This window comes from Aricia agestis, chromosome 19 (genome assembly GCF_905147365.1).
Source record: "Aricia agestis chromosome 19, ilAriAges1.1, whole genome shotgun sequence".
Lineage (NCBI taxonomy): Eukaryota > Metazoa > Arthropoda > Insecta > Lepidoptera > Lycaenidae > Aricia > Aricia agestis.
Window position 1 is genome coordinate 13216216 of NC_056424.1, and position 109391 is coordinate 13325606.

A 109391-nucleotide genomic window follows, 5' to 3' on the forward strand; every position below is an offset into this window, starting at 1 on the left:
ATTCGTCTTTCAGTCAATAATTCTTACTCAAAGTCTAGACAGAGTGACTAAAATCACTTAAAATTGTAAAATTATGCAGTTATCTGGAATCTATATTTTTGACTGTAAAAATACCTCCAGTATTTTCCAAAATCATTGGCCGTTTAATGATATGATAAACAGTACGCAGGTGGTATTAACAGCGCAGTATTTTCAACAAAACGATATAGCTTCATGTTACAATAGCAAAACATAATAGTTAATACTTAAATTATTATCCCTTCCCTACCTATACACAGTGAGAAAGTTATTTTTAAGTGCATAATATATTTTTAATTACGGAAATTACAATTAGGTATTTATTTACATATCAATGAGAATTGTTTGGAGTGAAATTGGTGCAAGCTATTGACATTAAATCCTGGAGATGTTCATCAGTAAGTCAAAACCGAAATTTATTTTTAACGAGGTTCACCTTCGAAAATGCTCGGTCCGCATACAATGGGTCCGGGTGTGGACCGCGGTCCGCCATTTGGTGACCCCTGCTCTATTCAATACTATTATGTTATTATTACAATTTTTATCGATTTTTCTATGTAATTTTGCGATTTAACCTATGTTTGTATTTGTTTCATATCTTTAGACAGTGGAGTCAAGACAATTTAACTTTAACCCATCAATCCTCAAGCGGAAGCCGGCTGCCGCATAACAATTGAAAATCTATTGTGTCTGCGATACCCACGATGGAGGTGTTAATTCGGACTGGCACAAGTGGGCCTAAGATGGTACCATCAGAGAAGTTGGTTCATACCACGTTCATACGCATATAGCGGACCTATGTCATTTGGTCGGATCATGTCAATTCAATGCTAGTCATGATCTGTCGGCTGGGTTTGACATTACGCAACCAATTATTATAGGTCTACTATAATAATTGGTTTCGTAATGTCAAAATTTACATCTATCTGATGGCAAAAAGTGCGAAAGTAAATTGACTCTAACAATACCGGGGTAATTGGAATAAAACATTTTGATCCTTTTTTTTCCTTAGAGCGGCTGATTATGTGTGTGAAACATGCAAATATATAAATTTATGCAATGATCAAGAATATTTTTTTAAAATCTGCTGTCAAAATTTCCCATCAGATTCTGGTAGACCCATAATTACTCAGGTCCGCCATCTGATACTTGATAGTACCACGAATAAATGCCACATCTACAGCTTCGTTGCCCGCAGAGCGCCATGCGCGAGGTTACACGTAATATAAATTCCTATCCAATATTCACAAATTCCGCAGCGCATTTTAATGTTGGGTGCAAATTGCAATCTTCTTGCTACCCGTGTCGCCTCCTTAACATAACTTAAAAATGGCTTAAAATGTGGGATACGCTGGAATCGCTTTAATATTTGACATACTTATCGCCTTGAGCTTAAGCTTTTTACATTTTGTGCTCTTGTGAAGATGAAAAGGTTTAAAAAGGTTAAAAGATTAAGTAGTTGGGCATACTATGTTAGTATGAAGTTTTTGCTTTTACATTTTTTTTTAAGTTTGTCCTTCGGGAAACTGCTACTGCTTTTGTAAAGATATTTAAAAGTAAATAATAATAAAGATACTAGAAAAAGATATTAAAAACCTCTAACTAAATTAATCCCAAATTTTCTAACAGTGAGCAGGCTAGATGATAATATTATGGTATGAACGCCCTAAATCTTGTCAGCTTTCAAGTAAAAAAAAAGATCCAAATCAGTCCACCCGTTTGGATGCTAAGTTGCAACGGACATACACACACACTGACATACGTCACTAATAAGTAAAAAATTATAATTATCATTGTGTAGAAAACTTAAATAGCCTTAAATAATTTAAAGTATGTCGCACCTATAGGCCTCTTGGATATCTCTAGTGGCGCGGCGTGTGGCAGATTCAGGCAACACGTGGGTGTCAGAGTGCGATCAGCTGAGAAATACGGTTTACTAGTTAAGAATGAAAACACGTTGAAAACGTTAAAAAGTGCTCCGAAAAAAGGAAAATATGGGCGGTACGAGGTACTGTTGTGTTGTAGGGTGCAAATATTGCCAATCTCGGAATAGTGAATTAATGTCTACCGGTGGTAGGCATCATGTAGACGTTCAGAGAATATTTGCAAAAATTTATTCTGAATAAAAAAGTTTGAGTTTGAGTTTTGAGTTTGAGTTTTATTCGTTTCTGAGACGGAATTGGGAAACGTATCGAAATCAACATGCCGATTATTAAAATTCCTGTTTTTAAAGAAAAACTGTCAGTTTTTAAAGCAACATTAATAAAATATATGGTGTTTTTGTGCTTTTTCCAATGACTAGTACTGTCCAATCTACTAGTCATTTACCCTAGTAAGGATTCTTAGTAAAAGTAAGGTGCCCATTCAAAATCAGCGTTGCGGATCCGTTCGCAACATTGCTGAATGGGAACCACCAATTTGGTATTACATAGGATAGTATTAGTAGTTAAGAATTAATTTTGTAAGACGCTATACCAAATAAATTTATTTTTCTTTCTTTCTATATCACTTCTCTGTTTTCGTACGTTTAGAAAAAGGTACGCCATAACTTATAAAACATAATAATATATTATCAGATACTTCACACGCTAGAGACAGCACTAGCATAGACAGTATACAAAAAGTTTTGTTCGACGTTTGACTACGTTTCTGTCAATGTTCTGTCAAGACGTGTGCAACAATATGTCGGATTTTGGTCGGATTATTTACTGTAATTATGTGCGAGTAGCGCCCTCTGCTCCGACCTTTACATAATACTTAACAAATTTCTGTTTAACGAGCAACATCTAGCACCTATCATACAAGCACCATCTAACAATTTAGCAATAAAAACCCCCATCTCCTATTCAGTACGATCAGTCATCATTAGAGGGACAATTATCAGTTATCTGCGCGGGTTTTTTGCGCCGCGCGGCAGATTTATACGCGGCTTATCTCCGGGATTTATTCGTCTGCTGCAGCGCCGCCGGTCCCGCGGCCCAGTGAAATCTGGAACTGACTTATGCGCCATTTTTAACGGTAAATCGAGGAAAAATTAAGTAAGAAATGGATAATTATTTTTGAGACATTTTCCTATACTGTATACATGTTACCGAAAAAAATATATTACTTATATTGTTTAGCCAATGTAATATAACTGGGCTGTTAAATATGCTGGGTGTACAATGTGTTATGTGTCTCTTGGTTCATTTAATATAATTAATTTGTGTATCATAAAATGATTGTAAAATTCCGTGCGCTTTGGGTATCTAATTAATAATCATCTACGAAAATTGTATTGTGCCTATAGATAGTCTCCAGTTGGTAAATACTTCCGAAAACACAACTAGGTAATATTAAACGTTGTTTCCTGTTTTCTGGGAGACCGTGTTAAATCAGACGAACCCATAGTTGTCGTTGTTTAAAATAAGTATGTCTTTTCCAGTATCTTTATCTTGCTAACTGTTGTCTCATGAGCAGTCGGGGTGCAAATTATAAATACACAGATGGTGCGGTAGGATCACCGCGCCTAATAAAATACGCTAATTAACTAATATTAGCAGTAAACTGAGCATAGCCACGCATAGCTAACAGTTAAAAGCATAACAGGAGTAATAATTTTATTACATTTTAGTTTTCAGTCGATTTTGCTCCACCGTGCTCCACCATAGATATCTCGAAACAAACGGTTTAATATCTCAGTGATCTGTCCTGTTCTGATATTAAAAGAATCTCGATATCGTTACTCCAAATCGGTTCAGTAGTTTGAGCGTGAAAAGGTAACTGACAGACATACATAAGTTTTCATAATAAAGTAGGTAGATAAAGATTAATGATAGATAGATAAATAATGGTTATGGAGTATGGACTCAAAATAATCATACGATTAGCAAAATACATAGATAATCCGTAAATAATCAGCAATACTTAAGTAAGTATGTAACATTTAATTATACATAATAGCCCTGATCTCAGACAAGCTCAATCCCTAATCTTGTTTTGTTCAACTTACACTTTAATTTTATTATTTTAATCCTAGCTATACAGCGGAAATGTCTGAACTCTGGAGTTGCGGCCATTATAGACGAAACCGCCTAATATTGCAGCAGAGCAGACTGCTCTTACAATTATTGCTTCACTTTTTATTCAGGCGCTTTAATATTTTGCACCAGCTGGTATTTACAAAATAGAGTCATGCTTCGGCACGAATGGCCCGGCTCGACCGGAGAAATACCACGTTCTCACAGAAAACCGGCGTGAAACAGCGCTTGCGCTGTGTTTCGCCGAGTGAGTGAGTTTACCGGAGGCCTAATCCCCTACCCTATTCCTTTCCCTACCCTCCCCTATTCCCTTCCCTTCCCTTCCCTTCCCATCCCTACACTCCTCTATTACCCTATTCCCTCTTAAAAGGCCGGCAACGCACCTGCAGCTCTTCTGATGCTGCGAGTGTCCATGTTCGACGGAAGTTGCTTTCCATCAGGTGACCCGTTTGCTCGTTTGCCCCCTTATTTCATTAAAAAAAATAGAGTAAGGGCCAGGGGCGTAGCTACCGCCGTTTCAGCCGTATCAATTATACGGGGCCCCGACCTACGAGGGCCCCCAAGGTGCGTAAGCAAAAATTAATAATAACTTCTCAATTTTTTTTAAATTTCAGAAAAGAGAAAAGTAAAAAAAAAACGATTTCTTGTTTCCCGAGTAAAGCGTGCGTTCAAATTTTAAGAACTTCGGTCAGACCTGTCACTATTGTCCATAGAGGCAGAAACTTTAGAAAAACTAAAGTTATCATCAGCTATGAATGATTTAATTACTTAATCAGTTTGCCGAAAAAGGGCAAGGAGAGTTAATATTTAATTTGAATTGTTTTTAAATAATGTGACAGATAGATAAGTAATTATTATGATGAATAAATATTTCTTTTAATTTTATGCAAAATATGTTTTTTTCTTTTTTGAGAAATCTCTACCCTTCCTATGGGCCCCCAAACAAATTTTTATACGGGGCCCCGCCAAGGTACGCTATGCCCCTGGTTAGGGCCGTTTAGTTTAAAATCATATGACACTGAAAGTATTTGCCTCGCCGCCGCTGCCATTCCGGTGTAGCGCGGCCCTTACGATAGTTTTTATTATTCGTAGGTTACAAATTACGATACTAGGGGCCTGTTTCACCACTTTCTGATAAAGTGCCTAATAGGCTATTCACAACTTTTTTGACAGATTCTCCATACTTGATCTGTCAAGTTAATTGGTGGATAGCCTTATCAGGAAGTGGTGAAACAGGCCCTTAGTTAAAGTTAGGTAGGTATCTAAACTATTGCTCTAATATTGTAAATACATAACGCGAATTTAATATCAGCAAATCTGAATAAAATTATTTTTAACAGTTTATGATTTATCATTGTAATGTCGTACAAATTATAATAAAGTACCTACCTAATACCTATACATGGGCGTACCGATAAGGGGGGCAGGGGGGGGGGGGGCAGCTGCCCCCCCCTGGCACCAGAACCTGGGTAATTTGCCCCCCCCCCCCCCTGGCCCAGAACCTGGGTACGCCCATGTACCTATACATAATATTATAATGTTTATTGCAAATAACCTTATTTTTAATTAAGCATTAGCATTGGCCTAAGTAGGTTTAACTAAATGATTTCGAAAACCTTAGCTATAATAATAATATATTTATTGACATCCCACAAACTTACATAAACCTGTAAAAAAATTAGGATTTGTTGGATTAGGACTAGTTGGGAACTTTAAATACCAGGAACGAAACTGGCTACAATAATATTATTATTTATTATAGTCTTCTCTGTGTCCATAGGTGGCTGCCATCACCCATTGGATGATTAATACCTATTACAAATAAAAACTTTAAATAAGCATTTTATCCTATAAAAATTTATTCGAAAATTGCTACCAAAAAGATGATGAAATTGATTACTGTAAGTAACATTTCAATAGAAACAAACAAGTATTATTTACATTTTAATGTCATTTACTGGCAACATTTTTCTTTTTAATTAAACTAGTAGCATCATCATTAAGTTGTTGGAAGAATGCCTTGGATGTTTTCACCGATTTGTCAGTAGATTCTACACCTTGCTTTGTGTTTCTGTGGTCTGTTACTTTCTGCACCCCACCCTTTTGTTTCTGCAGCTTCTTTTTCTTCCGTCTCTCCCTGTTCTTATCTGTTTTCGTTTTTTCATCTTTGCTCATCAAGTCTCCCTTCTGTTTCTTCTTGATTTCCTCTGGGGCCAGTAATGTGGCATCACTGGCAGCCACAGGAGCCACCTCCTCCATGGATATAGCTGGTGTGTTGCTGACAATCTTCACTTCTGCGCTAGGAGCTTTAGGTGTGTAGTGGTAATGGGCTAGAGCGTCTAACTTAGCAAACAGCTTGTTCATTGCTTCTCTTATCTCTTTGTGGCTTTCTGGTTCCTCTTCTTCTACCTCCCCAGACTTCTCCTGTTTCTGTTTTAAATATTCCGCTTCATACACTTGTGCTAAGCTCATTTTGCTCTTCGATTGGTCTAGCACAGCAGTCTTTTTGAAGTTCAGTTGATCATCAACTGGCTTTTCTTTTCTCACAACGTCGTCCCATGCCTTATCTTTAACTCTCTGTTTTATGAGTCCTTCTAATGTGATGGTTGTTTGTTCTGTTATAATTGGTGGGGGTCTGGTTGTGAGATCAAAATCTAGTATTTCCTGTAGCAGGGAGTTTTCTGGACGTTTTTTAGCATCAACTTCACCTTTCAATTGCCATGGGGCATCTTTTAAGGTTTTCTCTTCCAATCTTGTGATAGTCTGTTGCAATCTCTGCTGTCGTAGCTCAAATTCTGATTTCTTCTCATCACTGATGCTAGCTCCATTTATTTTTGGTTCCATTTTTTGACTATCATCACTTCCATCTGATTCAGTTCCTGAATCAGGTTCTAGAAACCTTACAGTCTTCTTTGATGATTTTTTTCTTGGCTCATGCTCAGCTTCTTCTTCACTCTGTTCATCACCAACTTGTTCATCATCGATTTGGTCATCATCATAATTTTCTTCCTGATCACCTTCATCATTGAAAAAGTCAGAGTACATCATCTCCTTACCCTCCCCCTCTGAGTCCTCATCATCAACATCTTCAAATAAATCAATAGAATCATCATCTTCTTCATCATTTTTCCTGTTTTTCCCCTTCTCCTCCATTTTTTCCTCATTCAGTAGAAACTTTTCCATATCATTCAATTTGAAGAATTTATCATCAACTATGGAAGACTTTGACTTTTTGGATACCGTTTTATTTGACTTTTTTTGAGATTTTGGCTGCTCATCAGCATCCATTTCAGGATCAGACATTTCGGACTCATTATCATCATCCTTTTCCGATATTTTATCATCTGTGTCGACCTCATCGTCAGAATGTATTTCTGGCAATTTGATGGGGAAGGAGAGGTCGTTTTTATTCGATATACAGTTAGCTACATCCCATGTAATTTGGTCCCAACACTCCGAATTTTGTAACTCGATTTGCTGCCATATTTGTTCCTCGTCGAAATCGTCGACGATAATTTTAGGTAAAGCTTGATTCTTCTTAGACTTACTGCCCTTTTCTTCTGATTTCGTGAAGTCGTAAAGCGATTTTACCAAACTTTTGAAGTCATCTTTTGAGTCCTTTTGTACCGTAAGAAACTTGACTGGTTTTTCACATAAGACATTAAACTGGTTGATGATTTTGTCTATTTCGACACTAGCCATTGCATTGAATTATTTTGTTCCGTAATTATGATATAATTATATGAGCCTTTTTCTTAAAATTTGTGATAAAAACACTAAACACGTGCGACAGAATCTGACATGTTATGAACAAATGACATTTGGTAAATGTCAAAAGTCAAAACAGTCATTTTGACAAATAGTTTTCTTTAAAACTTTAAATGTGCACAAGCCTGTAAAACAAAAATATCTACTTTTTGAAGAGTTTAGACTTTAGATATTACTTATTGGTAGAACTCAAAATCTAAACAATATAAAAATTAAAGTTATTTTTGAAATTTCTAGCAAAAATTTACAGATAAAGTAGGATTCATAATAGTAGAAAGGTCAATGACATTTTATGATGAATGATGCACGTTATGTCGGCACTACATATAGGTTGGCGTTGGCCGACGCGGGCGTTCGCGCGTTGACGGTCGGTATTCAGACGTTGGCCGACGCGTTTGCGAGCTTGCCGCGCGGTGTCGGGAAGATCAAAGGACATAATATTTTGTCGCAAGCTTTGCGCTCCATCCACACATAGGCCGCGCGATCAGTTCGCCCGGAGTTATAATAAGTAATAATTTTATAAGTGATAAATAATAAGTAAGGTTAGTTGGGGTAAGGGAAACATACTTTATTTTTCAAATGTTATTTTGAGTTCTAGCTACTAATACGTATGTCTTTTAATAATTTTGATTAACGCAAAACATACCTATGTATGTCAGCTTTCCATGATTGAACGACTTTTTAAGCTAGTTATAATGCTTTTAACCAGAAAATGCTAAATCGTTAGGCTACTTTTTTTGTTCCCCTTTCCCTGTTTTTGGGGTAAGGGGAACAGTCTGAATATCTTATGTATAAATAGTAGTATAGATTATACACCTACACGATATCATTTTTTAATATTTCGTTTATCAAATTTGAACTCAATACTTATTGAAATACGAACTAAAATAGGAAATTTTGATTAAAATCGGAATTCGGGGTAAGGGAAACATACGAGTCGAAACAGGGGTAGTCAACTAAAAAAGTCTCAATAGTAATTTTTGTTGCAGTAAGATTCCGTTATATTAAAAAACGTGTTATTTAAATTACCTACTTAAAGTAAAATCACTTGAAATCTATCTACTAGTATCTCTATATCTACTAGTACTATCTACTAGGGACTTTACTTTGGCATTACAAGTTACTAATTAAAACATTTTCAGCTTTTGACAAACCTTTAATCTATGATCACGGCTTGACAAGCGTTTCGGAAACCCAAAATAGCGGTTGATATAATATCATTCTCGAGTTAAAAACAGCTGTGTCAACTGACACGCTGATCAAATTAAACTAACTAACCATGCTTCAAGCAGCCCAATTGGTACTTGACAAGAGATTTAACAGGCGATTAGTTAATTTTAGCGTTGATCAGCCTTTCAGAAACCGGGTGTAAATGTGATCGCCACTTGTACAGGCACCCTGAATTCTAGTGCGTATTCTTAAAATTAGCAACTATTAAAATGTTCAAGACCTCTGACATCGGGAAAGGGAAACATATGTTCCCCTTTCCCTGGCCATGGTAGTTCCCCTTTCCCGAATTTGAATTTGTAGGTTGTGTTTCTAATCATACTAAATTTTGATATTTATAGCATAGTTTATAGACATTTGTATGTAAATAATCAAATTAAGGGTATTTAAGAATACTCACTGAAAATGATAGCCTTATTGGAGCACTTTTAACACAATAAACCAGCACCCAAAAAATTCGCGGCGAGCTCGTGATATTGTAGTGGTCAACTGATTTTTTTGTTTCTGTCACTCTTTCGTACTAAGTAGATATAGCGCCATTTATGTTTTTGCTTTGAAACTAAAACAAAATTACTGCTTTATCGACCAAGAAATAATAGGGCTACGGTCTATAGTTTTTGATTTACAAACTACTGTTTCCCTTTCCCCTTCGGCCCCCTTACCCCAACTAACCTTAATAAAATAATTACTTAAGTAGGTATATTATTTTAATATTATAAAATATTATGTAAAAGTGAGTTTATTTCTTTGTTTGTTACGTTTTCTCGCCTTTTACATAATTATTTCGAGAATACCCTTTAAAAACTTTTTTCTTTTCCACATTTACAAATTACAAAGTAGTCTTTCGAGAAAGTAAAGAAATTAAAAAGTGGCAACATCGTTGTGTCATCCCTTTTTTCTTAAGCGCTTATTCCACTTGTCCTATTTAGAAGTCCTAGCTAGGATACTACATAGGAGACTAATTAGTTCGCTTCTTATTCCACTTTGATCTAATTTAGTGACTAAATCAGTTGTCATTTTGGTCAGATGTCTTCTTAATGGCTCCAGTTCTATCAAAACAACAAAAAATTGGTCTTCTCATAGGCTTAGCTGTTGGCTCAATGAAAATAAAAATAAATGAAAGGCGAAAAAGATGGTTGAAAGAATTTTTGCTCCACGTAAAATTATGAACTTTCTGAACTACTTGGAACCAGCAGACTTAAGAAATTACCTACGAATGGATTCCAAATCTTATAACATAATATAAATTGACTTTGGGTTGGAATTGGAAAGGTTGAAACCATCTGGCAACACTGATTTAGTCATCCAGGAGCCACATTTTTTCCGATTTAGGATATATATATATATATATATATATATATATATCCTAAATCGGAAAAAATGTGGCTCCTGGATAATAATTTATATATATATAAATTATTACTTATTATTCTAATTGTCATAACTATAACTCCGGGCGAACTGATGTGTGGATGGAGCGCAAAGCTTGCGACAAATGTCCTTTGATCTTTCCGACACCGCGCGGCAAGCTCGCAAACGCGTCGGCCAACGTCTAAGTATTATGTATAAATTGTATAATGTAGTGCCGACATTATGGCGGCTCTCGACATAGGCGAACGCGTTGGCCAACGCGTCTGCAGACGCGTTGGCCCAATGTGTAGAACGGGCGTTCGCGCGTTGGCCAACGTCTAAATACCTACGGCCAACGCGCGAACGCCCGTTCTACACATTGGGCCAACGCGTCTGCAGACGCGTTGGCCAACGCGTTCGCCTATGTCGAGAGCCGCCATTACACGACTAGCGTTGATGTCTGAACTCTGATAATTTGATCGAAAAAAAAATTTGTCTATGAAAGTCATGGTGTTTTGTGAGTGACACGATTTTCTGTTTTTGTTTTACGTTTTATTTATAATTTCGGGCCTATTACTTCCAAAAGCATCTCATTGTAGTATTCCTAACTGTTTACAATCACAATTATGGTAATTTGTGTGAGAATTTAACCACATACCATTGCTAAGTAAGCCCTCAACATTATAAGGTAAGCTAACTGTATCTGCAGTCATATGTTAAGATTCTTTGTACGATTTCTCTGCAATTTGTCCCAAAGTAAGACAGAAATGAGTAAAGATTAAAATGGTTTTTCATCATACGTAAATTCTTATAACAACTTTAGGTTCTGAGTGAAAGGAAAGCAATTTCTAAAAGTACTTAGGGACGCGTATTCTTGACATTAGAATATTAAGTATGTAGGCAAACAGGAATTATCTATTCCTGCTGCACTAGAAATTATTGTAAAACTTGCAAACAATAGGCGAAATTTTTTTTAATTTATAAAAGTTTCTATTTTTTGTAATTAATAATTGATGCACCATAAAGGTCACAAAATAATAGTTGTTTTCCTTAAAATTGTACTAAGGTTATTGTATCTTTGAAGGTTTACCTGCAGAAAGCCAAATGTCGATGAAGTACGGAAATGAAATAGGCGGCCTAGAATTCTGCATTGTGTGTGGAGACCGAGCATCTGGCCGACACTATGGAGCTATCAGTTGTGAAGGTAAACAAATTTACTCTTTCGTTCCCAAGCCGTCGCATGCGATGCAATAAATTTCCAAGAATCCGCAATTGAGGTATTAAAGGCTGAAAAGTTTGTTCATTTATATTTTAGCCGAATTCAAATTTGCAGGATATGACTGATCAGACACATACATGGTCTTGGGATGATTATTCTGAAATCTTGTATAGAATATTATGTAGAACTAAAAAAAATACCTTTGTACATTGTCCCTGCGTTCCATCAAGCGTTAAAAACAATCAAAACCAAAGAAGAAAAACAATCAAAACATTCTAAATACTAGGCATTTTGAGTGGTTTAATGCTTAATGTAATGCGGTGTGTACACTGTACATTACACTTTACACACACAATCTATACTAATATTATAAATGCGAAAGTATCTCTGTCTGTCTGTCTGTCTGTCTGTCTCGCTTTCACGCCAAAACTACTGAACCGATTGCAATGAAATTTTGTACACAGTTATTCTAGAGTCTGAGAAAGGACATAGGCTACATTTTGATGTGGGAAAATATCTTATTTCCATGAAAATATCGATGAAAATTAATTCGCATTGCGCGTGGCCAGCGCTCATCCCGGGAGTCCTGGGTTCGAGTCCCGCAGGCGGAACAAAAAGTTTTCAATGTTCCTGGGTCTTGGATGTGTATTAAAATAATATTTCAAAAATCTTAAATATATTTTATGTATAATATTATAAAAAATCCAGAAATATATAGATGCAATGAACATTTTAGTTCTAATATGATTCAACAGATGGCGTTTTATTTTTTACTTCATTGTAACATAGAACTAATCATACTTATTAGTTATTATGTTTTTGTTTATAGTTTTTAATACGTTAGAATATTACGTTTAATAATATTATCACTTGGTATAATAATAATCAATCTATCTTATCTTATAGAACTCCTACTGCATTTCTAAGGAGTTCGAGTGTACCGTGTTGGCCTATATTCCATCCAGAAAACATATCAATGCAATCAACATTTTAATTCTAATATATGAAAACAGATGGCGTTTTATTTTTTAATTCATTATTGTAACAGAACTAATCATACTTACTTTATTATATATTATTGTTTTTATTCATAACTAGCTGTTGCCCGCGACTTCGTCCGCGTGGACTTTAGTTTATAGCGCGCGGCTTCAACAAAATTTGTGTCAAATTTAAAAACTTTTTAAAACCCTGGTAAGTGGTACCCCTCTTAGGGCCGCGCTACACCGGAATGGCAGCGCTGAAAGTACTCGCCTCGCCTCTGCCATTCCGGTGTAGCGCGGCCCTTAATTAATCAAAATACCCAAAAACAGCATTGTTTTTGGGTATTTTGATTAATTAAGTATTATTAATATAAAATTAGTACATGTGCAGTGTGCACATGTACTAATATTATAAATGCGAAAGTATCTCTGTCTGTCTGTCTGTCTGTCAGTCTCGCTTTCACGCCAAACGCCAAAACTACCGAACCGATTGTAATGAAATTTTGTATACAGATAGCCTAAAGCCTGAGAAAGGACATAGGCTACTTTTTTACTGGAAAAAAGGGTTTTAAGGGTCGTAAATTTGTTCAAAAAATTCATAATAGATGGCGCCGTGCGTCTTCTACATCGCGCTGACGCTTGCTCAAAAGTCTTTCTATAAGAGGTGGTATCATCTTACATTTAAGTCTCGATTTTTTTCGATTGTTATATCTATTCTACGGTATTAAATAACTCAGTACTTTATCTGTGCAGTATAAGAATATAAAGTTTAATATAAAAAAATGAAGTACTTATTGTGTGCACACTGCACAGCTGTATTGATTTAAGAGGAGTCCACACCGCCCTTTTTCCCATACAAACGTTGTCCCCTGTTTCCTCCCTGGATAATGCTAGTAGAGTTATAATTTTTTTCCTGAATATCTACGGCCACTAATACAATGTCCCTATGTTTTCTTTTTTTTTTTCATAATTTAATCATTGAAAAAGATATGAACATTCAGAAACCCAAAAAAATTGCCAGATTTTCCGCTGTGTTCAAACGTCCAGAAAACAGATTTGGCTAGATTATACAAAAAAGCAAAACATAGGAACACAGCTCAAGCCTTTTTTTAATCTTTAATGAAAAAAGTACTTAAATCGGTTAAGTTTTGGAGAAGGAATCAGGGGACAACGAATCGTTGATTTTCTGGATTTTCTGCAGTTGTCTCTATCGCGTTCTGCGGTATAGGCTTGAGGTAAGGGAGACAGCTATAGATATTTCACGTACTTTTTTTTCATTTCTCTAGCCCCTGGTGTATCCTCTTAAGGGGTACCAGGGTTTTTTTATAAAAGCTTTTGACACAAATTTTGTTGACACCGCGCGCTATAAACTAAAGTCCACGCGGACGAAGTCGCGGGCAACAGCTAGTTAAAAATAAAGAAATAAGTCAACCTTATTTAAAAATACATTTTTTTATTTTATTTTATCTGCAATCAGTTTGCAAAACTAGGTGAGATGTAGGTTTTGGCAGGTAGAGTGCTTCCACCACCGTGGACAGCTTACTCAATATTAAGGAACATTAAAGAATGTCCTTCCGTTTCAGTAGTTTTTTGTACTTCTCTATGTTTGAGTAAATTTCTTCCTTTATTGTAGGTATATTTAGTATATTATATATAATATGAAATAATAAAATAGCATTTCCAAGCCTGCGCAATTCTTGTGTCTATTTCTGTTGACATCATATTACTTGCCAACATTTGCTGGCCGAGGTAGGTGTATTTCTTTACAAACTCAATCGTTTTTCCGCTTATGATAATGTTCTCTTCTGTTGAGTTTGTCATGGCCTTTGTTTTGTTGGCGTTCATCGTGAGGCCTACTTTGTTGCTTTCTCTTTCTAGGTCTATGAGCATGCTTTGCAGGTGGTCCTTTATCTTGGCAAATAATATGATGTCGTCTGCGAATCTTAAGTTTGTTAGTAGCTCTCCGTTTATGTTTAGTCCGTACTGGTCCCAATTTAGTTCTCGGAAGATTCCTTCTAACACAGCAGTGAATAGTTAAGGTGAAAGCGGGTCTCCCTGTCTTACTCCTCTTTTTATTTTTATTTCTTTTCCCTCCTTCTCTAGTCTGATTTTGGCTATACTATTGGTCTATATATTTTTCAAGATGTATTTGTGTTCGACTCCCTGTGCCTTCAGACATTTCCAGATGTTTTCATGCTCTATCGAGTCGAATGCTTTGTTAAAGTCAATGAAGCAGCAGTAAAATGGCATATTAAACTCTTAACTCTTTTAGAAAATTTGTCTTACAGTGTGTATGTGGTCGATAGTCGAGTATCCTGCCCTGAAGCCCGCCTGGTCTTTTGGCTGATTTTCATCTAGGGTTCTAGTTATGCGCCCCAGAATCACTTTTGCAAAAACTTTTTAAACAAAACCTGAAAACCATCAACTGTATCATGACGAACACACGATCCAACACGTTCGCAGGCTGCGTTTGCTGCGCAAACCACGAATCAGCAGTAAAAGAGTGTTAGTTCTTAAAAAAAAATTATCATTACCACCTATTGTATTCACCACTTTTATAGCAAATAAACGATTTGAATTTAAAAGAAGCGTTATGGAAACATCCGAAACCATGATCGGTTTGGCCGATTAGTCGGCTTCTTTGCAATTGGCTAGTCGGTTAGTCGGCCAAAGTCATGATCGGCACATCTCTAATATATACCTATGTTCACATCTATGTACACACTTCTGAAATGTCATGGTTATAGTTACTTATACTCTCTATGCAGCTTTTCTCTACATGGTTCACACATTCTACATTTCATACATTTTAATCTATTAGCTTAGCTTATTATAGTTATTAATGATTCTCATTATATTTTTATGGATTCAATTAAAAATCCAATACTTCTAATATCATCACTTATACAGGATGTAAAGGATTCTTCAAGCGGTCTATTCGCAAGAAGCTGGGCTACCAGTGTCGGGGGAGCATGAACTGCGAAGTCACCAAGAACCACAGGAACCGGTGCCAGTACTGCCGTCTCCAGAAGTGCCTCGCCAGCGGCATGAGGAGTGATTGTGAGTGTTTCTGCTTTCTTAACTGGAAAAAAACAGTTGAAAAGAGAAAATATTCTAATTTTCTATCTAATTTTGTTTGAAATGCTAATGGCTAATTTTGTAGAAAGATAACAGAAAGAAAAATATTCTTTGTACATCAGAGAAGTTAATTCATAGGCAGATTGCAGACCAACGTAATTTGGTCATGTTAAATGTCAAACCCAGCCAACAGATCATGACTTATAATGAACTAGCTGTTGCCCGCGACTTCGTCCGAGTGGACTTCAGTTTATAGCGCGCGATGTCAACAAAATTGGTGTCAAAAGCTTTTATAAAAAAAACCCTGGTACCCCTTAAATCAAAACAGCTGTGCAGTGTGCACATAATATTTCATTTTTTTGAATTAAACTTTATATTTTATGCTAAATTTTAAAGCTTATTTAGCCCCCCAATTACACAACTTTACCCATAAACTATTTATCATTGATAGGTTTAAGCCTTAAGGTTACGTCACTGTATATTATAATATAAAGTACTGACTTATTAAATAACGTAAAAAAGAAATAACAATCGAAAAAAATCGAAACCCAAATGTATGATGATACCACCTCTTATAGAAAGATGTTGGGCAAGCGTTAGCGCGATGTAAGAGACGCACGGCGCTATCTAGTTTGAATTTTTGGAACTAACTTAATTTGAACAAATTTTCGTATTTTCACCCCCTTACAACCCTTTTTTCCAGTAAAAAAAGTAGCCTATGTCCTTTCTCAGGCTTTAGCCTATCTGTATACAAAATTTCATTACAATTGGTTCGGTAGTTTTGGCGTGAAAGCGAGACAGACAGACAGACAGAGATACTTTCGCATTTATAATATTAATATAGATTGACAAAACTCGACCAAATGACATAGGTCCATCAACTGCCTATGAATATGAATCAATTTCTTTAATGGTACAAGATCACAAAGAAGCCCCTTTTTTGTGATTTCAAATATTGATCAATTTCTTAACAGTTAATGGATTCAGGCGTTACTTTGCGGAAATCCATAGTTTAAATTTAGTTTGTTATTATTTTTAGCAATATTCCGCGAAAAACAACTTCCACCTTTAAGTAAATGAGTGAGTGTACGCATAGGCATGCGTACACTCACTCATTTACTTAAAGGTGGAAGTTGTTTTTCGCGGAATATTGCTACCACCTCAGCTCAATATTGCTACAGCACCTCCCTCCTCCCACACTGCCTATGCGTACACTCGCATTCAAGAACTTGCAAACACCACCACCACACAAGCAACGGACGTTGTTCGTACAGTCCACATCCTCAGGACGTTGTTCGTAGAGTCCACATCCTGAGGATGCTCCGGTGTTGGGGCGAAACGCGCGTCGAGGTTTTCAACCTGCATGGTGGTGAGGGGCCTTGCACGGATTTGCCAACATTATTGCTTGTGTGGTGGTGGTGTTTGCAAGTTCTTGCATGCGAGTGTACGCATAGGCAGTGTGGGAGGAGGGAGGTGCTGTACGCATGCCTATGCGTACACTCACTCATTTACTTAAAGGTGGAAGTTGTTTTTCGCGGAATATTGCTAAAAATAATAACAAACTAAATTTAAATTTCTTAACAGCTGCTTCTTTTGTAGAATACAAAATATCTAGTTCATTTTAAAGATTTGTGTGTCTGTTTCTGAAACTTTTATAAAAAAAATATAGTTAAATTTTGTAATTTACCTACAAAACATCAGTCAATATTGATAGTGGCAAATAGATGAGCGGTAATTCTTGTTGTATGTCGACAGCGGTTCAACACGAGAGGAAGCCGATACTGGACAAGAAGAACGACGCCAGAGGGGCACAGGATCGCATGCGGAGAGAGGATACGGTGTACTCTAAACTGTTGGAACATGTAAGTATTTTTACAAGGCCGTACATCTCCTTCGATCGGGGGTTCCAAGAATTGCTATTGTATTCTATTGTTGTCGCGATCACCAGTGCTCGTACGGGGATTGATGGGTTAAGATTAAGACAGCGTGTAGGTTTTATTGCACTAATTGTAAGGGCCTGAAATATTTAACACACTTGGGTTTTTTAACTGGGTACCTGTTGTGAGAAACAAAGACTGTGCCAAAGGTATATTAAATAGAAAACAACACTAGAAATACGTAACTCATGTTTTTCTAGTGTTTTTCTTTGGTATACTCTAAATTTCGATAGCCTAATAATTTACTTAAGATGTATGTTACATAATTATATTTTATCTTAGTTGTGAGGTTCACACAAAATTTAATTGTTATTAATGGTTCAGTCTTACCTTCTTACCCATAATTTGAACAAAAACTGTTTTGCTATTTCAGATGAATCCAGCAGATGAGTCATCAGACGGGTTTGGTACTGTCTCCCCGACGCCTGCATTCAACATGGCCCTAGCTGCTGTACTCAATAAGAATAATCCAGGTATTAGTTTGTAACTAAAAACAATATCAATACGTCTTGTCGAAAAATATAACAGGCCCCTAGACAAGCAGCAAGTGATTATCGTAAACGCTAACAAAATGTTTGCGATTTGACATAAGTCATAGCTTCGTTAGCGAATACTAATGTCAAATCCCATACATTTTGTGGCGTTAGCGTTTACGATAATCACTTGCCGCTTGTCTAGGGGGGCAGTTCTTGTATGAAACACGAATTGCCAAGGAAGTTGCGATCAACATATTCTAGTATGAATCCATACTTCCAGACAGAATTTTATAATGTGAAAAAGTGCTTGTCTGTCTGCCTGTTACCTCTTAACGCTTGAACCGCTGAACCGATTTTGCTGAAATTTCGTATGGAGATACTTTGAGTCCCGGGAAAGGACATAGAGTACTTTTATCGAACGGAGTTGCGGGCTTCATCTAATGTTAAATAAACATCCTATCTCATTCACACCAATTTCCTGTCAGTCAAAAATATCCTTTATTTTGACACGGAAATGTATGGAGTCCTGCATTGGGCGAGTACAAGCTGTAACATCAACCAGTCTGTGTTTTTGCTTACAGTGGCACCATACCTGGCAGCGGGCAGTCAAGTGGACGAGGGTCGCAGACAGCTGATGCTGCAGACACACCTCGCGCTCTTCCCCAACATGGGACAATTTGGTAGGCACCGCAAATAAATATTATGGCAAAAAACATCTGTGAAACTACAATCCTGGGCCTTCAACAGTGATTGACTTTTTGTGGACACTGGACACGCATAAACATTGGACAATGCATAATATGTGGTTTTTGATTGCATATAATATTATGTAGTTTTTATTTCGGCCACATCCAAAATGATACTTGGCTGGAGGGTGCAACGTTTAACATTATGGCGTCGTATGTTCTGATAACGGACACGTGGGAAATGAACGCTGTAAGTACTTTGATGATTGTCAAAGAACTTGTGACGCATGGTCGCACTGATTTTGCTTACCATTTAAGCTTATATTGTTGTGTTTACATATTTTACGTATTATAGACTACAAGACCTTAAGAAAATTAACGGGTGAAATAAACCAAAGTGAATATCGCTTAGGCCTTAGAAGGCTGTTACTATGCCTGAAAATAACTCTAAGCACTATGTCTGTTATTTCAGAGGCCGTACCACGAAACTGTTTTGAGACTCAAACAATCGTACGAGAATGCCACGTCCTACTGTAACAAACGTGAAATGACGTTGTTAGAGCAGGACGCGGCATTCTCATCCGATCGTTTGAGTCTCAAAACGGTTTCGTAGTAGGCCTATAGGTGAGTAAGCCACTCCTCACCAGGCTATAAGGCTGCGTTTCCACTGAAGCGGAGCGAAGCTTAGCGGTGCCCGAATTGACCAATCGTGCTATTCCAGTGAATGACAGCGAAGATTTCGATCATGGTGATTGGTCAATTCGGCACCGCTAAGCTCCGCTCCGCTTCAGTGGAAACGCAGCCTAAGGGTTGCGACCACAGAAATAAATCAAGATAGAACGGCGACGCGCGTGCGTTACTAAGGAATCGATCGTGTCAATTTTTGCTTTGCATTTAGTTAGAACAAATAACTTACCCGTGGAAAGAAATACCTCTTTTTGACCGACTTACTTTCGTACTTCTATTTTTACAATTAGACACTGCACAGTGAGGCATTTTTGCACAACCGATCCGGTGTACCAAGTCGAGACGTGCGCGCTGACTAAATGAACGTTCAACAAATCTTGCTCACTTATGCAAGATTGAAACACGCGTACTCCACCCTCTTAGCCGTTCTATCTTGATTTATTTCTGTGGTTGCGACCCATGGCTTTCGGCCCCTGCGCTGGAAAATGTACGGCATCTGTTGTATGTATCGTTAATTGTGCAGGTCAAATCAACAAGTTTCTACAGACGGCGTACGGCGCGACGCCGGCGGAGGCCTCCCCCATGCCCACGCTACACCCCTCTGACGCTCAGCCCTCTGAAGGTGAAATACTATTTTATTTGATACACAAATATTAAAAATCTATACAGCTACAACTAAACACGTAGAAACTTATGTAACCACGAATGACATATTTTAACAATAACATCTCTAAATAGTATAAAACAAAGTCGCTTTCCGCTGTCTGTATGTATGTGTGTATGTATGCTTAGATCTTTAAAACTACTCAACGGATTTTGATGCAGTTTTTTTAAATAGATTGAGTGTTTCAATAGGAAGGTTTATATGTATAACATATGCATAATATGGTAGAGAAACACTGATAATTTTAGAAGTTTCTAATGTTATGTCGTAAATAAATTCATTTTTTTGCGTTTATATTGCAAACGCTGGCTAAACCCTACGAGATAGATCAAAATAATGTACTACAGTATTGTACACCTTAATAAGGTAAACAAAAAAGTCCGCGATGGTATATGTCTATTTCTTAGGGATAACTCACAATAGCCATTTTTGTTCTTTACTTTTTACGAAAAATAATGGCTTATTTACGAAGCGATTTTAACAATTTACAACATTAACCCTTATCCAAATAAACATGTTTGGAAGCTAAGAAATTAAATGTAGATTATAATTGTCTTTTACACTATACAATTTCGATCAATACTTTAGAAGTTTTCAAACGTATAAACTTACGCGGAATCAAAAAATATGTCGCGCGGCGGCGGCCGAGGGACATAGCGGTTACGGCGGAACCGGCCGGGGGCTCTCATAAGCTTCGGGCTTATGTTATTGTAGTAGATAGTGTATTTCGTCATTGTGTGGTTGTGCAGACGGTAACGCAGAGGAGCAACCACAGCGCTTTCTTTCAGATATTCATTGTTTCTGGTTCTTTGGTTTCTGAATTGTCGATAAAAATATATTTGACTTGGTTAGAAAAACGGACTTTTGTTTTTGCTTTGCGATTGGGTTATTTGTTGCTTTGTGGGTATTACTATACGATCATGCCTGGAAGACGTCGTCGTTCGAACATAGGTCGTAGTACAGTGAATGCCAAAAGAGCACGTTCAGCAAGAGATGAAGAATCGTCAACGGAACGTGAGACTCGCCTCAGCCAGAATAGTGATAGAAATCGGATACAGAGAGAAAGAGAATCGTCTGTAGAGCGTGAGGCTCGCCTCAGTCGGAAAAATGATAGAATTCGGATACAGAGAGAAAGAGAATCGTCTGTAGAGCGTGAGGCTCGCCTCAGTCGGAAAAATGATAGAATTCGAATACAGAGAGAAAGAGAATCGTCTGTAGAGCGTGAGGCTCGCCTCAGCCAGAATAGTGATAGAAATCGAATACAGAGAGAAAGAGAATCGTCTGTAGAGCGTGAGGCTCGCCTCAGCCAGAATAGTGATAGAAATCGAATACAGAGAGAAAGAGAATCATCTGTAGAGCATGAGGCTCGCCTCAGCCAGGATAGGGATAGGCATCGAATACAGAGAGCAAGAAAATCATCCGCACAGACACATAGCAACACCGAACAAAACGAACAACCAAACAGCCACAGACCCGAGAGAGTAACTAATTCATGGGTAAATAAAGAAAATTCTGCCAATTTTTGCGAAACTTTTATCGTTTACGCAGCACAATAGGAAAAATCACCCGATTTTGAAACATTCTTCATTGGTGCTCCGCTTCTATTGGTCTTAGCGTGATAATATATTATAGGGTACATCCTACTAATATTATAAAGGCGAAAGTTTGTTTGGATGTATGGATGTGTGGATGTATGGATGTTTGTTACTCTTTCACGCAAAAACTACTGAACGGATTTTAATGAAACTTTACAATAATATAGCTTATACATCAGAATAACACATAGGCTACAATTTTAACCGACTTTCAAAATGGGGGAGGTGTTATGTTCGTTTTCTTATATTCAACGATTACTCCGCCGTATGTTACCCGATTTTTATATCCACAAAAGTGGTGATCTGATGAAGGATCGAGGGAACTCCTCAAAACTTATAGGGAAACGTGTGGTGACTTCGGTTTCGTGAGAAGTATTCTAAGCATATGCTACCAACAAGTAAAAGTTTGCACCGAGATATACCTGGTATACCGTGGTTCGGAAGGTGCTGAGAGAACTCCTGATTCTTTATAGATACAAGTTTGGGAGTTTCGGCGTTGTTTTAAGAACAGGAACCATATGCTACTATGCAAATTACATTCATCATCATCATCATCATCATCACTACCATATTATACCATTTCATAGTCTTTTAGATCGAGACTCGAGTTTGTCAAGCGATAATTTAAAAAAAATCTTTATTTTATTTCTAAAAATAGTTTGACTACAGGCTATATTATATAATATATTATCACGCTAAGACTAATACGACTAAAGAAACTCAGGAAAATGCGGGAAAAACGGGGAAAATATTTTTTATGGGAAAATGTACGGTTTCTGTAAAATTCCTAATTTACGCGGGCGAAGCCGCGCGGGACATCTAGTTTTAATATAAAGATAATTAGTACATTAGACATGTACAAAATTTGGTCATATTACTTTAAACGTATCTAAGAATACTATTAATTACTACGAATAATAAAAACTAAGGAATCGTAACTCCCATACTATTACCGTTTTAAATTTGGTTCCTTTTGATGTGTCATATTGTAACGTCAGCCTAGTACCGCTCAAGGTCACCTAAATATTGCAAATGTATTGAAATGTGTACCTAAGGTACACTTTTTTGACAAGTATTGTGGAGCATGTTTTTTGACGGAGTTACTTTTCCTTAGTTTTTATTATTCGCAGCATAATTATGACGCCCGCAACTATATTGCCGCAAACTTCGTTTATCTCGTGAGACTAAAAGTATCTCCATACAAAATTGCAGCAAAATCGGTTTAGTGGTTTGGCGTGAAGAGGTATCAGGCAGACAGATACTGTTTCGCGTTTATAATATTAGTATGTATATTGTATAGATTAAGTTGCTCATAAATGTTCAAATGTTGTTGCTTTTGGTTTTTAACTGACTTCCGAAAAGGAGGAGGTTATATATTCGGCTGTGATTTTTTTTTTTTTATAAAATTGCTTCTTGCATCCCCTTATTTTTCCAGGCGAGGAAGCAGGCATCCTGAGCTCAGCCGAAGCCCTGCAACTTCCGTTATCTCTACCTGCAGGTTCGGGCGGGCCGCTCCGCCTGCACGCCGCATGCGAGGCGGCCGCGCGCCTGCTCGGGGCCTCGGCACGGTGGATGCTGGCTGTGCCCGCTGCGGCTGCGCTGCCGTTAGTATTACTGTACTAGTTGTTAAAAGACCTCGGATATAGTATCTACAGTTGAAATAGAGTAAGTTGGCAGCAGCGGTAATGGACCTTTTGTCTGGGAACGAGGTTGGCCTTACTAGTCCGCTCGCGCCGCGTGCGAAAATCATTATTTATTTATTTATTTATTAGTAAAAGAAACCATTATGCTAAAAGTGAACTGCGACACAGTTTGTACATGCTTTGTACGAATATTTTTTATTTAACATTGCTATTTTAAAATTATGTACTACACAGAGCCATGAACATTTTTTATATAATTTAACTGTTGATAAAGGTAAATTCTTATTTCTCCTACTACTTTTCTGACGATACCGCTACTTACTTCATATTAGTAAATACAATCAGTTATTATTGCAATACGCAATGTTCACGTTCAACACACCCCTGTCCTGATTGACGCTATAACACCCGGTTAAAAACCTACTAACATTTTTACAATCTTCTCTCAAATATATATTCAATCGTATTATGCTCTAGGTTCGAGGTGCAATCAGCTCTGCTGCGCAAGTGCTGGGCGGAGCTAGTGGTGCTGGGGCTGGCGCGGTGGAGCTCGGCGCTGGCGCTGCCGCCGCTGCTGGCGCACATGGCGCACTCCCTGCATCGCGAGCTGCGGGACCGCGCCGCGCCACACCGACCCCGAGACACGCCCGAGCCACAGGGGGAGGTGAGATAGAGTTAGTGGTGCTGGGGCTGGTGCGGTGCAGCGCGGCGCTGGCGCACATGGTACACCAGCGCAGCACAGTTATTTCACATGTAGCTATGGCAGATCCGAGCAAGATTTTAGTTTATCAAAATTTATTTGACACTAATGTAATTTCCAGACGATCAGCGTGTCGGACTACAGCGACGCTCGCGTGTCGGAGGTGCTGGCGGGTCTGACGCGCCTGCAACAGTTCATCGCGGCGGCGGATGCGCTGCGCCTCACGGACCGCGACTACGCGCATCTGCGGGCGCTCTGTCTGTTCTCGCCAGGTACTGTCCCAATAAACGTCATTTTATTTCGCTTATGGTCACAATTTTGACGTTTCAACTTTTTAAAAATAATTTTAAAAATTGTGATGTCAATATTTTGACGTTTATACTTTTTAAAAGTTCAAACGTCAAAATTGTGACCATAAGCAACGAAGTGTTAATCATAAAGTTATTATACCTAGCGGAATAGAGAAACAAAGGCCTGAGCAAGAGAGATGTCACTATCAGTAACACTGCGTGGTAAAAAGAGACGTGTGACACATGACAGCAGCACTCTTTTTTTGACGTCCAGTCGGCACGTGCCGCACGTTGAGAATTTAATCTCATAGAATTCATGTTCAATCATGCTTGTGTAAGTGTATACGTACACATATTTTTCACACAGATGAAAACCAATTTCGGTTTCGTTTGACAGCTCGAGATTGTTGCTCTACTCCGCTAGGTATATTAACTTTATGGTGTTAACCAAAGTTACATAATAAAGGGAAAGTTTGACGCCACACAGTTGATCCTGGAGCCAAGAGGCAGATGGAAAGTAACGAAAATTCTTATTGAAAAGACAATGCCAGCCCCGCCAGGCTTGCTTTGCATACGTCGGCAGGGTGAAAATTAATCTTGGCGAAAATTGTATAATATCTGCCTATCGCCTGTTGTGTTCCTATCGAGGTACAGAATCACGTCTTGTACTTGTCATCGGAGTGACTAGACCGAGGCATTTCAAATGAAGAACAATTCCTTTATTTATTTTCAAGAAATGAATATCAGATTTCTCTTGCAGACGGCGCACCGGACTTCATAACGCCCAAACTCCAAGAATACCAGAACAAAGTGCTCCGTTCTCTCCGTATAACATGTCAGTCGAACGACGAACGAGTGGACACCCTACTGCTACAACTTCCAGTATTGAGGACGTTCACTGGATCGTTTATTGAAGACGTCTTCTTCGTGGGATTCGTTGGAGACGTCAATGTGGATGAGGTAGTGCCTTACTTGTTGAAAACTGAACGCTAAGATCCTCATGATGAGGAATAAGATAATAAAAACAACGCGTATGGCATTGAGACTTGACATATTATTCTTGATAATTTTTTAATGTTTAAAAAGTCTTTACTGATATTTTTAGTGGCAGCTTTGTTAAAACCACATTCTACGGAACTAAAGAACAGTAACAGAGTAAAAATGTATGAGGCACTCAAATTCATATCCTACTAATATTATTTAAAAATCTAAAATGTGTCTCCCTAAAAAACTCTCTGTGTTCACACTTGAATAGCTGAACAGCTGAGTGGTATAGGCTAAATCCTGGGAAAGGACTTGACAGGATTTTTTTTTGCGAGGAAAATATACGGTTCCCGTGCGAACGAATGTCTCAATGAAGTAGCAGAACATCTAGTATTACGTAAGTCTTAAAATAAGAAGCAACAGAAAACAGGTTTGCACACTAGAGTTAAATTTATAAGTTTTGAGATAAGTAAGTAGCACATTATTAATTATAACAAAAAGCACAAATGTATTTTTATTATTATATTTTAGAGTTATACAAAAAACATTACAGATTGCTATAGGTATCTATTTATAAAGATTACTACAATAAAACAAATTAAGTAATGTTTTTTTTTCAAAATAACAGATAAGGAAAATTATAAGATGTTGAGGATATGGAGCTCAAGGTGGTGTTTTTTCAAATTTGTTTGTTAGAATTTTAATTTTTAAGTATAAGATGTAAGAAAATCGGTAAAAATTGTCTTTAATTGTAACTTATTGTGGTGCATTGGCATAGTGCTTTCTATTTTCCGTCCATTCTAAATGCAGGAAAAACATAAAGTATGTAGGTATTTTATATGTTAGGTAATTTGTATAAGAGTAGGCTAAACACTCGCCTATTGTACGGTAATATTATTATGATATATTATAAGTATAGGTCTACCAGAATCTGATGGCAAAAAGTGAGAAAGTAAATTGACTGTAGCAATATCGGGGGTAATTGGAATAATACATTTTGATCCTTTTTTTAGGGTTCCATACCCAAAGGGTAAAAACGGGATCCTATTACTAAAAGACTTCGATGTCTGTCTGTCCGTCTGTCTATCTCCAGACTGTATCTCAAGAACCGCTATAGCTAGACTTCTGGCACAGATTGTGTATATCTGTTGCCGCTATAACAACAAATACTAAAAACAAAACAAATTAAATATTTCAGGGGGCTCCCATACAAAAAACTTAAATTTTTGCTATTTTTTGCTCGATATCAATTATGGCAATAGATACTTGAAATGTTCACAAAATACTCAGTTGTATTTGTACTTTAATAATTAATAATAAAATTTAAATAAAATAAATAATGAAGGCATAATTAATAATAAAATTTAAATAAAATAAATAAGAATCCCATACAAAAAAACGCATTTTATACCTATTTTTGCTCTATAATGGTACGGAATCCTTCGTGCGCGAGTCCAACTCGCACTTGGCCGATTTTATTTCCTTATAGCGGTTGATTCTGTGTGTGAACCATGCAATTTATATATAAACTAGCTGTCCCGGCAAACGTTTCTTTGCCATATAAAGTATTTCGGCCGTATTATTTTATTGAAGTGACTAAATAAGTATGTCACCATGGCAACGTCCATCGCTATCCCGTCGCACAAACAATGGTCGCCGTGAGTCTCGAGTTGTAATAATTTACTATTATTTATTCAACAAATGCACTTATCAATATAAAAAGTACCCAGTAGCCGATTCTCAGACCCACTGAATATGCATATAAAATTTGGTTAAAATCAGTAAAGCTGTTTCGGCGGAGTACGCGGCCTAACATTGTGACACGAGAATTTTATATATAAGAAGAAGATTTATCCAATGATCAAGGATATTTTTTTTTAAATTTGCCATCAGATTCTGGTAGTATATAAATATGAAGACGTAAGTGGATTAAGTAGGTAATTAACATTTTGAAAATTGTTTTGTTTTGGGCATTAAGACCGGGAAAATCATGTGAAATAAAAAAAATGATTTTATGTGTAGCTAGATAATGAAGTAGGTAAGTTACAAGGTTTGTTCAAATTACAAGGAAAAAATAAATTATAAAATGTTAGGTATCCACTTATCTCTTAAAATATTGTTTTAACTTCTAACAAATATGTATAGTGTTCAAGAAAGTATTTGTTAGAAAAAAATTAAATTGAAATTGTATGCAAAAAGCATGTATACAATTTTAATTTTAATTCTTTAAATAAGTCCATAAAAAACATATTATTAGTTATATTGTTTGAGTGATTTTAATTTTAAAATCTATGAAATATTTTTTACCCAGTGGAATTTTCAACATTAAAATTTATTTTTTAAATAACTTTGTTAATTTAAGTGCCTTGGCAATTTAATATAACATTATGTAGTTACTAGATGTTTTGTTTTATTTTCTCAATTTTCATATTGAATAGCCCCATTTTAATATTTTTATGGCATTAGTCTACGAATAAAAACTATTAAGTAAGTATACTAATAGGTATTATTTTGTGACTTGTCTATCAAGTGGTATTTCCAACATCAAAATCTATCAATTAATTAATTTAAAAAAGTAATTAAAGAATGTTTGTGTGCCAAAGCCTACTATACGGTCAACGATTTCCTAAACAATAGCACATCTTGGGAGTAGGATGGCTGCTTGCAAGGCTGCTTCTACATTTATTATATCTGACTTACAATTGTGTATTCATATTGTGTAGATTAAGTTATTTACATATTGTAAATTTTATTTTTTTAAAAGACAAATTTTCCACTTTTTTTACTAAAAAGTGGCCCCGTGCGAGTTTCTTACGCCGGTTCTTCTCGCCGGGTTAGTTCCCGAACCGGTGGTAGGCAACATGTAGTTCAACGTTCTGAAAATATTTGATTCAAATTTATTCAGAAATAAAACAATTTTTTTTTTTTTTATCAGAGAAAAACAGCATCAATGAATAAGACATTCGCTGAGTTTCTAGTGGGACGTTTAGATAATATAGCCACAGGCCCACAGCCCACAGCACTGCCGCTACTCCTCGCGCTGCCCGTAATATTGCGCTGAATACTACGAATAATGAAAACTAAGACTGGATTGCATCAACTAACTTTAACTGTGACTTTAACTTTGACTACAGTGCAAAATGTCAAATCTTTGGGTAAAGTCAAGGTAAAGTTAAAAATGGACGCCATCAAGACGCCATATTTAAGGGTAAAGTTAAAGTTAAATTTACCTTAACTATAACCATAAATTTAACTTTACCCACGCCTCTGGTGCAACCCAGTCTAAGGAAACTGGAAAAGTAACTCCGTCAAAAAACATGCTCCGCATACTTGTCAAAAAAGTGTACCTTAGGCAATGATGAAAAACTCAAAGCAGATATGTTACTACCGCGCGCGTTGTGAAGATTCAAATACGGCCCAATTGGGCCGTCTGTTATTTAGTCTGCATCGAGCGCAGTTACGAACGTGTCACGTCTTGTCTTACCTAAATAAATTGAAAATGACGTCGTGCGTGTTTCGAATATGTACCAATTATGACTCGAAAGTAAACAAAACACATGGAATCTCTTACCACATGTCTTGATTGCAATAAATACCTCGATTATTTACATTTTCAATTATTTTTTCGAACAATCTGGAAAAAATCGAATTTTCGTCATAGCCAGGCGAAGAAAGAGACAGCGATACGATTCGACGTTTAAAAATAGAACTGTCTCTTTTATGTAAATGGTTTTTTGTATCTTTTGTTTCACTTATCTGTCAAATTTTTCAATGTTTGCAATTTTGAATTTGAAAATTGTTTGGAAGAGATTTAAGCCGGAAAATAGTATGGAAGTAACATATCTGTATTGGCGGCTCTCGACATAGGCGAACGCGTTGGCCAACGCGTCTGCAGACGCGTTGGCCAACGCATTCGCCTATGTCGAGAGCCGCCATATAAAAGGGCCCAGTCACGGCAGGACTGCACGGCAGTCCTGCCGTGAATGGGCCTCACTGATTGGTTCACACTCGGTGTTGCCGGCCGGAAACACCGAGTGCGAACCAATCAGTGAGGCCCATTCACTGCAGGACTGCCGTGCAGTCCTGCCGTGAATGGGCCTTTTTAGTAGAATATTATTGACCTTAGGTACCTACACATTTCAATACATTTGCAATATTTAGGTGACCTTGAGCGATACTAGGCTGACGTTACATGATGATGACAGATCAAAAGGAACCAAATTTAAAACGGTAATAGCATAGTATGGGAGTTACGATTCCTTAGTTTTTAATATTCGTAGGCTGAATACTATAGAATTTTTCAATGCTGAATACTTGTGGAAGTAACGACGACGCCAGCGGCATGACAAGTGGCAGCGCCCACTTCCCTGATTACATTATTCACAAATCACAGATCACTTGGAGTTCGGCTGAATGTAAACGGTAAAGATACGGTAAAGTAAAGTATAGTCTGTCAAGAAAGTCATGACAGGCGGGAATTTTTTTAAATAAAAAATATGAGAATAGATGCATTCGAGATAAAAATGTGCAAGGTGACAATATTTAAAATGTAATAAGCGTTCTCTGTAAAAATACAAAGAAAAAAAATACACCGTCTTCGATCACTAATATTAACTTCGCACTTATTTCAAGAAATTGTGCGTCGACTCAAACTATAATCAAAAAAATATTTTTGAAAATTGTCCACTTTGTCCACATAGTCACGCTCATGGACTTAATGTCTGACTTAACTGTCGTAAGGTTTATGGTCACGCTACACATTTTGGCGGAATTACTCGATTACGTTTAGAAAATTTTCCCGCCTTGACTTTCTTGACAGGCTATGACTTTTAAGTTTTATCTTAAGGCGCTGATGGTTGTGTAGCAGTACCTACGTTCGTGCGCCGATTGAAACAAAGAAAACAACGCGCTCTGAAAAGAACGCACGCCGTCTTTGTATACGTTCGTTATAGAAGTTGAAACACAGAAGAAAATCGCTCTGCAAAGAACGTACGTTCGCAATGACGAGAGAAACTGTCCGTGTAATAATACCGGACATGAACCGGCCTTGAAAAAGGCATTTTTCTAATAAGAATTCTTCGCAACAACACTACGCGTCTTCACATCGAGGTTACGTCGAGCGAGGGATCTTCGCAGCGTGGCTACGGTCTTCATGGCGTTTGCAGAGCTTCCATCTTCACAAAATGGCGGCACTATAATTATTACCGGCACGGCGGCGACCGGCAGCGAGACGTCGTCGGTATGGAATGCGCGCGCGGACTGAATTCGCGGCCCGCGAGAGCCCATATTTATACTCGGGCGATGCCAGCGCCGCGCGCCGCGGCGCGGCCAGTTTCTCGCGCGGCAATCTTATTTACCTTGTAAATATTTCTTATCCAATTTTTTTCCCTTTCTAATTTTTGTAAATGTTTTTATCCCTTTCTGTACATCTCTTTCTAATTGTAATAGCCAATCACAATCAATCTTTTAACCTTTGTACATTTTTTAATAATAATAATTAACTCATTTTTTGTATATAAGCAGCGCATTTTTGTAAATAAATCACTTCAGTTCACCACAGTAAATCGAGTTTTACTCTTTACTCCTCCGACCTCTAGTGAACTCTTAGAGTGACCAACCGGTCCTCTAAACTGGTGACCCCGTGAACAACAAGCAACCTCTGCAAGAAGAAACTCTGCCCGAAGAACAAGAGGAATCTCTGCCCGGGAAACTCTCCGCAACAAAACGCTGCACGACGAAACGCTGCTCGGACGAAACGCTGCTCGGACGAAACGCTGCTCGGACGAAACGCTGCACAACGAATAGCTGTCCGAAATCCCACTGAAAAAATGGAACCCAGAGGCGAATCCCTGCCCGAAACCTCGGCACTCACCAGCAACCCGGCGACGTCACCGTCATCACAGGAAATCGCCGGCATCGCACTCTCCATGAGAATTCCACCATTCTGGAGAGACAAACCCAGGCTCTGGTTCGTCACTTTCGAAGCAGCCACCAGCAGCCTACAGAAGAACCAAAGCCAGCTCTCCCAGATGGTTATCGCTCGTCTAGAAAAAGAGGACATCGAACAGATCGCCGACCTTCTGTACAACCCGCCAGAGACAAACGAATACCAAGCACTCAAACACCGGCTCATCTCCGCATATGAAGAATCTGACAGCCGGCAATTTCAAACGCTGCTGTCAGACATGGAATTGGGAGACCAGAAACCATCACAATTACTCAGACGTATGCGAAACCTGGCTCGCAACAAGGTCCCCGATTCCACCCTACAACTCATGTGGGCCAATCTCCTCCCGACAAATATTCGCTCCGTCCTGGCCGTCAGTGAAACGTTCCAGTCGAAGACCACACTCGACGAACAAGCTGCGCTAGCCGACAAGATCATCGAGCAGTCAACTGTAAATAATGTAAATAGCATCTCATCAACTCATCGTGTAAATAGCTCCGCATCGACTTCATCAAACATCGAGTGCCTGCTCATAGAAGAAGTAAGAAAACTGTCTCTAGAGGTCGCTGAACTAAAAAAACAACAGTTCAATAACAATTATAGAAAAGAAAATTACTATCGACGCTCAAGGTCAAGACATCGATCGACATCAAGATTCCGGCAACGATCGACATCGCGTCCACATTCTTCATCACCATCGCCTTTCTGCTACTACCACAACAAATTCGGGAAAGAAGCGCGAAAATGTACACAACCGTGTACTTTCAACAACCCGGAAAACTAGACAGAACGTTGGCAGCGGCGGAATCCGGCGTTCACAACAAACAATACCGCCTATTCGTCACGGACAAGACTACGAATCTCACTTTTTTGGTAGACACGGGTGCAAACATATCCGTCATACCAAAAAAGAAAGGCCTCCATCTCCAGCCGCTACCTTTTCAACTCTACGCCGCCAACAACACCGTCATACCGACATACGGCGAGAAGACATTAGAACTTAACATCGGACTTCGCCGACCATACAAATGGAAGTTCATCGTCGCCGCAGTCTCGAAGCCAATCCTCGGTGCCGACTTCCTGCAACACCACGAACTCATATTCGACTTGAAAAATAGAAGACTCATCGACGGGAGAACCAGTCTACATATTAACACTCCCGGACGCTACACGGACGTACCTACTGTCCGTAGTGTCGACAGCACGCAGGCGTACCACGACATACTAGAAGACTTCCCCGGCATCACGAGATTGACAGCGATGAATATTACACCGAAACACAGCGTCGAACACTTCATCGAGACGTCTGGGCCACCGCTACATTGTCGCGCCCGACCGCTACAACCGCATCGCTACAACCAAGTGAAAAAAGAATTCGAAAATATGATGCAACAAGGTCTCTGTCGTCCCAGCAAGAGCGCTTGGTCTTCTCCGCTTCACGTCGTACCAAAGAAGAACGGCGACATAAGGGTGTGCGGCGACTACCGACGACTCAACGCAGTAACAAAGCCCGACCGCTACCCTATTCCCCGACTACGAGACTTCACCTTCCAACTCGCCGGAAAAACTATTTTCTCGACGATCGACTTGAACCGAGCCTACCAGCAATTACCAGTCCATGAAGAGGATATAGAGAAGACAGCAATCATCACACCATTCGGTTTATTCGAATTTCCGAGAATGTGTCCCGGCCTTAGGAACGCAGGCCAGACATTTCAACGTTTTATACACGAAATACTGCAAGGCTACGACTTCGTCTTCTCGTTCATCGACGACTTGTTGATCGCATCCAGCAGCGAAGAAGAACATCGCCAACACCTGCGGTGTGTTCTTCAACGTCTAGAAGAAAACGGAATCACGATCAACCCAGCCAAATGTGTACTCGGAAGTAACGAAGTAAAATTCCTCGGCTTCACCGTAAACAGCGATGGAATCAAGCCGCCACAAGATAAATTACAAGCGATAGAAGAATTCCCATTACCGAAGAACATAGAAGAATTACGACGTTTTCTCGGTATGCTAAACTTCTACCGAGACAGCATTCCGAACGCCGCTACAATTCAAGCCCCGCTACACGCATACTTACATAATGCGAAAAAGCGAGACAAGACACCGATCGAGTGGAACGAGACATCAAAAGAAGCATTCACGGCATGCAAAAATAGCATCAAAAACGCTGTTTTGCTCGCCCACCCGAATCACAAAGCACCGATCGCTATTTTCTCCGACGCCTCGGACACCGCAGCGGGAGCTGTAATACAACAATTCAACAATAACAAATGGCAACCACTCGGCTACTTTCCGAAGAAATTTACAACAGCGCAAACGAAGTACAGCACCTACGATCGCGAACTTCAAGCCATCTACATGTCAGTAAAATATTTCAGAAAAATATTCGAAGGCCGAGAACTCATAATATTCACCGACCACAAGCCATTGACATTCGCCCTACAGAAGAAAACATCGACATCGGAAACTCCGAGAAGAACTCGACAACTACTTTTTATCTCCGAATTCACGCACGACATTCGTCATATCAGCGGAAAAGACAACATAGTCGCCGATACATTCAGCCGCATCGAAATAATCAACACGCCGTCAGCTGTAAATTATGAAGAGTTATCTCGCGCGCAAGAGCGAGATAGCACGCTACCTACACTCTACAGCCAAGAAAACTTAAGTTTCAAAACAACTACGCTACCTAACTCCGATATCAAGATTGTATGCGAAACTTCAACAAAATACGTTCGGCCGTACATTCCGCAAGACTTTCGACGCGCCGTGTTCGACTCCATTCATAACATAAGTCATCCTGGAACAAAAGCATCAAGAAAACTCATCGCGCAAAAATTCTTCTGGCCGTCAATGAACTCCGACATTAGCGAGTGGACGAAAACCTGCATACAATGTCAGCGAAGCAAAATACAACGACATACATCGAGCGCCGTGTCGACATTCCCACAAGTCGACCGCTTTCAACATACACACACCGACATCATCGGACCGCTGCCTACAACAGCGAGTGGTCATAGATACCTACTTACTATGATCGATCGCTCGACAAAATGGCCTGAAGCTGTACCACTCACCGACATCACCGCCGAAACCGTCGCAAGAGTATTCTACGAGCAATGGATAGCGAGATTCGGGTGTCCGACTACAATAACAACTGATCAAGGACGCCAGTTCGAGAGTCAGCTGTTCGTCAACCTAACTCGATGTATGGGAATAGAAAAAACCCGTACAACGCCGTACCACCCACAATCTAACGGCATGATCGAACGCTGGCATCGAAGTCTCAAGAATTCACTGAAAACAAGACTCATCAACAGTAATACATCGTGGATCGACGAGCTACCTACAGTTTTACTCGGACTACGCGCCGCCATACGAGAGGACACCGGAGTCAGCGCCGCCGAATTAACCTACGGCCGTAACCTACGTTTACCGGCCGACTTCTTCGAAACAACATCATCATCGAGCCTAGATCATACCTACATCGAGCAACTACGAAAAAATATCAACTCTCTCAAGCCAAAAAACAATGTACAGCGCCACGGTAATCAACGCAACATCTTCATACATCGTGATCTACTTACGTGCGAATACGTATTTTTACGTAACGACGCCGTAAGGAAACCACTTCAAACACCGTACGACGGGCCGTACAAAGTTCTCCGACGAGAAGAAAAATACTTCGTAATACAACTACCCGATCGCACAGCAACAGTATCCATCGATCGTTTGAAGCCCGCCTACATACTGAGAGAAGATTACCTCGGCGAGTCAACGAGCAATGTACAACAGTCACCGGTAATTCTCAACTTACCTAATACCAATTTACCTGTTACCTTACCTTCACATACCAATAATTTACCTCAAAATACCTCATTACCTTTTACCGTTACCTCATTACCTTTACCTTTTACCTCACAACCATTACCAAGTGCAACACCGATCAAGCAGAAGTTACCAGCAAGTCCAGCACAGAAGACAACAAGAACAGGCCGTGTCGTCAGACTGCCGGTACGCTTCGCTTGAGGGGGAGCACTGTAGCAGTACCTACGTTCGTGCGCCGATTGAAACAAAGAAAACAACGCGCTCTGAAAAGAACGCACGCCGTCTTTGTATACGTTCGTTATAGAAGTTGAAACACAGAAGAAAATCGCTCTGCAAAGAACGTACGTTCGCAATGACGAGAGAAACTGTCCGTGTAATAATACCGGACATGAACCGGCCTTGAAAAAGGCATTTTTCTAATAAGAATTCTTCGCAACAACACTACGCGTCTTCACATCGAGGTTACGTCGAGCGAGGGATCTTCGCAGCGTGGCTACGGTCTTCATGGCGTTTGCAGAGCTTCCATCTTCACAAAATGGCGGCACTATAATTATTACCGGCACGGCGGCGACCGGCAGCGAGACGTCGTCGGTATGGAATGCGCGCGCGGACTGAATTCGCGGCCCGCGAGAGCCCATATTTATACTCGGGCGATGCCAGCGCCGCGCGCCGCGGCGCGGCCAGTTTCTCGCGCGGCAATCTTATTTACCTTGTAAATATTTCTTATCCAATTTTTTTCCCTTTCTAATTTTTGTAAATGTTTTTATCCCTTTCTGTACATCTCTTTCTAATTGTAATAGCCAATCACAATCAATCTTTTAACCTTTGTACATTTTTTAATAATAATAATTAACTCATTTTTTGTATATAAGCAGCGCATTTTTGTAAATAAATCACTTCAGTTCACCACAGTAAATCGAGTTTTACTCTTTACTCCTCCGACCTCTAGTGAACTCTTAGAGTGACCAACCGGTCCTCTAAAGTTGCAACTACGTAAAATGAGTTTTTTAAATAATGTTTTTTGTAAAGAAAATGTCATTAAGTATAAAAAGTACCGTTCTAAAGTTGAGAAAATTCCTATACGCAAAGGTATATCAGTACACAATTTGAAAAATTCTGCTTGATAGAAAAAAATATCAAAGATGACTGTTATAACGCTGTTTTTCATAATTAACCTAACCTAAATGATTTGATATATTTGATTTGTGTAATACTAAAAACAAAAGGTTTTTTCTCCTATTTCCTATATTATCAAGTCACGCGGCGAGCACGTAACCGCCACTGTATAAGGCGCGCTGATATAAATGTTATTTTAATGTCCTTTACGTCGATATTCGTACTGACAGACATCGACCTGCTTATTTTAGGGACTACTGATTGAAGGATTTTCATTTATATTTTTAATTTTAATTTTAACAATCTTAACTAGATGGCGTAAGGATAGACACTTCTAGATTTTCTATTGGTTCCTCACCGATCTGAAATTATCTGCAGGTTGGCATCAGTGACTACGTCATGTGGGTCGTGTTTCCAAAAAATATCAGTGTACTGTCAAGTGTGACTTATATCAAAATATCTTAAACCTAAGCGATCATTGGCCTAAGCGATTAGGCCAGTACACTGGTAATAGTTTAGGAACACGCTGACATAATAAAAACTTGTCAAAGTGAAGCTTGACAACTGAAAGAGTTTTGGCGGGCATATCACTTTCAAACTTCTTCTACTTTTTATTGTTGGTGTGGTTTTTATTATTTTTTCCCAAATTGTGTTATTTGGGTTTTTGATATTCATTATTGGTAAAATATTAGCCATTAAATATCCGTTATTTTGCACAGGTGCAGGTAAGATGTTATCAAAACCAAAATGTATAATTCCTGTGACATTTGGTGTGAATATCGGTAAAATATAGGGTTATTTCTTCCGTGAATTTTAGCTAAAACATCGTTATAATAACTTTATTATCCTATTCATTGGAGTATTATTGCGTCTTTTTCAAATTGAAATGTATCAAGTTTAACATTCTTTTGCCCAGTTTTGTAGCAATTATTGATGGTATTCCATGGTATTCCCTGGTATTACCGATAGTTGTCTACCCATACGCCATTTAGTTACTAAAATGGAAACTGTTTGACAATCAAATTAAAAATATAGGAAAATCCATGGAAAATCCCTCATTTATAAGGAAATGTGAAAAAAAACTATGCTTTTCATAAAAAAGTCAATGTCGTCGTTGACAGCTGACAAATGACATCTTCAAGGTCATTTGCAATGTGACATGTATTATTTCAAGTATTTCAATGATGGAATTCACAAAGGAGCCATAAATAAGAAGAAGAAGATTCAATGATGGAAACATTATTCATTGAAATAAACAAATAATCTATAAAAGTCAATGGTATTAATTATTACGTCAATACTCAAGCCCCAAGGTTATAGGTAGCTGTACGGTGTTAGGTGTACACCGTGTACAGTACTATTTACTATAATTTTGAAACTTAGGTTCAGTATCTGTATTCTGTAATCACTAATCAGTAATCACCTCACTACCGTAATCTGTTGATAAATGTTGAGTACCGATAAATGAATACCTACTGATTCAATTTTAGTCACTACTCACTTCTCAAACGTTAAGAAGCATCAAAGTACCTATAATGAGTACAAAAGTAGCTGTAGTCACCGGATCTAATAAAGGTATCGGGTTTGCGATAGTTCGTGGTCTGTGCAAAAGATTCGCTGGCGTTGTTTATTTAACTTCCCGCGATGTAACTCGCGGTAGAAACGCCGTAGAACAACTGGAGAAGGAGGGACTGAAGCCTAATTATCATCAACTAGACATCACCGACGAGAAAAGCATAGAAACTTTCCGCGACTACTTGAAACAGAAGTACGGCGGTTTGGATGTGTTGGTTAACAACGCTGCTATCGCTTTTAAACACGACGCCCCCGATCCCGCGTCAGTACAGGCCGAGCAGACTCTCTTCGTCAACTATTTCTCTCTTCTTTCGGCGTGCAACATTCTCTTTCCCATTTTACGCGATGGTGCCCGGGTTGTGAATATTTCGAGCTCCTGCGGCCATCTCAGTCACATTCCCAGCGAGAAACTCCGTCAACGCCTCCAAGAACCCACCCTGACTATTGAGGAACTCTCTCAGCTGTTAAAACAGTATGTGGAAGCTGCTAAAAACGGCACCCAAGCTGCAGAATGGGGCAACTCCTCATATGTAGTATCTAAAGTTGGGGTGACAGCATTGACTAAAATACAGCAGAGAATGCTAGCTGATAGAGGTATGTTCTGTTCTTTTCAAGTTTATGTACAATATTTTTTCATTATAATAATATTATAATAAACATGTAGACACATACACATGTAGATAAATCATAAAGTTAACATACCTAGCAGAAATCGGAATAGAACAACAATCTCGAGCTGTCAAACGTAACCGAAATTGGTTTCATCTGTGTGTAAAAATATGTGTTCCTATACACTTACACAAGCATGATTGAACGTGATTTCTATGAGATTAAATTGTCAACGTGCGGCACGTGCCGACTGGACGTCAAAAAAAGAGTGCTGCTGTCATGTATCACACGTCTCTTTTTACCATGCAGTGTTACTGATAGTGACATCTCTCTTGCTCAGGCCTTTGTTTCTCTATTCCGCTAGGTATATTAACTTTATGGGATAAATAAAAGTACTACCAAATAAAGACCAAATAGCATTCCTACAAAATCTTTTGGGGGTTGCTAAACTGCTTACACAATGTTCATTCTTAGGGTTCTGTACCTAAAGGGTGAAAACGGGACCGTATTCATGAGACTTCTTTGTCTGTCCGTCTGTCTGTCTCCACCCAATAAAAACCAAAATAAAATTGATATTTAAAGGGGGCTCCCATACAAAAAACATGATTTTTTGGCCTTTTTTGCTCGATGTCAATAATAGCAACAGGTAGGCACTTGATATTTTCACAAAGGCCTTCATTATAATATTGTCTACTTCAATATTTAAGAATAATAATAAAATAAAAATTTATTTCCTATACAAAATACACAATTTTTGGCCTATTTTTGCTCTATAATGGTACAGAACCCTTTGTGCGCGAGTCCGATTCGCACTTGGCTGATTTTTACTTTTATGCTTACAGATATCAAAGTAAATTCAGTCCATCCTGGCTACGTAGACACAGACATGACATCACACAAGGGACCTCTGACTATTGATGAGGGTGCCGTAGCTCCGCTGTTCCTGGCCCTCGATGCAGCTGACTCTGTGAAGGGCGAATTTGTTTGGTATAACAAGGACATTGTTAGTTGGAATGGACCATATCCGTCCAAATAAGATTTTTATGCATCTTATAAAATATTGTAAGTATATAATATTTTGTTTTTATAAAATATATTTGTCAACTGTGTTTGGTTTTTTGTGTCCCATGATCATCCCATTTTTAGGGTTCCGTAGCCAAATGGCAAAAAACGGAACCCTTATAGATTCGTCATGTCTGTCTGTCTGTCGGTCCGTATGTCACAGCCACTTTTCTCCGAAACTATAAGAGCTATACTATTGAAACTTGGTAAGTAGATGTAGTCTGTGAACCGCATTAAGATTTTGATTCAAAAATGGAAAAATTATTAAAAATTTTAGGGGTCCCCATAGGTACAACTGAAACAAAAAAAAAATTTTTTCATCTAAGCTATGCGTGTGGGGTATCTATGGATAGGTCTTGAAAAATCATATTGAGGTTTCTAATATCATTTTTTTCTAACCTGAATAGTTTGCGAGAGACTCTTCCAAAGTGGTAGTGTCCCCCCCCCTCTAATTTCTAAAGTCTAAAAAAATATATGATGGACATTACTATAAAATTTACCAAAGAAAATTGGTTTGAACCAAATCTAGCAAGTAGTTTTTTTTATACGTCATATTAATGGTAAACCTTAAACCAACAAAAAATTTTATTTCATCTAACCTATGAGTGTGCGGTATCTATGGATAGGTTTTCAAAAATCACCTACCGACTGTGAATAAAAGTTTGCTTGTACCATAGACTAAACGTGTTGCTAGCATTAATAAGCATTGCTTTGGTAGAATTTCCGTAAATTGAGTGTACCTACCGTGTGTCCCACAGGGATCTTAGTGTCCCCAGTTTCCCCTACTACTAGTTGATGCCCGCAACTGCGTTGCGCCAGACAGACAGACAATAATAATATTAGTACGGAATACGGATAGTATGGAACTATGGATATTTTATAAATAATAATGATAAACACGTAATGCAGTGATTTAGTAAAAGAAAAAATATTTTGATAGTAAGTACGCGTGGTAATGGGCATTGTCCAAAAAAAATCACACGTACTTTTTATATTTTTTTTCATTAAAATAGGGTATTTTAAGAATATAAATTAAATAATTTTTAAATTCATTGGCTAGTTTTTTCTCAATAAATTTTTAAAGTTTCGCTCTGACGTCATCATCGGCGGCTAATTATTGACCTCTGCAGTATGTTTTAAATTTCCTTTCTTATTTATAATGGCTGGTTTGTCAAATGCAAGTTCTCATTATGTGAAAGCTGGTAAGAGAAGCTTACCAAAAGTTCGAAACGTAATGTTGGTCGAATTTATTGCTAATTTAACGCCATTGAAGGTCAAACTAAGGTTAAACATATTTGTTCAGAAATTTATGTAACGAATGGGTATTTTTTTCGTTTATATACAGAAAAACGATCACAGACCTTATTCCTCGAAATGTTTTTGTAATGAGCAAAATTAAAAAAAAAATGGACAATCCCCATTCAAATATCTTCCATACCTATGGACGATTAATCAATCAAGAACAAATCAAGAAAAACGAATAGCATATCAGCCACGGCCCACGACTAGGGAATGCAATCTCGTTCTCGCGAGATCTCGGCCTTTTTTAGCGAGATTGATCTCGGACGAAAAAAAGGCGAGATCTCGCGAGTTTGACGAGATTGCACTTGAGCATAAAAACGCCTTATTCGAAGCGCGGACTGACACGGACGGAGTTGTGATCACGGAGTGAAAACAAAGAGGAGCTGGCCTAAGGAACTGTGCACTGTGATTTTAAACTAGGTCCTGAATTTTGACTTCTCGTTGTTTTGTTACTTACAAAAGAACTGTTTTGTTACTAAAAGATTTGTATTTGATAATGTGCGCTTTTATAATTCTGGACGTCACGTTATCGTGGACGCCGGCTTCCACGATAAAAAGTTGGGTACGTTCAATGCCCTTTGGATTTTACGCAGCGCGGACGTTTTGTGCGGTTCAGAAGTGTAGACGTCGTGATGTCCTCTAACGTGCACGTTAAAAAGTTATCGTCCACGGAAATTTAAAAGCGTCTTCGTATTATATTTCCATACATTGTACTTCCCAGTTCCCTATGTTATCGTTTTACCGCGGACTTCCACGATATTACCACCACGTCCAAAATTATAAAAGCGCAAATTAGAAGAGAAGACTGGTTGTTTCTTTCATTTGTTATTTGATAGGTAGTAGATACGTACTTATGTCAAAGTTTACTACTTAAAAATTATAGACAGATACGTCAAGCAATGTTTGATGCATAAAATTCAATTGAAAAAATTGGTGAAAATGAATGTTAATCTTGTTCAAAATCAAATGTTGTGATTATTTGCGAAAAAACCCACCAAACTGCTAATCTCGCGAGATCTCGAAATTGGCGAGATCTCGCGGTATTGTATTCATAAACTCGTGGGATCTCGCTTGAGCCCCAATCTCGCGAGATTTGCATTCCCTACCCACGACACGAATTTCGCGTTATGGTCTTTTTGTGATTGCCAGAACGCGTCGGGGCCGTTTTCATCAGAGCCACGACGCAAATTTCGCGTCGTGGCTGTGACCACAACGCGTTGTGAGCTATTTTTTCGCTTCGCGAGCGTAACATATTACATAATTGGAATCTCGGAATCGGCTTCAACGATTTTCATGAAATTTAGTATGCAATGCAGGGTGCAATTAAACCTTCCTGCCAAATTTTTTCCAGGGCTGAGGTATCATTAGGAGAGTCCATTCAACAAAAAAAAATTGGGTGTTATTTTTTTTAATGACATATTTTATCCCATTTAAAATCTTTTTTTTTATGTGATAAGGGGGCAAACGAGCAAACGGGTCACCTGATGGAAAGCAACTTCCGTCGCCCATGGACACTCGCAGCATCAGAAGAGCTACAGGTGCGTTGCCGGTCTTTTAAGAGGGAGTAGGGTAATAGGGGAGGGTAGGGATGGGAAGGGAATAGGGGAGGGTAGGGAAGGGAATAGGGGAGGGTAGGGAAGGGAATAGGGTAGGGGATTAGGCCTCCGGTAAACTCACTCGGCGAAACACAGCGCAAGCGCTGTTTCACGCCGGTTTTCCGTGAGAACGTGGTATTTCTCCGGTCGAGCCGGCCCATTCGTGCCGAAGCATGGCTCTCCCACGTATGTCGTCGCAGAACGGTCACTCGCGGCGGAGGGTATAAGCGGGGGTGACGCGGGGGGAGGTGCGTGCGCGGGGGCACTTCACCATTAATTGTAGTGTTTTTAGGATAACTTTCAGAAGCTATTTCTCAACATTTTAGTTAGGTTTCGGGGGCGATAAATCGATCTAGCTAGGAATCATTTTTAGAAAATGACATTTTATTCGTGTTTTATCGAATACCGAGCAAAGCTCGGTCAAATAGCTAGTATATAGGTATCTAATTATTATGATTAGGCCTGTAAACTGTCTCAAGCACCAGCTGTTGATAACGTGTTATATAGTATTCTGTGATTGTGTGTGATAAAATGTTTATCTAAGGTGATAAGTTGATAACTGATAAAATTTTTTTTACTATTCAATGGGGAAGATTTTTGCCATTTTTCTCCGCTAGGTGTCGCGATTCCTATGATCCGCTATGCCTATCTGTGCATCGTTACATTTGAGATATTTTTGACGTTTTTATAATAAATCTAATAAAAATGACAAAGTGTGCAGTGCCGGGATGCAAGGAAAATGGTTATCTTTTGTTCCCAAAAGATAAAAATAGGAAAAGGTTGTGGGCTAAAGCAATAAAACGGCCAGAATTGGCGAAATCGCAATCTTCATATTTACGATTTTGTGGACATCATTTTACAGAAAATTATTATAAAACTTTTCTTCTAATTCTTTTGTATGGTAAATTTTGTGCTTTCAGAGGTGAGGAAGAATATTTTTTCTTCGGGCGATGAAAACTCTATAGCTTTTGAGTGGACACTTCCTCTAATACTACAGTTTTATGTTCAATCATATCAACTGTACCAAACAACACAGTAGCAACATGCTTGCAATGTGAATTAACTCCAGATCCAGCTGTTCATTCACAATTAGTCTCTTCTAATATACCATTTTTGTAAAATTTAATATTAACCTCATACTGAGTTTTTTTCATTGCTGCTTTACAAAAACCTTTTATATAAGTATTATGTAAAATCATTTATCGAGACAGCTCTTAATATAAGAAGGTATCTATTCTCGTATAAACTTTTCCCCTTTATTAATGATTGACTGCATCTGAAAGAATTAAAATTAAGTAAGAGTAACACAGCAAACTTTTTCCTGATTATGAAAAATGATCTTTTATAGGTACAAAAAGTTTATTAAATGAATTAATATACTCACTCTCCAAAATACTCTTGTATTTGATGTTTATTTATATCTTTATAATAATCGTCTTTTGGTATGACCATAACTTCAATTTGTACTGGTTCTGAGGGACATGATTTATCAGTGAAGTTAAAATTTCTATCATACGCTTCTTAAACCTACAAAAGCAGAAGATAGTGTACAAAGTACAATAATGTATTAGTTTAACTGCTGAGTGAGCGCTTTGTGTCATCAGTTTACATTCATTAACATTGTTACATTTTACTTAATAAATCAGTGTAAGAACAGCACTCATCGGGTTTGGTTGTTTCATTCCATCCCTATCTATCTGTAGAAACACTACAGATCTTTTTGGTCCTTCGTTCCTTCAGGACCTTGCTCTCGCGTCGCGTGTAACATACAGTTGCTTTGCATCCGCGCCGCGTTGTGAGGACACCAGTGACTTTAGCACATACAGTGTTATATCTGTGACGAACAGTTGCAGTGACGTACAGTCAGAACTACAGTTAGTGAAGTGTTCAGTGGACTTTACTCCGTGAGGTTTCTGTAGCATCGACAGCCGCAGCACCCACATCAGCGACAGCATCGACAGCAGTCCCGCAGGAGAGTAAACCACAGAACCAAGTAAGATCTTTCCATATTTTCTTTACATGATGGACAAGCTAATTCAGCAGCAGAACGCGATCCTAGAAGAAATTAAGCGTATAGAGACTAATTTTAGGAAGGATTCACCATCCCGTAAAACGCGCGAATATCTCGATGAGAGACTCGCTAATTTGGACAGGCTCTGGGCTGAGTTTAATGCGAACAATGACAAGCTCAGTCTGCGCGGTCAACCTGATGCTCCATATTTCGTCGAAAATCAGTACGAGGAGGCACGCGAATTTTACAATAATGTCCGTTATAGAATTTCTTCCTATACACCTACTTCGAAAACAGACCAGACAGGTACTAGTTTGTCCGTCAGAAAACACACGACAACACCGTCACCGTCTCGCGAGCAGGCACCGCCAGCACAGGCGCCGCCAGCACCGCCGCAACAGGCACACACAGACATTGAAAAACTTTTATCGCTTCAACGTACAAATTTTAGGGCATTCGCTAGGCTAATTAACAATATTAACGTAGACAACATAGGCGATAAATGGGAGTTAGAAGATGAGCTGCGTAGTGTTCAGTCTCGCTGGAATAACATTGATTCCTTACATTTAGAAATAGACAATATTTTACAAGGAGATAACGCGGACTACGATAATGAATTTTCCTACTACGAAAATTGCTATAAAGATATCAAACGGTCACTTAATAAAAAATTAGCATCCGCGGCTCACATCCAACAGGCAACACCTCAAATAGATATCCCCGTGTTTACAGGCAAATACACACAGTGGCCTACGTTTTACGATTTATTTTCCGAAAGCATCCATAACAATAACTTGCTCACAAAGGGTCAAAAAATGCAACACCTTAAGGGCAAACTTAGAGGAGAAGCCGAGCGTCTTATACAACATCTACATATTTCCGCTGAAAACTACGATACCGCTTGGGAGCTTCTCACTCATCGGTATAACAATCGTCAGTTGCTATTTACAAAACAAGTAGAGATATTTTTAAATCAGCCAGCTTCTTACAAACAGTCAGCGTATGAAATTAGGCGTCTCTATGATACATCCATGGAGTGTATTAATGCCATACAAAATCTCGGCATAAACACTTCCTCTTGGGACCCGCTACTCGTACATCTGATTACGAAAAAACTGGACCCTGACACGTACAGTGACTACCAGGAAAATCGGAAAAAACCACGGGAGCTACCCACGCTGGACGAGCTCATGAATTTTCTAGAAAATAAATTTACAGCTTTAGAGCCCATACAAAAAAGAAAGGCTCAAACTTTCACACCAAAGCCCTCTTCGTCGCATTCAATTAATACGCAATATAACACAAAATATGCTAAAGGCAAATATATTGCGAAACCGCATTATCAGGCGACAGCAACTCGCATGTGGAACTGTCCGCTCTGTCAGCAGAATCATATTTTATTTAAATGCAGTAAGTTCGCTAAGTTATCGACCGAGGAAAAAATGAGAACGGTACTAAAATTACATATTTGTCAAAACTGTCTTTACATTCACGATGCAAATGGTTGTACTTCTGCAAAACGTTGCAAACATTGCCACGGTGATCACAATACCATTCTACACGATGGATATTACGCTGTTTTCAAAGCCCAGAAATCCTTACCTCATACGACATACTCGACGTCATCGATTACGCTAGCACAGCCCGTCGTCACAACAGCTCCGTCGTCGAGTTACATGCCTACATCTAACTTAGCTAATACTAACTTTACACCTAATTACAATACTAATAAAAATCATAATGTTAACTACGTAGCTACGGATAATGAGGAGATATTATTAACTACACTACTTTTAAAAATACAAGCCTACGACGGTACTTACATAGTTTTAAGAGCGCTTTTAGACCAAGGCTCTCAAATTTCATTAATTTCGGAGCGCGCCGCCCAGCTGCTAGGTCTTCCTAGACAACATCATCCCGCTTCTATTTCTGGAATAGGATATGGCTCTAAACAAGGAAAGGGAGTCGTTACTTTGAATTGTATGTCAATTTACGATGACTACACATTTTCAACTCAGGCGGAACATTTAACAAACAGCCGTGGTCACACCTTCAAAACATTAGACTTGCGGATCCCGACTTCAACATCTCCAGACCTATTGACATGCTACTGGATGCGAGTGTGTATTCCGACATCCTCATGGATGGCCTCATCAAGGGCCCTAACAAGGCGCCCATGGCACAACAGACTAGGGTAGGTTGGATCTTGTCAGGGGACGTGAAGACATTTAACTGCTGTGTCGTGCTGAACAATCTAGCCGATATTTCACAGTATTGGGAGCTCGAGGAGGTTCAGAACTCCTCGACTGCCCGCTCGGAGGAAGATGAGTACTGCGAACAGCTGTACCAGTCGACCACGAGACGATTACAGAACGGTAGATATGAAGTTGCGATTCCGATGAAACAGGACTTTGAGAAACATCTGGGAAACTCTAGACCGAAGGCGATAGCACAATTATATAATTTGGAACGTAAAATGGCAAAAAATACAGAATTCTCAGAAAGCTACACACAGTTTATGAGGGAATATCTAAGTTTAGGACATATGAAACCTGTAACAAAAAAGGTAGAGCCGTCGTACTACCTCCCGCATCATGGAGTTTTAAAAGCTGACTCGACAACAACTAAACTGAGAACCGTTTTTAACGCTTCATCAAAAACTTCTACGGGGTACAGTTTGAACGATTTGATGCTTCAAGGCCCAAATCTACAAAGCGATTTACATAGTTTAATTTTATCGTGGCGTAAACATAAAATCGTCATTACAGCGGATTTGGAAAAGATGTTCCGTCAGTTCTTTGTCAGAGAATGTGACCAGCATCTTCAAAGAATCGTATGGAGAGACATCTTCTCGACCGCAAAAACTGCAGACTCTTTGCCGCAAGAATACCAATTAACGACAATCACATACGGAACTAAGTCTGCGCCGTATCTTGCCATGCGAACCCTGAAACAGCTCGCTTTAGACCATAAGGATGATTTTCCTCTAGCATCACATGCTATTTTGACGTCATTCTATATGGACGATCTCCTCACAGGTGAGAGTTCTATAGAGAAAGCGAGAGATTTGCAAAAACAGATTATTGATATTTTCAACACAGCAGGCATGAACATACGTAAATGGTCCAGTAACAACATGGAGCTCACACAAAACTTGTCACCAGAACAGTTGGACATTTCGCTAGATTTCAAATGTGCTGAATCGCGAAAAACATTAGGGTTACGTTGGAGTCCTAGAACAGACTCATTTACATTTCAAAATAAATTCGTGGATTTAAATAGCGAGGATCACCTTACAAAACGACAACTACTCTCCAACATTTCGAAGATTTTCGATCCGCTGGGGTGGCTCTCACCTCTTACAGTAAGAGCTAAGATTTTGTTTCAACGAACTTGGTTGGAACTGAACATTACCTGGGATGATGAGCTTCCTCAGCAGATAATTTGTGACTGGAAAACATTAAAACAGGATTTTCAACATTTGGATAAATTCGAATTACCGAGATATTTAGGTAATACTCATAAATACATTATACATGGGTTTTGCGACGCCTCGGAAAAGGCTTACGCAAGCGTGGTGTACATTACCGCTACAAACAGTAAAGGCGTGTGCACAACGAGGCTGCTTACGGCGAAAACAAAACTCGCTCCTTTGAAGAACAAGTTAACTCTACCTAAGCTTGAACTATGTAGCGCACATCTTTTGGCTAACCTTTTGGATAAGGTCTTGGCTACAATGACGGACAGTCAATATGAGGTACATTGCTGGAGTGACTCTATGATTGCATTGGCTTGGATTCAAGGTGACATTCACAGATGGCAGAAATTTGTATCCATCAGAGTGCAAAAGATTACAGAAATTGTCGAACCTTCACGTTGGCATCATGTGAGTTCAGAATTAAATGCAGCAGACTGTGCTACAAGAGGATTGACAGTTGCACAACTAGAATCCCATTCATTATGGTGGGGCCCAGAATGGCTCAACAAGTTAGATATAAGTTCAATTGAAAACGTTTCTAATTTAACTACATGTATTGAAGAAATTAAGGCTAGTGTGAACGCGACTTTATCAACTACAATTATAAAACATAAGACTTTAATATTACAATTATTGAATGAATACAGTTCATTGGCACGTGTCGCAACAACAGTGGCATGGCTATCACGTTACATCCTGTGGCTTCGCAACAAGAAGAATGTGCCACATCAGAATTATTTGTCAGCTGTTGAAATGGAAAATGCATATTGTATTATAATTAGAACTGTACAATCTATAGAATTTAAGGAAGAATTTAGTTGTATTTTACAGAATAGAAAATTACCTAGGAATAGTAAGGTATTATGTTTAAATCCGTTTATTAGTAAGGATGACGGATTACTGAGGGTCGGTGGGAGACTTAATAAGTCGCATTTAGAAAGTTGTGCGAAAAATCCAATTATTTTATCGAATCACAGTCGTCTCACAGAACTAATTATACAGCAAGCTCATTCTTTAACTTTACATGGCGGACCCAGACTTACCTTATCACACATTAGATACAAATACTGGATACTGAGCGGGCTCCGTACTGTTAAAAGAGAGTTACGTAAGTGCGTTACATGCAGGCGTTACAGCCACCAGAATCATCAACAGATCATGGCAGATCTACCCGAACCACGCGTAACTCCTTCGCGTCCATTTAGCATTACAGGTGTGGACTTCACAGGATATTTTGACATTAAAGCACAAAAGGGGCGTGGGATAAGAACAACGAAAGGATACGTAGCCGTATTCGTATGCTTATCGACCAAGGCCGTTCACTTGGAGCTCGTGTCCGACCTCAGCACCCCTGGATTTCTTGCAGCCTTTCGTCGGTTTTGTGCCCGGCGAGGCACCCCGAGTCATATGTACAGTGACAACGGGACAAATTTTAAAGGCGCTAACAGATTGCTGATCAAGGAGTACAAAGAGATTTTTGCCACAATTGACAGGAATTTCTTCGCGAACATAAACAGCTACAATATCAAATGGACTTTCAACGCACCATCATTTCCATCTGCAGGAGGTCTATGGGAGGCTGCCGTCAAATCACTCAAATATCATCTTCGGCGAGTGATAGGCGAGCAGCGACTTACCTACGAAGAATTTAACACCCTGCTACAGCAGATAGAGGCCTGCCTTAATTCACGACCACTGGTTGCGTTGACGGAGAATCCTGATGATGATTACCTGACCCCTGGACATTTCCTCGTAGGGGGACCTTTGCTGTCTCGTCCACAGGCTGAACCGGAACATCTTAATCTTAACACAAGATGGCACATGGTACAAGCCATGAACAGGAACTTTTGGAAGAAGTGGTCTTCGGAGTACCTTCAGCAGCTTCAAACACGATCCAAATGGCAGAGTCCATCGAGGAACTTTGAAGTGGACGACATAGTTCTGGTGAAGGAAGACAATTTACCTCCCGGGAAATGGGCTTTAGGTAGGATAGTCGAGGTACATCCAGGCAAGGATGGGTACGTGAGAGTGGTATCGGTTAAGACCAAGAATGGTATATTGAAAAGGCCAATTTTAAAACTTTCCCGACTTCCAGTCAAGGAGAGCGATACCATACAGGTGAACAGCAGCTCTAGTGATCATGATCGACACGCCGTGACCCCTGGAATAACGAACAGGGTGCAACCAGAAAGCCATACAAACCAGCTACCGCCATCTCGACGTCGACCTCGAAGAAATAATTTATGTAATTTTATATTTACACTACTTGTTATGTTTTTATTTACAATTTCACCCACACAGGGAACCTACAATATATCTAATTTCAACTCGAGTCAAAGCCTGTATTTCGACAAACAGTTCGATATTAACTTAATCAGGGATGAGTGGAAATTAGTTGTTTACTATAATATGTCAACCTATTGGACGAGTCTTTCATATTTACAGAAGTACGTAAAACACATACAGAAAGATACTTCACAACTTTCACCGCAGTATATAAGCATAGCCGAACAATTACAACATGAACTATCGGAACTTCAACATTATAATGTATTGCTGCAATATAAAACTAACAAACGACAGAAGAGAGGCATAATTAATGGTGTGGGTTATGTAGCTAACGCATTATTCGGAGTTCTCGACGACAGGTTTCTGAAACAATATGAAAAGGACATAGAGAAGATTTCGTACGACTCCAATCACTTACGAAGCCTTCTGAAAAATCAAACGAGCATTATTGAGGCACAGTCGAACATATTACGCAGAAATGAAGATATTATGTATAAGCAATTCAGCATGGTACAGTCACATTTACAAAACTTTACAAATATTTTAAATCGAGTACAGTCGGACAGTGAGCATCAACTTAATACTATATCATCAATTCTGTCGGCACAGATTTTAATATCGAATCTTCGACGTATACAAGATAATTTAGTCGATACAGTAACTGATTTATCTCATGGACACTTAGACACACATTTAATACCTTCAGAACAGCTGCAACAACAGATGCACATTATTTCGAATCAATTAAGGGGAGACCTAACTTTGCCTACTAGTGAAGAAGACTTACAGGAATTATACAAGGTCATGAAAGTTAGCTCAAAAATCGGAAGATCATTTCTAGTAATAGAGATAAAAATACCTTTAATTGCAAAGGAATCATTCGAACTAGACAAAATATATAGTATACCTTTTAAAAGTAATCTTATTATTCAAACATTTACACCTTACATAGCTTTTAATTTACAAAAGGAAATATTTATTTTACTAACAGAAGAAGATACTCATTTGTGTATGCATTTATCTTCAGGAAAAGTCTTGTGTGCCTTTGATAGACCAATTTATGAGCAACAAATTAATCATTCTTTTTGTAATCTACATACAAACAATAAAACATTATGTACGACTAAAACAATTAAGTGCGAAGAGCGGTGGATCAAATTACGTGCTAATAACAGGTGGTTGTTCTCGTGCTGCGAAAATTGCCAAGCGCGACTTTTCTGCTCGGACACAATAGAAATGATTACCTTACAAGGAAACGGACTCATGGACATAGCGTCGGGATGCGTTTTGAAGAGTAGATCCGTTACAATTTACGGACACACTAACTATCTTACAAAACTATCTACAAAGCCTGACATAGTTCCAGTACCAGAATTTTCTGTCCTTAATCATATTCTAAATTCTACACTACCTGAAAGTTTCATACCGGACAATCACAGTCATACTTGGGATCAGATGAAGATGCAGTTGGAGAACATAAGAAACGAAGCTGATGTGGTTTACTCTCCCGTCAGTGTACACGATGTACACCACTATACTGCGATCTACGCCACGCTGACACTGCTGATCTTAGGGGGGTGCATTTACGTCGTCCGTCGTGTTCGTAAGACGAGCCAACAACAGTTTCGAGTGTCCCCTGCTGTCACTGCCCCGGTGGTTCTGCGGGCGGTGGAGGCCACTAACGTGGAACTTCCGGAGCTGCCTACAAAGCAGCAGTCATTATCATCAACGGGGGTGGTTCCTCCGAGCACCAGTACGCAGTCATGTGTGAAAACAAGTGGCAAGTGTAAAAAATCTGTGCGATTGTCAGTTCCAAAAATTAGTGAAAGTGAAATTAGTGATTATTAATTTTAACTGTGACATAAAGTGGTTTAGGACAAACATTTTAGAGACATTAGGTTACGTATGGACATTAAGTTTTAGTTCTTTACATCATTCAGCATCCTTTTCCCTGAGTCCCAGGATGTACAAAGTACAATAATGTATTAGTTTAACTGCTGAGTGAGCGCTTTGTGTCATCAGTTTACATTCATTAACATTGTTACATTTTACTTAATAAATCAGTGTAAGAACAGCACTCATCGGGTTTGGTTGTTTCATTCCATCCCTATCTATCTGTAGAAACACTACAGATAGCTTAGAACTTGTTTTTCACAAACAATAATAAACGAAGTGAATAAAGGTTCATAGAATTATGGTCAAGAGTTTAATGTTAATCAGTAAAAACATTCACCAAGAAAATATAAAGTACTGTAGTAATTTATTTACTTTTATTTACTAACCTCTCTACAAGGTCTGCCTTTCTTCCACTACAGGAAGCACCCCTCTTCTTTAATTCTTCTTTGAGCTGATTTAATTTCCAGGTACAATACATTGCACAGGTAAACATCAGACAGGTAAACGTTATACAAAAATATTTCGTATGAACCGCTCTGAACCATAGAACGTAAATAGATCATACGCGTGGCGCCCTCTGACTATGAAATCTTCCCCATTGCCTACTGAGACAGTATACCTATATTATATTTTGATTGAATTAATATTTCATAATATTATGTAAAATTTATGCAATATGCATCGAGTATTTTAGCCACAGAAGATGGTTACAAAAAGCTTGGTATTACCAAAATAAAACTGGTTTAAGGTCCAGTGAGGCTATTGTAACTATCGGGAAAATGCAACTTATCTATATATTTTTCGATACAATAGTTTTTTTAAGATAGTGACATCTAGAATCGTTAGGTGAACTACTAGTCTTTGTAAAAAAACATAGATAGAGCTACCACTGTGTAAACTGTTTTACTTACAGTCGCTTTTAAAAACCGCCCTTTTTACGGCAGTGTTGACGAAACAACCGGTGTTAAAATTTTCCGTGCAAAAATTGTAAATTGCTGTTTTTTCAACTAGAATTTTAAGTGGTGAGCAGATTAAGTTCAAGGTGAGTCCTTTTAACTATTTACTTCGTAAAATATTTCTTTAAATAAGTAATATGGCTATAGATACATTTGCCCCTTGAAATCACATTGTGTGGCTATTGTGACTTTTGGGTTAGTTGCAATGACCCCATCTAATTTGTATGAAATTGAAAAAAGCTAGTGCTGGCCTCATGGTCGATGTTTTAGTAAGGTACCGTAATGACATTTTATAAGAATATTTTTATTTTAGAACATTCTCGAGACACATTCGACGTTTACTTAACTGTGGAATATATATATTTGCGGGTTAGACTCCCGAGAGTAGCGGAGAATATATTTAAATCTGTCGACCGAAACACTCATTCTGCGAGTACTCTGGTATCTTCTTAAGTTGAACCTGTTAGGCGAAAGGCTTATTTTAAACCGACTTCAAAAAGGAAAAGGTTTTTATGTGCGTTTCCGTACCGTACCTATTATTTTATATTATGTGTTCGAAAATAACTATTCGATAGGGTACGTCTTAGGAGTGGTACCATATAAACTTAATTAAAATAGCTTTGTGTTTTACGCAGGAAAAAAATATATATCTTGTTAGAATCATGAATTGTAAAAAATATGTGATACTTAATTTTATTTATTAAACTTTATTGTCCCGAAGTGCCTCAATTTAATTACTTTTACTATTTTGTTTAATCAATTGAATAAATCTATTTTAGATGGTGCGAAACTATAAGAGAAAAAAAGAAAAGCAATATACTCAAGACCAACTTCTTGCAGCTGTTGAGGAAGTGCGCAGAAAAGAAATAAATAGCTATGATGCTGCAAAAAAATACGAAATCCCAAGATCGACTATTATTGCTCGGTTATATGGTACCAGAGGCTCTAAAATGAATAGAGCTGGAAGACCTTGTGTATTTTCTGCAGAAATTGAAAAAAAAATTGCGTCCTATATTCACATCCTTGAGAGATGTGGATATCCATTGACAAAAAAAGAAATAGTACAAATGATTACAGAATATATTCGACGTAATGGAATTATAACTCCCTTCACAAATGATGTTCCAGGCAAAGAGTGGTTCTTAGCTTTCCGTAAAAGACATAAACTGTCATACAAAAAACCGCAGTCTGTCGAAATGGCACGCAAAAAGGCCTGCAACCCATTTATTGTTTTTGAATACTTTGGTATACTAGAAAAGGTCACGCGAGAGTTAGATCTTTTAGATAAGCCAGGACAAATTTTTAATCTAGATGAAACAAGTTTTTGTTCTGACCCGTCTAGAAGCAAAATTGTTGGATTAACTGGATACCAGTCCACGAGAACAACAAGCGGCCCTGGACGCGAAAACACAACGGTTTTGCTTGCTACTAGTGCCAGTGGCGTAAAGGTACCACCATTAATAATATTTCAAGGAAAGTATTTGTGGAACGAGTGGATGTACCAAAACGATAATGTCAAAACTGCATATGCAGTCAGCCAAAAAGGATGGATGGAAACGACAATATTCGAAAAATATTTGAAAGACATATTTATTCCTGCGATTGGTGACAAAAGACCTGTGTTACTAATATATGACGGGCATTCTACCCATGTGGATTTGAATGTGGTAGAACTAGCAGCATCTAACGGTATAACAATTATAAAATTACCTCCGCATTCATCACATGTGCTGCAGCCTTTAGACTGCAGCACGATGAAGCCAATGAAAGATAAATGGGAAGAAGCTCTTGTTAAATGGCAGCGGTTACACGTAGGTATAAAATTACCCAAGGCAGATTTTGCTCGGATTATCACAGAAATTTGGGATTCACTTAATCCCGTTATACTACAAAACGGATTTAAAAAGACTGGAATTTACCCCGTTAATCGGCATGCAATTGAAGAGACAAAATTTGATTCCTTGTCATGGTTGAAATGGCAGCAACACATAAAACCAACCAGTGCTCACGAGTTTGAAGATTGTTTTACAGAAATATCCTTCGGAGAAGTAGTTAATAACTGTGATCTTCAAAAATCTGACCAAAAAGTGCAAAGTCTTTTGAGTATCGTAATTAGTAATATTAATTCAATATTCGAAATAAATTCAAAAACAAATTTTAAAAGCCTGGTGAGTGTTAAACCTGCGAGTAAGGAGATTCCAATATTAAATGAGAAAAACAATAATTTGACTTTATACAGATCAGGAAACGGTACTGACGGTTACAAACTACTACCACCAAATAAGCGTATCACAGTTCTATCCGATGAAGTAATCGTACCTGCAGTATCTAGTATCAATAAAACTTTCTATTCCCAACATGAAGAGCACATATCATTTGAACAGTTAATTTTACAGTCTATTGCTCGGAACGATATACCCAAAAAGTCGAAAAAGCGTATAAATACTCAAGGTGCAGAAGTGTTAACATACCCAACTACAATAGAGCGAATGAAAAATGAGTTGCAGGAAAGAAAAGAAAAGGAAGCTAAAAAGCAAAGAAAAAGTAAAGGGTCAACATTGAATGAAGATCAGCAGTCTGAGAAAGAAAACCAATATGATGAAAAAGAAACGAAGAAAAAAAAGAAAAAGCTAGCTTCAAAAGCAAACATCGTTAAAAAACCAAGAAAAAGACAATACTCTACAAGAAAAACAGTTATCCAAAGAAATTCCATAAAGAGAAGACGGAAACTTTATAATAGTGAATCCAGCTCAGACTCATTATCTACCAATTTTAGTTTTGATGGCACAGACGATTCAGATAGTGAAACACTTGATCATTTTCTAGCTGAATGTTTAGAAGAAGAAGCAGAAGTTACTGATGATATCTTACACCAGCTAACGCAAAACGATAATTCCGAACTGGAAATACCATTTGGTGTTCATGACATCCAATATGATACTGAAAAAGAATTTAATTTGAAAGAAAATGACTGGGCTATCGTCCGATTCTGCACAAAAAAAAGCGTGAAACATTTCGTTGGAAAAGTTATGACTCTGGATGATGCAAAATGCCCCACAATGAAATTTGTAAGAAAAGTGAAAAATTCTAGGTTTGAAAAGGGCACTACGTTCAGCTATCCAACGGTAGACGATGTATGTGTCATAAAATACTTAGACGACATAAGTGTAGTGTTACCGGAGCCGAAAGTCGCTAGACGTGGGCAGTTAATATTTAATTACGATTTTAGTGAATTTAATGTTCAATAAAAACGTACGGTACGGTAGTCATATTGTTTTCATACAGGGTCATAACTATATTGTATCTTTGTCTTTTAGATAAGTAGGCAGTTTTGTGATGAGGCTTTAGAATATACATTTATTTTTGTTAATCGCAATTTTTACAAATTTTTGTCTTGTTTTCGAGTGTTTTTTCTTTCATATATTTTATAATGACTAATTCTAAGTAAAAAAATCGTTATAAGATTATTTAAAAAAAACTACGACTAAGTTGGAAGTTGTTGAATGTTTAAGTTGTTCTTATAAACGAATTGTTAATTTAATAAGTATCTATTTGCTTCAAATAGTATTATTCTTACAGTCAAAGTAACATCTTTATTTTATTTCTCTTAGTGCCATAATAAAAAAATATCTCCAAATTCTAATTATTTTATTTTGTAATTTCCTACTGAAGTCTTAGAGCAAAAGTGGTTTTGCAATCGTTAACGATAGTTGAATGTATTCAACTATCGTTAACGGTTGCAAATATTTAGGGGTAGCTTCAATCTATAATACAAGCTACGAGTTAAATCAATTTAAAACAAGTTAAATCAAGCAACACCTAAAAATTGGTACTTAATTAATAAACACACTGTAGGTATAATTATATAATATGTTATGGAACAAGTTAATAATAATACGGTATCGATTAAATAAATCAATACCGTATTAGCCAATTAACGAAATTTACAAACTTGTACATTCCTACCTAAAGAGAGCCAGGGATAATAAAATATAATATATAGATAATAAAAAAAATATTCTTTAATTTGTCGATAAATTTCCCATTGTAATATCCCAACACAATGTGACTATGAAACAAGTCGCATTAGCCCCATTATTTTTTTTACTTTAATTTCCTGTAAATTAAACCGTCATACCGCTGCATAAAGTTCATATTTAAATAAATAATATGTTTTTGAATGATAAACCACAATTTTATATTTTGAACTGTAATGACAGTCATACTAACTACCATTAGTTGCATTTACCTCGGCTTGGAGTTATTGTAACTATTTACGTCAAATGTTGAGAATAAATGTCAATTTACTCTATAAAGCAGTCTTTTATCTCTTTTTGATAAATCAAGAGTATAAATTGATATATCTGCAACTTATATGTATTCTTATTTCTACGCCAAATTTTGTACTGATGATGATACAAAAGTTTGAAATTTTGGTGGCATCTTTTTTAGTTACAATAGCCTCGCTGGACCTTACTTAATTATAAGTTGTAGTGTTTCTACAGATCAGTGTTGCCAGATAGTCTCGGCGACGCACCCCTGAACATCTATCCCCTATTTTGCCCCTATCTTGGTCGAAAACCCCCTAAATCTAGGTAAATCTACGGGGAAATCCGCCTATTTTGCCCATATTTTGCCCTTATCTTGGTCGAAAACCCCTTAAATCTAGGGGGAAATCCCCTGATTTGGCAACACTGCTACAGATAGATAGGGATGGAATGAAACAACCAAACCCGATGAGTGCCGTTCTTACACTGATTTATTAAGTAAAATGTTACAACGTTCATGAATGTAAATTGTAAAGATCTAAAACATGTCCATACGTAACTTAATGTCTCTAAAATGTTTGTCCTATAACACGTCTTTATGTCACAGTTAAAATTAATAATCACTACAGTCTATCAGGCGGAACTTCTTGCGCTGAGCAGAGCCTCGAAAGTTGCTCTAAATACGGCAATCTAGCCGTGTGCAGCGCCGGAACCATTAGGTACTTAATAAGGTTGCTTTACAAACTAAGAAGAACATCGTGTGTGCCTTGAACCAGAACAGAGAGATATCTCCGTTCTGGCACAGTATAGCAATATGACATATGATATGTCATATTGATATGTCACATATCCCTACTAATATTGCTATACTGTGGTTCTGGGCACACGTGGGACTAACGGGAAACGAACGCGCCGACGATTTGGCCAAAGAAGCTGCAGTTGGACTGAGGGTTAAACCCCATTATGACCTGTGTCCGGTCTCGGTGAGTGGGATCGAAAGTACCAAGAGGGAACTGGAGGTGTCACTAAAATTTACACAGGATATAGGGGCAGCTCACAAGGTCTTTAAGGAGGTTAAAGTCATTAAAGAAATAACACAGGCACTGACCGGGCACGGTGGGCTCTCTGGGTATCTGTACCACTTCAAGTGCAAAGAGAGCCCATCGTGCAGGTGTGACCCTAGTAAAATAGAAGATGTACCACATCTTCTAACAGAATGCCCAATAATCAATATACTCGAGGCCAAAATATGATCTGGAGATGAAAATAGGATTAGAAATAAATGTTGATAGCATAAAGGAAATTGTAAAAGATAAGAAAAATAGGGTACAATTTTTGCTTGTATATTGCGCCAGGGTGCGTGTGCAAAACAGTCCAAACCATAAACCTATAATGCTATATATTAAGTCTATGGTCCAAACCATAAACCTATAAGTATATATTAAGTCTATGGTCCAAACAGACTCCTGAATGTGTTTGGAAGCAGGTGGGATTCCATGTTGTTGAAGCATTGGGTGCAGACTGCAGCACCTTGCCCCGATAGCTTGGTTGCCATAAATTTAATGTAATGTAATTCCAACTTATTTTTATTTTTACTAACACTATAATAAGGACCTATTGTAGAAACTAACACTGTGGATGAAAATTTGAAATAAATTACATACTTAATAATTGAATTGATTTGAATAAAAAACCCTTGTAAAAAAAGTGTCAGACAAAGATTGTTTTATATTTTGAGTTTCTAAGAATAAAACGGTCATATTAAGTATCTATATTTATCAAAAACATCATTGACATCTTACAATAAACACGGAACACTTAGGTCAGAGTAGACACATACACTTAGATCATACCTGAACAAAAAACGTGCCTCACGCATAAGTAAAAATGTTAGCTTTTGTTAAAAATAATTATAATACATCTACTAATATAATAACAATAATATCTTATTTGTTTGTCCGTCAAGTGTTTCTATGTGGTTTTATGAAATGGTGGTGTTCAGTGGCGGGGCAAGACCTAAATTTGATGTGGGCAAAATATGTTTTGCGAGGCCCCCTGATGGATGACGCAAGGAGACGGATTTTATTTTATTTATTTAACTCTATATTGTACACAAGAAACACAATAAAGATTAAAGATACAATTACATAACACGGAAAGACGATACAAAGGAACTACTTACTTCTAAAAGAAATCTCTTACAGCAGCCCTACGAAGAGATACAATATGTAAAAGACAGCAGATAGGACGTGCACAATCAAGTCATTACTTAACTAATATTTTGTTGAAAGAAAGAAATTTTTGATACTCAAATTTTTATTTATAAAAAATATATTTGAGTATCATTACTCGTAAATGTTTGAAAAAAGCCTCGTAAAGGGGTGCGCCGTGAGTGGCATCTTGGACCGCGAGGCCGTGGCCCGTGGGCGGTTGCCCCCATCGCCCACCCCTTACGATGTCACTGGTGCTGGACGCTGGTAAGCAATTAGCGAGGTCTTTGCCGAATACTTTCTAATAGCATGAGTGCTAACTGCTGCTACGCTAAGATTTTGGGTACGCGAAGATGGGTTTGAGTTCGACAAGGCTCTATAATCTTTATGAACGTGGCGAAAAAAGGAACTTAACGCTTCTATCATACAAACGTCATTTTTGACAGTTCTCCTTTACCAGCAGCGCTCCCGTCAATGTCACCCACGTTCATTTAAAGCCTTGTCGAGCTGCGACCAAATTATGAGAGTAAAGAATAGTGCTCTTGTTTATTGTGCATACACTTGGGCACTATAAAATTACTCCTGCGTAACTGGCCTGGTTTCATTGCAACCAGAGTGATCTTGTGTATTGCGCACACTTGGGCACTATAAAATTACTCATGCGTAACTGGCCTGGTTTCATTGAAACCAGAGTGCTCTTGTGTATTGCGCACACACTTGGGCACTATAAAAATGACGCCTGACGCCTTGTTTCATTAAAAACAGAGTCGCTGTCGATTTCGCGTCGTGGTCGTTTTACTACGTGTTTCACAACGCGTTGTGAGCCATTTTTTCGCTCACTGAGCGTTTTCGGTCTTTAAGCGTAACATGTACACTAATGGCTCATTTTCATCGGTCGTTCACTCGTTCGTTATACAGCATGCGGGCAATCCCCGCAGCCGAGATAACGACCAATGAAAGTTACAAGTCGATACGTGTTCGTTACACCGCCTGCGGGGATTGCCCGCATGCTTTATACCGACCGTGATATCGACCAATGAAATTCATCGGTCGATATACAGCTTGCGGGACGCGAGTTGCCACGTTTCCGACGGTTCCCAATGGCCGCCATACTACTGCAAAGGAGATTTTTTTTTATTTGTACCACCCTGAAACTTTTTTTAACAGTTCCCTGTATGATCATAAATAGAAGTCTGATAATGCCATGCCTGTGGGAGGTCGTGAATGTGAACAATATTTTTTCAAAATCCTAAGATTTCATTCGTAATTCGAACGATTTGTAACAGTATGGCACCAATTTTTCTGTAAGTTTGAGGTTTAACAAAATATATAAAATACTAAGATTCAAACACGTAGGTGGCGGCAATCTTGTCAAAGCAGATGTTTTTTTTTAATTTCATTTAATGATTTAGTACTTAGGTTTAATTAAATTACTACCAAAAGTGTAATTATGTTTCGCAGCTGTGTTAAAATTGAAATACAAAATATACTTACTTATTTTATAGTGATAATGCGTATTCTGCAAAAATCTCCAGTAGGTAGCTAAATAACGTAATGTGAGCGCAAGTTTTAATCTTGGAGATAATGCCTCACGAAATTGAGTGTCTTTTTTTCTGAAGTCGTGTTTCTATTTTATTTAATAAATCTTCAAATAAGTTATTAGATAATCTAAAAAAATTATCATGATCTTCTACTGTATCACACTCCAAATGCAATTGTAACTCCTCACACAATGTTTCTGACGCGCCATGCCTGTTTCTATTTTTCAGCAAAGTTCGCAACCAAAATCTTTTTCTCTTCTCCTTCAGTGACGCGGACGCCAATAGTTTCTTCTTCAATAAATCACAGACAGTAAAAATTGCTCCGCGTAACATCAATTGTTATTCCATGGCAAGAACGTCTGTAACTGGTTCTCCCCAGCCCTGCGGGCCCTATCGACTAATGAAAACGGTACCCCGAATGCGGGCTCTGTGGCATGCGTTTCAGAAATCTCCCGCACCCCGCATGCGGGCCCTATCGACCAATGAAAATGAACCATAACATCTATACTTAATATTATAAAGCGGTAGGCTATATTTTATCACGCTACAACTAATATAAGCTAAGAAATAGAGGAAAATGTGGAAAAAACGGGATGAAATTATTTGAAAGTGCTTATTTGAACGCGCTAATCTCCTCAGGAACTACTGGTTCGATTTGAAAAATTTATTTCAGTGTTAGATAGTCCATTTATCGAGAAAGTCTATAAGCTATATTTTATCACGCTACGACTAATAGGAGCAAAGGAATAGAGGAAAATGTGGAAAAAACGGGGGAAATTATTTGAAAGGGCTTATCTCACGAACTACGGGAGCAATTTTTCTGTTATTTGGCGCTGGCACAGATAAGAAGTAGACAACGTAAAGGATCATAGGCTATTTTTTGTGGACTAATTTGTCTGTGAAATATCTAATTTACGCGGGCGAAGCCGCGCGGAACGTCTAGTCTTGCATAATATTAGTAATAGTATTTTTAATATTAGGAATTTAGGAATTTCACGGAAACCAAACATTTTTTTTTTGCAAAAAAATAGCCTATGTCCCTTCATGTGGTCTATTCTTCTAGTGTGCCAAATAACATAAAAAATGCTCCAGTAATTCTTAAGATAATAAGCAATTTCAAATAATTTATAGCCTTCCTCGATAAATGGGCTATCTAACACTGAAATAATTTTTCAAATCGGTCCAGTAGTTTCTGAGATTAGCGCGTTCAAACAAACAAACTCTTCCGCTATATAATATTAGTATAGATTTATATCTTTTACGAGAGTAGGCCACTTTTTTTCGCTGCCCCATGTGCGTAAGCTGTAGGGCCAAAATTTTTTTTTGTGATTTGTATGGGCAAGCGCCCCAGTGTCACGAGTTTTCCCATACAAAAGTGAAAAAAAATTGCTCATTTAGCGCTGCTACCTTTACAGTGAACTATAGAGACACGGGACTCATATAAACCCTAAAGTTTTGTGACACCCTAGTTTTGTGACACCCTGTATATCTATGCAAATTCAGATACAACTCTGAATGTATTTTTAGTATTGAACAGATCGTGTTCTATTATTTATTATCCACCATTTTTTTGACAATTGCATCGGATTATAAATTGCAGTGCTCACATATAAATACACGAACTGCCAAACAGACATCATACAACTATCGTGTTCTAAGTTCATACAGACTTCCAACCGATAACCTCCAAGGTAAATATTATATTAATTTATTTAATTTATACTAATAGTTTATAACATTTACTTAAATATCATTTAAATAAATAAATAGTTAACAAAAATATTATTTCATAAATATAAGTGCAGCTGATAGCCACGACACTTCTTAAATCTAGGGGTGTAGGTAATTACTATGAGTCTTTTTAGGGTTCCGTACCCAAAGGGTAAAAACGGGGCCCTATTACTGACACTTCGTTGTCTGTCCGTCCGTCTGTCTGTCTGTCTGTCTGTCTGTCTGTCTGTCTCCAGGCTGTATCTCAAGAACCGCAATAGCTAGACTTCTGTTCACAGATTGTGTATTTGCGTTTCCGCTATAAAAACAAATACTAAAAATAAAATAGAATAAATATTTTGGGGGGCAAAAAGTATAAAAAAAACACCTAACGTAATTTGTGGTAGCCCCCTTATCAATAATGGTAAGGGAACTGAGTAACTTTGTATGGACCTGTGGCGTCATTTGTTTTTCTAGCGGCCAGAGATAAAACTATTGAATAGGTAAGTACCTATATTTTTAGTTAAAATAAAAACTTGAAATAGCCATAATATATCTCGGCTCCGATATAGTTTAGCTATATTATGTCCATCATAATAAAGTTTATTCCCTTTGATATGTTCTTTCATATATATATATATATATATATGTTTGGTGAGTGGCCGCGAACTTCAAAAATGACGCCAACATTACCCAAACCCCTTTCACATAATCCTAAATTATAGGTATGTGTACTTTAATAATCATTAATAATAAAATTTTAACAAAATTAATATTTAAGGGGGGGGGGGCATGTTTTTGCTCTATAACGTTACGACTTACGGAACCCTTCGTGTGCAAGTCTGACTCGCACTTGGCCGATTTTTCTCGACATACGGTAGACACCCGATTTTCCGGTCCTCAGTTATATGGTTTTTCGATTATCCGAATGTCTACCGACCACAATTAGTTCGGTTAAAAAAAAAATAACAGAAAAAATGCTCTAGTAGTTCGTAAGATAAGCCCGTTCAAATAATGTCCCCCGTTTTTATCACATTTTCGTCTATTTCTTAACTCCTTTTAGTCCTAGGAGACTTGGGAAGTTGGGACGGCTGTGAGGTCACGGAATGGGTCAAGCGGAAGACCGGCGTTGGATACCTGCTAGGTGTGCCAAAACTGCCGAGCTTGGTCCAATTTGCGGCTGATTTATTTAGAAATTGTCATTATTTTGTTGTTATATTATCATAATTTAAGTTATTTTTATTGTATCTTGTTGTAATAGTAAGTAATATGTAGCTGCAAATAAATAATTATTCTATTCTATTCTTAGCGTGATAAAATATATCTTGCAGCCTTTCTCGATAATCAGTAGTTCCTGAGATTAGTGCGTTCAAATAGCCCTTTCAAATAATTTCCCCGTGTTTTCCACATTTTCCTCTATTTCTTCGCCCCTATTAGTCTTAGCGTGATAAAATATAGCCTATAGCCTTCCTCGATAAATGGACTATCTAACACTGAAAGAATTTTTCAAATCGGACCAGTAGTTCCTGAGATTAGCGCGTTCAACAAACAAACAAACTAACAAACTCTACACGCTTTATAATATTAGTATAGACTAGATCACGCCCGCAACTCCGTTGCTCCAAAATTCGTTTATCGCGCGGGAACCGTACATTTTTCCGGGACAAAAAGTATGCTATGTCCTTTCCCGGGTCTCAAAGTATCTCTATGCCAAATTTCAGAAAAATCGGTTCAGCGGTTTGAGCGTGAAGACTTGAAGAGGTAACAGACAGACAGACGGACAGACAGACAGACACACTTTCGCATTTATAATATAAGTATGGATCTCCTGAATTACTCATTCTTACTTAGACTTGTAAGTAAGTCTTTCGTTGCACTAGCAGGATGTATTCTGTGCTAATACTAACCGTGAACACCCCTCCCCTTCAATTAACTAACCAAACCAAATTTAAATTTCATCTCTGAAACCCTGGTCATAATTTTTTTACTTAATAATTTTCCAGATGAAATTCCTGATCGCGTGCGCTCTGGTGCTGGCGGTGGCCGCCGCTGAAGACTACCTGGTGACGAAGGACGATAACTTCGACTTCACCAAGCTCAGCCACGACGAGCTCACCGCTGTCGCCAAGTGCTTCATGAACCAGGGACCTTGTAATGAACTGTTGCTGAGCTACAAGCGTGAGTATATTATCCGACTATGGCAAAGCAAAAAGGAGAGTGATTTTAGGAGTGATGATGATGATATTTAGAAGGAGGCGTGTAACGTGTTTACCAATGTGGGGTATGCTTGGGCGCCTCAAAGGAATATCTTCGGACGGAGCGAGATAGCATGCTCGGCCAGGGCCCAGGCCAAAGCACACAGACGTTATTTAAGACGCTGTATAACATTGTTATAAGTCTTGCCGATTTCAAAAACGCCGCTAAAACAAACAAAACGCGTATACTCCCATATACTCCGCTATTTAAAGTATTATAAAGAGGCCCATTCACGGCAGAACTGCCGTGAATGGGCCTCTTTAACACAACCTCTGTTTGTTAAATCCTAACAAGGCATTACTTAACGGACCTTGGAAAATTAAACAGACTGTTAAAATACTTATGTCCCACAGTAAAAATTTAACAGCGGATTAGTAAATGCAATGTTAAGTGAACAACGAGTGAACAACTATCAATTCGTTCATTCTTGTTATAAGGCGACGAAATTGCAATGTACAAGATTAATACGACATGTTTGCTGCAATGTGTCACTTTCTTCCATAGTAGTATAATAGTAGATAATGCGACCAAATTAAAATATCACGATCGCATACATTTGTTACCCTATAATAGTTCTTCTTAATTTACCAGGCTAATAATTATTATTCAAAGTCAAAGCTGAAAACATGAATCATAATACAAACTTTTATTTACTTTCGGTTTGGTAATTCTGATACAAGTTAGTATATTTGCAATGTCAAGGAAAATCCGAAGGCTGAATTTTGGCAAAGTGAAAATAAATAATTATTTATAACTATGAAAGTAATTAATAATAAGGATGTAGCGGAAACATGGCGGAAAGACTCAAAAGTCAAAACAGATTCTTTTATTGATATTGCATGTTATTGTCTTTGAAAGTAGTTTTAATTAAATTTAACACACATATAACACTAAAGGAAGGGCCATAGCAAGTAAGTTTCATTGAAACTGCAAGAGATTTCTTTTTTAAATACAATGTCGTAAAAACAACCCTAACCCTTTTGAAATAAAGAAGAATTTAAATTTAGCAATACCGGCTCTGACTACCGAGTTCAGTTATTCAACGCTAGATGGCGCTTGACAGCTAAATATGATAAGACTTGAATTTGTACGCAATTTTACACCTTACGTCAACTAACATAAGGTTTAAATCCGTACTCACGAATTTCCTGTTGCGTGCGAGTAAAGTTATGTCCAGCTGGACATAACTATGGCACGCGGGCCACGCCCGTATGCCCTTTCCTGTAGTGTTATATATTCCGTGTTTAACACCGTGTTAGGTGATTTAACATGACATTAGGGCATGGTGGAACGCTCGATAGCTCTAACAGGCCATTAACTGATTTAACAAGCCATTATTTATTTAACATTGCTTGATGAAACTGGGTCTAAGTAAATAATAGTATCTCAATGATTAACATTCATAGCTACATACAATGTATATTAGTATACTTACATTGTAATTATGTAGCTATGAATGTTCTATTCCCCCAAAACTTCTAGATAATATAATAAGACACAAATGAAGTGTCGTTGGAAACCTCTTGATCCTTCATTAGTAATAGGCTACGTCATGACGTCACGGTAACATAATATTATTTTGATTATTGTACTATATTGTATAACATAACAGCACCCTCTAGTGGACATAAAGGAAAAAAATAACTTACGGTGTCGTGTTGGGTATCAAATGAAAGAGCCTGTAAAGGCTCGACTTCTCTCTATTTGTAAAGAGCTAACACACAGCCAAGAAGTTTACCACACAGCGCACTGAATTGACAGACACAAAATAGTCAAACACACATTCCTATTTTTACAACATTATAGGATATTATACAGCATCAGCAGTGATCAATTGATATTATTTTTTTATATTTTTTTCAACTAATATAATAGCCAAATATCACGTCCTCGAGTATTGATCATGTCTCACCAGTCATGCTGTAGATAAGGTGAATACTGAATTGTTCCTTTGATGTTTGATTTATATTTCAGAACACTACCCCGCTGTAATAATCGACGCCTGCAATCGCTGCAACCCCAAACAGAAGAAAATCTCCAAGGTCTACTTCGGCCGTCTCCAGAAAGAGCTTCCCGACGTCTACCATCAACTAAGGAAGCACATGGACCCCGAGAACAAATACTTCAGCAACTTCTTGGCCTCTATCGACCTTTCGGAATAAACAAAAAAACAAAAAAAAATCGAATGATAAATAAATCGTAATGCAAAAATGTTCTACGGCCACCATACATTCGAATAATTGTAAGCAGGTGCCTGTAATAAATTATTAACATTAATAACTAATAAGTTTATTTATCTCTAGTAGGGCCAAACCAGAGATAGATCAAATATTGGGAACCGCCGTAATAGTACACTGTACAGTTAATGAAGGAAAAAATCAGGTAATAGTCTGGTGCACAAGTGCCATTTTCCTCAAAACCTGATCTCATGCACCGAAAATTATGATTTTGGTCTCATTCGATACGGAATACCATCTAGAACATTCTATCAAAATTACAAAAGGGGCTGAATTGGTTTGCTTTTCAATTTTTCGTACTTTAGTCGTTGGTGGGGGGTAAGCTATAAAATATCTTCCACCTCGGCCGCATACTGCGAGTCCGGTACCGGATAAGTTCCCGGTGACGTAGTAGAATTTAGTCTCGTAGGCGGTAGGATGCATAAAAGGGAAGAGGGGATTTCGGGACAAGCTCGAGCGTGTCAGATTAAGCTTGTATAGGCAGTAGGCTTCCGACTGTATGTGTCTACTGTCTAGTTATCATGGTATAGAAATCAGATTTCTCACGTGGTGGGATATTTTTTTTTTATATCAAAATGTCGTCGGATCTGTCAGATTAAGATAGGGGATGTTTAGTCGAAGAAAGCTTCCATAGCACTGATAATTCAAATGTTAGGTAAGCCTGTAAGGACATTTTAAAATTAATATAAATAATAAAAAAAATAAAGCTAACATAAGTCATAATATTTTCCTACCTAAGCTTCGCAGATATTTTATTTTTCACTAAACTAAATAATTTAGCCCTTGTTGTCTAAAATAGGTAAGTATATTTATGATTTACCTAAATAAGCAATTTTCTGAATATATTTTCTTTTTCAAACTTTTAAAATCGCTGCAGTTTCTGAACCCTAAAATAAAAAACGCTCTTATTATTTTTGTATATATCCATGACGCTCGAGTGACTACACAAATAGCACCCTCCCCTACTATGATGGAGGACGAATTTTGTTGCGATAATGATTTCTTTTTATACTTAAACTTTTATTATTACTTGACTTAAAAAAATGACAAAAAGAGCACCAAAAGTCGCATGTTCTTTAAAAAAATCGTCTCTGGGCGGCCGCGTCACAGATTTCCTACATGAGGCGGTGGCCTACTCTCATAAAAAATATTAATGGCTCAACGCCAACGTTTGTACTTTGTTTGCAACAAACAGGCTTCAATCATAGCCGACCAAAAATCGTGTATCACGTATTAAGGAGTGAGCACACTGAGACGGGCCGTGCCGGGGCTCATCGCAAAAATCCGCCTCCATACAATTTGTATGGAAGCGGATGCGCGTTTCGCACACTGTGTCGGGGCGAAGCGGATTTCCGCCTCCATACAAATTGTATGGAGGCGGATTTTTGCGATGAGCCCCGGCACGGCCCGTCTCAGTGTGCTCACTCCTTAAAGTATGACAGAATAATATTATGAGTATTAATACTCATAATATTATTCTGTCTGTCCGTTACGTGTTTCTGTGTAGTTTTCTAAACAAACAAGGGCGTCGCCAGCCGATGGCGCAAGTTGACTTTACCTACTACAATTCATACTTTTCTTATTCTCTACGAATGAGAAAAGTAGGTATGAATTGTAGGTAAAGTCGACAGCACATGAAGGTTTTCACTTGTACTACGAGCCTTACATCTACAGCGATTGTAAAAACAGTATCTTAGTACTATATAAATATATATTCTGTGACAGTACAGAGTCCAATGTGTAAAGCTAAGTATTTTTTTTTAATTATCAGATTTTAATTTATAGTGGTCGTTGTTTGCATTATATTTGGCAACTTTTTTAGAATCTCTAGGGGGGGGCAGCTGCCCCTCTTTGCCCCCCCCTTGGCGACGCCCTTGTAAACAAAATCTAATTAAGGGGGAAAATATATTGGTACTTAAATACTACATGACTATATATAAACAAAGATATACTTACCTATATTTTGTATAATGTATTACTAGATATTGTAAGTGATTATCCTTGGTATTGAACACATCATGTTCTGTTATTTATTAACCTCAAGGCTTAATTTTTTTGACAATCCATCGGATTATAAATTGCTATACTCACATATAAATACACGAACTGCCAAACAGACATCACACAACTATCAGGTGTTCCAAGTTCCTACAGACTTCCAACCGATAACCTCTAAGGTAAATATATTATTTTCGGCATGTATTTAAATCAATATGTGTATATTCCCTTTTTTCAATCAAAATATTTGAAAGTTTCACCAAAAATACTGACTTGCACACTAATTATGCACCCTAAATAATGCGAATTAAGCCTACTATTTAAAGTTATTTGCAAAACTGTTTTACTGAACAAATAACTATTATTAAAATAGTATATCTAAAAATTCCTTAGTTCAACAAACATACTACAAACTTTTTAAAGGAAAACCATCACCTAAATTACTGTTAGGAACATCATTTATTCTAAATAAAACCCAATTTAATCTGTTATGTTCATATAATTAAGAATACAAAAATCAAGTGCTAACTTTTAACATGGACTAAGCTTTGGCACACTGAATGGTAGCTCAGTTTATAAACAATAATTTAAATAAACAATCGGCAAAGAGCGAGTCGGATTCGCGCACAAAGCGTTCCTTACTGATATATTGCAAATTAATTAAGCCTCCGGCTTAGGAATTGCACTCTAGGGGTTGACAAGCTACTAAAGAAAAAAACAACTGGCTTCAATTATGAGTCGACGGAGCCCCGCGTAGCGTGCCTTCCGTCGTTATTTAAAAAATAACCACGATGGCTAAGGCGTCACGATGGCTAAACCATCTAACCTAACCCAATCAAGTCGTATTGGGCTAACATTGCTTTAATTATTATCTAAGAATCATTAATAAATTATTAACCCATACAATTACAATACAGTAGTGAATTTTGATAATTTTTATCAAGAAACCTTGAATTATATAGTTTTGGAATGATAAAGTCTTTCACCATATCTCATCATAATTACCAAAAATCTTTGTCGCTAAAAGAGTAAAGAGCGAGCGCAAAGGAGTGAGTGCGGCTTTAGATGAGGAGGCCCCAACATGTTTTTCAGTAAAACAGAGAAACAAAAAGATTTCTTTTTTATGAAATAAGGGGGCAAACGAGCAAACGGGTCACCTGATGGAAAGCAACTACCGTCGTCGCCCATGGACACTCGCAGCATTAGAAGAGCTGCAGGTGCGTTGCCGGCCTTTTAAGAGAGAATAGGGTAATAGGGGAGGGTAGGTAAGGGAAGGGAATAGGGGAGGGAAGGGAAGGGAATAGGGTAGGGGATTGGGCCTCCGGTAAACTAACTCACTCGGCGAAACACAGCGCATGCGCTGTTTCACGCCGGTTTTCTGTGAGAATGTGGTATTTCTCCGGTCGAGCCGGCCCATTCGTGCCGAAGCGTGGCTCTCCCACGTATAAAGGTTGTTAGGTTAAAAATATTTTAGTTGCACGATTTGTCAATTTGTAGACTTGTTTTGATAATAGAAATTTATTTTATTGTGGTGCAATTGCGACCTTTCGATATCGTTTTTAGAAATTCCGTTGTAAGATTGTCCAATTTAGAGCGCAAGTTAGTATTTTATACTCGTATATACGTGATAAAATATAGCCTATAGCCTTCCTCGATAAATGGGCTATCTAACACTGAAAGAATTTTTCAAATCGGACCAGTAGTTCCTGCGATTAGCGCGTTCAAACAAACAAACAAACAAACTAACAAACTCTTCCGCTTTATAATATTAAAGTATAGATAGGTAATTACAAAGGTATTTATTTACATATTATCAATTAGAAAAGTGCCAATTTTTGTAGCTAATTATTTCTCTGCAAGCTATTGATATTAAATCCCTAAAAAATAAAATATTTATTTAAGTACACTGTGCTTTTACTATCGACTTTCTCATCGAGATACAAAGGCCTGCTAAAAAACCGGTGTAGCGTAAAGCGTTGTTACTTGAAGAGTGATAATGGCAGCTAGACCTCAATTCATTTGACACAATCCTGAACTTCACACATGACACTACACTATCAAGATTCTGCCCTATCGGAGAAACTATTTAAATACTTTATAACTAGAGTTCGAAGTCGAAGGCTGTAAAAGTTGCTTATATTCAGGAATTCTGCATAGTCTTAACCCATCAATCTCCAAGCGGCACCCGGCTGCAATGACAATTGAAAATCTATTGTGTATGCTATTCCCACGATCGAGGTATTAAAACCTTTTCGGACCAGCAACGTCTACTGTCAAATTCTGTGATCAAAGTTAAGGTCAAAGTTAAATTAGCCTTAACTATAACCATAATCCTTATAACTTTGACCATTACTTTAACTTTACAACGGGATAGATAAATTCGTAGGTCCGTTTGAAGACCGGCCACGTTTGCTTATAACGTTGAAAAAGATACACATTTGTCATTTTCCAGATGAAATTCCTGATCGCGTGCGCTCTGGTGCTGGCGGTGGCCGCCGCTGAAGACTACCATGTGACGTTAGACGACAACTTCGACTTCACCAAGCTCAGCCACGACGAGCTCACCGCTGTCGCCAAGTGCTTCATGAACCAGGGACCCTGCAATGAACTGATGCTGAGCTACAAACGTGAGTATATCTCCGACTATGGCGTAGCAAAAAGGAGGGAGGAGACGTGTTCTTGTCCGGGTGACCATTTCTTCTGAGGCGCCCAAGGGTACCCCACCCCTTTTGCGCCTCAGAAGAAAATCTTCAGACTGAGCGAGAGAACAGGCTCGGTCAGGCCAAAGCACACTGATGTCATTTCAGACGTTGCATATATTATCTAATATCTTGCCGATCTCAGAAACTCCGATAGTGCGATGCAGGACTGTGCGCTGGCCGCTGTATAGTCTGCTGTACTATGTTATGGGCTAATGCAAAGGAGAGAGGGGCGCCGGGAGTCGATCCTTCATCATTATCCACAAATAATATAAAATTAAATTATGATATTAATTATATAAACGCGGTAAATGATTAAATATTTGTTTATTAACTACTATTTACCAGTTTAACCTCTATTAAAGGTGTTTAAGTATGCATCTTTTTGTAATAGCTAGGTAGAGTAGGCCTGGATGACATAATATTGTGACGTGTAACTGCGCCGCAGGCTGAAAAAGATTGGGATCACCTGGGCTAATGGATATGGAAGTTTTTTTTTTAAATGAAATAAGGGGGCAAACGAGCAAACGGGTCACCTGATGGAAAGCAACTTCCGTCGCCCATGGACACTCGCAGCATCAGAAGAGCTGCATGTGCGTTGCCGGCCTTTTAAGAGGGAATAGGGTAATAGGGGATGGTAGGGAAGGGAAGGGAATAGGGGAGGGTAGGAAAGGGAATAGGGTAGGGGATTGGGCCTCCGGTAAACTCACTCACTCGGCGAAACACAGCGCAAGCGCTGTTTCACGCCGGTTTTCTGTGAGAACGTGGTATTTATCCGGTCGAGCCGGCCCATTCGTGCCGAAGCATGGCTCTCCCACTTTTTAAGATATAAAAAAGTGTCGTTGGGAGCCTCTTGATAGTTCGTTACTTATGTAATACTGCGCCCTTTATGGGACATAAAATATAAAAAAAAACTTACGGTGTCGTGTTGGGTACCAAATGAAAGAGCCTGTAAAGGCTCTTCTCTCTATTTGTAAAGAGCTAACCACACAGCGCACTGACAGACACAAGATAGTCAAACACACATTCCTATTTTCACAACATTAAAGGATGGATATTGGATAGCATAGTTATGGTGAATTGTTACTTTTAAGTTCGATTTATATTTCAGAACACTACCCCGGCGTAGTAATCGACGCCTGCAATCGCTGCAATCCCTCGCAGAAGAAAACCGGTAAGGTATTCTACGGCCGCCTCCAGAAAGAGCTCCCCGATGTCTACCATCAACTCAGGAAGTACATGGACCCCGAGAACAAATACTTCAGCAACTTCTTGGCCGCTATGGACCTTTCGGAATAAAAAAAAAACAAATGAAAAAAAATCGTACTTAATTCAAAAATGTTCTACGGCCATAAATTCGAATTTGCAAGCAGGTACCGCTGTAATAAATCATTAACATTAACAAGTTTTTTTCATTTTAATTATAAGTACCCTATACTTAAGCGCTTATTTCATTTAAATTTAGTATTTAGAAGTTCTAATTAGGACCCTAAAAAGAAGACTAATTAGAAGCTTCTTATTCCACTTGTCCTAATTTAGTAACTAAATCAGTTGTGACCAAGCGGCGACTTCGGCCAGACGTCTTCTTAATGGCTCCAGTTCTGTTAAGGAACAAAAACTTGATGTTCTCGTAGGTTTAGCTATTGGCTCAATGAAAATAAAAATAAATAAGCGAAAAAGATAGATGAAAGACTTTTTGCTCCACGAAAAATTACCAAACATGAACTTTCTGAACTAACTACTAAGTACTTGGAACCAGCAGACTTTAGAAATTACCTATGAATGGATTCCAGGGTCTCTAGACAAAATCCAAGCGTTTTCCGTGCAAGCGTTATCCACTCACGCTAAGGACTTGACAGTTGATATCCGTTTAACACCGTTTAACAAATATTGACTTTATCATATTTTTTTTCAACTCTTGTCTCTGGGTCTTAGCTAATCTCAGACTGGCCGTGCATTGTCTAACGGCCGTTCCCAATATTTGATCTATCTCTGGTTTTGCCCTACTAGAGATAGGAATAGCTCACATTAGACATTAGAGACATAATATATTTTATGTCAATTGTGAGTTATTCCTATCTCTAGTAGGGCAAAACCAGAGATAGATCAAATATTGGGAATGGCCGTAATAGTGGCCGTGTTCGTCGGCGTATTTTTGGACAAACCTTTTATTGGGCACGTCCAAAAGATGTCATGGCAACGCCATAACAAGTTGCTGGTCAAGTCGTAAACAACGTCTTAATTGTTTATACATGATTAAAATAATAAAAGCTAAACATAAATACATAAGCCTAAATTGTCTAACAGCCGCACAAATAATTTATTTAACACTATGACTCTGCTATGATAGTGTTTGATTATTTTATTTTGGAAAATATGGATATGGATCACTTGGATTTTTTTTTAAATTTAATTGTTTTTTTTTATGAAATAAGAGGGCAAACGAGCAAACGGGTCACCTGATGGAAAACAACTTCCGTCACCCAGAGATCATCAGAAGAGATGCAGGTGCGTTGCCGGCCTTTTAAGAGGGAATAGGGTAACAGGGGAGGGTAGGGATGGGAAGGGAAGGGAATAGGGTAGGGGATTGGACCTCCGGTAAACTCACTCACTCGGTGAAACACAGCGCAAGCGCTGTTTCACGCCGGTTTTCTGTGAGAGCGTGGTATTTCTCCGGTCATGCCGGCCCATTCGTGCCGAAGCATGGCTCTCCCACTGTTTTGTTCATTGCAAAGCAACCAACAAATTGCAATTGGGTTAAATGTCAAGTCGTAAACAGTTGTGGTTGCCATGGCATGACATGATTTGGACATGCGCAATAACTGCAGCGAATGCGCTAAAAATTACGCCGACGAACACGGCCAATAGGTATCTAAGATTCAATAAAAAAAAGCGGCCAAGTGCGAGTTGGACTTGCCCATGAAGGGTTCCGCAGCAGTCATAAGGTTTATTTTAATGAAATTAAAAGGTTTTTGATTTATATTTATATTTTAAGAATCGGCTCACGGCGTCCGCGTCGCCAAATAGTAAATAATAAATATTGTAATACTGTGACGGCGTCCCTCTTGCCTTGCCGCGGCGCACCAGAGCGCCGCGGTGCACTGTTTGGCAACCCCTAGTCTAGGGTGTTAAATGATTAAAATTTAAAAAACTTAATTATGTTAATGGTTTATTACAGGTAAGGCCTGCTTAGGTACAACAATTCAAATGTATGGCGTTAGAACATTTTTGCATTCCGATTTCTTTACTTGATTTTTTTTGTTTTTTATTTATTCCGAAAGGTCCATAGCGGCCAAGAAGTTGCTGAAGTATTTGTTCTCGGGGTCCATGTGCTTCCTGAGTTGATGGTAGACATCGGGGAGCTCTTTCTGGAGGCGGCCGTAGAAGACCTTACCGATTTTTTTTTGTGGGGGATTGCAGCGCTTGCAGGCGTCGATTACTACGCCGGGGTAGTGTTCTGTAAATTTAATAGGGATATGACTTGATTATTACTAATCAAGAGGCTTCCAACGCCCCCTTATTTTTGCCTAATTATGATAATTACTAGTAAAGAAGTGATGAAGGAACAGATGAACATCCATAGCCATAGCCCAAAAGTCATAACATACTTAGCAGGCTATACACTATACAGCGCACAGTCCTAATCGCACAGACAACAGAGCTTCTGAGATCATTAATGCAACGATATAATATATTCTGTGGCAACGTCTAAACTCTAAAATAACATCACCTAATCAATGGCCTGACCGAGCACGTGTTATCTCGCTCGGTCTGATGATTTTCCTTTGAGGCCTTTGCGGCCCAAGGATACCCTACATAACATAACACGCTTTTTTTCTAAACATCATCGTCACTTCTAAAATCATAACCCTCCTTTTTGCTACGCCATAGTCGGAGATATACTCACGTTTGTAGCTCAGCATCAGTTCATTGCAGGGTCCCTGGTTCATGAAGCACTTGGCGACAGCGGTGAGCTCGTCGTGGCTGAGCTTGGTGAAGTCGAAGTTATCGTCTTTCGTCACCAGGTAGTCTTCAGCGGCGGCCACCGCCAGCACCAGAGCGCACACGATAAGGAACTTCATCTGGAAAATTATTAACCAAGTATATGGCCCGGACGTGGACTTTGTCACACTCTCCTCCTAAGTCCTAATATAAACCTTCCCTGGACTGCCATTTCAACACTGAAATTAGCCAAATCGGTTGAGCCGTGCTCGAGTATTAGCTAACAAAATTCATTTTTCACCGACTTAAAAAAAGGAGGTTATTGTTTATCTTCATTTTCCTGCGTTTAGATCACGGAGCTAATACTAAGGTTTAGATTATATGACCAGGGTTTTAGAGACAAAGTAGGTATTAGTTGCGGTGCAGTCCCTGAAATTGGAGGGGCGCACGGATAGTAGTAGGCACAATATCTACAGGAACTCAATTAACCGGGTTAAAAATCGATAATGTATGAAGAAAAGCTCGTTTGAATAATACTATCCCATCAAAAACATCCTGTAAAAAAACCAAGTCTCGCAACTTAGTTTTTATACCGTAAAAATTTATGAGATCCATGCAATACCAAGTCGGTTAATTTATTCAGTCCCTACCTAGGGGACCTTCGGTCTCAAATTATTACGTAAGTTATTATCATATCAATATTAAAAATCTTTTACGTTTTAAATAAATAGATCGACTTGGAATCTCCATGCGATTGATGTAGGCCATGATTAGATTGTTTAGTATAGTGTTATACTACACAATCTAATCATGCATCAACGTCAGGTTTCCATAGGAGGTTTACAAGAATATTCGTATTTTACGCACTTTTTGAATTCCACGCGAGCGAAACCGCGGGCAAAAGATAGTGCTTCAGATAGATATATATATATATATATATATATATATATATATATATATATATATATATATATATATATATATATATATATATATATATATATATATATATATATACGCTTCCGATAACTTCGTGGGGTTATTATAGGGCATGAGATATATCCATTGGTGCAAGAAATTTTCATGTAATCGCCTTTAAAATAGCCAAAATTTTCAACACGCAATGTATAATGCGTGCAGTTAATGCGAGATAATATCGCCCGCCGCCGATGAATGAAACCCCGGGCCGAGCCCCCCCCCCCCCCCCTCCCCCGCGCCGCCCGCGCCGAATACCGCGCGCGCGGCTCTGCGCTAGTCATGAGTTAAGACAAAACAGCTGATCGTGGTGTGCCCTATACCCTAGCCCATAGGTAGTGAATAAACCACCAATATTGTTATGATTATTAAATTACAATAGTTTTCACGATTTAACAAAATGTTACAATTTATTAATTACCGTTTCTCAGGTTTTTACTCAAAAATACTCAGTTTTTACTTCCGGCCAAAAAGAAAAGAAATCATAATTCACATCCAATCATCATCCGATTTACACATCTGTAAAAATACATACACAGTTACCTACTGCACCTATCAATACCTATCAATGGAAAACATACGTGATAACATGTTCACTGACCAGTTGATCAGCTGTCTGCTTTTATGAAATGCAGTTCGAACTGTGCTCCATGATCCATCTAACTCGATGTAGATTACAGAGTTATTCAACACATATCAAAAGTAATTACAGGAGACATTCCAATTCTTTAAACACTTTTTATTGCACTGTTTAAACCACACTATCGTCTATCGACGACGATGTTCACCTGTTCCTTAAAGCATCGCACATTCATCGGACGTATCTTGTCACGGCCCGTTATTAATTACAAACATAAAAAAAATAGTTAACAATACACAAAACAAGCAATATGACAACATCTAAACGTAAAATTACAAAACTTAAACAAAAACGTCACAGTACCTACACCAGCACGGCGCGTGTTAGACAGCCGACTGAACAAAATTGAAGAAAAAACTTTGTAAAATAATAGGGATGTATCCCTGTGCAATGTGAATATTTTGAGTAATCGATAATTTTTTTATCGATAAATCGTATTAATTGTTTTACATACGAGTACGTATTGATTACTGTCAAACTAAAAATAAACAAATACCTACTCAATATTAAGAAAAGCGACAATAATTAAAAGTTATTTAATTAATTAGGTAAGTATTATTAAAGTATTTTCATTGGTACGTAGACGCTTATACGCGCATACGTAGACGCGCATAACGCGTACCACGGTATAACAATCACTTTATCACGGTAATGTAGGTATCGAATTTAAAAAATGAGATGAGATCTACTAAATAATAGTTATAATTTTTATTATTTAATGGTAATTTAAATATCGACTAAATAGTATTGAATTTATAGGGTACAACACTTAGATTGTCCTTGAAATGGATTAGCGACACGTGCGTCGTGCACCTGCAGAGCGGCTCGCTTTGTCGGCGCCGCGATCAAAGCAAGCCGCCGTTCGGTGTCTTTTGACTACTTCCGAAAGTCGATACACGACGAACATTATTTCAAAAATTAAAATAGATTTTTTAATTTAGTAGCCATTTGAGCATTGAGGTAATAGGTTGTTAGAGTTGTTAGGAGATATGTTTGATTTTTTAACAATTACTTCACGTATCAAAACGTGGTAGTATTGTGTAAAGTGTTAATAATTGATTATTATTTCAGTTGTAATAAAATACTTTGTGGTGTGGTACATTTCGTTAACAAGTAGTGTTTTTGACGTTCTTGGTGGTGACTGGTCTTATTGCTTGGTGTTAAGGACTATTTTCAAAATGCATAAAGAAGTAAGAACACTTGAACTCAACATTTTTCACGTAAGTTAATTGCCAGTTTTATGTATGAGGTTTTTTCGTGTATCATCTGTAATTTCGATTGATAAGTGACGATTGCGGATAAACAGTTCATCCGCATAGGTTTCGTTACTTACGATGAACTTTTTAACTAGTCTAATAATCTTAGAAGTTTGCCATACTGTCGTAAGTTGTTACACATGCACAGACAGTTACTTACAGTTTTCTACATGAGCTACCATTAAACTCTTAACACTGCAAGTAGCTTAGATGAGAGGTCAGAGGTCAGATTTCTAAGTTCCACGTGATGGTGACCTTCATGGGTTTGAAATTGAAAAGACACCACATACATTAGGGTTTCTGTGTGTTCTGTCGTAACTCGTAGTGTATCGTCATTCGTCGCATACGACCTTTCGACTTAGCGTGCGTAGGCCGGAGCTAACAGCTGATTAACGCGGTCAACGTTCTCGGGTTTGTACTCGTACTCGGAACACGAGAACGTTGACCGCGCGCTTGCAAATGCTTATTGGGGTAAAAATAATAAAATATTTTAAAATATTTTTCTTTGCGGTTTATTATCATGTTTAAAGGGTTTTAATTATAAAAAAATAAAGAATAAAAAATAATAAAAAATAAATCAAAAAAAAAATACATATTCGTAATCAGAAAATGTAGTATAATCATACCCCAAAGTTATCGGAAGTGGTCTTATTACACCCTGTGTATATATATATATATATATATATATATATATATATATATATATATATATATATATATATATATATACCTATCTAGAACTATTACTCCTTCGAATATACACGGTACGGAGATATCGATGGTACCGGTACAGTGACTCAATTAGGCTATGTTATTCGAATATTCGAATACTCGTTTTATTCGAATATTCGACGATTTTATTATTCGAATATTCGCCAAATTATTTTTCGAATAATTCGAATAGTAAAAATATTTACTATTTTTGTTTTTAAAATGCTATCAAGCATAAAATTAACATGAAATAAGAAGATTATTAAGTTTATTTCAGAAAAATAATATTATTTATGAATATCCTACATCTTTAATGATAATATAAATCTGTTTTTAATCTAACTAATGAGTATACGACCATTCATCGTCACCGTTGACCATGTTTTAGAAATGTCTAATAAATTCATTCGCATGTTTTTAGGCAAAATAATGATTTTGCCTAAAGACATGAAAATGAAGATATTATAAACTCCTTTCAGTCATGGATTTCAGTATCGTCTGTAATGGTCGCTCACGATCTGTATCCATTGACTTCTTTCAAGCATAATCACACGAGAAAAGCTGTAACCTTAAAATATACATTTTTAAAGTGTTTAAGGATAAAAATTAACTATGTCATCTATATTATATTAATACGTGAGCCAAAAACTTTGTATCTCTTTTGACGAAAAATGGGGAAACGTAGGTGAATGAAATTTTGCACAGTTATAATTTTTTATGGTGAAGGAGTGCATCGAGCTACTATTATTTTGAAAATGTGCTTTTATCATACATTTTTTAAGAAATAAAACATTACACACACTACAACATACACACACACACACACACACACACACACACACACACACAAATGAGAAATGACAGATTTTTGAGTGGCAAGCCTATACATTACGAATTATACTCTTTTATTTATGGTTGAAGTCTGTTGACAACAAGATGAAAAATTGAAAATGGATTTTTTTTATTGAATCTCAGATACAATTAGACAAAGCTTACACGGCCAGTCTGAGATCAGCTGAGTCCCAGAGAGAGAAGTTAAAAAAAATATGATACAGTCAATATTTTTTTTTAAATATAGGTAGTAGTCCTAATGTCGTTGAAACTAAGGTCGAATTTCGACCATTGGGCGATCGCTAGTTTACTAAGATTTATGTTGATAACAGTAAAAATTAGAATTGCTTACTTCGTAGTATTAACAAAATAGGTTGTACATGGTTGTACGAAGTTTTTTGTTACTCTTGTTCAGAGGTTTCAGCATTTTTAAAAAATTTTGAATTATTCGAATAATATTCGAATTATTCGAAAACTTTTGTAAAATATTCGAATTATTCGAATAGTAAATTTGTCGAATAATAACATTCCCTAGACTCAATAAATTGCAATTAATGTAACTTTGTAATCTTATACATGTAATATAATATGGGATTACAAGGTTATTCACGAAGTTAGAGAAAGAAGACGAAAACTGGACAGTCGTTATGAAATATTTATTAGGTTTTCCCTTAATTAAGATACTAAACACTAGCTAGATATCTCTCTACCGACGATAAACCGAAGACATTGATGGTATGGGTACCATGATTCATAAACCGCAAATGTAACTTTGTAATCCTATACATTTATATGGGATTACAAAGTTATTTAGGAAGTTAGTGTATCTAAAAAACTAGACAGACATTTTGAAATATTTGAATTTTTCCTTGATCTAGTCACTAAACACTAATTATATTCTTAATTTGAAGGTTCTATGTCAGCTAGAAGTGCCTTAGACTTTTGGTGTTCGGTCAGTCAGTCAGTCAGTCAGTGACAAAATTAAGAAACTTTAACAAGTTACAGTTTTTAAACTAATGGTTAAAATTGAATGAAATTTTAAATATACCGTGTTTATACAATGCTTGCTTAGCAGCTGAAAATTCGGGCTCGTTGGTTTATCCACAATGAAGTTATAGGGGGTCAAAAAGAGCCTGAATTGGTTCGAGAAAAGGATGGTACGGCCGTGCCGCTTTTTTGCTCGACTTGGAGGGGGCACTGCCGTGCCCCCAGATGTGTTTCAGTGTTTGTTAAAATCAACACAAAAAATCAATTAAGTATTGATAACTGCGAATTCGTACTGAGGGCCGGATAATAGTTTCCACTGTATGTCGAAAGACTTTTATTTTAATCTAGAGTTAGATATTAAGGGTGTCATGACTATTACATATTGATTATTTTTGTTAACTAAATAATTGTTAAAATATTTTAGCACCTCCATCGTGGGTATCGCAGACACAATAGATTTTCAATTGTTATGAGCAGCCGGCTGCCGCTTGGGGATTGATGGGTTAAGTAGATGTTAGTAGTTAGTACAAATTATTAGGCCGGCGCCAGACATGTGTTCAAATACGCAAATACCTAAGTGTGGCACTGACATTTGCCTATTTGTGCAAAGTTTGAACACACATTTGTAGTTTGCCATCATGAGTCGGTTTTTCTGCACACATCAAAGTAAACAAACTTCAAAGTTTGTGCGGCCTGCCACACTTGTCGCACAAACTTTGGACTTTGGAGCAATTGGAGATTTGAACGTCAATAATGAAGTGGAGTAACGACTTAGTTATCGAATTTCTTGAGCTACTTAAGCAGAAGCCTCAAAAATTTAATTATATTATAAAAAATGTAATGCACTCAAATAAAATAGATTGATAGCGTCCACAAAATAGTCGTCCAATCTGTCAGCCATCTTTGCAATAACTGTGCCGTAAAACATTTGAAAACAAGTCTGGCAGGCATATTTATGATCCTGTTTGCGCACGTCAAAGTTTTCAAAAAGTTTGCTCAAACTTTGAAGCACATGTCTGGCGCCGGATCTTCTTAGATAAATAATTAATAATTTAATTACCTTGGAGGTTATCGGTTGGAAGTCTGTAGGAACTTGGAACACCTGATAGTTGTATGATGTCTGTTTGGCACTTCGTGTATTTATATCATGTGAGGACTGCAATTTATAATCCGATGAATTGTCAAAAAAATGGAGGATAATAAATAATAGAACATGATGTGTTCAACACTAAGGATAATCACTTACAATATCTAGTAAAACATAATTTAGATTCTTAATTTGCATAGATAAAGTCATTATAGGTCACGGCCTACAGGCGGGCGGCGGCAGCATCCATGGAGGCCCTACATTACGTACGGTAGGTACATGGGGCAACGGAAAAAAGTGACCAACTCTCGTGACCATAAGAAGCTGCGTTTAATCCTTCGAACGTGGATTCTTGGAAATCTATTGTTATTCTATAATTGTGTCTCGCTCATCGATGAGCTTATGGGGCTTGATGGGTCAATTGATGTGTTAATATCCGCTGTCCTTGTCTATCTTGTGACGTAACAATATTACGTTATTCGGAGCGTGCGAAGTGGGTGGAGGGGGTAAAGAAAGCGATTGCCACGCTTGCCGTGGCAAAAATATGCAACCAAAGGGGCTCAGCTAATAGTTAATCAAACTTGTCAATCTTGTTTTGAAATTTTTATAAATTGGGTTAATTATTTTTGTATCGTAAACTGCAAAAATAACAGCAGAAATAGGTAGTCAGTCAGCGTTGCCAGATTTTTTGTACCAAGTCGGGACTTTGGAACTTTTTGAGAAAAAAAGCGGGATTCTTCAGTCAAAAGCGGGGCAATGAAAAAAAAGGTATAAAATCAAAAGTTTTTTGATTTTTTTATCTTTTATTTGCTGTAGAATAATGTTTACGTGACAAAAGATAGCTAAAGTAGCCAAAGAAAATCTACCCTTCTACCTCCCGTACTTTTATCTTCATTACGCACCTTTCTCAGCACGCTGCACGTACGTTCGGGCTTTCCCCGAAAAGCGGGACTGAGCCTGTCCCGCGCGGGACATTTAATTTTAATGAAAAAATCGGGACGTCTGGCAACGCTGTAGTCAGTATACAAATTTAATGTTTTTCCTAAATCCACTAGGAAATTAGATCAGATATAAATGGATAGCTGCTGTAAAAATGAAAAAGTATGTGATTTGATGTAACCTAAAATTGCAATATCAGTCAAGTCAATTTTATTTGAGTTGCATTTTATAAAGATATTAATTGAGTACCTAACTATTATTTTAGTGTTGATGAATGATGGATCACCCTGGTCTCTCTCTCTGGACAAAACTTGCAGTGATAGTTTCATAGAATATTTCATTTAAATCCAAAGTACCTATCAGGTGGAAGAAACAGTGACTCACAAAATCTATACTAATATTATAAATGCGAAAGTATCTCTGTCTGTCTGTCTGTCTGTCTGTCTGTCTGTCTGTCTGTCTGTCTGTCTCGCTTTCACGCCAAAACTACTGAACCGATTGCAATGAAATTTTGTACACAGTTATTCTAGAGTCTGAGAAAGGACATAGGCTACATTTTGATGTGGGAAAATATCTTATTTCCATGAAAATATCGATGAAAATGAATTCGTATTACGCGTGGCCAGCGCTCATCCCGGGGGTCCTGGGTTCGAGTCCCGCAGGCGGAACAAAAAGTTTTCAATGTTCCTGGGTCTTGGATGTGTATTAAAATAATATTTCAAAAATCTTAAATATATTTTATGTATAATATTAAAAAAAATCCAGAAATATATCGACGCGATGCAATGAACATTTTAGTTCTAATACGATTCAACAGATGGCGCTTTTTTTTTACTTCGTTGTAACATAGAACTAATCATACTTATTAGTTATTATGTTTTTGTTTATAGTTTTTAATACGTTAGAATATTGTGTTTAATAATATTATCACTTGCTATAATAATAATCAATCTATCTTATCTTATAGAACTCCTACTGCATTTCTAAGGAGTTCGAGTATGTTGTGTTGGCCTATATATATTCCATCCAGAAAATATTTTTACATTTTAATTCTAATATATGAAAACAGATGGCGCTTTATTTTTTACTTCATTATTATAACAGAACTAATCATACCTACTTTATTATATATTATTGTTTTTATTCATAACTAGCTGTTGCCCGCGACTTCGTCCGCGTGGACTTTAGTTTATAGCGCGCGGTGTCAACAAAATTTGTGTCAAATTTAAAAACTTTTTAAAACCCTGGTAAGTGGTACCCCTCTTAGGGCCGCGCAGCGCGCTACACCGGAATGGCAGCGCTGAAAGTGCTCGCCTCGCCGCTGCCATTCCGGTGTAGCGCGGCCCTTAATTAATCAAAATACCCAAAAACAGCTGTGCAGTGTGCACATAATCTGTACTAATATTATGAATGCGAAAGTATCTCTGTCTGTCTGTCTGTCTGTCAGTCTCGCTTTCACGCCAAACGCCAAAACTACCGAACCGATTGTAATGAAATTTTGTATACTGATAGTCTAAAGCCTGAGAAAGGACATGGGCTACTTTTTTACTGGAAAAAAGGGTTGTAAGGGTCGTAAATTTGTTCAAAAAATTCATAATAGATGGCGCCGTGCGTCTTCTACATCGCGCTGACGCTTGCTCAAAAGTCTTTCTATAAGAGGTGGTATCATCTTACATTTAAGTCTCGATTTTTTTCGATTGTTATATCTATTCTACGGTATTAAATAACTCAGTACTTTATCTGTGCAGGCAGTGACGTAACCTTAAGACCAAATTTCACCAACGACTGTTAAAGTTAATGCTCGAATTAGTATCACGTTAGCTGTTTCGTTTTTCATATGAATGAAAGAGAAGACAGGATATTTTAACAAGCTGTTAACACTAACAGACGTTTGTGAAATTGGGGCTAAACCTATCAATGATAAATAGTTTATGGGTAAAGTTGTGTAATTGGGGGGCTAAATAAGCTTTAAAATTTGGCATAATATATAAAGTTTAACATACAAAAATGAAGTACTTATTGTTTGCACACTGCACAGCTGTATTGATTTAAGGGGTACCAGGGTTTTTTTATAAAAGCTTTTGACACCAATTTTGTTGACATCGCGCGCTATAAACTGAAGTCCACGCGGACGAAGTCGCGGGCAACAGCTAGTATGACAATAAACCAGATACTACATCTGGTTTAAACTGATCTTTTAAAAGCTGGAGATAGAGTTTTGAATGAAAAAAGTTTTTCAAGTAAGCAAGTTTTAGATGAAAGGGTAAAAAAGCTAAAATTATTATGCCCCCATTTTGAGCAAAATAAAACGAGAACTCTCAAGAGGAAACCGAAAGGACTTTAAATGATATTGCTCGAGTAAGAATTCAATTGAATGAAACTCATTGATTGAAAGTGTAACTCAGAAACATGAAGAATGTTTGCAGTGTAAATTTATAGACTCCGATTTTTTTCAAGAGTATTAATGTTGTAAAAAATAAATAAAAACAAGATTTTTAAAAACTTTACATTTATTTTTTTCAAGTATAAAGTATTGCTCGTATTTTTGTTACTGATTAAAGCAGCAAAATGTGTTTGCACTTGCCGCTCTGGTTATAAACGCAGCTGCATTTTACTCCAGCAACGACCCGATCATTATTATCTATCTGTAAGAATGAATATATAATAGCTTTTCTACATCCCTTACATATCCTGCTAATACCGATTTATTTCCTTTTAGCAAAGATTGGGCCTTGAAAAGTTGAAACTTGTTGAGCGTTTTACACTCTCATAACCAGTTTTTTATGATTATATTCATTTTCCAGAAGTAGTTTTTAACTAAATATATCTAACCCAAATAACATTAATTACTGTTATATATATATTTTATTTGCTTTATTATTTTCAAAATATTATGGTCCAATTAGTATACTTAGTAAGTTCACCTCGGAATTCGAGATACCCAGCTGTGAGTCTGTAAGTATTTGTATATTGGCACCCTAAATGTTGTCTCAAAACCTATGTAGGCTGTGCGCAACTTTTAAATTTCAAGGTCAAAAGGTCACGAGAATCGGTTTTTTGCACTTATTTTGTAAATATTTCATTTCCTATGGGTTTTTGCTATTTGTACTGATTACCATAATGTAGAATACAAAATTCTCTACAACTTTTGTTAAAAAAAAATTCATACGGTGAACCGTTCCCGATAAAGAGGGCGGAGAGCGCGCGGTCACAGTATCACTTCAGGGTTAACCGGTGCCTCCGGTCGGAAACGCGACATATTCAATGTGTAGCGACACCGGTGTCCGATCCTAATGTCGTAATGTTTGGCATAAATGGCTCTCAATTTTTTTCTCTCTCTCACGGTTGTAAAATGGCAGCCATTTTAGTTTTTCTCAGGCTTTCACACTAATCTGACCATTACTTCTCCTGTAAAATATCTTATAAATATAAAAAAGACCTTATTTAATAGCTAAACTTATGGACTACGCTTACACAGGCAATACGTTATGAATTTCGAAAATTAAACATAGAAAAACTTCAAGCAACTTTACTGGCGAACAATTTTTTTCAGAAATAAGTTTCGATCAATTTCATTGTGAAGAAACCAATCATGTTGTGGATTTAGCTAATAGTGTGATGTATAAATACATATCTACAAGATTGGTATTTCTTACAAAATCCTCGATTCAGAAACCTGCATTTCGGAGAATTTATACTAAGTTAATTCATTTTAAAAATGTTTAAATATTGATTTATAAAAGTCTTTTCTTCTAAATAAATATTATGTACTTACTGTTTTTTTTCTTTTGACCAGCACTTCTCGTACTTCCCATCACTAGGTATTTTTTTGATTTGCCCAATCGTAATGCATTTCTTCCCCTTCCCCCGCGTCGCTTACCTCAGTGCATTGACACAATTATTTGTTATGAGAAATCAAAACATTAGGCGTCTATTGGGTTATGTGGTGGCTGTTTTCGAATAAGTGGCGCGAGAAACAAAAAGCCAAACATATTTTTGTGTTTTTGGATATATTAATCGTTATTATTTTTATTATCACTTATGTAAATCACATTAACAACCATCATTTTATGCATTTAAGCAAATAATCACAAACATTTTTTTACTGTCAAATAGCCTATTCGTTAAAACATTTAATAATTCTAAATTTTGTTTTTATAAAGATACATAGGTATTAAATTTTTTTTGCATACTGAATAATTTAGTAGTATACAGTTATTTTGTTTTTGTAAAGTGCTTCAATTTTTTTTACACTTCGCCTATACAAGAATCTCGCTAATAATAAATATTATGTTTTTACACTGTTTTGTCCTTGTCTTATAAAACATTGTATAGCTTACTAGCGACCCGCTCCGGCGTCGCACGGGTATAAAATATATAGGCACTGAAAAAATGATTAAATTCGATAGCCTATGATCCTTTACGTGGTAAAGGTAAAGGGAACAAAGGGACATGAGGGAAAAAAAGCAACTTTGAATTATAATATGTATAGATTCGGTGTTTATTTTGTTATTATTATGTTGGGGCGATAATTTCGATTAATTTACAGAAGTTTATAACAACCCTTGATACCAAGAACCATAAAATCATAGTTATGCTTCAAACAGATAAAAGTTGAATTAATTATACTTACAAATGAATTACAATATTATTCGTTAGACTCGGATTTTACATTTTATTATGTGGTTATTGGCCAACACGAGACAAGGCGCGCGCTTATTGGCTATTAGCTATCTCCACACTGTGCACTTTCATCTTCAATTTTCGTCATCAACTTTCATATTGGCACATTCAATAATTGAATGCGTCAAGGAACGCAACGCCAATATTGTCATTTTTGAAGTTTTGAATACGGTCAGAGGTCATGCGTCGCGGTCATGCCTCACGTTCGCTGTTGACTGCGCTATAACGCATGCCCTTGACGAACAGAAAAAGGCACAGTGTGGACAAAGCTATTGAGCAATTGACAAATTGGAATCGAATTACACATAGAGGACCCAATTCTCATAACCTCAAATGACGCTTCCATTTCCAGTCTGTCTCACTCGCACAACAGCATGCACGAAAGCGTTCTAATTTTAAGAATCGGATCCCAAGGTAATGTTGTCTTAAGTATAACATTGGAGGTATTTCATGGTATTTCTACTATCTAAGTACTATCTATATTCTATATACAAATAAATATTTACCGCTAATTACATAATATTGGCAAGATTTATCACACGAACACAGCTACAAGTATTATCAACTATAGTCTATACTCTATACTATGAGCCACGAAACGAAATAAATTCAAGATTCTTATTTTTATTATACCAAACAAGCAGTTGAAATTGGCTTATTACTTTTACTATTTTCATGTATCACATACGGTTGCACTAAGAGACAATTAAGATGGTTGCAAATTTATCAGCACGCACGCGTCGAAACTCGAAAGATTTTAGAATTCATTGAATGAAATGGTGTGAAACCTCGCACATTCGTCCGCACAATACTAGCCGCATTTTGTATACTATGCGGTACGATTTTTTAAGTCGAAACAAATCGTACATTTAAAGTCGAAATTTCCTTAAAGTTTCGTGGCTCGTTACATCTACCGGTTACCGTGGTATGTCTATGAAGGTCTCGAACTTCGGCACCTCGATGATCTCCCGCTTGATCCCCCCTACGTCTGGGAAAACGAGGGTGTCGGGAGGGTCGGTGGTGCGCAGCGAGGGGGGCTGCCCGAAGCTGGGGGGGTCGGGGGTGCGCGGCGAGGGGGGCCGCCGGAAGGCGGGGGGGTCGTCCGCGTTGTCCACCATCAGCAGTTTCCGTTTGCTCTCCGCTTTTACCTAAAAAAAATGGAACAGGTTTTTAATGGCGCGTACTATCTAGCAATCGCCACCTATAATAAAAACCAGTAAAACAATTGCAGATATTCTGTCATAAAACTCACGATCAAAAAAGTTTGTACCTCTGCTGGTACCAACTTCAAAATTATTAAAATTTTGTACAGAAATACTTTAGGTTTAGGAAAATTATTGCCTTTTCCGTGGAAGATAGTTTCAATTCTTTTGTTTAAAAATAATTATAACAATAGTATATGCATTATGTATTCATCAAAAACAGAACATATTAGACTTTCATTTTAAACTAGATAACGCCCGCAACTCCATTGCGTCAAAACTCGTTTATCGCGCGGGGACCGTACATTTTTCCAGGATAGAAAGTATCCTATGTCCTTTACCAGGACTCAAAGTATCTCCATATCAAATTTCAGCAAAATCGGTTGAGCTGTTTGGGCGTGAAGGGGTGACAGACAAAGACACTTTCGCATTTATAATATTAGTACGGATGGATAGTGTGGATCTCGCCAAACTGTTTTACGGCGATATTAGTTCTGTTCCGACAGCTGTAGTTACCTGCGCTCGCGTCATGTTGAGATGTTTGATCTTGTAGTGCACCTTGACGTAGGACTGAGTTTTGAAGGTCTGACCGCACTCCTGGCACGGGTACGTGGTGCCGCTGTGACCACGTATGTGACGGGTGAGGACTTGTTGGTTCTGTGGAACAATTTTAGTTATAATTCGTCGACTCAGATATTAGGGAATATTATGCATAGATTAAATTTACTGAATGCGAAATTATTTGTATTCTCTTAAACAATGCGTACGTATGTGCGTGCACGCCACAATCTTACTTCCTACTAATTCGCAATTTTTTTTTTTGTCATAGCGTGCCTACACACGTGTACGTAACGGCGTACGTGAATGCGCACTTGTATGTGTGTGTGTTGTACTCACCGCGAAGGCCTTGCCGCACACTGGACAGTGTTTATCGCGCGGCTCCTCCAGACGCAGATGGTGTATTCTCTGGTGGTGTCTCAGGCGGGCGGGGTTGCGGAACACGCGGCCGCAGTCGCACGCGTGCCCGCCGAGCCGGCGGAGGTGCGACCACATTATGTGCGACCGCACCTCGCCCTTCGTGAGGTAGCGGCGGGAGCAGTGGTCGCACTCGAATCTGCAAAAAAATTTAAGATTATGCTTTAGGAGGGTATTACATTATCATTTATATTGGATCATTCCTATGATCATATATAGGATATATAGCAGATATGATCATTTGATCATATCTGCGTATTACATTATCATATTTCATTGATCCTATTTTACGTCATATGTGGTTTCAATAGCCAATGGAGAATGCTAACGCTGACAGGTATTGACGTCAGGGTTACTAGATCTCAGAGAATTCGATTTGTCAAAAGACATCGTCATTTTTAATATGGCTTGTTTTTTAATATTTCAGCAAGATTATCCATGTATATAATTAGAAAAATAATTACATTACATTATTTAAAACATATTAACGAACAAGAAATTAAAAACTCTTTTTTATAATAACTAACTGGCACCACCTATTTCTATCACCGTATTGGATCCAATCTCTCAGCAAATGTCAAAAATCTTTGATCAATGAAGAAATGAATCATATGTCTATCTTATATCTTTAAACGAGCAATTCTTGTTTATATACAGGGTGTAAGAAAAATAAGTGATAATACTTTAGGGTGTGTACGTGTTCCTTGTAGAGAGTTCACTGCGAAAGTAGCAGCGCTGAAAGACCAAAAAAAAATTTCACTTTTGTATGGCGAAACTCATGACGCTCGGGCATTTGCCCATACAAAAGTGAAAAAAAAAATTCGTCTTTCAGAGCTGCTACTTTCACAGTGAAGTCTGTACAAGAAACACTCACATACCCTAAAGTATTATCACTTACTTTTGGTAACACACTGTATATGTCGCAGCCGACATTTTGGTTTAAATTGCCGTTCAATCAAACAGCTAGCCCTTTGACTGAACAACGCCATTCAATCACACGTCTAGCTTTTATATTGAATATTTTAGTCGCTCAAAACGTTCAACACTACAGCTGATTCAAAAGCCGCCGTCTAATTGAAGTAGTTCAGCGCGCACCGCTGCGGCGCTAGGTGCGTTTTATTTACAATATGGCATCAACTAGCAGGTGTTTGTTAATGTTTGTGGTTGTTTTTCAAACAAAAAATATATATTTATAATTGGAATCTCGGAATCGGCTCCAACGATTTTCATGAAATTTAGTATATAGGGTTAGGTTTCGGGGGCGATAAATCGATCTGGCTAGGAATCATTTTCAGAAAATGTCTTATTCGTGTTTTATCGATAATCGATAAACTGAAAAATATGACCCTTCCTGACATCTATTGGCGAATAATAATACTATTTTGTTAGCAACTAATTATTTTAACGACCAGCAGATGGCGTTATTAAGTAACACGAATTCAATGAGTGTTTCCTATACCGAGCAAAGCTCGGTCATCCAGGCACTATTACATTATCCAATATCATTGACTCAATGATCTCGGATTAAAATATACAGGGTGTACCAAAAATAAGTGATAATACTTTAGGGTGTGTACGTGTTCCTTGTAGCGAGTTCACTGTGAAAGTAGCAGCGCTGAAAGACCAAAAAATTTTTTCACTTTTGTATGGGGAAACTCGTGACGCTCGGGCCCTTGCCCATACAAAAGTAAAAAAAATTTTTTGTCTTTCAGAGCTGCCACTTTCACAGTGAACTCTCTACAAAGAACACGTACACACCCTAAAGTATTATCACTTATTTTTGTTACACACTGTATATGATAATCTAATATCCCCCATAACGTTTACTTTCCTTTCATCTCAGGCGCGGGAGTGTGTTCGAGGTACATCGAACAGATCAGCATTTTTGCATTATAATAATCGCTTTCGCATTTCGCGAGAGCAGTGGTCGCGTAGTTGCCGAGTTGTCAACCAATCGGTCCGCCGTCCGAGTCGCTGCCTTGACAACTCGTATAACCATTACCATTAATCTATACTAATATTATAAATGCGAAAGTATCTCTGTCTGTCTGTCTCGCTTTCACGCCAAAACTACCGAACCGATTGTAATGAAATTGTGTATACATATAGTCTAAAGCCTGAGAAAGGACATAGGCTACTTTTTTTACTGGAAAAAAGGGTTGTAAGGGGTGAAAATACGAAAATTTGTTCAAATTAAGTTAGTTCCAAAAATTCATACTAGATGGCGCCTTGCGTCTCTTACATCACGCTAACGCTTGCCCAACATCTTTCTATAAGAGGTGGTATCATCATACAATTGGGTTTCGATTTTTTTTTTGTTATTTCGTTACGTTATTTAATAAGTCAGTACTTTATATTATATACAGTGACGTAACCTTAAACCATCTTAAACCTATCAATGATAAATAGTTTATGGGTAAAGTTGTGTAATTGGGGGGCTAAATAAGCTTTAAAATTTGGCATAAAATATAAAGTTTAATTTTAAATAATGAAATATGTGCACACTGCACAGCTGTTTTGATTTAAGGGGTACCAGGGTTTTTTTTTTTATTAAAGCTTTTGACACCAATTTTGTTGTGTTTGTGTCACTCTACTGAAAAATTCTAATGACTCGTACTTTACCCTACGCACCTTTTAGTCCTGTCAGCGTGCATGCGCCGCAAGTGGCGATGCAGCATGGGGATGGTGGCGCACGCGCGACCACAGTGCACGCATATTGTATCCGCGTCCCTGAAATTATTTTTCAAATTGCTTATAAATACTTCGCCAACAGTGTTACAAACATAAAGTTAATATACCTAGCGGAATAGAGAAACAAAGGCCTGAGCAATAGAGATGTCACTATCAGTAACACTGCGAGGTAAAAAGAGACGTGTGATGTAATACATGCGAAAGCGATTATTAAAAAAAAAAAAAGGTATATTAACTTTATGGTTACAAATGCCAATAGTGTGTCAGATCGTAGCTACCGCCGTATATCTGCTATCATAATATCAATTATATGGGGCCTCTGACCCACGAGAGTCTTATTCATTTGTCCTTTTTATTGTCTGGTTGTGTTTTGTCCCTTGACTGTTTAATAAATATATTTTATTTTTCATTATTTTTTAATGTTATTCTGTTGCAACCATGTCACTCACCCGACCAGCTCGGGGTGCAACTTGATGCAGTGCATGCGCAGCAGCTCGGGGTTGTCGGCGGTGACGTCACAGTGCGGGCACGGGACGGGCTCGCGCACGTGCGTCAACATGTGCCGCTTGAGGTTCGACCGCTGCCGGAACACGCGCCCGCACTGCGTGCACGGCAGGCTCTGTGACGCGCACATCTGAACTTCCTCGTTGTGAGATCTGGATACAAATCATAAATTTTGAAACAAGACCGATTATTAGGGTTCCGTACCCAAAGGGTAAAAACGGGACCCTATAATTACTGAGACTTCGATGTTTGTTTGTCTGTCGGTCTGTCTCCAGGCTGTATCACAAAAACCGCTATCGCTTGACTTCTGAAATTTTCACAGATTGTGTATTTCTGTTTCCGCTATAATAACAAATACTAAAATCAATATAAAATTAATATTTAAGGGGGGCTCCCATACAACAAACGTTATTTTTTGGCCTTTTTTGCTTCCTATCAATAATGACAACAGGTAGATACTTGAAAATTTCACAAAATTCTTAGTTATATAATGTATACTCATTAATTAATATTAATAATTAAATAAAATAAAAAAATTAAGGGGGCTTCCTTACAAAAAACACAATTTTTGGCCTATTTTTGCTCTATTTGTGCACGAGTCCTAGTCACACTTGGCCGATTTTTTCCTTACTTTCATAAGTATGTAAAGACCTTATTAATATGCGAAAGTATGTCGGTCTATCTGTCTGTCAAGTAAATATATAACAATATAATAACAGAACATCCGCCAGGCTTTCTACACCTATAAAATACTAGATGACACCCGCAACTCCGTTGTGCAGATCGTTTATCTTGCCGGGCCTGGTCATTTTCCGGAACAAAAACTATCATATCCTTTCCCGTCTTTCAAAGTATCATCACACCATTTTTTTTTAATGCGCAGGGGAAACCCATCATGGGTGTCCCGGGTTGGGTATGTGCCTCAGTTAGCTGAAGCACCCCGGGGGTATGTGGGACTCTTACCCACTAAAACCACCTGCGGTTTGCCTTCAGCCGTATACGGAGGGATATCCTGGATCTGTCTAACACAGGACTCCCTCCACGACCGGCCGGTCTACCTCAAAAGGGACCGGACTTCCACCAAAGTTAGGGAACGCTTAGGCAAACTAAAGCGTTCTCCTCGGCGCCGGGACTAGCTAAGCCGGGCAGGTTCCCATCCTGACCCGGAGCCCCGTGGGACGGAAATTATTGGAGGTTTGGATAGCGACGCCTCCGCACTCCCGTCCTACGCCGGCGGAGCGGAACGGAGGATGGATCATCCTCTCTGTTTTGCTCCGCGGTCTCTTTCTGCGAAAGGGCAGTTTCACAGAAAGAAACCGCCGCCTGCTAGGCCTCATCGCTCTCGAGCATGCAGCGTACTATGCTCGGGAGCGAGAGGTCTCCACCTATCACTGCCACGAGATCGTGGCGCTGCACGGCCCAACGATCACACACCTCAAGGGTATGCTGGGCCGTGTCCTCCGCAGCGCCACATTCATGGCAGGCTGGCGTTGGCTCTCTCCTGGCAACCCTACACAGGTACTCACCGAAGCACCCATGCCCGGTGAGAACCGGGAATAAGGCGGAAGGTGAGGGGTTTCTTACGCAGAGCCTCGGCGGTACGTTTTCCGTACCGGGTCTGCGCCAGATCCTCGACCCACCTTCGTAGCAACCACTCTTGCCCCAACTTTCGCACCCGCGAGAGCTCCTCCCAATTCGGTGACTCACTGCCACCGTCGACCATCTGGCAACACGTGTACGAGTAGAACCTCACCTGACATGACACCGGAACCATCCGCGCTCGTAGAACACGCGGCCGCACACGGGACACTTGTACTCCGTAGCGCGCGTGTGCATCTGAGCTATGTGACGACGCAGGTACTGAGGCCGTCTGCAACAGAAATTTGGTTAAACAATCATTCTCATCTAAAAACAAATTGATAAAAATCGGCCCATCCGTGTGCATGATGAGTATTGATGAGATGCCACAGATTGACACACATACAAATATTTGACACACAGACATCAGACTAATAACATCCCTCTTTTTTCCTCCGGGTTTAAAATTACCTTTACTTGAAAAATTTGCTATTTCATACAAAAGGGCTAAGCCATTTGGAAAAGGAATAAATAGTTTTTGTTGGACGTTTCGGAGAAGCAACCACAACACAACAACAATCTCAATCGATATTGATTCAAGAGTTTGATATACATATAATAATGCCTAAGTGTCTAAGCACACTAGGCCGAAGTTACGCGGCGTAAATTCAGCATGATTACGCCCGTAATGTCAGACGCATACAATATACGGACGGAACGCGACGGAATAGTGTGCCATCGGTAATTTAAAATACATTGCGAGCGTAATCATGCGGAATTTACGTCGCCTAACTTGGGCCTAGTGTGTTTAGACACTTAGTGTAACTCACTTGAACCCCTTGTCGCAGTGCGGACAGGGGAACGAGGTGCCCTGGTGGTCGCTCATGATGTGTGCGGCCGCGGTGTCCTTGTCCCGCAGTCGCAGGCCGCACACAACGCAGCGGTACCGTCGGTAATGGCGCAGCCGGTGACGGTACAACACGTCGCTGTTCCTCACCCACATGTGACAGAGCTCGCACTCGTGGGTGCCGTTCTCCTGCAAGTTAATATTAGCTTTTGCTAAAGGCTGTGTACAAACATGCTCAGCGAAATCGGAGACAGTGATCGAAGCATTGCAAAAATTGACAGCTCAGATTGTTGGGTAACTTTACTACTTGTAAGCAGAATTCTTTATTTATTATTATAGAAAAATTTCCGCGCAATTTTTTTAAATTTTTTCTATCATATTCTTCTTCTCCGGACAATAACAAACACATAAATAAAAGAAATGTCGTGATGTCGTGACCACGGGAAATATGGATTCATTTTTAAATTATTTGAATTTTTTATATTATTTAAATTATTATAATATAGACAGAAATGTTTTTAACATGTATACAAAATTTCATGAAAATCGTTGGAGCCAATTCCGAGATTCCAATTATATATATATATATATATATATATATATATATATATATATATATATATATATATATATAAGTTTACCTCTTAGGTGTTTCTTGTTATAGAGTAGGCAGTTCCAAAGAGAAAGTATGATTTATTTGATTTTGAAGTAAGTTGACAATTTTATTATAATGAAAAAAATGATTTAAGAGAAACGATCTGTGTTAAAAATATTTTAATATTTTATCGGAGGAATAACAATAAACGTAATTGTCGTTTTATAAGATTATTTTGATGTATGGAGGAAAACAAGTAAACAATTTTGTTTCTCTTATTTTACAGAGAAACAAAATTGTTTACTTGTTTTTTTTTTTTTTTTTTTTTTCTTTCTCCTTAAGGGGGGAGATGTAAGTTTACCTCTTAGGTGTTTCTTGTTATAGAGTAGGCTGGTATAAGTTCCAAAGAGAAAGTATGATTTATTTGATTTTGAAGTAAGTTGACAATTTTATTATAATGAAAAAAATGATTTAAGAGAAACGATCTGTGTTAAAAATATTTTAATATTTTATCGGAGGAATAACAATAAACGTAATTGTCGTTTTATAAGATTATTTTGATGTATGGAGGAAAACAAGTAAACAATTTTGTTTCTCTTATTTTACAGAGAAACAAAATTGTTTACTTGTTTTCCTCCATACATCAAAATAATCTTATATATATATTGCAGCCTGATTTTAATGATTGCTAACAAAATCTTTGTATGCTGACAAAATGATTTATTTGCTGTTATTTCTTGCAAACCAAATTTTTAAATGGCATTCGCAATTAATTACTCCTCATATATTAATCTGTAACACGGGCAGTGCCACGAGTGTTAAGAAACGAATTACGAAATTAAAACTGTCAAAAAGGCGACTAGTCTCTAGCCAATCCGCATTCAATCCGGCTAAACGTCGACACGCCGCATTACAAAACGGCGCCGTTTTTTAAAACGGCTAGCCGTAATGTAATACGGCTAAATATACAATGTGCCTGCGACATATATTCAAGAATTGCTCGTTTAAAGATATAAGATTTGATAATGGTCACTGTATATTTTCTAAACCTCACCTGGGTATGCAATTTCATGTGGACCTGGTAAGCATCTTCTATGACAAAGCCGACGGCACACCACTCACACAGGAACCTCATGTGTCTCCGAGTCTCCAACACCTCCTGATGCTCCGACTGCCGCTCCTCCTCGGTTATCGTCTCAATCTCTATCTGGCTTATTATTTCATCCTTGTATATCATTTCAGGCCCAGCTGTAATTAACTTTTTATTATTTTTTTTTTAAATCAGGTAAATAGGAAGGTAGGGAGAATTCCAGATTCCCTCCCCATACAAAGCGGGAAGCAGCACAAAGTTATATATATAAACATTAAAATAATAATGACTACTACGCTAGAGCAAAATTAATTTATTGTGTTAGATTGCAGCATTGTGGCCAATAATAATTGTGACAAAAACACTCAAAGGCACAAAAGTTCCTAGCGCTATCCACGAAATCACTGTAGTATGCGACTCCAGATGTACAGAGTAGGTTGTGTAGAATTGTAGTTTTTTCGTCCTGCCAGAGACTGCACTCCCAGAGAACATGAGCGGTTCAAACATGTTGTCTTTGGTCGAGCACTCGAACACGGTATTTTTTATTATTATCAACATTTTTGTAATAAAAAAAATGTGCTAAAGCAGCATACAATACTAAAGTAACAAATTAACAAACAAGTAGTGAACAAAAATATTAAAATTACCTCTAGATCTTCCTTTCATGCTCGGCTTTATATTCCCACCTTCACCTTTCTTTTTCTAAAATAAATGTTATGAATTGTTTTAAAATTAAAGTGTATTTACATTTGTGTTTTCTCAAAAAACAGCTCTTCTAAGAGAAGAAGCAGGTTTAAATCGTGAAGTATGTTAGAAATACATTCATAATGTGTAGCAAAAACTAATTACATTTAATTTTTTCTTGTAGCTGGCCAACGTAAAATCCTCGTCGGAGGATTCCTTACGTTTCCTAGGTTTTGATCTCTCTGGTCTCATAAAATTTTCTTCCTCTTCATATTCATCTGTACCTGAAAAATTATATATTTTAATGAAATATAAATATGGTGATGTACCTGATGATGTACCAAGGTCCAAGACCTGAGTAATGTTATGGAAAAACCTGAGAATTTATAGTCAACATAATTATTATATTGACGACCTCTGTGGCTCAATTGGTTGAGTGTGTGGCAGCTCAAGCTGGGGATCGCGGGTTTGAATCCCGCTGACGGAACAAAAAGTTTTCAATGTTCCCGGGTCTTGATGTGTATTAAATATGTGTATGGTATGATAAAAATTTTAAATATATCGCTGGCCCCGGACAATAAAGAAATTGTTTTGTTCAGGAGAGACAAAATAAGCTATTTTGTTTATAGTGCAGCATACAGTGGTCTAAAACAAATGTGTGATGTCTCATATGAAAGTTAATTTTTTTACCTATTTAACCATATCAAAATAATAGTAATAGTATAAAAAATTATTGAAATAATTGAAAAATGTATAATACAACTAATAAGCGACATTGTTTCAATTGTAACATTGTTTATTGACTTTTTATAAACACCAAACCGCTTGATATTTACGGCTGTAAGAACATAATACGACCTATTTTTTGCTTTAGATTTCGAGCGTACCAGCCGATTACTCCGTTCTTCTGGGGAATCTTACAGCGGAAGCTTAGTTGTATCATAGCTTCACCGGTTTTTTTAGTTATGTTTCATAGAGTAATGCAAGAATACAGTTTTAGCCGTAAGAGAATTTTCGATTCAATAAAGCTTTTGTCATTTATTATACCCAAAATATTATTTTAAAAATATGAAAGACTAATACTCAGAGAAGCCAAAAATCAAATAACATTAAAAAGGTCGTAACCGGCGTTTACCACTTTGTTGCCCGGGGCCAGCGATATGTATAATATAAAAGTATTAAATATATTTCCGTTGTCCGGTACCTGTAACACAAGTCCTTTAGGTACATAGCACGTGGCCAGACTGACGTGGTGTGAAGCGTCTATAGAAATTATATTATATCCCTGACAATTATAGCTGCAAGTATTTCCATAACATTCTGTATCATGTATGTGGGGAATTTAAAGAGGTGAAAAACAAATCACTCAAAAACCATGTTCTTTGTTTTTTCTCATCCATTAAAGTTTAAGCATAACTAGCAAAAATTAAAATTAATTCTTCGATCGCAGATTCTTGGAAATCTATTGTCGCGATCACCGGTGTGTGATCCTTACGGGGCTTAATGGGTTAAATGCATGCAAACTGACAAAGTTAAATTAATTTTATGTAAACTATCTCAACCTACCGTTCTCATTGCAGGGTTCAATTTTAATCTGGGTGTGAGGAAAAAGGGGTTCATCATCGCTGGACTGCACTTCATTGTCACTGGCCGGTTCCGTTTTGATGTCAACAGGCTCAGGCTGTAGGCCGACAAAATTGTGAAAGCTCGGCCCCGAAGTCGTCAGATCTTGTGGTTCATTTTCATCTTCTTCTGGATCCCGCGGTTCTATTTTAACTTGTACTTCTGCCATCATGCTTAGTATTTACCTACTATTTGTTTACATAAAAGTAACCAAATACCTACATAGTTTTAACTGAGGCCGCAAGCTAAAGCCGAATAGCTAAGGAATTTACCTACTAACAATTTTCGCCATAGCTTGGGTCGCCTTTAGTTATTGATCGATTGTAAGTATGGCAGCGAATTAACTACGAAACCAGACAATTGGTGCAGACACAGTCCAAAGACTATCACATTTTCACAAATTTAAACTTAATTCAATAGGAAATTAATGGACTCACAATAATAATTTATGACTCTTCTAATTTTTCACGCTGACATTATTTAATTATAGAAACTTAAAAGTTCGAATTTTCGAAATACGAATCAATATAAAAATTTTTGAAAGTAGAAAAAAGCCCACAAAAAGCCAAAAAGCCGATGCTAGACGTCAAAATAGCACCATAGACTTTCTTTTTTTTTAATTCGTCCTGGTCGGGACAGGTCATAGAGTAAACTTCTTGGTCATATGCCGGCGCCAGACATGAGACATGTATTGTGATAAAGTGTTATAACCACAGATTACTAGTATATATTTGTAGAGTTATAACTTATAACTTTTAGGCAGTTTGGCAGCTGACTGTCAACTTCATAATTGAGTGTCATGTTCAATCAATGTTCAATAAAATACTCTGACTCTGACAGAAATTGTTAGTATTTTATTGAACATGACTAAGCCCCAATTTCACCAACGTCTGTTAGTGTTAACAGCTTGTTAAAATGTCATGTCTTCTCGTTCATTCATATGAAAATCGAAAGAGGTAACGTCATACTAATTCCGGCGTTAACTTTAACAGTCGTTGGTGAAATTGGGGCTTAGGGGGATATTAGATTAACATATACTTATATTGGATCCGAGATCATTGAGTCAATGATATTGGATAATGTAATATAGACATATGAATTATGATTCATTTCCTCCTTGATCATAGATTTTTGACATTTGCTGAGAGATTGGATCCAATACGGTCATAGAAATAGGTGTTGCCAGTTATTTAATATAAAAAAGAGTTTTTAATTTCTTGTTCGTTAATATGTTTCAAATAATGTAATGTAATTATTTTTCTAATTATATACTTGGATAATCTTGCTGAAATAACAAAAAACAAGCCATATTAAAAATGACGATGTCTTTTGAGTTTTGACACATCGAATTCTCTGAGATCTAGTAACCCTGACGTCAATACCTGTCAGCGTTAGCGCTCTCAATTGGCTATTGAAACCACATATGACGTAAAGCAGGATCAATGAAATATGATAATGTAATAAGCAGATATGATCAAATGATCATATATATTGGATCCTATATATGATCATAGATATGATCCAAACATGACACTCAATAATTATGAAGTTGACAGTCAGCTGCCAAACTGCGAAAAAATGAAACGAACACGGCATGTTATTATTATTTTTTAATTAGATCTGTCGCTGGTTTCGTAAATTAAAAGCTTCGAAAACGGAATTTAAGAAAACCTCTGTTATGGTATCGAGATTTAATGTACATATACTCTATAAAGCTTGTCACACACAGAGCAGGTAATGTAAAGATGTATATTATAGCACGATACATCTCAATACATCTTCATCTTTCTATAGAAATCGTCAGGAGACCACACACAGCAGCTATAATGTATATTTTTACATCTTCGTATCTTAAGATACCGAGCTATATGAAAATATACATTTATATTTTGATACATCTAAATACATCTCAACATATTTCTGTATATTACGATACATCTCTTCTCTTCATAGGGTGTTCAAAAATTTCTGTGATTATATTATTAGATATAGTGTATGATAGACAGATACACACAGTGTTGCCACTTGCCACCTTAGCACAGCACTTCACAGCAGGTACTGCAGGCAGTATAATAGCCGTGTTCGTTTCATTTTTTCGCAATTTGGCAGCTGACTGTCAACTTCATAATTGAGTGTCATGTTCAATGAAACGAACACGGCTATTCTGTTCCCCAGAGCCTATATTTTCAATCAAATATCTTCAATCCACATCGTTCTGTTTTTGGCACAATATATTGTAACAATGCGCGCATCAAAATTACAATCCGAATCATCTTCTGATGAACTATCTAGTGAATCTAATAGCAAGTAACTCGAAAGGCCATAGTATTACAACATTTAGAAATAAGAACAGCCTGTATAACACTTTAGCAGCTGAAATGTGCGTCAAGCGGGGCGTTTAGCCACAATAGACATAACTACTGTCTACTCTGTCTGTGACGAGCTTAAATCGTATTTTTTTCTCTGCTAACTATAATGACAGTGAAATTTCGTTTAAAAATAAGTTACTTATCAACATTTTTATAAAGATAAGTGGTTGAGGATTTTTTTTGAGGAGTTTAAAAAGTACAGTTTTAAGCCAAATTGAGCGTGAAAGATGTTTAAACGCTATTAATAAGTGTGTTTTAAGTATGTGTAATGTTTTATTTGTTAAAAAAATTTAATATAAAAGCATAATTTCAAAATAATATTAGCTCGATGCACTCCTTCACCATAAAAATAAACTAAGTATGTATAACTGGGCAAAATTTCAATCACCTACGTTTCCGCATTTTTTGTCAAAAGGGATCCAGTTTTTCGCTCGCGTTAAGAGGATACACCAGGGGCTAGAGAAATGAAAAAAAAGTACGTGTAATATCTATAGCTGTCTCCCTTACCTCAAGCCTATACCGCAGAACGCGATAGAGACAACTGCAGAAAATCCAGAAAATCAACGATTCGTTGTCCCCTGATTCCTTCTCCAAAACTTAACCGATTTAAGTACTTTTTTCATTAAAGATTAAAAAAAGGCTTGAGCTGTGTTCCTATGTTTTGCTTTTTTTTGTGTAATCTAGCCAAATCTGTTTTCTGGACGTTTGAATACAGCGGAAAATCTGGCCATTTTTTTGGGTTTTTGAACATTCATATCTTATTTAATAATTAAATTATGAAAAAAAAAAAGAAAACATAGGGACATTGTATTAGTTGCCGTAGATATTCAGGAAAAAAATTATAACTCTACTAGCATTATCCAGGGAGGAAACAGGGGACAACGTTTGTATGGAAAAAAGGGTGGTGTGGAATCCTCTTAATATAACATAGATAAATTGGTTTGAAATTTGAATAAAAACAAGTAGTGACCATGCTTCTTCCTAAAATTTATTACTTAAAATTGTTACAATTTTACTTAATATAATATTATATAAAAATGATGCATTTCTCACAACTTAGATTAAGAATTTAATCTCAAAATATTTTTCAATATACAATGTAAACATTTGGTATTTACTTACTTCATGATATTAATAAAATAATATTTAGTACAAGTCTAGTCTGCTTATTGCATAAATTATAAAACATTACCAATAGGTACATAATAATAAAATACTAAATGTTACTGGCAACACCTATTTTAGCATATCTGCAGCGCCACAGTGCAAAAGCTCATACTAAAGTACAAAATTGATAGTTTAACAACATGATAGTGTACAGCTTGGCCAAAAAGAGTCTGACCATGACGCCAGTACAATATGTGTCTAAAAATTGCCTACAATATATGAAAAGCGTCCTCATTTAGGGCATAAACTGCGTTAAGCGGGCACCCGCGACGGGCGCACGTCGCTTGAGAACGCGCGTGAACACGCAGCGGTCCCCGTCGCGGAGACCCGACTTACGCAGTGTCTCCAGTTTAATTTTAACATTGTGCATGTACAGTCGTATCGATGGAGAACTTAATATATTATTACTTAGCAAAACGACGACTAGCAAAAAAAAAGACAACCAGTGAGCTCTTTCGTTGAATCTAGGTTGCTATGCGGGGAATTTGTTGTAAAGTTTAGTCAATGGAGAATGTTACCTAATTTTGATTATTAGCAGTCCACATTCTCTGTCAAAAATAAAGAATATTATATAGTGAAAGAATTACTTGGATACGTTAATTAGTTTCCGATTTATAAGCAAAATAAGTTGTAACTATACGACGCGGGCGCCCGGTTACGGTGTGACGTCATATCACAACTGCGCCGCGCGGGCCCCATACAATAAACGTGATTTTTTGGCTTTTTTTGATCTATCTCAATAATGGCAACAGGTAGGCACTTGAAATTTTCACCAAGGCCTTAATTATATGTGTACTTAATTAATTAATAATAATATTATAATAAAATAAAAAACTAAAGGGGGCTCCCATACAAAAATCACAATTTTTGGCATATTTTTGCTATGTAGCGGTACTGAACACTTCGTGCGCGAGTCCGACTCACACTTGGCCGATTATTTATTTGTATTTTTTTAACCGACTTCCATAAAGGAGGAGGAGGTTATATGTTCGTCTGTTTATATATTTTTTTGTATGATCAACGATCACTTCGCCGATTGTGGACCGATTTTCAAGATTTTTTCGCTATTGTATCGGGTTTAACCCGAATTTGGTACTATGTTCATAAAAAAGGTGACTTCATGATGGGATCCATAAGTAATTTAAGGAATTCCTCGCTATCTTTACTAAAACCGCATATTTATCTGGCTGATATTGTGATTTCGATTCATAATCTGAAGTAAGTATTTCAAATGGAAACTTATAGTGATTTTGGATAAATAATGAAGTATTCCAAGTAAATCTTACCAAAAAGTAAGATTTTGCACCAAGATTTATTATACCATGGTCCGAAGGCGGTGAACAGAACTCCAACCTCCTTGAAGATACATGTTTGGGGGTTTCGGTGTTGTTTTAAGAACTGAAAGCATAATATGCTACTAAGCGCGTGCGGCCCGTAGGCGTAACACATAGCGTCATTAACTGAACTAGCCCGCGCGTGCTCCTTTCGGCGCGCCCCGCGCCTGCCCCCGCAACGGGAACCGTCGCGCGGGGAGACGGGCTCCGTTGCGCGGGCGCGGGGCCCGCCTGCCCGCGACGGTTTGCCGCGCGGCTTCCCGCGACGGGTCATTTTTGTATGAAACCGCGCGGGTGCCCGCTTAACGCAGTTTATGCCCTTAATCCACACTCTTTTTTGCCAAGCTGTAAATTGTATTATTTTGAGTATAGAATAGACAGGACTTTTTTCTTGATTGAATAAAATGATGTAGTACCATGGCTTCAATTAATGCACATACCAGTGACTTGACTTGCCTATTCAAAATTTTACACGTCTTATGTACCCTTAAGTAGTAAAAATATTTACACAGTAGTTAGCACAATATTTTGTCCTTATCTGATGTGTTGGAATTTGGGAAAGCCACTAATAATAGACAAGGAAAAAACAGTGTAAAGCTTACACCTTGTATTACTATTTTTATTACTAAGGGGGTTAAAAGCAGGCTTGAGATAAATTAAGTTGCCATTATTAACTAGACTCTATTCCAATTTTTCATCTAAATTGGTTTAGTACTTTCGGAGCTTACTCCTTTTACATAACATAAATTATATCCACATAATATAATAATATTAGTATAGATATTGTGCATTAATATAGTGCGCATATGGACACAGCTTTATAGTGCCGAACACTTAGAAAATAATATTTATCTACACATTTAATATTATTGATTAATACATAGCTTTATGCGGTTCAACAGGCATAAAATTCCTCATACTTTGGCCTAGTAAAACGACATTTTTGTCACTACTTACATAATGATATCTGTAAATGAATGGTTTTTACCACACCTTCTAAAAAGAAAAAAAATATAGAGAAAATAAACCATATAAGTATAAAAATTTCTTGTGGACATAAGGCTATTAGATTCTTAAAAATAATTTTATATGATAAAACATATTATTTACAAAACGAAAACATTAAAAATGTCGTTATACTTGTCACGTAATCTATATCTAATGCTAAAGTCAGTTCGCGGAACACATAGAATTTGTACGTTGACATAACACTACATACACCGTATAGCTATCACGCTCTATCAGCTGTGGAAACACGACGCGAGAGAAAGAGAGGACTAGTGAGATGTCAATGTGCGAATTGCTATATTATGCCTCGCGACCTGGCTTTAAATACATTTTTGCATTAGCAATAATTATAAAAATATTGACTATATTATTTGGAAGAATAACAGCATACTTTTGCAAAGCCGCTGTTCACAATACTTATAATATGGTTGCATTGTTAAGGCCTCGAAACTATTCATATGAAACTACATTTTCTTTATAACGAGGCCACAGTAGTGCGTTGCGGTACATCGTTTTATAGCAGTACCGCATGTATGGTGCAAAGTGCATAGCCGAGTTTCACTGATGCACGATAACAAAAGTCGGTACGAAACGCATTATTTACATGCCTATATGAAGTCAAAGACTGTCAGAAGTTTTACATTTACGTGTAGCCTCGTTGTTACGCTTATCGCAAGCGGTTTTATTGCCACATTAAAAAATCAGAGTCCCTTTTTTGATTTTTATACATTTTTAACACTGTCACTGTTTTCGATCGCCTGAGGCGCTAGCAAAGATGACCATATTGCGACAAGCTCTTACAAAGTCTAAACGGCGAATCGAGAAACAAAACATCATACAGATCGTCAAGATATGCATGCAATTTTGTGCTCAGACTCGCCATTTTGATTTTTGCTTGCTTTTATAATATTATTATACAAATCATATTATAATATTTTGTTAAAACTCACACACTACACAGAACTAAACAATGTTAAAAGTTTTGTTATACATAAATCCAATAATGCTATAATATGTAAATGTGCGTTAGACACCTAAATAAATAAATAAATAAAGTCTATACGATACACGTTTTCATTGCCTAAATATGGTCGTATTCACAGGATCAATGTTGTTATGTGGTGCTATTATGTTCCTTACTGGGTTATTTGTTGGAGGGGGTGTTGGCATTATCACCAAACAATCATCTGAGCTAGAGGGATCCGGGCGAAAGATAGAACTAGCTGTAGAAAATATAACACAAGTATATCAGATAAAATTAATATGATATCAGAGCACACAATGAATTTATCTAGTCAAATGTACAATATCAGAACAAATCTCAGCAGACTAGATACTACTACCACTTTACCTGGATTCACAATATTAGATGGAACACACAAGACAGCTGTCTTGTCAGCATCCATAGTTTCAAAAAAATTCAAGAGATCTAAGAAGCAAGCCAAGCATATTCGTAGAGTAAGAAGATCATCTCCTTGGGGAGGAACACAGCCGGAGGGAGCTAGGATACTCAATGAACTGGAGGATGATGCATCTGTGAACATAACCACGACCAATACAACAAAATTCAAGACAAGAGTGCTAGAGTCAGGGTTAATTGTTCCACCAATAGGGTTAGTCATGGAACAGACAGGTTCCTATATGGAATATTCAGGATACATATATGTACCCATTATTTATCATATGCCTCACCTAGCTTCTGCAAATCTAATCGGTCAAGGAACAGACTGTAATATCACTGCAAATAAAGATCATCAAGATCTCATAGTAAGTTTATTAAAGGAGAAGATTGGTACCTTGATCCCTCAACGTAACTCTAACCGGAAACGGCGATTTATTGAGACAATTCTTCTAGGAGGTGCAGTAGCATGGAATAGAGCTTCTATTTGGTCTTTACAAGACACAGTCGCATCTTTGGATAGCCAGATCGCTACCATGAAGGAACACAGTCAGATTGTTACAAATAGTATCAACACTTTAGTTGACAATCAACATGCAATACATCATGCAGTGGATAGACAAGCTAGAATTCTCAGAGAGTTTATGGAAAAGAGTACTTGTGATGAAATGATAACAAATTATTTTAGGGAAGTATATTCAACATGGCTATCTATGGCACCTAATGACTTTGTACGAGTTGTTGACAGTGCTCTATCAGGAAAGATAACTCCAGATTTGTTACCAGCTACAGATGTATTAACAGTTCTCTTAAAGCATCCTGCTATTGTATCTACAGCTTACTCCAAGGATGTGACCCTTCTATATGAACTAGGAAAATTTTCACTACATCAGGTGAACTATGATCCTTACCCAATGGTATCTGGAGTCATGATATTCCCTAGAATACTTGTGGACCGATCGGCAGCACTGATGAGAGTGTATACTACCCACTCTGTAACAAATGGAGGTTTTAGAAAATTAAATCTTCCAGATATTGTAGCCTGCAAAACAAGGGGAGATTGCTGGAGTATTTCACCAACAACTTGTAAAGAAATGTTAACTCTTACATTGTGCCCCAAAACTACAAAAGTAGATTTTAATGTCTGTATAAAACATTTAATAGAAGATGATGAGCCAGCAACAAGTTGTGAATGGAAGTTGTCTACAAATTCTAAGCCAGAGGTCGTACCATTTGATGGTGGTGTATTAATTAGTGCATCAGATATAGCTGGAGAAGTGATGATATCTCAAGGAAAAGAGCTCATAGTTCACAAACAGGTAGAACCAAGCGATAAACCAACTGTTTTAACATTAGAGGATGGTGATTATTTACATTTAGGAGGTCAGATTTATCAACTATCCCAAGAAACTCTTAGAACAGGTTACGAAATAGTGATGAATATATCAACCCCTCTCCAGCGAGAAGATATTACCAGTTTATCAGTAGAAGGATGGGTTCCTGAGTCTAATATATCTCAGTTAAGAGATCAACCCTGGTCACCTCCAGATCATTATATATGGTGGGTGCTAGTTGGAGTAATGGTATCAATAATAATTCTTATTACATTTGTATTTCAATACAGGGTCGGACTAAAAAGATTACACACTAGAGTAAAAGATGAAATATCTGGCTGGATAACAGTACCAACAGCTCCTCCGGGATACCAAGCCAGACAACCAAGTCTACCTCAACGTTTGGACATAATAGTTTGGGAGTTTTTTAAGTTTAATACCTATTTTAACACACAAGTTCCCGTTCATATTTACCTCAGGATCGCCTTATATACCGATGGAAGGGAAAACAAATTTTATCATAATCTAAATAAATAAATAATGATATGATATTATGAGAAATGATATTTAAATGCAACTTTTTACAGTCATGCCATTTGTTTAACACTTTTGATGTGTTTTAGTCTAATCTCATTATACAGGGGATGTTTAGAATCGAGATAAAGATTTTAACTGTAGCCGACTATAGTTTACATGTTGACTAAAGGTGCTAGCGGTCATTGACCCCATGTCAAACTAACGTTTTTTTTATTGCCTTCTTTGTAGCTTTTTTTATACAAACTAAGTATGCAGGCGATTATTTTATGTTAGAAGTAGTTAGAACTGAGTTCATTTTGAACAGTAAATCGATTTGAACTCATAAAAGATCATTACTTTATTCATACTATTATTCTAAATGTCGCGAAGATTAATTTATAAAATTATAACAGTATCTACAGGGTGCAATTAAACCTACCTGCCAAATTTTTTTTGGGGCTTAGGTATCATTAGGTGAGTCCATTAAACCAAAAAAAATAGGGTGTTA

General features: G+C 37.6%; 7 protein-coding genes across 9 annotated transcripts; 5 read left to right on the top strand and 2 right to left on the bottom strand.

Moving 5' to 3' along the window:
• Positions 1-1383: 1383 nt before the first annotated feature.
• Positions 1384-7846, bottom strand: LOC121736642 (U3 small nucleolar ribonucleoprotein protein MPP10). Its single transcript, XM_042127967.1, has 2 exons — positions 5979-7846; positions 1384-1395 (listed from the first exon to the last, which is right to left on the bottom strand). Exon 1 carries the CDS (start codon positions 7737-7739, stop codon positions 5988-5990), a length of 1752 nt encoding a protein of 583 aa, XP_041983901.1. The 5' UTR covers positions 7740-7846; the 3' UTR covers positions 1384-1395; positions 5979-5987.
• Positions 7847-10887: 3041 nt separating this feature from the next.
• LOC121736367 (nuclear receptor subfamily 2 group C member 2-like) lies at positions 10888-26137 on the top strand. 2 transcript variants are annotated; one of them, XM_042127523.1, is made up of 11 exons: positions 10888-11070; positions 11467-11586; positions 15492-15641; positions 17415-17521; positions 17970-18069; positions 18654-18752; positions 19969-20067; positions 23140-23308; positions 23825-24011; positions 24169-24319; positions 25098-26137. In XM_042127523.1, the coding sequence occupies exons 2-11, from the start codon at positions 11487-11489 to the stop codon at positions 25328-25330; spliced, it is 1395 nt and encodes a 464-aa protein (XP_041983457.1). In that variant the 5' UTR covers positions 10888-11070; positions 11467-11486; the 3' UTR covers positions 25331-26137. The 2 variants fall into 2 exon arrangements, with proteins under 2 accessions (XP_041983457.1, XP_041983459.1); XM_042127525.1 differs by having other exon boundaries at positions 17418-17521.
• Positions 26138-37434: 11297 nt separating this feature from the next.
• Positions 37435-39484, top strand: LOC121736368 (carbonyl reductase [NADPH] 1-like). The gene is made up of 2 exons (XM_042127526.1): positions 37435-38393; positions 39251-39484. The coding sequence occupies exons 1-2, from the start codon at positions 37760-37762 to the stop codon at positions 39442-39444; spliced, it is 828 nt and encodes a 275-aa protein (XP_041983460.1). The 5' UTR covers positions 37435-37759; the 3' UTR covers positions 39445-39484.
• Positions 39485-44389: 4905 nt separating this feature from the next.
• LOC121736766 lies at positions 44390-53867 on the top strand. The gene is made up of 5 exons (XM_042128150.1): positions 44390-44684; positions 46397-48739; positions 49865-50034; positions 51601-51950; positions 53777-53867. The coding sequence occupies exons 1-5, from the start codon at positions 44390-44392 to the stop codon at positions 53865-53867; spliced, it is 3249 nt and encodes a 1082-aa protein (XP_041984084.1).
• Positions 53868-62592: 8725 nt separating this feature from the next.
• Positions 62593-67223, top strand: LOC121736369 (allergen Tha p 1-like). Its single transcript, XM_042127527.1, has 3 exons — positions 62593-62707; positions 64730-64904; positions 66957-67223. Exons 2-3 carry the CDS (start codon positions 64730-64732, stop codon positions 67142-67144), a joined length of 363 nt encoding a protein of 120 aa, XP_041983461.1. The 5' UTR covers positions 62593-62707; the 3' UTR covers positions 67145-67223.
• A 2079-nt stretch (positions 67224-69302) lies between these two features.
• On the top strand, positions 69303-73271 carry LOC121736656. Its single transcript, XM_042127985.1, has 3 exons — positions 69303-69396; positions 71670-71844; positions 73028-73271. Exons 2-3 carry the CDS (start codon positions 71670-71672, stop codon positions 73213-73215), a joined length of 363 nt encoding a protein of 120 aa, XP_041983919.1. The 5' UTR covers positions 69303-69396; the 3' UTR covers positions 73216-73271.
• A 2664-nt stretch (positions 73272-75935) lies between these two features.
• LOC121736431 (zinc finger protein 497-like) lies at positions 75936-100270 on the bottom strand. Of its 2 annotated transcripts, none has more exons than XM_042127623.1 (12): positions 99700-100270; positions 98299-98417; positions 98097-98151; positions 97414-97607; positions 95748-95953; positions 95093-95209; positions 93285-93491; positions 92776-92874; positions 90067-90283; positions 89686-89826; positions 88916-89115; positions 75936-75998 (listed from the first exon to the last, which is right to left on the bottom strand). In XM_042127623.1, exons 1-12 carry the CDS (start codon positions 99926-99928, stop codon positions 75995-75997), a joined length of 1788 nt encoding a protein of 595 aa, XP_041983557.1. In that variant the 5' UTR covers positions 99929-100270; the 3' UTR covers positions 75936-75994. The 2 variants fall into 2 exon arrangements, with proteins under 2 accessions (XP_041983557.1, XP_041983556.1); XM_042127622.1 differs by having other exon boundaries at positions 75965-75998; positions 88889-89115.
• Positions 100271-109391: the final 9121 nt, after the last annotated feature.

Bases quoted from the DNA above. Each gene is read 5' to 3' on its own strand.
- LOC121736766 (XM_042128150.1), top strand. From the start codon at position 44,390: ATGGACAAGCTAATTCAGCAGCAGAACGCGATCCTAGAAGAAATTAAG. The intron at 48,740-49,864 runs GTAAGGATGACG...AGGTACATCCAG, and splicing joins ATGTTTAAATCCGTTTATTA to GCAAGGATGGGTACGTGAGA. The intron at 50,035-51,600 runs GTGCAACCAGAA...ACTTGGGATCAG, and splicing joins CCCCTGGAATAACGAACAGG to ATGAAGATGCAGTTGGAGAA.
- LOC121736369 (XM_042127527.1), top strand. From the start codon at position 64,730: ATGAAATTCCTGATCGCGTGCGCTCTGGTGCTGGCGGTGGCCGCCGCT. The intron at 64,905-66,956 runs GTGAGTATATTA...TTTATATTTCAG, and splicing joins ACTGTTGCTGAGCTACAAGC to AACACTACCCCGCTGTAATA.
- LOC121736367 (XM_042127523.1), top strand. From the start codon at position 11,487: ATGTCGATGAAGTACGGAAATGAAATAGGCGGCCTAGAATTCTGCATT. The intron at 15,642-17,414 runs GTGAGTGTTTCT...GTATGTCGACAG, and splicing joins CAGCGGCATGAGGAGTGATT to CGGTTCAACACGAGAGGAAG. The intron at 17,522-17,969 runs GTAAGTATTTTT...TTGCTATTTCAG, and splicing joins ACTCTAAACTGTTGGAACAT to ATGAATCCAGCAGATGAGTC.
- LOC121736368 (XM_042127526.1), top strand. From the start codon at position 37,760: ATGAGTACAAAAGTAGCTGTAGTCACCGGATCTAATAAAGGTATCGGG. The intron at 38,394-39,250 runs GTATGTTCTGTT...TTATGCTTACAG, and splicing joins GAGAATGCTAGCTGATAGAG to ATATCAAAGTAAATTCAGTC.
- LOC121736642 (XM_042127967.1), bottom strand. From the start codon at position 7,739: ATGGCTAGTGTCGAAATAGACAAAATCATCAACCAGTTTAATGTCTTA.
- LOC121736656 (XM_042127985.1), top strand. From the start codon at position 71,670: ATGAAATTCCTGATCGCGTGCGCTCTGGTGCTGGCGGTGGCCGCCGCT. The intron at 71,845-73,027 runs GTGAGTATATCT...TTTATATTTCAG, and splicing joins ACTGATGCTGAGCTACAAAC to AACACTACCCCGGCGTAGTA.
- LOC121736431 (XM_042127622.1), bottom strand. From the start codon at position 99,928: ATGATGGCAGAAGTACAAGTTAAAATAGAACCGCGGGATCCAGAAGAA. The intron at 98,152-98,298 runs GTAATTAGTTTT...CATTTATTTTAG, and splicing joins GCTACAAGAAAAAATTAAAT to AAAAAGAAAGGTGAAGGTGG. The intron at 89,116-89,685 runs GTAACTACAGCT...CATTTTTTTTAG, and splicing joins TCAACATGACGCGAGCGCAG to GTAAAAGCGGAGAGCAAACG.